Source organism: Archocentrus centrarchus, chromosome 21 (genome assembly GCF_007364275.1).
Source record: "Archocentrus centrarchus isolate MPI-CPG fArcCen1 chromosome 21, fArcCen1, whole genome shotgun sequence".
NCBI lineage: Eukaryota > Metazoa > Chordata > Actinopteri > Cichliformes > Cichlidae > Archocentrus > Archocentrus centrarchus.
Window position 1 is genome coordinate 14,616,345 of NC_044366.1, and position 144,179 is coordinate 14,760,523.

Sequence of the window (144,179 nt, forward strand, 5' to 3'; positions counted from 1 at the left end):
ACTCACATAAATAAAATATATATAAATTCCTCATCCACCCATTCACACCCATTCATACAAGCAAGTTTTTCTATCTAACATTCGCACTCCAGTGAACACATCAGAGAGCAACTTGGGGTTCAGTATCTTACCCAAAGATACTCTGGCATCGAACTACCAACCTTTCAACCAATTAATAGGTGACCTGCTCTATCTCCTGAGCTGTACCACGCCAGAAACCCCACCCCAAAAACCCACTTAAGTAGCTCTGTGGGTATGTGTTGGCCCAACTTTAAAGCATTATATGAGAACCAATTCATTTACCATGAAACACAAACTCTAAAAGATATTTCTGTGATGGGGGCACTGTCATCCTGACTCATCAGGCTGGAGAGCACTCCTATCAGTTCAATTCAGTTCAGTTTTACAGAGTAAACCCAACAGTCAACCCCCTATGACCAAGCACTTGGTAACAGTGGGAAGGGAAAAACTCCCTTTTAACAGGAAGAAGACTCCGGCAGAACCAGGTTCAGGAAGGAGCAGTCATCTGCTGTGACCGGTTGGGGTTGAGGGGAGAGAGACAGGACAAAAGACGTGGTGTGGAAGAGAGCCAAAGATTAATAATATTAATAACTAATGATCAAATCCACAATGGGGTATAAACGAAAAAGAGGTGAATGAAAAGAAACACTCCGTGCATCATGGTAACCCCCCCCCATCAGCAGCCTAGGCCTGTTGCATAACTAAGGGATGGTTCAGGGTCACCTGATCCAGCCCAACTATAAGCTTTATCAAAAAGGAAAGTTTGAAGCCTAATCTTAAAAATAGAGAGGGTGTCTGTCTCCTGAATCCAAACTGGGAGCTGAAAGAAAACCCAACAGTCAAAACGACCCCCTATGAGCAAGCATTTGGCGATAGTGGGAAGGAAAAACTCCCTTTTAAAAGGAAGAAATCACCAGCAGAACCAGGCTCAGGGAGGGGCAGTCATCTGCTGTGACCGGTTGGGGCTGAGGGGAGAGAGACAGGACAAAAGACATAGTGTGGAAGAGAGCCAGAGATTAATAACAACTGATGATTAAATACAGGGTTGTGTATAAACAGAGTAAGGGAGGTGAATGAAAAGAAACTCTCAGTGCATCATAGGAACCCCCCCGCAGCCTAGGCCTATTGCAGCATAACTAATGGATGGTTCATGGTCACCTAATCCAGCCCTAACTATAAGCTTTATCAAAAAGGAAAGTTTGAAGCCTAATCTTAAAAACAAAGAGGGTGCCTGTCTCCTCAATCCAAATTGGAAGCTGGTTCCACAGAAGAGGGGCCTGAAAGCTGAAGGCTCTGCCTCCCATTCTACTCTTAAGTATCCTAGGAACCACAAGCAGTCTGAGAGCAAAGTGCTCTATTGGGGTGATATGATACTATGAGGTCTTTAAGCTAAGATAGGGCCTGATTATTCAAGGCCTTGTATGTGAGAAAAGAATTTTAAATTCTATACTGATTTAACAGGGAGCCAATGAAGGGAAGCCAATATGGGAGAAATCTGCTCTCTCTTTCTAGTCCCTGTCAGTACTCTAGCTGCAGCATTTTGTATCAGCTGGAGGCTTTTCAGGGAGCCTTTAGGACAGCCTGATAATAATGAATTACCATAATCCAACCTGTGTTGATTAGCTTCTCAGCATCACGCTGAGACAAGATGTTTCTAATTTTACAAATATTGTGCAAATGCAAAAAAACAGATCTACATATTTGCTTAATATGTGCACTGAAGGACATATTCTGGTCAAAACAGCTCCAAGATTTCTTACAGTGTCACTGGAGGCCAATGAAACGCCATCCAGAGTAAGTATCTAGCTAAACACCACGCCTCTAAGACCTGCGGGGCTGAGTACAACAACTTCAGTTTTATCTGAATTTAGAAGCAGGAAATTAGAGGTGATCCAGGTCTTTACATCTTTAAGACATTCCTGCAGTTTAAGTAATTGATATGTTACATCAGGCCTCATGGATAGATAAAGCTGGGTATCATCTGCATAACAATGAAAATTTATACAATGCTTTCTAATAATACTGCCTAAGGGAAGCATGTATAGTGTAAATAAAATTGGTCCTAGCACAGAACCCTGTGGAACTCCCTAATTAACTTTAGTGTGTGAAGAAGACTCCCCATTTACATGAACAAACTGGAGTCTATCAGATAAATATGATTCAAACCACTGCAGCGCAGTACCTTCAATACCTATGGCATGCTCTAATCTCTGTAATGTATCAAAAGCTGCACTGAGGTCTAATGGGCTCGACACACGGGGAGCGACAAACGACAGCGACGAATGGGTCGCATCGCCACTGGGGTGAAACCGAACACACGGGACGCGATAGCGACGGCAGCTTTGCGAATCGCGCTCTTACGTCACTCGTCTCCAAGAAATGTGATTGGTTATGAAACTGGAGGGATTTAGACATTTTCAAAGCAGTCCGTGTCAGACACGGCAATAAAGATGAGGAGTCTGAAGATTTTATTGGAACTGACAGAAATCTTGCTGTTAAGTCTCCTCTACAAAAGAAAAAGACAACCTCGCGTTCATCCTATATTAGCACAAAAGTCCTCTCTATCCGTCTGTTTAACGTTAGTGTTACACCAACACGTTCTCATATGGCTGCCTTTTATGTTTAACTCGATAATCACTGCCTGAAGTGTCATATAATATAGGAAAGTCAAACCCAGCTAAAACGATGCTTTCCTTCCTGCTGAAAGTGGTTGCAGACTGCAGTGTGTAGCATACTCTTCGCTCATTGGTCAGTCAATGAAACTCTTGCTGATTGGTTTAGTGCCACGCGACAGCGACAAAAGTAGAACATTTTCCAACTTTGTTGTGTCGCGTCGCCTGGTCGCGTGTGCACGTCTACGTGTACGAGCTTGAAATTTCACATGCACGAACGTCGCCGGTCGCTTAGCTGGAGGAGGGCAAGCGATTGTCGCCTCATCGCACAAGCTCCATAGGAAATGAATGGAGAGCGAGCGACGTCGCTCCCCGTGTGTCGAGCCCATAACAGGACAAGCACGGAGATGAGTCCACTATGGGAGGCCAAAGGAAGGTCATTTGTAACCTTCACTAATGCTGTTTCTGTACAGTGATGAATTCTGAAAACTGACTGAAACTCTTCAAATAAACTGTTCCTCTGCAGATGATCAGTTAGCTGTTTTACATCTACTCTTTCAAGAATTTTAAGAGAAAAAGAAGGTTGGAGATTGGCCTATAATTAGCTAAGACAGTTGAGTCAAGTGATGACTTTTAAAGTAATGGTTTAATTACTGCCACCTTAAAAGCCTGTGGTACATAGCCAACTAATAAAGATAGATTGATCATATTTAATATTGAAGCATTAATTAATGGTAGGACTTCTTTGAGCAATCTAGTGGGAATGGGGTCTAATAGACATGCTGATGCTTTGGAGGAAGCAACTATTGAAGATATCAGGAAATAAATGTAAATAAAAGCAATCACTGACAATAATTTTATATTCATTTGCAGTGACCCTTAACTCCAAGGAGACAAGCTAACACAAACCATGCAAGCAAAATTAATCTTGGAATATATTCTGTCCTGGACAGCTGTGCAGGGTACAGATCAGTATCCTTCATATTTAGCAGCCAAAGTGAATTTGTTCTTACTTTCTACATATTTATCATTTCCTAATCAGTTAAGACCAACAGAGACATCATGTTTTCATATGTTGTTTGTAGCTAGCGTGCTGCTCTTGTTTACTCCCTTCGATCTTACATCATTACAACCACAGCAACATAATAACAGCATGCACTGCAGACACACACACACACACACACAAGCAGACATGCACACACACATCTCATCCTATCCTTTCATCGCACACCACATTCACACTTCCCGTAAAACCCTAGCTTCTTAACGATGGGTCGGAACCCAAGATGGGTCACAGCCCTATTTCCGGTGGGTTGCCACATGATAAGGAGTCCTCATATTGTTTAAAGAACTTGCATCACACACTATATTTCTCATTTTGGTTTTAAGGGGAAAGAAACAGCCAAAAACATCCTCTTTTATTGGTGATAGATCTTTCCAAGCCCCATTTCTCAGCTATCCATCCAAATGTTCTGGTCTCTAGCTTTAATTTCTCTCTTTGAATCTTCATAATCCTTCTCTCTCAAGATATGACCACAGCCATGGAAAAGACTGCATAGTTGTTGATTATTCCAGGAAGGGGTTACTATGCATGGCTGTACTGAGCACAGTTGTTCAAAACGTATTTACATTAGTTTGTCATTAAACTGTTTTTGGTGAACCAACAGGAATAATATTTTAGATGGTAGCATTTTTCACCAAAAAAGTGGGACTTCTGAATCATTGGTGAAAGATGAAAAAGGTCATAATGGCCTCCACTTGTTTCTGCTGTGAAAAAAGTAATAGGTCGCTTAGATTCTGAGATAGTATTTTATTAGCAGTCAGGGAGAAAAAAAAACTGTATTTACATAAAGCAAAATACTGAAATGTGACTGTGCCTGTTGTAACTTGTTGAGGTTGTGTGGAGTGCTACATATACACTGACATATACACTATATGGACAAGAGCATTGGGCCACACATTCTCTTAATTGTTGAATTCAGGTGTTTCATTCAGTCCCATTGCCACAGGTATATAAAATTAACCATCTAGCCATGCAGTCTGCCTTTACAAATATTTGTGAAGGAATGGGTCATTCTAAAGAGCTCACTGGTACTGTAATAGTGTTCCACCATTGCAAAAGTCAGTTTATGAAATTTCTTCCCTTATACTGTAAGTACTATTATTGCAAAGCGAAAGTATTTCTGAACCACAGTAACTCAGCCACGAAGTAGCAGACCATGTAAAGTTACAGAGCGGGACTGTTGAGTGCTGAGTGAGTCACCGGTGCTCTGCTGACACGGTAAACGCAGATTTTCAAACCTCCTCTGGTATTAATATCAGCACAAAAACAGTGAGCCAGGAGCTTCATGGATTGAAGGGATTCCCACTGTGTGTAAGCTTTATTTCACCAAGTGCAATTCCAAATGTCAGATGGAGTTGTGTACAGCATGCCACCACTGGATTCTAGAGCAGCAGAAAAGTGTTCTATGGAGTGATGAATTACGTTTTTCTATCAAGTCTGGGTTTGGCAAATGCCAGCAGAACGTTAACTGTCTGACTGTGTTATGCCAACTGTGAAGTTTGGCACAGGAGGGATAATGTTATGGAATTGTTTTCCTGGGGCCCTCAGTTCCAGTGAAGGGAAATCTCAATGCTTCAACTTACCAAGACATTGTGAATAATTCTATGCCTCCAACTTTGTGGGAACAGTTTGGGGAAGGCCCTTTTATGGTCGAGCATGGCTGTGCTTAGTGCACAAAGCAGGATCTATAAAGGCTTCGTTGGATGAGTTTAGTGTTGAAGAATTTGACTGGTCTGCACAGAGCCCTGACCTCAACCCCATCAAACACCTTTAGGATGAACTACTGTAGAATGGAGAATGGAGTGAGCTAAGACCTAAGTCCAACATCAGTGTCTGACTCCACAAATAGGCAGAAGTTCCCGCAGACATGCCAAAATCTTGTAGAAAGCCTTCCCAGAAGAATGGAAGCTGTTATAGCTGCAGAGGTGGACCAACTCCATATTAATGGATTCAAAATGGGATGTCATTAATGCTCCTGTAGGTATAATGTGTAGGTGGTTCAATGCTTTTGTCTGTATAGTATGGTTTGTGATTACCAGGCAGTCTTGAACAAGTTGTTTCAACAAGGTCCACAATTCACAAAATATGGCAAGAAATACATAGCAAAGAGAAATAAAAAGACTTCACATTGTATTTACAGCAGTCACACAGCAAAGAGAGTGTCCCTTTTTTAACACAGTCATCCTACATCAGTTTTCAATTTAGTGAGACTGCTGAGTCAAATTTGACCAACTGTGATTTTGTAGTGATTTCTTCCTGTAAGAGAAGATCTTTCAAAACAGCACCACAGTACTTGCTGTCATAGTATGACTAAAAGAAAAGACAGATGACTACTTACAAACAGTTCAAATACTTATAAAGTCATAGCTTTCCGGGCACCTGGATGGCTTAGTGGTGAAGCCGGCAACCACATACACATGCTGCGTTTTGGGCAGTGCAGGTTCGCGTCCCTGCCCGTCACCAATTTGCCCGCGTGTCTTCCCCTGTATCTTTCCCCCATTTCCTGTCTCTCTCCACTGTCGATAAAAGCCGCTGTGGCCAAAAACGCAAAAAAAAAAAAAAAAGTTATAAATTTCCTTCTATAAGCTCAGTAAACTGGGCCTCAAAAATATTTATTAGTCTTTTTTGCATTTCTTGCAATATTTGAAAGATCCCTTAGACCCCTCCAAAAGAAAGAAAGAAAGAAAGAAAGAAAGAAAACATATCACTATGGTGTTTTTTTTAATAGAAGCTGTAAAGACATGATGCTGGTGATGGGGAACAAGGTTCATCTAACATATGCAAACATTATTAGCTATTTCAGAAATCAAAGGCTCATGTTTTCTATGTGGACTCATTTAAATTCAGCTCAGTGTTAGAATCCCTACTGTGTGGATCACAAAGAAGCTCATGCACAGAAAAGTGTCAGTTTTCATTTTACAGGTAAACTGAAAACAATGTTCCTCACCTGAACGAAGCCTTTTTTGCATTGCTGTCCATCCATCCATCCATTTTCTTCTGCTTATCCAATTCAGCCCCACTATGACTGTCACATCACATCAAGAAGGTTCTGGGTTTGAATCCACAAGTCAGCTGTTACATCACTGTAGGAGGATAAAAACAGCTTCCCAATAAGTTTTAATTTGTATTAACAGCTGTAACAATTTTGTTTAATTTTAACAACTTGCACCAAGATAAGAAAGAAGTACAGCTGACAGTATCAGCTAAATCCAGGCAGAATGACTTTGTCCTAGCTATCAAGCAAAGATGCACTGGGAAGAAGATTTGCCTAACTTCAGCTTGCCTAAAATGACAATCCTAATTGCTAATGTCTATTGTGCAAACAACAAAATAGATGATATCTTCTGAGGTTTACCCAGTGTAACCAGGTGAATGCTGTGCTTTCTTTTTTGCAGAAAGATGGCTTAACAACATCCCAGACTCTGCTATTTGCTAGAGTCTGGGATGTCATAAAGCAGAACCTCAGTAAAGCATGGTAAGACTTGTATTGGCAATGTGTTTTCATGAGTGATGCTTGGTGTTGTTTGATGAAATGATCAGTTTTTCATTCTTCAGCTGAAACATCATTAGCATCTTTGCCTTGGCATAGCTTATAAAAGAGTACTGAAGGTATTTGTTTCTTTGTTTTTTGTTTTGTTTTTTTGTTGAAGTACCAAAAATCTTTCTTCAGAATGAGATTTAAAAGTTATCTTTTAAGTTTTGTATCTTCCTACAATTTTAGTCAATTAAAAACTGTAAAGTAAAACTTATAGCCTATTACACGTTTTTTCACTATCTCTATTTTGCTGTCACTTAAAAAGATCCACAAACTTGAACAGAATGCAAAGGCCATGTCCCTATGTCCACATACTCTCGTTTCTTCTTCTCTCTCACACATGCACACACACTTACATACATCTTGCTCCCAGCAGATGTTTCGTTCACCACTGCCTTCCCAGAAACCCACAAGTGAGCGTATTTTCCCGCCGCAGGGTCGGGGAGCAGAACCACTGAAGAAGACCGCTGCACCCCAACATAAAACAAAACACCAGAGGGAAAAAAATGTACAGAAAACCTTTCAAAAAGGAAAGGAAGGGAAAAAAGCAAAGGATTTTCTAATCCATCCTTTATTGAGGTGGCTGGTTTTCGGCAGCGCAACCTTTTTTATGTGTGAGAAGACTGGCCTGTAATTTGGGTAGCCACGGCAACCAGAGGGACTTGTAATAAAACGAGACGCTATTCTGGGATGCTCTGTAATAATGGACGCCACCATCCACTCCTCCTGTTAGAGATGGATGGATGGGTGGATGGATGGATGGATGGATGGATGGATGGATGGATGGATGGATGGATGGATGGATGGATGGATGGATCACCTAGTCTATAGAAAGATGCACTGTGGATATTAAACTACTTAATTGCATCACTCACTCAGACTCACACTGACTATATCATTCAGTAAAGAGCCTCATGCTACGCTAGTTCTTATCAATACCTGGTAGAACTTGTGAGTGGTCATCATGCCTTTCAACACTATAACAAGTCACTGTGGTTGGATTTCTGCATTCAGACACCTCTCTATAATCTCCACGCCATGTTAACAGTCACCCATTATGCCAAGGCCATAATTAGGAAATCACATTGGCATATACATCCTGTCATTAGAAGTGTCTATTGCTATTGCATTGTAATTACATTTTAGTAGGTTGTTATTACACCATTTAGAAGCTGTCCGTCTTACCTCAATCTCCTCCTTAATTGGTTATGTTGGTCTGTCCCGCCCCCATGGGTCCGCCCACCTCTTTGACGGAACATTCCAGCGGTCTAAGCATTTTAAACTGAAGTATTACAACTGAGTCTAATATGCCACAGAATGAACGAAATGAAGAAGAAGAAAAAAATTGGAAGAGAAAGGGAGAGAAATTGGAAAAAAGACTTGGAAAGAGAAGTTTTTAAAAAAGGATCAAGAAGACATGAAAGAGGGAAAAGGGTGAAAAACACAGTTTTTGTGTTGCATGACAGATTCCCTCCCAGCCAACCAAGGCTTGTCCTTTAATACCCAGAAGCTTTAATGTGGCTTCTCAACGATTGCACATGGGGCAAAGCTGACCACATTTCTGCCACGCTGCTTATTATACTGCATTGCTCACACTCACACTGCATGTGTGTGTGTGTGTGTGTGTGTGTGTGAGAGAGAGTGAGGGAGAGACGAAGGTACTAGTATAAATGCATACACATGCTTGCTGAAAAGCTGTGGCAGTCATGCAGAGAAGCCTTCAATGAGACTTGCATGTCTTAATTTGTCAACACGTTGGTGATGGATGACAGAGAGGAAATCAGGAGAACTTTTTTAAAATGTGTGGCAGAAAAAAGATTATATATGCATGTTTTTTATTTAATGTAAGCATTAAGGAAGAGCATGTCTAAGGAGGAGTGAAGTTTGTAAAGTCAAACTCAATGATATGATGTACCCTTTGATAACTCAGTTTAACTGAACTAGTATCTTAAACATATAATGCTGCTGTAAGAGTATAACTATGATATAACTATGATAGCCTATGGAATATTAGGTTAACAAGGGTCACTTAATAACTTTAATTGTAGGTAACCCCAAGCATACTTCTCCATCATCTTAGGTGTAGGCTATACAGACTCACCCATGCAAATAAACACACTGCATGAGTTTTCCACCACTCTCAAAGGCAAGAATAGAAGGATGAATGAGAGGAAAATGAAGGATGGAGACTATGACATGGAGCAAAACGTGTTCCTTTCTACTGACCACAAGGACTTCCTCTTTATGATCTTCGTGACCAGCCTTGTGTATACGGCATATACACAAATACACACATAAACATGCACATAAAATGCAACTTCCTAAAAATTCTTATTGACCAGATCTGGTTAAAAAAAATTCCCATAAATTAATGTATCTAAGCTAATGATGCTGTTATTTCAAAACCACATAAAACATTCAAATGAAAAAGCGAACAACCACAGATGCATTTTCTGACAGTTTGATTGGTCATAAAGACAAGGCATGAAAAAAAAAATAGATATGCAGTTACAGGTGTCATTCAAACCTTAACAAATAATGATGTTTTGTATATTTTTGTTTCCATCCATCTATCAAACTATCCATGCATTTTCTGCAGCTTCTGGATCACAGGAGCAGCAGCCTAAGAGATGCCCAGACCCCTCCAGCCACCTCTCCTGAGGGAACCCCAAGGTATTCCTAAGCCAGCTAAGAAGTATAAGCTTTCCAGCATATCCAGGGTTTGCTCCCAGGTCTTCTCCTGGATGGACATGCCTGAAACACCTCACCTAGGATGTTGCCCAGGAGGAATCCCAGTCAGATGCCCGAACCACCTCAGCTGGCTCCTTTCAATATTGAGGAGCAGCAGCTCTACTCTGAGTCCCCATTGAATCATCCAGCTACTCACATTATTCATTAGGTGAGCCCACACACCCTACAGAAGAAGTTCAATTCTGACTGACGTCTGTATCTGTGATCTTTTTCTCTACCCAGAGCTTGTGGCCAGAAGTGTGGATAGGAATGCAGATTGACTGGTAGGCAACTTTACTTTCACACTCAGCCCTGTTTTCACTGCATCACTATATGTACTGCATCACTGCAGTGTAAGCAGTGATGCAGTACAGCATCTTCATCACTGCTGACACTGAACCATTCCATTTGTCCACTCCACTGTCCCCTCACTCCTGAACAAGACCGTGAGATATCTGAACTCCTGAACCCCCCCCCAACAGGACATTGCAGGGAGGCTGAATAATGTGATCCCCCTGAACATGAACGTGGAGCACACCCTCCAGTAACCTTTTTTAAAATGAGGGACCACTACCCAAGTCTGCCAATCCAGAGGCAGGTCCCCAGACCTCTACACAATGTCACAGAGTCCTTGATGAAGTCATGGTGAATCACATCCACCACAGGTCATACCACTTCACTTCTCATTGTCATACCCCCAGCTTGGGAATAGTCTCCAAATGGGGCACATAAGCGCAAACAACTATCATGACCTGTTCCCAGACCCAAAGACACAGGAGAGAAACCATGTCAGTCGCCAGGGAAAATCTCAGTGCATAGGCACTGACCCAGGTAGCTACAATTACCCATCACTGCCTGCCGTCTCTCACCAAGGGCAATTCCAGAGTGAAATAGAGTCCAGCTCCTTTTTAGGAGACTAGTTCCAAAACCCAAGCTGTGCATTGACGTGAGCCTATATCTTGGCAGTATCTCTCAATCTCATGCACTAGCTCAGGTTCCTTCCCCATCAGATATGTAAGAGTCCATGAAGCTGTAGCCATTTTTGGCAAGCAAGGATCAGAACACCAGGGCCTTGGCCCCTGATCTTATCCACATCACACTAAACACCCACAACCTCTCCAATGGGTTATGGGCCAACAGGAGAGTGGATCCACTTGGATATGTTGGGCTGGGCAGGCCCTATGGGCAAAGGCCCAGCCACCAGGCACACACTCTTGAGGCACTCACACTGAGCCCCTCCTCTAACACCTGGGTCCAGGATGGGACCCCAGGATCCATAGCAAGATGACTTGATTCCTTGATCTCTTCATATTCATGCCTGTCTTCTAAAATCATTCTTAGTTTGGCTCCTCACTCACTAATTTGATTTGGGAGACCTTATCAAATAACTCCTGACAACATAGCCCCTGAGGTCACTCTGGCACACAAACCCTCCACAATAAAATGTCATATTACTTTGTTCAAATATTCAAGATAAAAACCTACATATGAAGTGTACATTTAAATTGATTTTCCCCTAAATATGTTTATGTTTTAGTTATACATCAAAGGAAATTATGCCGTGGTTTGTGCAGTCTACAATGGCTGAAATAGGACGGCTATAAATAATTTCCTTGTAGTGTTTTGGATTTTGGGCCACTGGATCCTTACATAGCATATTATAAATATTACAATGGCAAAATATATTAATAATATAGTAATACACCTTTTCATTGAATGCATTCATTATGATATAATAACAAATGTCAACTGTGTAAAATTATTGCTGGTTAAATTGCACCTGGCTATTTCTGTTTCAGGGCACAAATGTTTGTCTGTTATACTGTCACGGCTCAGCAATTAAAAATAACAGAGCCATTAGAATCACTAGTGTTTTTCTTCTTTGACAGTTCAAATATCTACTGTGAAAGAAACCAATTATATTCATTCAGACTTATGAGTGTAGCCAGCTTTATTTGATTTTTGCTACCCTCTGCTGTTCAGTAATCAAACACCAACCGTGAACAGTGGTCCTCTAACAAATGAATTTCAAAGTCTGCAGGTATTATAAAGACAGCTGTATGGTAATATGCAGGTAGTAGATGTGAAAGATGTTTCTCTGGTCAACAGACCTGAAGAAAACATACATTAAAACTGCAGTCATGTTTGAAAATCATACTTGTCATATCAGTTATTTTTTAATGGATTTTGGCATATACAATGATCAATTTATCAATACAATCAAGATTTGGTTGCCAAGTCAGTGTAGTCGACAGGCATTTTGGGATAGACATTAGGTCTCTACATGTCTACATCTATATCTATATATCTATATATATAATGAACCAAAAGCTTTTGTTCAGAACATCCAAATATAGACACGTACACACAGAAACTGTGCAAAGCTTATTGCAGCTCAGCATTCAAGAAGATTGGTCAGCAAACCCCAAAAAGTTGTCAAATGGCCAATTATAGACAGCCAAATAGGGCTAGAGGTGTGTGTGTCTATATATTTGTGTGCGTGCCGGTGTATGTGGACAGGAAGTGGTGGTGGCTGGTTTGAGGTCAGTGGCAGGAAAGAATGGTAACTATGCTGTTGCTCAGACAACGGCTGGTCACAGCACAAGCTTTTGGCTTCCTGACACACTGCAGCCTGAAACCGCATCACACCATCACTCCTTCCATCCATCCATACCTGGTGCATTTGTGCCATTGATAATTTTACAAGTAACAATTATATTCTTCATTTCACCATAATAACATTTATCTATTTTTATGCATTTTTTTTTCTCACTCCATCCACCCCACATCCCATAACACTCCATCACACCACTCCATACCCAGTGGCATCTGCTTCCTTACTAAATGCTGCTCCACCCTTCTCTTTAAACATTAAACACTGCACAACAGCGTGACCACAGGAACTAAAAGGCCGTGTTTCTGTGCTGTTTACTAGCCTGAGGAATACCACATCCCTCTCATTCAAATCTGAGCCCACAACCATCTACAAAAAAAATGAGGCACGAAAAGATATGACCACAGTGAGGAAACTCATCATGTATGACACCTTTTTCAAATTTTTGTCAACCATTAAAACAATGGCAAGAAATCACTGTGCAAGACAGGGAATTTTTTTTAAATGCATAGGGTAATGGCCACTACTTTTTCATTTGCTGAAAGGGTATGTTACATTATGTTTAACCATCAAACTACAGTAGGAGGGCTGTCCTGGCGATGTAAGCACGCAATTTTTCACCTATACAGACCTTTTCACAGAAAGGTGTCAAAAGGTGTTTCACAAAAGGCAACACACAGCATAAAAAACTAGTGAAAAGAAAAAATAAAACAAAGCACTAAAACAAAAGTAGGAGAATGAAAGTGGAATTGCAATAAGGACTAAATTAAAGGGAGAAACACAGAAAGAGCAAAATAAAAATGCACAGTGCATTAAAGCAGATAACCGTCAACACATCTCACACTCATCTCTTGTTATCATTCTAGGGTCAAAATATTTACTTACGATTCTGCAATAAGACCAGCTGTTAAAAAAAAAGTAGGGTGAAAATTAACGATTGCCACAATCCAACCAGCAGATGTCAGCCTTGCCAAAGAGTAGGCTCGAGTAGGCTACGCAAAGTAGGCCAGGCAGGGTAATGGGTTCAACACTGAGGAGTGTTGTAGCACTGAAAGCTGCTTTGAAACTTGTGAAAATTTTTTCATCAATTTTTTTCATCATGTGGAAAATCCCCTTAAATTCTGTAAGACCTGAACATTAACAATTTTGGTGTGTTAAAACAAACAAAAACAAAAAAAAAGTGTTTATTTCTTACTGCTTTGCTGTGATTTCAGTTATGGTACATTATTAATCCAGATAGATATTTTCTTGGTTTTACTCTACATGTGGGGTAATATTTTTCACATGCTTAATACTTACGTATAATTTGCCGATGTTTCAAAAACTAAAGCCTTCCAGTGTTCACCCAAAATCCATTTCAGGACAGATCCTGAAATGCGCTTGCGCCAAAAAAAAACCAAAAAAAAAAACAGGCTACAGTCCGCTCTGCCAGCTCAGCTGACAGCGGCGGCAGCGGCAGTACCCTGGCAGCCTATAACCATGGCAGACTCTGTAAGTAGCGAAGAAGTAGCCGTGATTAATAACACCGACATCACTTCCACGGAATCTGAGAACAACATCATAAATACGGTCGTACATTTTTTTTACATATTCTGTACAATAACTATATCTGAGTTTTACAAAAAAAAAAAAAAAGCAGGTTTTTCTTTTACTGGTGAAAACCTTTCCAAGGCCTAACGTAAGCGTAGCCAGTTGGAGCGTCGAAGACTTTTCCACTGTTTTTTATAAAAAGCTTTCGGACTTTTACGAGACATTCACTAGCTTCACGGCTAGATTCAGTTGCTCGCTTTTGCAACGTAGCGTTAAAGTAATGAAGTTACTTAAAGTTTCTTTTGCCAGCAGTGTGTCAACTTTGTAAACTTTAGTCCTGACGTTAGCGTGCTAGCTGTCTGGACGCTAAACCTGAGTTTATGTTAGCCATGTTGCTCATTCTGCACTTTACGTGCTAACTTGTTAGAGAGGCTGCATTCAGAATACTAAAGCAACATTATTTTTTACAGTGTTTGGACGATTATAGCCTTGTCTTGTGACCGGCATACGCCTGCCATAACCCTATGTGTGCAGTAACACTCTGTTACAGTATCTTCAGCTGCCTCTCCTTCTATATTCATCACGTTTCATGCTTATTTCTGTTCTTTTAGTCCCTGAAAATCACACCTGACTCTTTTTGCTGAGTCTCTGTGTTTACCCTTTTTTGGCTTCCATGCTCATACTTTATCCTGATGTATGCAGATGGTGGAAAGAGGGACCGCTCTGTTGCGGAAAGTGGAGATAAATGTGGCAGAGGCAGAGAAGAGAACAGGGAAGAACACTGTTAACATGCAGGAAACCTATTCTGTCTACCTCATTGAAATACGGTAGGTTGTAAAGTGACACATTTGCTTTTCTGCCTTCATGTAGGTGCAGCATATGCAAACAGCAAACATTAGAATAACAAAAAAGTGTATGAACACTTCCATTTTTGCTTTCTTCTGTATCATTTTTTTTTTTAAATCTCAGAGTAATTGAGCTGGATTCTTTCTTAGATATTCGTATTACAGTTTGCACTACAAGGAGAAATTAGCCCTTTTATCTTGAGTGTATAGTATTGACCCATTATAATAATTGTATACTTAAGAAACATTTATAAGTGGGAACATAGTCTTATGACATACAGCACAGCTATGTCAAGTGGCACGTTGCTTTGAATAAGTGCAGTAGCTCAAATGGCTACCACTTTTGTGACGCACCTGAAATACTATTTCTCTCCATTCGTCTTTCTGCAGGCCTGCTGAAACAGAGGGAGGGACACCAGCGGCACCTGACACTTTGTGGAGACGCTACAGTGACTTTGAGCTTCTCAGAACATACCTGTTGGTCACCTATCCCTACATCATCATCCCTCCACTACCAGAGAAAAGAGTAAGTAATGCACAGGTGGTGGGTAAGGACTAATCAATAAAATTAAATGGAAATTAAGTAAGTGTAACGAAGTACAGGTTACCCTTAATTTCTCCCTTGTATTAAATAATACACAGCCTTTTACTTTTTTTTTTGATTATTTCCTTGATTGTGTCTCTTACAGGCCGAGTTTGTGTGGCACAAACTTTCAGCGGACAACCTAGATCCAGACTTTGTTGAGCGGCGGAGAGTCGGCCTGGAAAATTTCCTGTTGCGTGTTGCATCACATCCTGTCCTCTCCAATGACAAAATTTTCTTCCTCTTTCTCACAGAGGTTAGCAGCCAGACATGTGTTGCAGAATGTCCCTTGAAGATCTTCTGCCATGCATGTATTATATGCACATGTTGCGCATTCACAATATAACAGATTTCACACTGACATTAGCACGACAGGAAATCGGTACAAGAAGCTGCACTGCTGGGAGTATTTTGCAATAGAATTTAGAAGAAGAACAAGATATATGCAAAAGCAGTTTGCATCTACCAAATGAAAAAATGGATCTTGTGCTATAAAGATTTTAAGGCCTTTAAAGCTATTTATGCACTCGTACCAGGTAGACTCACTCATAAATCTAATCTGTTCTTTAGCCTTCAGTATGGGCATTTAAATTATTGCTCTTCTGGTTATCTCAGTTCATTGCAGCTCCTTTTGTTGCTGGGATACCCAGTTTTTAAACAGTAGACTGATTTTCATGTATTTGTCATCCTCAGGAAAAGGGATGGAGGGAAGCAGTTTTGGAAACAGGCTTCCAAGACAAGGTACAGTTAGTTGTGTCTGATGTTTTTCACACTCCAGTTCAGTTCACACACTGTATAAAAAAAATGCAAGTAGCTTCTTTCTAATGGCCAGCAGGGGGCAACAAGAAGTATGGTTGTATGGAAGTCTATGGGAAAACCACTGCCCACTCCTTTGATCCATGCCCTCTGTAAATACTTTCCTGATGAGTTTGAGGGCTGAGTCACTGCATTCACAGATGATCCTTTTTTAAATCATTGTTTCCATCAGTGTTCAGAAGGACAGTAAGTCAGAGTACGCTTTCAGGTCTAAGTTGTGATTGAGAAGTCAGTTCTAAATGACAATGCAGGGTCCCTTGAATTTACAATCAGATCCACACTGCACTCATCATGTCTGGTTTCAAAAACAAACTAGTCGATGGCTACTATCTTTTATACATAGTCAGTGATTATGTTGATGCTTTTGTCATTTTAAAAGCATACATCTAGTGTCTCTTTCTGAATTTCTTTACTAGTAGTTTTGCATTGTCAGTATTATAGGTTTGTTTTACAATATCAAACTGAGTTGTGTCAGAAGCACAGCTTCATATATTTCCCCATATGTCGTATACAAACTGTAATTCTTTTCCCTAACAGGCTGACTCCAGGCTAAAGTCTTTGAGTGCCATGTTCAGAGTTAAAAATCCTGACAAGTAGGTGTAAACACAGCCACATTTAACTTAATGTTTCTATTTGCTAGGATTTATGCAGGTTGTACAATTTAGACAGATTTCAGAGTGACTGTGAAATAGTTTCTCAGGAATTTTTAATAACTAGAATAAATGCAATATTAATGACAAAAGCAGGCTGCAAAAACAGGGTGTAAGGCATGATACTTATCTCTTGGATTTATTTATGAGCATTATATGAAAATTTTATTTATACCACCTTGTTAAGAAATCATTTGTTCTGGTCCAAGGCAAACTGAAAGAAAAATTTCTGGAATGAATAATGTAAAAACACTGTTCGAGCACTTGCTTTTCTTGTTGTTATGTCTCCAGGCGGTTCACAGCACTGAAACACTACAGTGATGAACTGAACAGCGTCATCTCTCAGCTACTCAGGGTTCGAGCGGTGAGTTTTGGCATGCACGAACAAAAAACACATATTTAACCCTTTGTTTAGGGAGACCGAGGTTTGTCTTAAGTTAATGTTTCTTGGAATGCTGTGAGGATTACTTGTCTGCTTGTGAAAACCCAAATTCCCTAAACTCTGTCTCTAGCTTGCTAGAATTGTGACTTTCATTTCCAGTTACACTCACCATTTTATCTTGGACAGCTAGTCCACAGCGTGCCTACTTTATTTATTTACTAGCGATTTAAAAGCTAGCTGCATCCAGAGTAATAGAAGAAGAGTTATAGAAATTTGTTGAATTAAATTCTAATACCAAGTGTATCACTTCAAGGTTTTCAAGACAGAGCACCTAAAGTAGTAAACTGTGTGTTGCTAATGAATCATTTGTTTTTTGGTTTTTTGTTTTTCATCTAGAGAGTAGCAGACAGACTTTATGGGGTTTACAAAGTCCACGGTAACTATGGCAGAGTTTTCAGGTGAGAAACGCCTGTTCTTTTCTCACTGTTCTCAACAATTACAAAATCATAGTTACAGCTAAAACAACTATATAATATTACAAAGCCATAGGTTGGTTGACAACATTTGGTGCATGTTCTTATCTACTCACATTTCATCTATATAAGCGACCTAAAAGTATCTTTTAATTATGGTATCTTCAGTTCACCTACAGTGCTAATGCTTTCAGTAGTAATGGATTATTGGGGTCATTAGGAAAGTCATTTATTCATAGACGTGCCATCTTTTTTTTACTCAACTGCTTTCTTTTTTTTTCCTGTTTCTGTTTGAGTAATCGTGTGTTATAGATACTTAACTACTAAAAGAAAATAAACAGTGATTATGTCAAATAATTTTTTTCTGTTTAGTGAACAGAAAGAGCTTTTGCTTTCAGGTTTAGTATACATGAAATTTTTTATGTCTTTAGTGAGTGGAGCGCTATAGAAAAGGAAATGGGAGATGGACTGCAGAGTGCTGGACACCACATGGACACGTAAGCAAAGATGTTATTTGAATTAGACAAATGATGCTTGTTTGGCATTGCTTCAGTTATAGAGTGACTTACTGTATGTTTCCAGTTATGCTGCATCAATTGATGACATTCTGGAGGAGGAAGAGCACTTTGCAGACCAACTGAAAGAATACCTCTTCTACACTGATGCTGTCAGGTAAGTGTGTGTTTAAAGGAAAGGAACGTGTCAGTAAGAAAGGCCATGTATTACTCTTATCAGGGTTCACAGACGCTCTGAATATGCTGTAAGTTTGTGCTCAGTTTGTTACATTTTCAGACAATTGGTATACATGAATCTTGCCATATGTGTTAATGTAGAATTAAAATCTAGGCATTATGCAAGAATGCATCCTGCTGAACCAGGTATTCTAACTCAGTTGTTGATGCAACAGGGATGTATGTCAGGCACAGGAGGCCAGGGTAATCACTGTTAATGTCAGTAAAGGGTAATGTCTTCCGTAGCGCAGTCATGAAAAAGGACACTTCATACCCACAAGGCTTCTGCTGCCATAACTCTAGGGTTGTTTTGGTCACTGAAACGTCAGGCTGCGTTCCTGTTAGTTGGTCTGTAGATGGAGGGTGATGCAGCAGTCACATTGTGAGATGGATATTATACATTTTTGACACTGTATCTTTGAAAGCATTCAAACATCTTTCTGCAGAGAAAATGTCAGTTTTGTAGGTTCAATTTATTATTTACAGTAAATCTAAACACGTTCTTTTAACTGTTATAATCTTTGTAATGGGATGCATTCATGTTTTGGGACTGTCACAGTTTAAAGCATTTCTCTTCTTTTGTGTGTGTATTAAGGTCAGTTTGCAGGAAACATGAGTTGATTCAGTATGAGTTGGAGATGGCAGCTCAGGACCTTGCCCAAAAGAAACAACAGAAAGAAGAGCTAGCAACTGGGGTAACACACTTTCACACATATTGGTTTATAATCTGTCTTTATCTTGCACACTATGTGCAAATTAAGAACCAGAAGTGCGCACATATTCAAAAGCATTGTGATTCGAACTGCTGAAAGCATAATTTAACCCATATGTCTGTCTGTGTGTTCATGTGTGAGTGCAGACGGTGCGAATCTTTTCTTTGAAGGGAATGACCAGTAAGTTATTTGGCCAAGAGAGCCCGGAGCAAAGAGAGAGCAGGTTAGCAGCCCTGGAGCAGAGTATTCAGGAAGGAGAGGAAACGGTCAAGGAGAAAAACACAGAGTGCAAGTAAGCTCAGCACCAGTTAATCAACCATCCACCTCTTTTGAAATAGTTTTTAAATTTCTCTGCATCACTTTTTTTTCTTCTGTCTGAAAATAGAGCACATAATCTGACTCTAGTTTGTGACTGATGAACTGTCTCAACTGAACAACATAAATGGAGAGGATAATGACAGGAGACCAGATTATTTTTCCCAAGTACAAACTAGTGAATAGAGTTACTTGCTCAAAGTATTGAGAGACAAATTGAGGTGCCATGTGAAATTAAAAAGCAGTGCTGTTCTGTATTTTTAAAACAAAAGGCAGTTGTATAATTACAAAATGCAGGAACTAGCACATAATAAAAAATAGGGAAGTAAATGCTGCATCGTTTTTCTTTTCCTGTCCCTGTGCTTCTTCTCCAAGCAACTAAGACTAACGGTAGTGTGTGTCTTTGTGATTGTGTCATCAGGGAGTTTATGCGAACAGCTTGGGAAGACATTGAACGTTTTAAGGAGCAGAAGGACAGAGATTTGCGTGAAGCACTGATAAGCTATGCCATTATGCAGATCAGCATGTGTAAAAAGGTGTGGAATGTTTTGTGTATTTTCTGTGTGCTTGACAGTTTCAAAATGCCAGTGTTTTGTTGTTTGTTCAGCAGTACCACTCCTTAACTGTTACTTTACATTTTCTGTCTTGTCTATCAATGTCTCAAAGTCACTCCTTTTCTCTGGTACTTGTGTAGGGAATCCAGGTGTGGTCCAATGCCAAGGAGTGTTTCAGCAAAATGTGAGCCACTTTCCAAACCGATCGCACTTTGCACAAAAAAAAAAAAAAAAAAACCAACCCAGATTGTACAGACAAGGACCATCAGCCATCGATTATACTGTAATCCTGTGGAGAAAAGATGGGAGCCCAAATGCTACCTTTGTTTTGTTTTGCTATGCTGAATTGAAGCACACACACACATTCAAAAAAGTGAGAGTGGAACAATGCCTCTTTAACTTCAAGTGTCTTAATAGCTCTTTTTCCATGACTTTCTGGCCAAATATACACACATGAATAAAGAAACACAGAGCAGTGTAGTGCTTAAGGAGTTGACAGAGGCTGCACTTTTCAAACAGTGATTCATGTGACTCGTTTTAGAGTTGCCTACCTTGATGAAAGAAAACAGCTTTTCCATTTTACCTTTCAGCATTCTTCAGAATCTTCTTGCAAAAGGTTTTCACACTACTTGAATTGCAATTAGATGTTTAATAGCAATACTGAGGAGTTAAAGAGCGAGGGGGCCTTGTTTCTGATGGACCATCTAACATTGTGCTTATGTTTGGTTTGAAATTTAAAGTTTCCAGGAGCGAGTCAAACCAAACAAAAGCAGGATAGTGAATATGGTGAATATTCAAATCGATTTGAAATGAACTGCAAGAAATATGACTGTAAACATGGACTGAGCTTCAGAAAGCCACTACACTTTACATTTCCCTTTCTCTTTTTTCCTCAAGTAATTTTATATACATTATATAGAAGGTAGTCTTTATGTTTTGCTAATCGAATGCTGACCAAAGTACTGGTGACCAAGTGCTCTTATACTACACATTACCAGCTAAAAAAACAGAAAGGTTGACAAAGTAGCTTTTTTTTTTTGCTGAGTAAAGAAAGGAAAGGGCCCACACAGTTTGTTTTATTGTTTACTTCCTCAATCCATGAAGTGTAACTGTAAATGTTAAAAGAGCCTTTCTTTGCTGTAAAGCAGTATAGCCTTAATACAAACATCGGTCTTGTAGCAGAACCCCTTCGGTCACGATACAGGAATTTTGGTGGACAAAAATTCTTCTGCCTACATGATCTTTTTAGGTAGGAGATGCTAGAAATGAATATTACAGTACAGTATATAACTACAGAAAGTGATGTGCACATTTGTGTATGTGGGGACCGAAGGGGATAAGAGACAAAAAAACTTCTCAGCCCACTGTCAGAGTGCCTCACCACTTAGTCTGATATGACATCAGTGCATCTACACAGGCTTTTTTTGAGATCCTCACAATTAGACTTAATATAACTGTTATACATAAACATGCACACATGCTTTTGACTCTTTGATGATATCAATCTGAGGAGGAGAAATTGGTGCAAAATGGTTCTGACATCTGAATGTTGTGCTGAGATCAGCAAAATCATTTTTTTCAGAATAAATTTACTGAAAGAATTTCAAGTTGAAGCTTTTATGTGTGTTTTTTTTTTCTAAATAACAAATGTGTCAGATGTAATCATTGTGTTATGACACTAATAAATGTTTCATTTTTTTTTTTAACCTTATTGTCATGTTTTTATACCAAATGGCAGAGTTCAAAGCAGGATGAAATGTGACTGCTGGTTTTACTTTGCATTTCAAGGTGTCTAGATTTTTTTTTTTTTTTTTTGTTCATGTAGACATGTTTGTTTACATTATTTTCACCCGTATGTACATGTATCAAATATATTATCCATAATATGCATGCAGATAGACTATACAGTGTACCACATGTAGCCTAAAAGTAATGAAAAATGTCCAAAAACTGCAATAGATTGTGTAAATTTGGGTTCTGTGTTTAAATATCAGGACACAACCCTGAACTTTTTGAGTTTGCAGGGATTTGAATGATTGGTTGCAGGTGAAAATCCCCCAAATTATAAATTAATGGCGCTACCTGTGGATTAATAAAAGGGCTTGCATTTCAGTTTGGCAGAGAGAAAAGCCTTAAGAAACTGGAACAAGAAAGGAAAATGTTCCCCTTTCAGATCCACCTCCTGGTTGGCTGGTTGGTGTGCATGAGGTCATGTGTGGTTTTCTCAAATGGAAACCTAACATTAATTTAACATCAACAACAGACCAAAGTCTTACATCACTGATTTTGTATCCTCTTCAGAAAGTGATATTTTTAATGAATTCAAGTCAAATTACAGACTTAACATAAGTCTTAGTATAAAAATGTAGTATTATAACTTTATGTGTATATGGTGATCTTTAAGTCATGAAGTGGTGTGCATTAAAAACCCTTTAGGTGTCTCAGTCAAGGCCATGAGAAGTAGGGTACTGAAGAGTTTTTGGTTTGCTGTTTTGTTTTTGGTTTGTTGTGGGGTTTTTTTTTTTTTTTTTTTTAGATACACTGTATCTTGTGTTACTTAGGTTCAGTTTTGTACTTGCTCACAGATTGGTGACCATACATGTAAACAGGCGTGCAGCTGCACATGAAAATGGCTACACAAAACAGAATTTCCAATTAAGTAAATCAACAAGCTGCTCCTACAGTACAGCCCAAGCATGCTGGCTATATCTTTACTGGCAAAAGAGCAGAGGACTAACCTAGAAACTAGATATTAATGGCATGATGAAAAGTTTGAGGGTGAAGACATACTTTTAGGGTTATCAGCAAAAGATGTGCCCAGCTTTTCATGCTCTGCCACCAAACATTCACCAAACGTTAGCTGATGATCTGTTGCGTTTGCTTCATCTGTGAAGATGAGGATGCTCCGATCGACAAGATATGTATGTGGCTTTGGTAACAGCCAGTGCTGAGCTGCTATTGGCTACTATTATTATTTATGTAAATTGCGGCATGCTTATCAGGGTTTTGTCAGGAAATTAGTGTTTGATTGTGTTCTGCTAAAGAGTGAGGTGCAGGTGCAGTGTTGTCTTTACTGTATGGACGGTTACAGTTTTATTTATGTTTATTGTGTAAATATGGCATCATCTCAAAGCCTTTCTTTAGTTGTCTCAGACCTCTGCTTTCAGGGATCAGCATCCATCCATTTTCTTCCGCTTATCCAATTGTTTTTATTAAAGTATTTTGACTTTATTTAAAGACAATCGTCATATTAGGAAACATGATAACCAACCTAAATTTTACAACATATAACTGATACAGCCCTTATTTAACTTTGGTGCTGAGGGTACTACCCAGTGCATAGTGCCATCCCCACGGCTATGACCTCAGCATATAAGGATAGATCCTTTCAAGGACTTGCTGGACTCCTTATCAAAATCAGGGAAATATTTAAAGGAATACACGACTATATCCATTAAGGGCAATTTGGAGTTAAAACTGTACATATCCGCTGCTCCTGAATGACAAAGAGTTGAGCAGTTACTCGCACTGATCGGGCTTGATAACGACGAATATGCATCCAGATTTCTGGTAACGCTCATGGTCGGAGTGATAAAGGCAAAAAAAAAAAAAAAAAAAACTAATTAGTGCAGAAAGTCATCTGAATGCCAACACAGCAACGTACCGCCTCCCTTCATTTGGGGAAGGAGACCGCCCACCAATAAAGACCGAACCTTCTCTCCCAATCCAGACAAAGGGGACGACAGATCCGCGGCGGCGCGCACTGAGCCTGAGCATCCGAGCACCTTGGTTTGATCCGACGCGCAAGAACGCACCGGCACACATACACACGCACGCACGCCTCCCGATCTACCTGAAATCTCCCGGCCAGTTAATTGTCGTTTTTGAAGCGCGAGAAAAGGGAAACTGAGCCCCAGTTTTATTCGCAGCCTGGACGCCGTGTTCCCATGATGTCATACCTGTGGATTCTGCTATTAGGGAGCCTGCTGGCTGCCCACGCCAAGGCACAAGGTAATAATTTGTTTCCAGTTAATTCAGCGCATTCTTCAGCTGCACATTTTATTTGTGTCCATGCTATCTATCTATCTATCTAGCTATCTATGTCTGTCTCCCCGTCTGTCTGTACGTCTGTCTGACTAACTGACTGTTGGTCATTATCTCACTGCCTCCATTTCTCCCCCCACCTTTACTCCCCTCTGGTTCTCACCTGTCTTTCTCCTTTTCTGTCTTTTCTCTCCTCTCCTGTGCTTGTGTGAGTGCAATTACCACTGTGTCTTTTGCCAGTCTGTCTGAATCCCTGTCACGTTTCAGTTCAATTAACCTTTAGCTTATTTTGAATATTATTATTATTGTTGTTATTATCAGTTTTGACTAAGCAAACACAAAGCCCTCCATCTTTACTGTATTGTGTTTCTGGCTTTGTACCCCAGACATCATCATTAAAAAAAAAAGAAAAAAAAAAAGGTGTGTCTTGTAATATGGCCATATCTTTTTGGACAGGAGTTTAGGTCCATAAGGGTGTGGTGAATCCATTGTTGTTATATAAGTAATTATATTTGGTTCCTTTCCCCCCCTCATTGTCTATATGTGTGATTGAGCCACATCTATTCTTTTCTTCTCTGCATCTCTCATTCTTCATGTTTTCGCTCTCCTGTTCCTTTCCCTTCTTCTTCAGCTGGCCCATGGGCCTCTGCCCTTCCCCGCGGCACAGGCAAAGATTCCAGATTGTTCAAATGTGCAGTAAAACTCGCAGGAATAAAAGGAAGCATTAAGAAAAACACAGAAAGTGAGGAAAAATAAAGAGGAAAGTGGAAGGTTGTTGGCAGAAGATAAAAGAAAAATGTTGTAGCTGATTGAGAAGGAAAACAAGGATATGCAAGCAAGGAAAAAGTAAGACAAATGAGTTTCATTATCTTTATGCAAAAAAATTCAGTTGGACGTTGGCGCACGTGGATGTGATCTGGCAAATTCTCACTCTACCGGTTCACTTTTTATTGTCAGACAAACCACCAAAGATAAGCCATCTCTCTCTCTCACTCTCTCTCTCTCTCTCTCTCTCACTCTCTCTCTCTCTCTCACACACACACACAGGCGCACACACACACATAGGGTGATGTTCTTTTTTTTCCTTGTCTATTCACACACGTTTTCTATAATTGCAGAACTTTCACATCATTTTAAGCTCAGTAGATCTTTGAACACTCAATCACAGGAAATCTCAGTGGGTGTGTTTGCTGACTTGCATATGTGTGCACACCAGTTCATAGCCACACTGAAAAAGATGGGGTGCTAGCTCAGTTGTGTGTGCGCAAATCAGTTACAGTGCGATTTATAGAGGTGAACGATAGGGAGTGTCAGTAACTAGATCCAGCACCAGCTGTAGACAACACCCAACCACACAACTAGTCTCAGCGCCTTACGCTTCCCGAGGGCCCTTAGCATCTGTGTGTGGATGTGTGAGTGGGAGTGGGGTACAAGTTTAATGTACAGAACATGTGGGAGTATGGGTGTGCTTCATTTATCTGTGTGCGCAGTTCAGCTAGAGAACATGTGTGTGCCTTAGAAACAAATAAAAGAAAAAAGAGCTGTGATGTTTGCCAGGTGTGTGTGCATGTGTGCGTGCGTGTGTGAGTGTGTGTGTGTCTGTGTGTGTGTGTGTGTGTGCAGACTTGTCTGTGTTTACACCTTCAACTTCTAGCCCATAAATCATTCATTTGCTGGATAAGGGAATCACACACCCACATAAACAAACACTCCACAATATACACGATCTTCTCCATGGGGGCATTGTTAAGACATGGTAAACAGAGCACTTTCTGTCCCACAGAAACACAATAAAACCATACCTGGTGCTGCTGTATCACCTGACACACATGCACAAGCGTTTTCTGGTGTACTTTTATAGGATGAGGCATGCACGCGCATTATTACTCATTCAGCTGCACACAGGAAATCTCACAAAATCTTGTGGCAGGAACCAGAAGAGCTAGAAAGTAATGTTCCTTTTACCCTATGGCGCTGATAACATGCTGCGGATTTCAGTTTGTGTGATGCATAGTTTGAGTTACATAACTAAAAATGCACTGAAAATCTCTTTTACACTTCTATAGTTTCAAAACAAACAAAAAAAAAAGTGAATTAACATATAACAGAAAGCAAATTCTGCTTTTTATCAGCAGACTTACTAATACGTGACATCAAATACCAAGATAAACAGTTCCATCATTTGTCAACTTTTAGATATAATCAAGAGCACCTCATTCCACACACTAGTATACTTTAGCTCCCAAATGTCCACGTTAGTTAGCTTCTTTCTAGCTCCCTTTTTCATAAGGGGTCACCACAGTGGATGGATACACATATTTGATTTGGCAGATTTTTATGCCAGATGCCTTTCCCGACACAACCCTCTCAGGGATTTTTGTTTCCGTGTTTGTCTCCAATCAGGTATCTTTCACATATTGTGTTAACCACTACACTATGAAGGTACTTCCCAAATGTCCATGACACATGTAAAATATCATATTCATCACAATACTGGCTATTATCTTGCACTGCTTTTCAGTTGACACAGAGCTGGTGCCAAATTTAGAACTGATTCTTCACATTTTTACTGAAAAAAAATAAATGCCACCAATTTCAAAAAGCTGGTGTAGAAAATTCATTTTTAACACTGGAGGCTGGCGGCTGTGGTCTGGATGACTGCAAAAAACAAACAAAAAACCCCCACCAATGATTCATAGATACAGCCAGTGGAAACTACTGCATCATATCCAAATTTGTTCTACTTAATGATTTATAAAGTTCAGTTCTTTAACCAGTTGAAATGTGGGCTGGTTCTCTGTGATGGCAGCAGCACAGACTGTATCACCATATCGGTGAAAAACTGGAAATAACTAACATGTAAACTACAGAAAGTTGGTCATTATTTATCACAGTATGTTAATTGTTCATAAGAAGCGTGTCATCTTAGGGAGAGTATGAGGCATGCTTTGCAATCACATGGAATTTCCTTTTAATCACATCTCGTGCCATATTTCCCATGAACCGCGTTTCCCTTTTGTTATGACAGTTTTAATTTTCTGTAAAATATTTTGGTTTGTTTTAAGCATGTTGATGCATGCAGAGTGCAACTTGTGTATCCCAAGTAATATATTACGATTTTATGCTTGCACTATATAGGGGAGGTTCAGTGTTTCAGCAAACACCTACAGTACATGCAGTAAGGCGTGCACACCAGGCTGAACTCTTCCATTTTGGCATAGATCCAGTTACACCATGAACATATTTTGAAAAGAAGAGAGGCTGTTATCAGTCACTCTTGTTTTCAAGTTATGTGCCATACTGTTACACAAAGTAGAAAGGGGAAGATAGAATCAAAAGGAACTGTGTGGGAAGATGCTTATAAAGTTTCTTTCAGAGAGCTAGAAGTTGTGCTTTACCAAGCGTTATATGCAGAATTATTTATTTTCCACGAGTTATTTTAAGGAGAGCTCCTATTGGTTAAATGAAGCATGGCAATTAATCAAGTAATAATTCACGTATATCTAAAATGTTGAATGATTGCTGTTTGTAGCTCCTCAGATATATATATATATATTAAAAAAAGAAGACATTTGATCATGTTACATGGGCTGCATGAAATTATATTGTTGTGTTGCCCAAACAGATTAGTCAATATTTGAAAAATCAATCAGCAGACTAATCAGTAATAATCAAAAATATATTCGTTGCAGCATTCATTTACAGCAACTCACAGATGCAGCATATTCCCACAAACACACCTTCTCTCTGTCATCCTGTATCCAGATTTTGCTGCCAGTTTAATTGGTAGTAAGATACATTCACACATAGACAAACTGGTATAACTTAGAGTGTTTTTTTTTTTCTCAGGGCACATTTTTGCAGTTTACCACGGTTGTGTTGCCCCACACAATAGCGTGCAGCCATGTCAGAGACACAGATGACTCATCAGCCTCAAGGGAAAGTAGTGGCACTGAAACAGTCGACACTTGGCGAACGGGAAGAGACGATAGACTAGAAGACAGAAGGGAAGGAGTGAGAGCACTCGGGGATGTGCAACAGTTGGCTTCAGTGCTGTACTAACACAAAACAGGGCTCTCCTTACTCAGAGCATGAGGGTGAATGTGAGCATGTGTGCACATGAACTTCACACGTGTGTGAACATGTAGCTGTTTGTATGTTAGGGGAGGAGAGAGGTCATTTTATGAATCTGTAGAGATGTAAGTGTTGTTGGATGGGGCTATGCTTGTGGGAGAGGTAGTTGAATGAGTAAGTGGCAATCTAATAGATGGGAACAGAATGTTCTATAAAGGAGTTTGCATGCAGGGGTAGCCACTACATACACACACACACACACTCATGCACAAGAACAAGGGGAATTACATTAGATCCTCATGCTTCATACACACAGCGTTCACTCTCACTCTAATAGACACTCATTATCAGAGGTAATGGTTTGACAGATTATTAATAAAACTGTGGCAAAAGGTTACTGTCAGCTGTTTGAAGAACAGTTTGATATATATCTTTTTTTTCCCTGTGGCTCATTATAAGTGTTCTGTGCACTGGTGAGACTCATCAACTTCCATCTTAACTTTGTTCCACCTCATTAGCTTGAAATGGCACGCAAGAGCACATCTTTGATGAAGACAGTTATTTCCAGAGAACTGATTAAGATACAAAACTAATACATATATCACACATCCATGTGCACACTGTATGACTGATTAATATTTACTTTGAATGTTAAGTTGATATTATGATGATATTATATGGAACAAAGAGATTTTTTAAATGATGTTTCAGTAACCATACAGCTGTGTGTGTAGTGTTTACATGCGCTTTTGTGTGTGCATGTGTGTGTCTGTGTGTATTTTTATTTCTCCTGCTATATGAATCTGTGTTTGTGTGGATGAAAAGATTCTGGGTTTAGCCAGTACTTGTTACCACTGAAAGATTTTCAGTGTGATGGAAATACTTGAGATGTGTTGCTGCTCTCCCTCCAGGCTTCACTGATTCTGATACAATCTCACTTGGCGAGCCCAGCAATTCTTTATTGAAAATCCACTCTGCAATGAATAGCTCTTAAAAAAAAAGTGGTAGAGGTATTTGATTTTATGTCATCAGAGCAGTGGTTTTGAGCTCCCATGATAAACCAGCATCAGCGTGCTGCTGATACACACACATACACACACACACACACACACACACACACACACACACACACACACACACACAAACTGCTCATCACATACAAACTGACAAAGAGCACATCTGTGTCATTTTATCATTAGCACAGCGTTACAATACCAGTGCTGAGGTTAAGACTGCATTTGATGTGGAAGCAGGTCACATGTTATCGATGAGTATGTCATTCAATTTTTGGCTGGATTGGTAACATCAGGCACTAATCAGGCCAGGGTGGGGCTCTGAGCATGTGTGTGTGTGTGTCATCTTAAACACCACTCAGATGATTTTAATGACTCAGAGGAACAGCAGATGGATTAAGGCATGCATTTTTTTAATAATCAGTGGTTACACAAATCACTCCAAAACTATAATGGCTCTTTATTGCAATAGATTTATAATATTCCTGTCATTGGTTTCTGAACAGTAGAGGTCACAAAGTAGTGTGCTGTAGTCAGGGATGTTGTATAGGTTCAAATGCATGGGAAAACATTCTTTGAGACAGTGAGATGGACTATAAGTTGCCATGATTACCCTCTTTGTTTGTACAAGTTCTGCCAGCTGTGTGGTTGTGGCATCATGAATTGGCTTTTTTCCATCTGTTTGAATTTAACTGTAAGTGTGCCACCCCGCATTCTGTTATTATGCTCTCACTTCAAACCTTCACATAACTTTGTGCAGATGAAGTAACCCCAGCAGTAGAGACATTTGGAACTCCAGTACCTACATCAAATGTAAGGGCAGTTGTCATCGAAGAACGTGGAGTTGAGGAGACTGTCACTGCAGCTGAGGTGAGGATTAGAAATATTTTGTTGTTTGATTTGATCCATCCAGCTCTGGGTCTTTGTCAGCCATTTGAAAATCTCACCCAGCATTACATAGACCATTATTTATTTGAGTAAAATGTTGCACCAAACAGGAACCATCACTGGTGTCCACTGCTGCCTCTGAAGCTGAAGCAGACCAGCCTGCAGATCTAAGCACAGAGCCAGAAGCCACAGATGCTCCTGAAGGAGTGGAGGCCCAATCGGTTACTCCTGCGATTGGAAAAACAGAGCCAGTAACTCCAGATGTTGAAGCTAACGCACCAGCAACAACACAAGGTGATCAATAGAATTTCATATATGCACATTTAAAATAATAACAACATAAAAGCTTGGCGCTTTTCCTTTCTTTTCTTTTTTTTTTTTTTCTTATTTAACACAAATTGGTGTCAGGTTCTCTTCCCTTTTTAATCCTTGGCATTCATACTACACTGTTCTTTGGTTCCAAAAATCTTTATTCCTTTTTTTTCTTTTGCTGTAAAATTTTTTAGCCAGTTAAATCTCTCACAGCACAGCTGCAGTGTATTAAAAATCTTTGTAAATCTTTGTAGCAAACAGCAGATTCAACTTTTGCACCATGTCATCAAAAGCTATATTAAGTCGCTCTGATTTTGTTTTCAACTCTGTAACAAAACAAGCAATGAAAGCCCATTCCACAAAATTTGGTATAAAAATTCAAATTAGTGATCTAATATTTTTCTGCTTCTGTTTCACTCTTCTAACCACGGCCAGCTGCCGAGTCTGAGGATGATGCTCCAGGGCTTGTGCAAACAACAGTCAGTGTAGAGGAGGAACCTATCATAAACGCTGGTACAACACCTGCTCAAGAGGAGGTGAGCAGCAGTTTTAAAAAGTCTCAGACAAACAGCCTATTTGAACCTGTTAAGTTGTGTATTTTACATATATTATTTATAAGCTGCTATGATGTGACTGTGTCCTTGCTATAGGTTCATATATGTTATAATACATTTTTTTATAGAGTGGACTTGACACCACACCAGCAATTGGTGACAAGGTAGCAGACAATGAGGAGGCACCAACTGATGCAGCTGCAAATGAAGAATCATCCACAGATGAGATCACAACGATAGTGGAGGATTTTGTCCACCCAAAATGCAGTTGAGTTCTGGCAGCTGAGTATGTGTCCAGTCTTAAGACCTCAGAGGAAATGTTGTAGACAGAGCTAAGTACATGTATTCTGTAGATGCCACCGTCTCTTATGCATGAGTGTGTTTTACAATGTGAAACTGCACAAACCTGTTTGGAAATATCAAACATTATTATTTGACAGTTTGACTCCTTGTTCTTTTGGTCATAAAACCTCTAAACAAGTCTTGACATCACTTTATTTAATTGAATACAGTTTCACTAGACTTACAGAAGGCCAACAGCTCAACTGATGTTCATAAATGTTCATTTTTAGCAGCATTTTACATAATTACAGAAATTGCATCTGAGAGTCTGCGTGAGAAATAGCTTGAAACTCATATGATCAGTTGGATCTTGGGGTTTTCCCAAAATCTCTGGCGATACTGCAGCACTGCCTGTCCCCGAGCAAACACATAAAATCAAACACATTTAAGGAATGCCATTTATGCTAGAATCAGTCTATCTTAAGTCCATAACTAAATATTTTTTTGTGAGCTTAAATCTCAACTGTGCATTTCTTTGACCCAGGAATAATTAAATTACTGCTGACAAAACTCTTGTATTATCACACATAATTTGCCTACAACTCCCTATTTTCTAAATAAATTTATTTATCTGTTCCTTTCTACCAAGAAATACAAATCCCTCGGGAAGGTTATGAGGTGGGATTTTGGCCCGTGTGAGTTTATCTTCTAAATTGTGCATGTCATGAGCCTTTCAATTGACCTTAATATAAGTTTATCAAAGTAGAAGTGTCTCCCCTTATTTGTGTGTTCCTATCTAATCTTATAACAGTATTCTCCCTAACACTCTCTCCTTTCTCAAACTGGAATTCATGCCCTTTCCTTCTAAACATTATGCTGATGTCATTTCAATATTTCCTATCCTAAGGTGATGTTTGTTTTTACCGTTATTAGAAAGAGACATCCTGCTTTAGCTTAGCTTTATCCCCGGGAGTGCTGATAGTGAGATGGGGAAGGTTGTATTTAGTGTTGTTGCCATGGAAGAAACATAAAGAAAGAAAGGAGGAGAAGAGCTATTCAGACAAGAAGAAAAGATGTGAGGTCAATGAGAAGCAGTATGAGAGTAATGATATAAAACTTAGCTCAGCATGTAGCTTTTGTTACTTATCCATCCTGGCAAGTTATTCTGTCATTTTAATTTTACTTGCTGTCATGATTTTATTAAGGCGGAAGAATAGGTCACTAGAAAATAGGTCACTCAGCTTTCTGTCAGTAATAAATTAATTTGATAATCACACCCCTCCCTGCCCACTCTAACACTGTACATGGAGTCACACATGCTGTACAAGTCACTTGGGTTTTCCCCCAATGCATATAGTAGGCTAAGGTTTTGTTCGTGACAGATAATATCCTTTAATCTAAGTCAACATTGGTTCACAAGATCACAGTTACACCCTCGGAGCAGGCTGTGTTTCAGTGTCCTTATTGAGAACACCTCTGCAGGGCATTCACGAGGGCCATGACGGACTGAAAACAGAGTGTTATAGTGTGTTAGAGAGACAATGTGGCATTAGATAAAAAATCAAATTTCTTTAGGATAGGAAAATTGCCTTACAGTGATCATTTTTGCATTTCTGTCACTCATGTTTTTTTTTTTTTTTTTATGCATGTGTTTATGTGTATTTGTATGTATTTATTTATATATTTATTTATTCACCAGATACAGGGTTTAACTTGGAAAAGGCACTGGAGACGTCATTACCAGAGCAGAGCTCAGATGGTTAGTAATCGCTAATAATAATTACAATTGAGTTGATTTTTGTAACCAATAACCAAAAATGTCCAGAGTTGGGGATGCACAGAATAACCTGTGCAATACAATGAAGGTGGAGATAAACTTTAAAGTGTAGTTCAGTTTTAGTCCAAATTTCTTCAAATCAGTGCAGTCTCATGAATGCCTTTTCTATCGCAGTTAAAACCATGCAGTGCAATGAGATTAGCCGTGTTTACCGCAGTGACTGTAGATCTTAGGGATTAACTATGTCTCAACTTGAGGCTTTTGCTAGCATGGAGGGCTACATACTTTTTACCCCAATGTTTTCACAAACAGATAATTCTATAAAATCACAGTTGGCTAGATTTATATGCATAAATGGAAATTTAATGAGACAGTTGACATTATCTAATTAGCTGTTCTTTTTAAGTGGTGAAATTAGAGTATTGCAGGGGAATTAGCTTAGACTGTCATCCATCTTCATAAAGGCTTAAAAATTACAGTTCAATTATTTGTGCATATTGGTTAGTATTTTGTGGGGGGTTTAGCCTGCTGTACAGTACATCTACCTTTGAATGTAGTCAAATGAAAACTAATGTATTTCAGTGCATAATAAGTTGATATTGTTAGCACCTCCTCAACCACGTAACCAGCAAGAAGCTTATTAGCTGCCATAGCTAGTTTTAGGCAAACCAAAAGCTAACCATTACTGTTTTTAGCACCAGCATTGTCCTCCTAAATGGTCTTGTGAAGCTGTGTCATTAAATGTGATGGAGCTCCAGCCCCAGGCAGCTTTGGCCTCATTTTAAAAAAATGGTAGAGCAACTGAAAGGCTGTGCTTTAGTTTGTTAGAATGACGATGATCTGATTGGAAATTCCCACCCCATTTGATAATTTTATTTTATTTTATTATTTTTTTCCAGGGTTTAATTTGGGAGATGCTTTGAATGACAATGATGAGAATGATGAGAATGAAAACCTTCATGCACCCTCAGGGGGCCAGAGTCGCAGTGGTTGGTATTCATTTATAGCTATTATAGTTGAATTGATTTGATTTGATCATTTTATCATAATTTTTTTTCCTCCAGCGTTTAATTTTGGAGGTGCTTCAAATGGAGACAGTGATAACCCGTCAACCTTGGGGGGTAAGGGTCACAGTGGTTGGTATTCATTTATAACAATTGTAGTTGTGCTCTAGTATTCTGTGTAGTTTGGTTTTGGTAGAACATTCTGTTTATCTCTCTACTGCAAGGAGGGCGTCAGTTCAGTGCCTTGCATGGTGCTGCACTGATTTGCTTTACAAAAGTTTCATTTAAGGCAATATGACAGAAATGTGGGAATAACAGATTTTCTTCAAGCAGCTTCTCAGTTTCCTTCTCAAAGGTGATTCCAAAAACTCAAAAGTAGTATAATCATTATATACTTGTGAAAGGTTACTCTTCTTTAGTACTCTGTTATTAGGAGCGTTGTCAAGTTGAAGCAAGTAAAGGGCAACGATGATGTCACAGACGTATACAGACAGGCAGTGCAGAAGGAGATAACAGGGTTGTTTGAGTGTGGATCAAAACAAAGATCAGAGTGTGAAAGAGTTAGAAAGAGTGTTTGTCTCTTTCTGTCAAATATTTTATTACTCTGTGACAAAAGTATCTTTGCCATCTTTGTAACTGTAAAGAAGTGATGCTTCATGCAAAGTTGTGTGTATGCATGAGTGCGTGTCAACAGTCTAGATAGGACAGAAACTCCTAGTGCCCCTGAGGTTATAAGCCAGCACAAAGAGGATAAGCTCACCTCTCTTCTATTTTTTTATTCTGTCAATTCAGTAACAATGCTTTATTAGTACATTTAATAATATGCATCATTGTGTCTCTCTCTAGGACCTGCTATGGGTGCCTCTGAAAGTGGTAAGGACTGTGTGTGTGTGTGTGTGTGTGTGTGTGTGTGTGTGTGTGTGTGTGTGTGTGTGTGTGTGTGTGTGTGTGTGTGTGTGTGTGTGTACGCGTGTGTGTGCGCGTGTGTGTGCGTGTGTGTGTGTGTGTGTGTGTAAGACATCGAGTGTATGTAGTTCTGAAACTTAGTGAAACAGGATATTAGAGGCATGCCTTTGACAATGCAAACAGGATAAAAGAGTCACAGAAAAATGCCTCTCCTCTGTTGTTTGAAGCAGGTCTTTAAGGGTGCATCACTATGAATTTTGCTGGAAGTAATTTCTGCTTCTGAATTTCAGTGAAACAGTAGAATTAAATCAGATCAGATGGAAGGATGCAAACAATTTACCATTAAACACTAAATGGTACACTTTCATGTTGTTAACTTTCTGTGTGTTCTTTCTTTTTAACCGCAGGAGGTCGTCAGTCCCAAAGTGAGTTGTCTTTTCTGTTTTAGTGTGCCTTTTCGCCATACTCCCGTATACTCCACTATTCACTTTTTTTTTTGAATAGGCATAAGTGCTAAAACAATTCCATTGTCATTCTACAGCTACACAGGAGCATTATTCATGTGTAACATGCTAAACTTTAAAAATACTAGTGCTCCTGAGCATCAATATATTCCACAGCAGGACCAGAACCTTTTGGTAGCAAATAATTCAAGCCCCACAGCAACATACTGATTGGATCACAGTATCTTCTTACTGCTGTAGTTATCTTCTTATAGTTTTACTTCTGTACATTCCTTAATGAATCAGTTTTTGTTTGAAGTGCAGACTTTTAGCTTTTATTGAATTTTTATTTAGAAAGTACAGATATTTTTATACACAGTCCCCCATTTTCAGAGGATCAAAATTAATTGAACAAATTAACATGAACATCACCAAATGCTGTGTTACCTCCCTTGAGATGCTGTGCTAGGCCTTTACTGCAGCAACCTTAAGTTGCTGCTTATTTGCGGGTCTTTCTCCATTCAGTTTTGTCTTCAGTAACTGAAAAGCATACGTTGTTGGATTGATATGAGGCGACTGAGTTGGCTATATCTAATTTCTTTGCCTTGAGAGTCTTTTGGGTTGCCTTTGCAGTATGCTTTGAGTCATTATCCACATCATCAATAAGCACTAGTGGGTCAGTTCCTTTTTAGGAATGTCCTGGATTGTTGATTTGACTACTTTTAAAATTTCCCTCATTTTTTTTTTTTTGGTCAGCCTGACGATGGCCTCCCTGACTTCTTTTTTGGGCGTCAGATTTAAAATTACAGACAAGAGCTATAAAATAAAAATTCAGCACTCTGACTCCAATATTATGTCTGATTCATTTGTTATGAAATAATGAGTCAGCAGGCCTCATCTGGACATGAAGGTGCTTGTCAGTGAATTGCCCAATTAATGTTAAGCTTCTGAAAATGGGGGACTATGTATAAAAAGGCTGTCATTTCTAAACAGTTAATGCAAACTGTTTTTTAAACCCTTTGAATGAAAGTTGAATGTCTGCACTTCAATCATATATCAATTGTTCAATTTAGAATCCACTGTGGTGGCGCACAGAGGCAAAACTATAAAAATTTTGTCTTTGTCCAACAAAAACTATATATGGTGACACTTGTCTCTGGATTTACACCTAATTACCTCAGACCTAACTGAGTTTAATGATTTTGTGTCATGCAGTAGCCTCAGCAGGTGTGCTTCTTTAAACCTTCTTTTGAAGTTTAAAAAGTATCTATGAGCTGTAGAATCTACCAAATTGATTTAAGTTAAAAGTGCTTTTAAAAATGTGTCTCACAGAAGAGACTCTGTTGAAAATATGGAAAACTCAGCGCACCTCAGTATTATTTCATATCAGTACAGAAACTGCTCTGTGTCAGCTGTATGTTCAGCTTTTGTACGCATTCATGTTCATACTTGTCAGCTTACACCCACCTTTACTTCCTTTTACTGACTCACTACATTGTCCCGTTTCATTCCAATTAATTTAACTGACTAATTCCCACTTTTTATTCATCTCACTTTTCTGACTCATGCCACTCCCTTGTTTTTTCCACACTGTGTACTCTGGATCTACTGTCCTCCTTTATTCTTCCTTTTTTTAACTTGTCTTTTATGCCTCAGCATCAGTTTCACTCCCGTACAAAATAAAAGCCCTGTCTTTAGCTTGGAAATCCATCAAACTGTATGCCAGGTACAAGCAGTCATAGTGTAAACACCTTTAAATTATGATGGAAATTGTTCTTTTGTCAGGTATTGTTACTTAAACCTGTTCATTGAGAAAAAATTATATAGAGAAACAATTAATTACATTTACTTACAATTTAAGCAATTTAGTGACACAGGAGATGTGCCAGTACCTACAGTTGGCTGTGTGCTGTCACACAACATGAAGACTATTCATTTTGGTGTTGTCATAGTAACTGGGCTACAGGTGCAGACAGATTTCTGCGAATGCTCACTGTGAATGGTGTTGGAAGTTTAAATCACAGACGAATGAAAAGGAACGAGAAAATTCTGGAATGAGCTGATGCAACTCTCTCTCTCTCCCGCACACACACACACACACACACACACACTGTTGCCTGCTCTTCATCGCCTCCCTCCCTTTCCCCCTGTCTGTCTCGCACATACACGCATAATTCACACATTATGTTATGTCAGTGAGCTTCCTCTCTGAATCGCTGTTCATTCTTTTGACTGCAAAATAGCACCCAGTGGCTGACACTGAATGTTACCGTTACAGTTGTTATAGTCAGACGTTGCACTGAAAAGCACTCGCATTAATTGCATTAATACTGTAAAACATGCTCAGACTAATAGCTTTAAAGTTCCAGTGGCATGATCATATGCCAAAGTTGACCGCACGTTCTCTGCTTATCACTTATCTGTATTTGTTTCTTTGATTGTCTGTTTCTTTTGCTACAGAGGGCGGCTCTTTAGCAGGAATCCTTAGTGCAATTGTTGTGGCTGCAGTGGGAGCAGTCGCTGGATACTTCACCTATCAGCAGAAGAAACTCTGCTTCAAAAATAGACAGGGTAATTACTTTATCCTTTTGTTGCTGGTGATCTGGTATCTAATTAATAGCAATAAATCAAAGAGAAACCTCATTAATATAGCAGCTACATAAACAGCTGTACACAAGACTTGATATTAGATTAGACAGTAAGGAACATAAAATAGAGAAATTCCTCTAGAACCCCCATCAACCATCAACCATGTTGTTCAGTTTGGTGTCCACATTAGTGGAAAAACTGGCCTGAATGACTTGTTTAGGTCAAAGCCCTTTGAAATTAATGCCAACCCCATCAACGTTTCAGATCTGTTGAGTCATAATGATGCTACAAAAGAAAGTTCTTCATGTTTTATCAGAATCTCAACTTTATATGAAGTTGCTGCCATCCTAACAACCCGCTTTAGCCATGCTAAAGTGCACAGTGGGCAAGGTGTGCGTTTGTTTTTCTTAGTCCTAAAAGCAAACGTTTGGAAATTATTAGTTCTTTGAAATTCAGCTTTTGGCTTCCTCTCATAAAGTGCCGTCAGTTACATTCAACTCACGGGCATCACATTACTGCCAGTTCAGCAAAGTTTTAATTTGCAGTAAACATGAACAGTAGGTCATCCAGTTATACTAGTGCAGGCCTATTGTCAGATTTAAAATAACTGTTATAATTTGAGCATTTTGAGTAACAGCTGTGAGCAACAGTTCTTAATGTAACTAAACATCTTTAGAAATGATTTAATCTTTTCCCCTGTAAAGAATAGAGATGGTAATTACAGCCAAGAACTGCTCCATTAAAGATAAAATGGGAAGCTTGGACTCCACGGGTATGAACAAGTTCTGCACTGTGACACCAAAGAGAGAAAAAAAAATCATTGTGAAGATAATAAGCAGTTAACCCCCAAAATAAGATTTATAGCAGTTATGCTGTATAGTTCACACTTATGGACACAAAGGATGGATGCAGCTACCTTGTTGTCCATAGTGGTTGTCAAGTTGAATTTTGAAACCTCAACTTTAATAGTATAGCTCTCACCGTCTTGGTCTATGAGTACATACTCACTTTTGATGGCAGCCTCAAGGAACTGGAATTTTTGCCAATTATACATTGGCTTAATGTTCTTGCCCTGGAGGTTGTTGCTCAGTTAAATGCTTGTGAAATTGAACCTTGCAGTTGAGCAATGTGTTGCCTTCTCTGCTTTATTTCCTCATTTTGCTTCTCTCTGACTGTCACTTTTTGTGACTAGAAGCAGATCCAGAGGCTCCACACAAAGCTGATGCAGCAGAGGCTCAGTCAGATCCCCAGGGTATGACACAGACACACAATGAAAATACAAAGAACACATTTTTGGTACAAATACTCACATTTAGTACTTTGAATGCCTTAAACATTAGACTGTGTGTTTTTTTATGTCTTTGTTTACAGTTCTTAGCAACCTTCTGAACTCCTCCTAGACCAGAAACGATCACCTGGCTGCCTGGACCAACTGCAGTCTAGCAAAGTGGCAATCTCACTGTTCAGCTCTCTCCTCTGTAGAGCTAAATTACTGTGAGGCCCCAGAGTAGGGCTGTATGTTTCATTCTGAATTTGTATGTGTGTATGTTGGTCTACACAAGCCTGTGTGGGTGTGTCTCAGTGTGCGTGTGCATATGTCCGTTCATTCTTGCGTGTGCATAAATGTGGAGAAAAGGAGCTAGATAAAGATCAAGCGATCTTTAGGGCTTTCATTATTGTTACAAAAAAAAAAGGAATTTATTAAAAATAATTGGTCAAACATTCTACTTTAAGCCAAATAATTGTTTTTTTCAGTGGCCATCAAAGAGATTTCATCTCAAATGACATATAACCATAAAATGGATTAATTATATAGCTACTTTTTATTTTTATTTATATGGCTACAACCCTGCTCTATAAATGTAAATATAAACTAGTAACTGATATTGATGTTGTAGATGTTTAACTTGTAATTGTTTCTTTGAAATTTTATACAATTTTGCCATTGTTGAGCTACCTTAATGATTTGAAGTCATTTAGGTAAAACATTTCTTTTTCAATTAGCTATAGCACAGATGGGGGTTAATTGGATAACAGGGAGATACAATAGCTACCATTTTGTGGATTCTGGTTAGGAGCTGTAGTATAGAATTTAAATCCGAGTATTCTCGGGATACTGTTATATGGGCAGATGTGTTTAGATGACCGATGATGTCGCTGTATGTATGTGCTTGTTTTTTGATAGGTGAAGGGGCTTGATTTTAAATCCTGTTAAGTGACTGCTATTTCTCCTCAGTGAGTTGAATACATTAAAAGCTGATACAAATCAAATAGTCTCTAACAATTCAATACAAATTAACTTAGGACATACCAAAAAAAAAACATTTAACAGAAATATATTGTCTAAACTTACTGAGGTGAGATGAAGTAAAGTCCTATCCAGTGTTGTTACTATAAATGGATGAATGGTCACGTGACATGGACAAATTTAATGGAGGTCATGTAGTTGCATATTAGACTTTGTTCTGATGTAGTATGTGTCTAGTTGTGATGCAGTAATTTTTTTTCTCTATAGTGCCTTTCACTGACACAGCCTGGCTTGAGCAATCTATAGACACACAGAGAAGACTTAGAGGGTGACAAATTAAAGGATAATGAGGGTGTCCCGCTGGTTTATGCTGCAGGGAGAATTTGCTGAAGTGGGTCAGTTGCAATTTTAAATCAGCATAAAGTTCTGAGTGATTTCAAGTTTGTCGTGTAATAAAACATTTCACTCCGATGACAGGAGACTCTTATAAGATGAAAATGCACCCATCCACAGGGCCCGATTAATCACTTGATAAGTTTGAAAACAGTTGATTCATATACTTATAATCTCAACCCAGCTCCGTCACCACCTTTTACTTTTAATTTTTGACCCATCTGTCCTGGGAAAACAAGCAAACCAGTAGGTACTGTAACAGAAAATATATACATTAGGCACAAAATAAGCAAATAATGTTCTGTTTTCAACTTCTATTTCAGTGGTTAAAAATTACTTAAACTTAAACGTAAAATAATAATAATAAACACACATAACAGCCGCTGTATATGTGTTCACAGTGGGCCAATTTACAGTCTTAGCTAGTTTAGCTAATCTTGCATTCTAAACTGATTGCAAATGTAACACTCTGCTCATTGTGTGTCTCTTTATTTGAGCAAGCCAGTTGCTGTAACAGTGTATTTGTATCGTACATATATCCACATTACAAACACCATTCACTTGTGATTTTTATATGAATCCTTTTCATTCAGCAGCCGTGCCTCGGCGCCAACAGATTGTCTTTAGTCAACTTGTTTGCTGTGCTAATTTGTTGTTATTATTATTGTGAAACGCCTCAGATGCAGCGCTACTGCTTTTTTTGCAAATGTAGCACAAAAAAAAAAAAGATCCAAACTTCTGAATGTCTTTTTTGTTGCCTTGAAGTTTTGTACTTGCCCTGCTCCCTTTAAACTTTAAAATATGGTTATAGAGGCTGCATAGTGCTGCAGGTCATGTAGTGTTTGTTACTTATAAAGCACCATATAGCTGCAATACAGGACAGAGACTGTTGCTAACAGCCTAGCCTCAAGCTGAGAAATGATAATAGTGTGTGATTGATTTTATTTTATAAACTGTGGGACGGACACAGTGTCAGAGCTCTGCCTTCTTAACCTGTAATCTGTGATAGACAAATGATGTTTCTCTTGTAACACCGAACGATGTGGATAGTGTGTCAGGAGCGACAATGCACAAAATTACCCACTCAGTAATAACAACACAAATAGTATTCGCCACTGATGCCTTCAAAATACAAATTCCTTCTTTGAATTCAGTGCTGCCCTCACTTTGCAGTGAACAAAGGCGCTCTAGTGTCCTGCGATGCTCTTTTAGATAACTTGCGGTAAAGGAGGCTGTCACAATAATTCAGAAAAATTAGGTATATGTTACCTGCACTGGGAGCATTATGGTCCACAATACATTTGATCCCAAACAGTCAGATTCCCTGGGAATAATTCAGTCTTATTTATAATGTACCAATTCACAACAACAGTCGCTTCAAGGTGCTTAATCCCAGCAATACAAAGTATTAGAGCAAAGTATTCAAACCAGAATGTAAACCTTGAGTCTTGTAAACTCATTGGGTCCTGAAGTGCACTTCCCACATAATACTAGGGCATCAGTCATGGCACTGACCAGTCCTGCCTTATACCTTATATGCTCTTGAATATTCCTGGAAGGAAAACAAAGAACAATGTCATCATGAAAAAGAAGCAGTGAAACAAGCAGAGATGTTTTGTAATCTCAATGGGAGAAGCACGTTCCTATCCTGTATACATCTTGGTTTATTACGCATCTATAGAAAATTTAATTTTCTTATTTTGACTTCCTGTTTATTTAAATATTCTGTGTGTTTTTTGTGTAGGAACTGTCCTTTCCATTTTTGTCATCTGGCACTTGTGTTCTTCTGGAGTGTTGTAAATAATGTTTGAGGAATCAATTAAACTGTTTTTGTGGGATTTTCTTTCTCCATTTTTCTTTATTTTTATCCACTGTTGATGGCTCAGTTCATCATCCACACCAAAAGCAGTCTTCAGTGATTTAATGAACTGTCAAGAAATTTGGTAGGGATATTCAAGGTCCCCAGAGGATTAATTGCATTAGCACCATCATTTAGTCTAAAATTACTGTCCTTTGGTTTATGCTAAAATACATTTTAAATAGTTCCCATCAGTCTCAGCAGTGCGTGTTTTTATTGCTAATTATAAAATGTTAGGTACACTAATGTGCAAAAAATGTAATTGTGAACATGCATATACTGTACATTCACCAGCTACTTCATTAGGTACACCTGTTCAACTGCTCATTAACACAAATATCTAATCAGCCAATCGCATGGCAGCAACTCAGTGTATTTAGGCATGTAGACATGGTCAAGACAGCTTGCTGAAGTTTTGAACTGCGCATCAGAATGTGAAAGAAAAGTGGTTTTAAGTGTCTCTGAATCCAGTATGGTTCTCGGTGCAAGGCAGGCTGGTCTGAGGATTTCAGAAACGCATGCAACCATCTCTAGGGTTTACAGAGAATGGTCCAAAAAAGAGAAAACTTCCAGTGAGCAGCAGTTCTCAGGGTGAAATTGCCTTGTTGATGCCAGACATCAGAGGAGAATGGCCAGACTGCTGTGAGCCAACGGGAAGGCAATAGTAGCTCAAATAACCATTCCTTACAACCAAGGTATGGAGATGATCAGCTCTAAACCCACATCATGTCAAGATTAGAACCAGATGGGCAGCAGCAGCAGAAGACCATACTAGGTGTTGCCCCTCTCAGCTAAGAACAGGAAAGTGAGGCTAGAATTTGCACAAGTTCACCAAAATTGAACAACAGAAGATTGGGAAAATGCTGCCTGCTCTGATGAGTTTCCATTTCTACTTTAACATTTGGATGGTAGGGTCAGAATTTTATGTAAAAACCATGAAAGCACACATCTGCCGTGCCTTGTAACAGCATCACACTCTGGGCCCCTTAGTGCCAAGGGAGTATTGTTTAAATGCCATAGTCTCCCTGAGTGCTGTTGCTGACCAAGTCTGTCACTTTTTCAATCCAATTTTATTTATATAGCACCAAATCACAACAAACAGTCACCACAATGCATTTTATATTGTAAGGTAAAGACCCTACAATTATTACACAGAAAACCCAACAGTCAAAATGACCCCCCCTATGAGCAAGCATTTGGCGACAGTGGGAAGGAAAAACTCCCTTTTAAAAGGAAGAAGCCTCCCACCTGCCATGACTGGTTGGGGCTGAGGGGAGAGAGACAGAACAAAAGACATGGTGTGGAAGAGAGCCAGAGATTAATAATAACTGATGATTAAATGCAGAGTCGTGTATAAACAGACTAAAAGAGGTGAATGAAAAGAAACTCTCAGTATATCATAGGAACCCCCCAGCAGCCTAGGCCTATTGCAGCATAACTAATGGATGGTTCAGGGTCACCTGATCCAGCCCTAACTATAAGCTTTATCAAAAAGTAAAGTTTAAAGCCTCTTTAAAATAAGGTGGGGCCTGATTATTCAAGACGTTGTATGTGAGGAGAAGAATTTCAAATTAAATTCTGGATTTAACAGAGAGACAACGAAGGGAAGCCAATATGGGAGAAATATGCTCTCTCTTTCTGACTACAGTGTCCCCATCTTCTGATGACTTCCTCCAGGTTTCTTGAACATGACAGTGAGTTCACTGCACTCAAATGGCCTCTACAGTCACCAGATTTTAATCTAATAGAGCGCCTTTGGTATGTGATAGAACGGGAGATTATGATCATAGATGTGCAGCCAACAAATCTGTTGCAACTGTATGATGGTATCATATCACTATGAACCAAAATCTCTGTGGAATGTTTCCAACAGCTTATTGAATCTATGCCATGAACTATTAAGGCAGTTATTAAGGAAAAAATGGATCCAAGTACTAGCAAGGTGTGCCTAATGAAGTGACCAGTGAATGTAATTTTATGTGCTAAACACCAACACTCTATGGGTCTTATGAGCATGTGGCTGTGACCAAGTACAGTTTAAGTACAATGATTTTAATGAATCATTTTAAATTACATGATTTTATTATACATAACATATAAATACAGTAAAAGTAATTCTATCTTGTGTTTGTGTCTTTTTTGCCTATAACATATGGGAAGGTTAATAAAGTTCAGGGAGAATAAAAAAATGCATGATATGTCAGGTATTTATAGAAGGAAAGCCACACAAAACAAATTCATGCTTTGGAACTGATTTATGGTGACAGGTCCTCAAGACACACCTGATCAGTTCCTCAGAGGTAAAATGTGGGAAATTATGTAAGGTTGTCTTCCTGAGCTAAACACACCCATCTACATGAACACATATTAATTTAGGTACCCACCAGGTATTACACCCACATATCCAATTAAACACAGCAGTAAAGGTGGCTATGGAGACCAGGTAGTGACTCACGGAGCTTATTAACTTCCAAGTTAATTGGGCAGAATGAGTTCTCATGAAATGCATTGTGTTGGTATCGGGATAAAATGACTCATGCAAAATATTTTTACCTAAGCGTAAAAATCTCCTTTACAAGACATTCAGAGGTATAAGAATGGCCCCAGAGTGTAAATCTATTAATTTACTATAAACTGTAAAAGAGCTGTAAGTGTTTGATATCTCATCTCTTGTTTATAGAGAAAAAACTAAACTAAACTAAAATATGTCATATAAAGACATATGATTTGGCTCATGTTGCCCAGTCCCAAATTGGCTATTTTGTTTTGAAGGATTACAGACTGTGTAGAAATATGTAGACTAATAGTTTACAACATTGTGCGCATTTCTCAAGAAAATGCCATTAATCATAACTTAAAAAAAATAGAAATAGATCAACATATGTAAAAAGAGCCCATTTAAAGTAAATCGCATCCTGAAACATCACTACAATAAGAGACAACAACAAGGGATGTCAAATATTAACTTCGTATACTGTACAAGCCACAGCAGCTCAACCATGGAGGCTGAAAAATTTTGTTGCGCTTTTACTTTGCACATTACGGTAAATAAGGTTCTGCGCTCCTACTTTAAACAGTACAGTGCCGTCAGCGAGGCGGGGTTAATGATTTGAGCAAAGAAGGAACCTTTGTTTCGATTCATGAATGTACGCACGCGTTATGAGGTGAGTTGGAATGGGGTAAAAATGATCCGCTTATTAAAGTAACTGCGAACACTTTCACTTTCATCAACTACGGTTAGAGTACGCTGAAAGACCACGAATTAAGATATGAAATTGCACCTATCTGATGTCAGTTTTGCTCTCCTGACGGTCCGAGCTTCAGTGCAGCAACACATATGTGTCAAGTGTCACTGCTGCAAAACACTTATTACAGCATAGGAGAATCATATTTGGATTCGTTTTAGAACCAAAACTAAGAATCACGATTATTGATATCACATTAAAAAAAAAGGTTTTTTTCAACGAATGAATTATATTGATATATAAGACATGATGTTAAAAACGTCACAATTGTAACGAGTCCAACAAAAAATTGTAAGTTTTTTCTGACCAACTGCCCAACTATTGAACTTTTTTTGAGGGTGTGGGGGTGTGGGGGGTAGTTTTGAATGTCACAGTATTTGTTTGTCCCTTGATTATCTAGACGTGGGAAAGCCTGAATTCACGTATTCTAATAACACAGAGTGAGGGTTATGGGAACTTCAAATGGATAATCCCTGTTTTGCTCTCAGGTCTGCCATGCTGGCCCCTCTTTTTTTCCTGCTCTTGACAGCAAGAAGTGGTGCAACAGGGAAGGAGTTTAACCAGAAACCCAACTTTGTTCTAATAATCGCTGATGACTTGGGGATTGGTGATGTAGGATGCTATGGTAATGACACAATTAGGTAAGTGTGAAAATTGTGATTTGCTTCAGCATTCTTTAATTCTATTTTAGGACTTTAGTGCTGACAATAGTCACCGATAGTCAACTGTCTTTTTTTTCACTTAGTGTGGCAAGCACTGACTTTTACACAGAAGCATGAAGAACTGTGAAGAGTTGTGAACAAATTAACCCCTGAAACCCCTAGCACAAATAGACTCACTCACTCTCCTGCATCTCACTTCACTCTGCCTGACATCTTCAGCTTTCTGGAAACTCATTGCTGTTTGAAAAAAATGGGCAAATATTTAAAACAATACTTACATAGGGACTATAAATGTTTTTACCACAAGCTGACAATGACCAGTGGTGGAAGCTTCTTCAGTAAAAGTAGCAAAGCCACACCACAAGAATAGTCCATAGGCCAAGTAGTTGAATAAGTTGAGGATTTACAAGTGTGTAAGGATTATTACCCAATTTTACTTAAAGTTTCAAAGGTTAAATAGTTCTTTTAACCTTTGTCCATGTCCATGTGTTACTGTTATATGCAATGCTTATGGATTAATATTAAGGCCATGTTAATGCCCATGTTGCATTTTACTGGTGAAGGTATTTCTTAGAGTAGTTTAATCTACAGTGGTGCATCATATTCTATAAAATCTGCATGTGTTCGTGGTGTCTTTGCCCCATGAGAATTTTACAGTTTTTATTGATCGCTTTGATGCAATTCTCACATCAGGAATGTCATTTTTACCTCCCACAGTAGCCTCTCTCATTGTGTTTGTACACACTGTTTCTACAGATGCTTCACTACTAAAGGCATTTTGCTATTGTGCTGATGCATTTCTAATCTGAATCTTATAACTCATCAAAATGGTTTGTACTTCTGTCAGTCCAGAACTACAGATCTCTCACTTACCTTAATGCTGTCCAGCATTGCATTAGTGTTTTCAGTCATATCACTTCAAACTTTTTTCAGATATTTATGAAAGAACAAGGCCAGTTACACACTGTCAATGACAGCAATTAAACTGTCCTTCAGTTAAAAGCAAAAATAAATGCATGCTCTCAGAAGAGGTTTAGATGAAAGAAATAGAAACACATGCTCTCAGTCTTGTATCACAGCTACATGTCTTGGCTAATTACACACAGGTTTATGCTGTGTAAGCCATGTTGTGTGACTTTACTGTACTATAGTACAGTAATACTACTTAGAATAAAGTAGATAGTGCTATATTCTAAGTTTATGTCTGTTTTTTGTTGCCTATTTTCTGATACATATAGTGTCAGGAATGATGTGTGACAGAATGATAGCAGAGAGGGAAGAGTTACAAGATGGTAATAAGACCTGTAATTATGTATGATTTGGAGATGGCAGCACTGACAAAAAGACAGTAGACAGAAATGGAGGTGGCAGAACTGAAGATATGAAGCTTTTCATTGGGAGTGACCAGGATGGACAAGATTAAAAATGACTATATCAGAAGGCTCAATCTTTCCTTCCCTCCTGTAGGCCCACCACCTGCAGGAGGTGTCGTAGGGGTTGGGTGCAGTCTGTCAGGCGGAGGCCCTGGCAGACTGATCCCCGGCTATTGAGGCTGGCTGTTGGGACATAGAACATCATCTCTCTGGTGGGGAAGGAGCCTGACCTTGTGTGTGAGGCTGAGAGATACTGGCAAGATATAGTTGGGCTCACCGCAATGCAGGGCCTGGATTCTGGAAGAAGTCTCCTAGAGAGGGGCTGGAATTTGTTCCAGTCTGGAGTTGTCTTTGGTGAGAGGTGGCAGCCTGGAGACCCTGGCAGACCAATCCCCGACTATTGAGACTGGCTATTGGGACATGGAATGTCACCTCTCTGGTGGTGAAGGAGCCTGCGTTAGTGCGTGAGGTTAAGAGATGCTGGCTAGATATAGTTGGGCTCACTTCAATGCATGGCCTGGACTCTGGAACCAGTCTCCTGGAGAGGGGCTGGACTCTGTTCCAGTCTGGAGTTGCCCTCGGTGAGAGACGGCGAGCTGGGGTGGGTATTCTTGTATCCTCTTAGCTTGCTGCCTGCACATTAGAGTTTCCACCGGTAGACAAAAGGGTTGCTTCCTTTTGCCTTCGGGCCGGGGAATGGGTCCTGACTGTTGTTTGCACTTATGACAGTTCAGAATACCCATCTTGGGGTCGCTGGTTGGGGTGCTTGAGGGTGCTCCATCCGCTGACTCCGTCAGCTTGCTGGTAGACTTCAATGCTCACTTGGGCAACGACAGTGAGACCTGTAGGGGTGTGATTGGGAACAACAGCCTGCCTGATCTGAACCTGAATGGTGTTTTGTTATTGGACCACTGTGCAAACCACAGTTTGTCCATAATGAACACCATGTTTGAACATAAGGATGTCCATAAGTACATGTGGCACCAGGACACCCTAGGTCGCAAGTCAATGATCAATTTTGTAATCGTATCATCAGATCTGTGGCTGTATGTTCTGGACACTGGGGTGAAGAGAGGAGCTGAGCTGTCAACTGATCACCACCTGAGTTTCATCAGGTGGCGGGGGAGGATGCTGGACAGACTCAACGCACCTAAACTATTGTGAAGGTGCACTGGGAACGCCTGGCAGAGGCCCCAGTCCACGAGATCTTCAACTCCCACCTCCGGCAGAACTGTCAGACATTGAGTCTGAAGGGACCATGTTCCATTGAGGCTGCTCAGAGCTGTGGCTGCAAGGTGGTTGCTGCCTGTCGTGGTGGTAATCCCCAACCAGATGGTCACCGGACGTGAAGGGAGCCATCAAGCTGAAGGAGGAGTCTTATCAGGCTTGGTTAGCCTGTGGTAGTGGTAGTGCCACTGGATTGGCAGACCACCCATCTCTTTCTTGAAGATGGTTGGTTCCCATCTCCAAGAAAGAGGACTGGAGGGTGTGCTCCAACTATTGGGGGATCACACTCCTCAGCCTCCCCAAGGAGGTCTATCCCAGGGTGCTGGAAAGGTGATTTCATCCATTAGTTGAACCTCAGATTCAAGAGAAATTATGTGGTTTTTGTCCTGGTCACGGCGGAGTTGGGTATGGTTAGGAAGAGGCCCCAGGGCAGACCCAGGACACACTGGAGAGATTATATCTTTTGGCTGGCCTGGGAATGCCTTGGTGTTCCCCCAGATAAGCTGAAGGAGGTGGCTGGGAAGAGGGAAGTCTGGGTTTCTCTGCTTAGGCCGTTGTCCCCATGACCTGGGCCCAAATAAATCTTTTACATTCAATTTTTGTGGCTGAACACTTTTACTCTACAGTAGACTCACAATCGTGGTCAAAAGTTTACATACACTCATCATGGGCATGAATGCCATGGTAATTGTGGGCTTTAATGGTTTCTTTGAACTCTTTGTTAAATGTCCCTTAACAAGTTGCATCTCGACCAGATGCTTTTGGTAGCCATCAATAAGCTTTTGGCATTATTCTGGCTGGATATTTGACCACTCTTCTTGGCAGAATTGGTAAAGTTTGTTTAAAATAGTTGGCTTCCTGGCACAAGGCTCAAGCCTGCCATAAACTGAAAAGTGGTGGAACACTAGTATCACTGTCCATGGTGAAGAGGGTTGTGCGTTGCCATGGGCTGAGAGAGTATCAACCAAGAAAGAAGCCCATGTTCCAAATTCTACACCTTCAAGCTCAACTGAAATTTGCAGCTCCCCACACGGACAAGCAAATGCTTCCAGAAAAATCTTTTATAGTCAGACAAGACAAAGATTGAGCTATTTGGTTTTTTTTTTTTTTAAAGCCTGTCATGTCTGGTAGATCTTGCAAGCAGAACTGTGATCTGAATGCGTTGTTGTGCCAAACATATTTGCTATTTCAAGATGAGCTCTATAGGTTCTCAATAGGCTCTTCTTGTTGATGTTTTAACCCTTTATTTTATTTATCTGAGTTATTTTTAACATACAATGTAACAGCCAGAGCTGACAGGCTGAAGAAAAGGAAAATAAAGAAAAGAAAAAGGGAGAGAGAAAGAGAGCAAAAAAAGGAGAATAGAAAGAAAAAAAAAAGAGGAAAGAGCACAAGTAAATTAATCAAATAGTTCATCACTTTAACATTAAAAAATACTATCAATACTTGCAAAAATAAATTTGTGTGTGAAAAACAAAACTAACAAAGCATGTTACGTACACCAACAATTTTGTTGAGTTGTGATTGAGTGGGTGTTTGTGTCTGTGTCATGTTTGTGTCTGTGTCATGGAACGTACTTACCAATGAGGGCAAAACGCTGCAGCTCCACCCATCAGAAGCCAGAGGCAGGTATGGAAAGCCCCCGGAAACCCAGGCCACCAGCAGCCCATCAAGAGCCAGGAAGACCCGTGGCTACTCAATCCAAAGACAACCGCACACCCACCCCAGCAGACGGGAGAGGGTGGTCTCAGACGGAGCCCCCCAGTCGAGGAGCAAGGGCTCCAGGGAACCCAAGACGATGAGAGGCCAGTCCCCCCCCCCCAGTGGCCAGCCCCTGCACTGGCCGGCGGCAGGGTCCCAGGGCCCACGGCACCCAAGGACCGCCCGACCCTCCACAGAGCCCCCCCCCCCCCCCCCCCCCCACGCCGAAGAAGCCAACGCAGCCCCACACCGCACCCCCAAGGGGGGCAGGCCAGCACCCACGCCAGAACGTCCAGCCCCACCCAGGAGCCCTGAGGAACCCCCACCCCAGGGGGGCAGGGGGGAGGAGGTAACCAGCAAGGAGCGGCCAGGAGGCAAGGCACAAGGCCCAGACCCAGGTCCAGCCATACATACAAACACACCCACACACCCGTGTACACATTTATGCACAGATACTCATACATGCCCATACATACTTACCCACACACAGATATGCCATACATACACATTCACTCACCCACCCATACTCACGGAGACGGTGACAATACACAAAGACACACATTCATCCATAGCTACCCACCCTCTGAAGACGGGGCAAGTGGAAACCACCCCAGGGCCAACAGCGACCCCAGGACGCCACCAGCCCGGTCCCCAAGGAACCACCCGACCCCTACCCTGGGCGAGGTGTAAGAAATCAGGGTGTGAGATGACCCATCCACCCCTCCTCCTCCCCAACTTGTAAGTGTATGTGTTAATGTTTGTGAGTGAATGAGGTGTATAGGGTGCAGTTAAAATTGAGGGGACAGTTGTGCCACAAGCACCAACTGTTGGTCGCCCACACTGTCCCCCCAAAACCCTCCATGTCTAAAGTGCAAATAAAATTTGGGGCCAAAATATGTATGATCCATGTTATGTTCTGGTTTCTCATCTTTGTTAAGTGTCTTGTCCTTCCTATATCTCAATTTCATTGTGTATTTACAGGTATTTAAAGAGAGATTTAGAATATTAAGTGTGAAATATCCAGGCATTGTAACTAGCAAAATCACTGGTTGAATTTGATCACACTCAAATGATCACATATGAGTGATTTCTCATATGTGATCATTTGAAAATGTCAGCTGGAGTCCCCTCTCCATCATCTAAACCCTCTCTGTGAAGGCTTTCCTTGCTTAAGTGCTAAAGTAGTTAATTAAATACTGCTTCACACTGTATCCTAAATCTTCATCATCACACATTGTGATAATGGTAATTAGCAAGAGCAAAATGCTATAGAGGTGATACACACAGTGTGATCTGCTCATTTATTTGCTACTGCTACCTCTTAAATGTGTATAATAATATAATGCATCCCATATTTTAACTGATCTCAGAACAGTGAAATCTGTGGCAGGGGCAGCCTGACTAGTACACTTGTCTGTAGCTAATCTCCTGCTGATCTTCATTCAAAGAACATAATTATCAACAATGTGAATGTGCATCCAGCTAAAAAATGCATCTGTCTTTACTTGACCAGACCCTTTGCCATATCTCTTCTCTCTTTTTAGAACTCCAAATGTCGACAGACTTGCTTCTGAGGGGGTGAAGCTAACGCAGCACATTGCAGCTGCTCCACTCTGTACCCCAAGCCGTACTGCTTTTATGACTGGCCGTTATGCAATCCGCTCAGGTACCAGAAGGTTTTACACTCAATCAGCAAGTCGCAACCTGGACAAACTCTATGTTCCGTATTTGATTAACCTTTTATTTTTGTGCATGTGTGCATCTGTTGACTAGGAATGGTTAGCACAGGGCGTGTCCAGGTGTTGCTGTTCCTTGGAGGTTCAGGAGGGCTTCATCCCACTGAGACCACCTTTGCAAAGAGGCTGCAGCAGCAAGGATACACTACTGGTCTAGTGGGTGAGATGACATAATGTGTCACCTCCCTTCCTTAGACAGCAAAAAAACTAAAGTTTGAAGCTTGGAGCTGTGTCAGCTTTGGAAAATGTCACTTAAAGGTTTGCACACGGGGTGTGTTTTATTGAGCATAAGAAGGCAATTTGCGATGACATCAACATTTCTCACTTTACTTGTAAAGTGAGAAAATGAGAAAATGTTGATGGCATTGGCAGCACTTGAAAAAAACATGGTTTTTGTATTTGGCATGCTCTGCAACCAAGTTGGAGAAACATCCCCAGGATGTATGGTTATGTTCTGGTTTGTCATCTTTGTTGTTAAGTGTCTTGTCCTTCCTGTATCTCGTTTTCGCTGTGTATCTACAGGTAAATGGCACTTGGGTGTGAATTGCAAACACCGAGGGGATCACTGTCATCACCCAAACCAGCATGGCTTCAGCTACTTCTACGGTCTGCCATTCACCCTGTTTAATGACTGTTTACCTGGAGAGGGCAGCGATGTGCTGGTAGATCTCCAGCAGACACTCCAAAATTTGACCATGTTGCTCGGAGTCGGATTCATCACTATAGTAAGTGTGATTTTTCTGTCATTTTATCTTCTCTGTTTTGCTCTCCACAAGTAAGATCACAACAGGGTGCATTTAAACAAGTCTAGTAGAGCCATACATAATGAAAAAAGTACTAAAAACAGAATTATGAGCTAACTTGAGGGATGCATCATCCTTGTCAGATGATGGGGAATAAACTGGAAAACAAAGAGTCACTGTGCTACTTGCCCCAAAGCGAAAATAGCTAATGTGTGCGATCATTTAGACATGTGCTGAAGAGTTAAAAAAAAAAAAGAAAAAGAGACTGGGAAACAGAAACTGCACGCCACCCAGAAACCTATTCTAAAAAAGAGTATGATGTCACTAGTGAAATGTGGTTAACAATCAAACATTTATTGCTGCAGGTAACTTACCTGCAGCAATGGTACCTGCTGGACAAATGGCAACAGACACAGCAAACCAAAGAAGTATCAAAGAAACATCAGTTCTAATGAAGAAGAATAAATAAACACAAAAATAAAGAACTATTTCATCTTTGTTAAATGTTAATAAAATAAAACAATTTTCTGATCTAGTATGTACAAAGGACACATTGTACTACTTGTTTCACTAAGTGAAAAATAATTTCATGGTGGTTTCTGATGTCATCTAGTGGCTGTATCATGAAATTGCACAAAAGTATGTTAATAGAAAAGAATCCCAAGAGTGACATTTGTACAATAAATTACCTGTTGTGGAGAAAATGTGGTTAAATAAGGCTTGAGGCTTTGTCAGAGAGGATTTGATTCAATTGTGTTCATTTCTTGGGTTATAGTTTGTAATAGGTTTTTCCTGCGAAGTATTTAATGAGTACCTAATTACCCGAGTACCTAATTTGTTCCACTGTATATAGAATCTAAGGTGAGGACAGAAAACCAAAACACTCTCTAATCCAGATTAGATTCCCAAAAACCAAGCATTAAAGGTGATCCGGGAATACCTATAAACACAGATCTTTCTGAATCCACCATTTGTGTGTCTGTGTTACATGTTTTCAGGTGTGCGTTCATGTATGCGGCCTTTTTAACATCAGCCTGTGGCTCCTGGTACTGCTTTTCCTTCTCTGCATCCTAGCAACTGCTGTGTGGTATGTGCCCTTTCATTTCTTGTCAACATGGAACTGCATCATTATGAGGAACCAAGAAGTAATCGAACAGCCGATGACCTTGGAGACGCTGCCCCAGAGATTGCTGGGAGAGGCACAAAACTTTATAAAGAGGTGAGAAAGCAGGAGCAAAGCAAATAAACAGTTTTTGTACAAATATTTTTGAAAAAGAAAATGACATAAAGGCTCTTCTCAGTCGTCTTACGTTTGCAATCTAGTCAGGGCAGTTCACCTTATTATGTATGTATGCATGCATGTACGTGGTTAGACTTACAGCTGATTGATCTCCAACGATGCTGATCATTTTCCATTTCCCTTGTAAGGAAATTAACTGTAACTTTCAAACTCAGATTGAGGCTAGTACTTTTTCCAATGATTCTTACTAATTACGCCTTTCACAATTTCAGATCATTAGTACAGGTCACACAAGAACTATAGAAAAATGCTTCTCTTGTTTCTTTTTCTCTTTTTTTATCAGTTGTGCAGGGAGCTGATCATGTTAGCACGACTGGAACATTTTTATGAGATTGCCTGAATGAACCCAACACAAAAAAAAATTGTTACCAAAATCCGCAGGTCCTCTCAGATTCTTTGTTGTGTGCACCTGTGTTGTTTCGATTCCCTTTAACTGATTTTCCATCTCATCGCAGCAGTTTTAAAAATTCACTGCAGAGCAGGAAACATCAGACAGGCTAAATTAGTGGCTTAGTTCACATCAGACTTCATCTTCATCGGCAGTTCTTGTCAGTGCGATCAGCTTATTGTTGGTTATGGTTGACAATGAGAGCAAATTGCTCATCACTACTATCATGACAACAAAATTGGCAATAATTAAAAAGATAGATAAATCCTTTGAGAGAGTTTTCAACTCCTTTCTGCTGCTCTTTAGGAATGTGGATCGTCCATTCCTCCTAGTCTTCTCATTGGCCCATGTCCATACGCCAATGTTTAAAACACCACAATTTGCTGGCAAAAGTAGGCACGGTGCCTATGGTGACAATGTAGAGGAAATGGACTGGATGATTGGTGAGTTAGGGTGGTAAAATAAATGTGTTAGTATGCACATGCAATGTTAAACATTATGCAGTGTCTTGTAGTTTTGTGGCAGTGAGTGATCTAATTCAGCAATTCATTTCTATTTCATTTTATAACCAATATAAAGTTTGGTCAAAGATATGAAAGTAAGATAAGATTTTACAACCTGCAATTGCTCTGTGACAATCTTTGTTTATAGAGTTTGAAGTCAACCTCATCCTATTGTCTTGTCATCTCACTTGTTTCTAAGGTAAAATTACAGAGACAGTGGATTCCCTCGGCATTGCCAACAATACTCTCATGTACTTTACTTCGGATCATGGCGGACATCTGGAGGATGGTAATTTGAAGACCGGGCAAAAAGGAGGCTGGAACGGCATCTATAAAGGTAAACGATGTGTTAAGCTGGTTTTTTTTGTGGATACTTAATTGTACTGTAATCTTTAATGTTTTTATTGTAGGCATTCCAATATTTCTGCAGCATTTCAAATCTCAAACCTACTTTTGACAAAAAAAAAAGTCATGTTCCTGTGTTATATTAATTTTGCTCTTGTCTCAACTGTAGGTGGGAAAGCTATGGGGGGTTGGGAAGGGGGGATCAGGGTACCTGGTATTTTCCGCTGGCCGAGCAGACTGACAGCAGGAAAAGTGGTGGATGAACCCACTAGCCTCATGGATCTGTACCCCACCCTTAAATATTTAGCCAAGGACACACAGCCAGACAGGTATATGACGTCACTCACACAGGTGTTTTCTTTCTCGTGTGTGTAATTTAATTAGCTAAGTCTCATTTCTTTCCTCAGTATTTTTCTTGAAAAGGTTAAAATAGATTCTGAGGGGCGCCTGGGTGGCTTAGTGGTGAAGCCGGCGACCACATACATATGCCGCGTTGCGGTGCGGGCGGCGCGGGTTCGCATCCCTGCCTGTCGCCAATTTGCCCGCGTGTCTTCCCCTGTATCTTTCCCCCATTTCATGTCTCTCTCCACTGCTAACAAAAGCAGCTGTGGCCAAAAACGCAAAAAAAAAAAAAAAATAAATAGATTCTGAATGTATTTAATTCTGAATGCAGCACATCAAACTGTGCATTACAAACCTAACTCTGGCTGGATCCCAAATCACTCTCTCATTCACAAGTTCTCATGAAGACACATTAATTTACAGTAAGATGTAAAAGAAACTAATAATGTCCTATTGGCATGCAGAAAATTTGAACTGTAATTATGCCATTTTACCCCCCCTTGCCCTGACCCTTCTTTCTTTATTTTGCTTTTATTCCAGACAATCAGATGGCTATAACCTCATGCCGCTGTTGGAGGGAAAAGTTGCACGATCAGAGCATGATTTCATGTTCCATTACTGTGGCACCTACCTGAATGCAGTACGCTGGCACCCACCTGGCAGTAAGTTTGTAGATGCAGAAAAGTATATATTGACCTACCAGATAAATATTTTTGACATTTTTAAGATAGATTGTTATGCTTTACCTTATTTCCTGTTACAGTGTGGGATGCACATACTAAACATGGCCTGGTCTGGAAACAAACAAAACAAATTTTAGTACTCCGTAAAAAAAAATTAATTTTTTTATTTTTTTCACATCATTTTTAAGGGGCCATTTAAAATTCTCATTATCCAGAAAACTATTTGAGCTAGGTCCATCAAAGTATTTATTGTAAATATCTGGTACTATGGCTCTATGATCACGGACTGTCAGGAGTGTAGCTCAAGTTAATATAAAATGATGGATGACCTCTGACACCAGATTTGGAAGAAACCACAACTGTGCAGGTAGGGGACTGATATTATATTTACAGCTTCTCATATTATGTATATGAGAAGCTGTAAATATGACACAATATTCTTCAAAACAGTCCAAATCAGTTGAGGGGTTTCTGTTAATATTATATCTAAAACTTGTGCTGGTGTTCACTCTTGTTTTCTCAATAGGATTCTTTTTTCTTACGTCTTCATTAGATGAACTGACATGGAATTACCCTCTTCTTGTATTAGGCCTAAAATAGATTTAAAAGAAATGGATATCTCTGCCAGCTGATGATTTATCTGGTGATTCTTTATGGCTAAAGGATCAAATAAATATACTTACTTGCTTATTGCAGCAAAAATTCAATTCAATTCAATTCGGTTTTATTTATATAGCGCCAGATCACAACAAACAGTCGCCTCAAGGCGCTTTGTATTGTGGGTAAAGACCCTACAAGAATACAGAGAAAACTCAACAGTCAAAACGACCCCCCAAAACTTTGTCCTACTTTTTGGAGAATGTCAGCTTCCTCCTGCTTCACACAATCCTGCCTTTATATTTGTGTTAGACTCATTAAAATAGATGTTTTGAGTTTCAGTGATTGTCTCGACCTTTATCTGGTTCTCTGTTAACTGTAGACTGATTAATATCTAAACTCTTGAGCTGCAACCTTTCCAGCTGGATGAAAATCAATGATTCATGACAACGAGTCTTTCAAAATCAATTTTTGTGATCCATGCCTCACATCAGCATAATTTTTTCTTTTTTTTTTTTTTTGTAAAATTCAAGCTCCAAATGTTTGTTTTTATAAGTCAAAGTAAGCCTCTTCTACAGTCCAATGACATTTCATTGGTTGGATTCCAGGTTCTCTAACTCTGGACTGTAGTTCGCCATTTTTCATTACACTAGGTGTTCACATTTTTTTAGCTGACATATTTGAATGAAAGAAACAAGAACAATACAATGCTTTGTATATGTACATAAAGGTAATTTAAAAAAATGTTCACTTCTTTTGTCTTGCCACAGTATACTGATGTCGTGCTCACTGGTGTGTGTTTCCATCCAGGTGACTCTGTCTTCAAGGTGCACTTTTTCACTCCCAACTTTTTCCCTCCGGGAGCCGGTGGCTGCTATGACATAAAGGTTTGCCTGTGTCACGGAGAGTATGTGACCTACCATAACCCACCGCTGCTGTATGACCTCTTCCATGATCCCGCAGAGTCGCACCCCTTGACCCCTGATACTGAGCCACGGTATGCTGAAATCCTTGAGCAGACTGCCAAAGCCGTGGAGAGGCATAAAAGCACCCTCACAAACAAACGGGCATCTGCTGATGCTCACACAGAAGCCAGCACAGCTGGACAGAGCATTGAAATCCAACTGGCTTGGGACAAGATTTTGTGGCGACCCTGGCTTCAGCCTTGCTGTGGGACTTTTCCATTCTGTGGATGCAAAGAGACCTATGAAAAAAAGTTAGAACAAACAGCTTCGGTTTACTGAAGGTCTTCTCTGATAAATCCATAAAAAAGTCTAATAAATAGATTTAGTGCTTTAGTTTTTATAGATTAGGACACTTTCATTGGATTTCTATCAGCTCCAGTGTTAAGTGCATTTAAAGATAGCAACTGATTGTGTGGAAATGAAGAGAGAAGCTGAATAAAAAAGTCCATATTTCAAAATAAAAAATAAAGTAAGAAAACTGAAAAACTACAAATAAAATTAATTTGAAATAATCCAGAATCAAGTGAAGTAGTGTTGAAATGGACCAAAGACTCCACTTGACTATACCTGTACATCCGTAGGGCATACTGCAGACTCTCTTCATTTGGTGCTCTTTATTTGTAAAAGGGAAAGTGGCTTCAGGGTATAGTGGTTAACAAATACACCTTACAGTCAAAAGATTCCCGGTTTGAGACCGGAAGGTGACACAAATCGGCCTCAGGGGATCACAAGCTAGTGTAAAGAAGGAATCGAAACTACCTTTTTATTTTATAATAGGAAAAACTTTAGCAGCTCCTGTTATATAAATAAGCATACTGAGTTTGAATAACTCGTCTCTGTGCGCTTTCCTTCTCTTTCTTGTTACTCCAACTGGTCGAGGCAGATGGCCGCACTCCTTGAGTCGGGTTTTGCTGGAGGTTTGTTCGTCTTCAAAGGGAATGTTTATTTGCTTTAATCTACTGAAGTGTTTGCTTAGAGGGAATTATTGTGTTTATGTTTTAGAGTCATTACCTGAAATGTGAAGTACTTTGAGATGACCAGTGCAGTGATTGGGTGCTATGTAAATAAAACTGACTTGATAATATTTGCCTTGCCTTTGCCTTGTCTTTTTTTAAATAAAGCTAATTCATTCCTCCAGCACAGCTGAAAATGGAGGTAAAATTGCTCTAGAAGGTAATGGAGGCTGTGTTCCATTAGGGGGCAAAGTCAGACTGTGTTTGGGTTGATGAAGCACTTTCCTGTTTTGTGAGAGAAGACTTAAGGATTAAGTGTGAGATTATAGTTTTGTCACTGCAGGCTACGGTGCTGTGTAATAATAATGATAATTATTGTAATTATCAATATTATGTATATTTACATTACAAAAGTAAGCCTTAGATGCATAAATACAATATGAGGTAAGTATAACATTCAGGTATTGCTTTAACACAATAGATTTTAACTTGAGTTATTACCAAAAATCATTTGTGGCTTTTTCCTCACGTCCTTTAGTCTGTGCCAGTCCAGCTCCATGTTCTTTCATTCTTTGCATCGCGTTCCCTTCCCTTCCATAACCAGCCTCAGAAAACCTCACCTGTGACTTCTTCCTTCCCTTCCTTTTCAACTGTGCCATTTTGGTTGCATAATAGTACTTTTTTGATCTCGCAAACACTTAAACCCTCTCATTAAGATCAGTGCATAAAGCCATCTACTGAACTCCACTGCTCAAGGACACAGAGGTAGGGTGGGCGGTTGACCTAGTTCGGCACGCTGTGGCTCCACAGATCTTCAATAATAAAAGACTTTAAAGACTATGTGAACTTCTCCATCATCAGTGTCATCATCATTTATTATCATCATCATCGCCACTGTCTCCCTCCAGCAGTGGCTGGCTGTCAAAACATCAAAGTTTGCTACAGCAGCAGTCTATAATTGCTCCCTTTCCTTCCCTCCTCTCTCTTCCCACTTCCTCCATCTACTCATCTCCTCCTCCTTCTTGTCCTCCTCCTCTCCCTCCAGAAATTGAACTTGCGTCTGTGAGGAGAGAAATTTCATCATCATCATCATCACAGTAATTGTTGCCATCACGGACGTAGTATTTACTTCTCTCCCTCCAGCAGAGACCCATACAAATACTCAGCAAGTTCATTACAGTAGCCACTCCATTATGTCTCTAACAGTAAATCATGCAGTCGACCATACATAACGACGTTTGGCTGTACATCATAGTTAATGATGACTGTTGGGGTAGAATGTTACTGGCTGTACATCATGTCACACATAACCACCTAAAAACATGAATGTGTGCACCAGCTCAAATGCTCACACATTCACGAACACACATGCACACGGTATATCGTGTTTGTTTGGAACAGATCAGTGGTTTTCTGTAAAGGTCAGTGTTTCCTCGGATACCATAAAGCATTTTTATAACCCACCGCTTGACACACGTAAACACGTGTGGAACTTGAAAAGATGGAAAAATTGCATGGCAACGTAAACAAACTGGAAATAGCTCTAGTGAATTATATATACTAATATTCATAGGCATGTTTTGGTACTGTTTAGTTTTTTCTGTTGATATAAATGTAGGTGTGTGCCTACAGTTTCAGTGATGCGGATCAAAGGACCGACATTCTTTATTTTGCTGTTGAAAATCTGCTTTCTGTCTTGCCAGTTGGTCTCAATTAAGATTTTAATTTAGTGTCAATGTCAAATGAAGATATGTTTGTTTATGACATTTGTAATTTGAGTTTTGAAAACATTCAGATGCTGATCATTTAAATGTCACATACGCACACACACACAAACACACTCAGCTTACTCTATCAGTCAAATTATGCACTGTTTTATAGATATGTAAATTAGCATTTACATCTGTCCAAAGCTGTTTTATTCCTTCTGTTCAAATTACATCTTCTAAACTGCTGCCTCATTTTTGTATTATATTTGTATTACCCTCATGCAGCATATGAACAATACAGGAGATCAAAGACTCATAAATTATTCTAAATACACTTATTTGTGATACCTTTAATTAGTTATATTATATATAGTATATGTACAATCAGTTATTTATTTAGAGCCTGTTCACAACAAGAATCCTATCATGATTATTTACACTGTAGATTAGAATAAAGACCCTGCAACATTCTTTTTTTTTTTTTTTTACAGAGTTGCAGGATTGTTTGCACTCTAATGTCTGAAAATTAAAGAAATATTTTGTTTAATGTACAGATGTGAAACTGTTTTTGCTTAGCACACAGACAGAAAGCAGGTTAAAAATATGATACACTAGCTTAGAACAAAAATCCCACTTTGACCTACTGCAGTAGCACTTTAATTTATACACATAAAATAAAAACATTTAAAGACTCCCACAGTTAGAAATTTTATTTATGTTTAAAAAAAGACAGGTGCAGTGATTATGTTTACAGTAGTACCACTGTAATGGCACAGAAATGTATACTAAAAACTATGCTTACCAGCCATATCTCACAGCTTGCACAGTAACAGACGAGGCTTCATGAAGGTACTTGTAAGCAGATGGATAAACTATTGTTTGTCAAGCAACAGGCAATTGAAAACATAAAATGTGCCCTTGAACAATTTCTTCAATTAGTGCCAGTGTTGTCCTTGGACCTCCATGTTGTTCTGTGCACATACACAGAAAGACAGGGCAGGGACTCTTCCAGCAATATCCCCAGCAGTGAAATGAGTATTAATGGCAACAGAAAAGACACTGATGAGTTCAAAAACAGCAGAAAAGTTGAAGCTGAGGTGGCTTGCAGATGCAGCAGCAGCAGCAGGAGCCAGACTAAAGCAACTTAAATCATGTGCCCTGCATGAGATTTGCCAATAGGATGCACAGAAAGGTATCAGCTGAACCATCAGCTAATGTGCGATGGCATTTAGATGAGCTGTTATCAACTGATGTAGCAACCATAACTGGTCTATATATTCATCACCACGTGCACCCTTAACAGCCTCAGTGTAAGCAACCAATAAACATAGTTGGTGTTTGTAAGAAATTCAAAGAAAAGAAAAATCAAATCTATTTATATCCATAACAATGAATGGAGATTCTGAGACCTTTCACAATATTACTGTTCTGGTGGGCAGAAACACATACCATTACATTCTACATTTCATGTGCAGCACAGCATGTACTCTTTGCTCTCCTATATTAATTTATTCCTTTAATATTTCCTCAAAAGGAATTTTAACATTGTCTGCCATGAGTTCAAAGGCCTGGGGCCAAATGACCGGGGAATTAAATAAAACATGTACAGCATGATCTTAAAAAGTGGACACATGGGCAGAGAAGAAAGCAAAGTCAAGATTTTACAAATGCAATGTTTCTCAGGAACACACTGCACTAAAGGCAACATTTTCTTGACCAATGAGTCCAAGAAGAAACCCAATACTTTTCTATCAGTCTGACTATCCATTTCTCTTTCTGGTTAATTTATCTACTTATCTCTGAAAACAGGAACCAGCTGAAAGTCTCTGTGGTTAGTCTGCTGCATGCTGCTCTGGTCTGCTTTGTTCAGATGTGGTTTCATCTACCACAATAGATTGCCATGGTAAAGCAGCAATTACACACCATTACAACACTATTACATTAGGAAGCACAAAAAAGAAGAGACAGGCAGAGAGAGAGAGAGAGTCAGGTTTGTCAATAGATGAGGCTTTTAGGACTTTTTTCAGAAGAGATGTTCAAGCTGCTATTAGTGCTGATTGGAATTGTATGTGCATTGTCAATGCAGAGAAGAAGACAATATATTTGCATGCATAGCTGTTTGCTTTTTTTATCCCCCAACTGTCCATGGAGCTGGCACATTTATGTGCGTTACATATTATACACAAATTAAATGTATGTACAGTAACAGTCAAAAGGATGGACGCACTCGGGTGAGTGTGTCTAAACTTTTGACTGTTACTGTATGTATAATCTACGCCAGCAGGACTGGGCAGAATTGTTACCATGTGAGATAGGCCCCAGGGGATGAAATGTCATCTCTGCTGGGGAACTTTCACTACACATTCACATACACACAAACTGTTACTAACTCTAAGCCTTTCTCAATCTCTGCACATATGCACTCTGTCCTTGTATCTAAATGTAGATCTTATTCCGATCCTATAGACCTGCAGGGAAGTGGTGCTGCACAAGACCATGCTAGAGTTTTGTGTATGTGTGTGTATGGTGTGGTAGAGTGTCAGTGGTTTAAGTATGTGTCATGTTGTATGCCATATGGTCAAAATTACCTCTCACAGGGGACAAGTCTCTAGGCAGGGAATAGAGCATTTGTAGAGGCATGTCAACAGCACACATGCATACCCTTCTTTACACACATAATAAACCACAAAGCTTACACAGCACGCACAAGCACACACACACCCTACATACAAATTTTTCTCACTAATGAAGGTATAGCTACTAACGACAAACACTTTCAGTCATTAATGTGCTCATGTACACACAATGGTTTAACATCTAGCCCCTCTGATGAGAGAAGATAGTTAGGTAAGTGGGATTTGATGAGAAACAGATAGCTAAATAACTAGGCTAATGGGACAATTGTAACCCATTACACATACATACACTGTACTTAACCTCTCCTCCTGTCTGTATGCCTCTTAAAACAACAGAATTTGGCTGCAGCACTTTCACTTGTTTTTCAGCTTATCACTCAAGAGCAAATGCTATCTAGTGCTTTGTTGCCAAGACATTCTTTGTCTCACTGGCAAAAAAAAAACACTAAGCAGCAGCTAAATACAAAATTATAGAAAGTTAGCAGACATTTCAGACTTGTGTGTCTAATTTAGGAGAATTACAACTTTTCAAAGCACAACCCACCCATATGCCTGACACATCAAGCTAATTGCACACAAAAACACATGCAGGCTGCACTAGCGCATTTCAGTGCAAGCTACAAATGTCATGATGATGCCAGTCAGGCCTGTTAAAAATTACATGTATGGCCTGCGAACATATGTTCACTCATTAAGGTGGGACACAACAGCTTTTAGGGTATGCATTTTATTGTTCTGGATTCTAGTTTGCAGAGGCAGTTCACTCAGTTTTTTTCTGACATAAATTAGGTCAAAAAATACCACATGGTTGTTGGATTTCTGGATCTTTGATCTTATTCTTTTAAGTACTTGAGGCACATGTTTAAACACAAAAATGCAAAGCTTTCTCTTTTTTCCACAGTGATTAATATTATTTTTTACATGAATGGAAACAAAAACTCTTTTGTGTTTTAAAACAGCCATTAATTCAGCAGCATCAGAGAAGGCATTCCAACCAGGGAATGTGTGTATTGTTTAGGAAATCCAGTTACCAGTTAAGGCACACAGACTCATTATTTAAGGAGGACAGAATACATTTAAATTATCGAAATTAAACAATGAGGAGAGACTGCAAGTAGCTGCAGACTATTTACATAGTACTCTAGTATTATTTACACATATTATAATATCATCCCACCAAGGGCAACTTGCATCTAAAGCTCAAATAAGGAAATCAGCATTATGGGAAACAAAACAAAAAGCATAAAATGTCCCTCATAGCAAAACTATAGATTGATAATGTTATGATTTTAGTCCAACTATATGTAAAAACAAGCAAATGCTGTTTGAATCATTCATAACCCTTATGACCACATATCCTCTCTATAACTCATCCTGACAGTCTAGGCTTGTGGAGAGCTGAGGCAATAGGAAGCAGAGCAGGAATGAGTAATGCCGAAATGGTGGATGGTCAGTGAAGGAGAGATGGGTAATCTGTGATGAAATGTATGATAATGGGAACAGAAGATGGCAAATACAGCAGTACCAGAGGTGCTTGAGGTGTGACCAACAAGAGGAAGACTAGCTGAACACAAAATGAACAGAAATGTTTTTATAAAAGAGTTAAAGGAGAGAAAAAGAGCAAGAGGGAGGAATAAAGAGAGCAAAACTGTTCTTGAAGAATGAGGGCAGCCTTTGTCACACTAGAGAGACTGACAAAGAGATGAACGTGTAATAGGAGGGAAAGTAAGACACTCATACTGGAATGATTTTGTGGGTAAAACTGAAGAAGGCAGGGTGAAAACAGATGAGGGAAAAAAAAAATAATTGTGACTTGTTGACCCAAACCATAAGGTCTCACTTTAAGAGTGGAGGATAGAAAGAGCAAATAAAAGTGTCACAGACAGTTAGAAGAGATTGATGCTTGATCTCTGTGAAAAGAGGAACAATTAAAAGAGAGACATTTAAAGGGATTTTATTAAATTCATGTTCATTTATATAGCTGCAATTCAGAGCAATAGTCATTTCAGGGGACTTTAAACTGTAAGGGAAAAACCCCACACTATCAGAGAAAACCCCAACAATCAAACGACCCCCTATGAACCAGCACTGTGCAACAGTGGGAAGGAAAAACGTCCTTTTAACAGGAAGAAACCTCTGTCAGCACTAGACCAAGGCACCAATCTGTCATGACCATTTGGGGGATGTGGGGGAAAAGGTGAGTGGAGAAGAAGTCCTCAGTGCATCACATGAAATCCCACAGCAGTGTGAGCCTATAGTAGCAGGTAAGGGATGTGTCAGGATTACCTGATTCAGCGCTGACTATAAGCATGATCAAAAAGGAAAGTAAAAAAAAGTAGAGAGGGTGTCTGTATCCCAAATTCAAACTGGGAGCTGGGTCCACAGGAGAGAAGCCTGGCAACTGAAGGCTCTGCCTCCCATTCTACTTTTAGAATCTCTAGGAACCACAAGTAAGCCAGCAGTCTAAGAGCAAAACACTCAGGATTACATGGCACTGCGAGGTCTTTAAGTTATGACGAGGCCATAATCATTCAAGATTTGTATGCGATGAGAAGGATTTTAAATTAAATTCTGGTTTTAATGGGAGCCAATGAAGAGAAGCTAATACTGGACAAATATGATTGCTCTTTCTTGCCGCAGCATTTTGGATTAAATTGAGGCTTTTAAGGGAACATTTAGAACCTGATAACAATAAATTACAATAGTCCAGGCTAGAATTAATAAATCCATGAATTAGTCTTTCAGCATAACTCCTAGACAGGATGATTCTAATTTTAGAGATACTGTGCAGTTGAAAGAAAGCAGCCCTACATATTTGTAGGATTGCCAAAAAAAAGAGGAGGTGGTGGTGAGATATACTATGATCAAAAGTACTGGGGCACCTACACCTGTGTTACACTTACAGGAACTGCTCTGCCATGGAAACCATGAAGCTCCCGGCACACAGTTTTTGTGCTGATATTGATGCCACATTAGTCTGTGATGTTTGGAACCACAGTTATTGAGTCAGCAAAGTGTTGCCGACTTTTACACACTATGTGCCTCAGCACTCACTGGCCTTGCTCTGTAACTTTATGTGTTCTGCCACTTTGTAGCTGAGTTGCTGTGGTTCCTAAATGCTTCCATTTTGAGTCGATCATGGAATATCTAGGATGAAAGACATTTCGTGAACAGACTTGTTGTAACAACTGCATCCTGTTACAGTACAACATTTGAATTCAGTGAGTTCTTAAGAGCAACTCATTGCTTCATGAATGTTTGAAGAGTTAGACTGCATGGCTAGGTGCTTGATTTTATACACTTATGGGAAAGGGACTGAAGACACCTGAATTCAAAGATAAAGAAGTGTGACCTAATACTTTAATCCATATAGATCCATGGAATCCACGTAGAATGAGGACTCGCAATATTCAGTGAAACCAAAACTATCTGTAAACCCCTGGCCTATTTTCATTACCTCTGTGTACTGTGTAGCTCAATAACTATATTAATCCAACATCAGTGTCTGACCTCACAAATGCACTTCAGTTCAGTTCAGTTCAATTCAATTCAGTTTATATAGCACTAAATCACAACAACAGTCACCTCCCAGTGCTTTATATTGTAAGGTAAAGACCCTTCAATAATACAGAGAAACCCCCAACAATCAAACAATCCCTTTAGAACAATCACTTGGCGACAGGAAGAAACCTCTAAAACAACCAAAAGAGCAAGAGATTAATAGTAACTAATTATTAAATGCACAGTCGTGGATAAACACAGAGAGTGAAAAGAAGAGAGTGGAGAAGAAACACTCAGTGCATCGTGGGAACCTCCAGCAGCCTAGGCCCATTGCAGTGTAACTAAGGGAGGGTTCAGGATCACCTGATCCAGCCCTAACTATAAGCTTTATCAAAAAGGAAAGTTTAATCTTATATAGAGAGTGTCTGTCTCCTGAATCCAAGCTGGGAGTGTTTTCCACAGAAGAGGGGCCTGAAAGCTGAAGGCTCTGCCTCCCATTCTATTTTTAAATACCCTAGGAACCAGGTGTAAGCCAGGAGTCTGAGAGCAAAGTGCTCTATTGGGGTGATAGTGACATGGTGCTATGAGGTCTTTAAGATAAGATGGGGCCTGATTAATCAAGACCTTGAATATGAGAAGAAGAATTTTAAATTCTATTCTGGATTTAACAGGGAGCCAAGTCAGTATGGGAGAAATATGCTCTCCTATGGGTATTTTTAAAAATCCCCATAGGAGACACACTCCTAAACCTTGTGGAAAGCCTTCCCAGAAGAGCTGAAGGTGTTATAGCTGCAAAGGGTGGACCAGGATTACATTAAACTCTATTGATTAAGAGTGGGATGTCACTCAAGTTTATATGCGTGTAAAGGCAGCCGAGGGAATATGTCGGGCAAAATAGTGTGCTTTGAGTTAATGCTAATGCTAGCTTTACTCTTGGATTCCACTCAAATAGCTTTGTATAGAATAAAATAGAATAGAATAGACTTTTATTGTCATTCAGTTATACACATCAGTGGACAAATGAACAAAATTTCATTGGCAGCATGGTGGTGCAGTGGTTAGCACTGCTGCCTCACAGTTAGAATACCATCTGAAAGGTCTGGGTTTGATTCCACCTTGGCCCAGGCCTCTCCTTCTCTCTGTGTGGAGTTTGCATGTTCTCACCGTGCTTGCATGAAATAAAATTATGAAAGAAATGAGAAAATAGTATAAGTGAATAGACCATGATATGATAATATAAAAATGTACAATTATGCAAGAAGAAAAAGAAGGAAAAAAATGTTCTGCACAGTCACTTTTACATTGTTGTTAGAGGTAAATAAAGCTATGATTCCTCATCAATCTTATATTGTACATTAGTTCGCCTTATGTCTGAAACAAGTTGTTTTAGTTTTTATTTAAATGGAAACTGTTTTGCATTGAATACCTGATGTGTTTATAACAGCATTACACCTTTGGCAGCTGATCCATTGTCTGACCACTTCAAACACACCAAATAAAACAACATCCGTACCTCAACGTACCTCAACGTACCTAAACGTACCTCAGAGCCCATCATCCCCTTTAAGAAAGAGAGCTCTAAGCCCACTACTGGGAAATCTGTGTGCTGTGTTACAATAATATCTTAGACAATAGTGTACAATAGTACAATCCTGGGGTAATAGGCTTGGGAAGACCTTTCCTTGTTTCAACAGAGCATTGACCCCATGCACAAGGTAAGATCAATAAAACAGAATTTTCTTTTTTTGTGAATAAGAACTTCACTTGCTTGCACAAACTCCAGTCTCAAAGAGAAATGAAGTGGAGCACCCACGCTGATCTTATAGCCCAGCAACAACATTCCCAGAAGATTGGAGGCTATTTTATTTGAAAGATATTTAAGAAGCATACATACTTTTGAGTATTTGGTGTAGCTGTGTGGGCCATTCTCTCTAGGGGAAATGAAAGGACAGAGGGATAGCCATGTCATCTTCAAAGAGAAAGCGAGATGACACACCAGATTGAAAGAGTAAGAAGGAGAGGCGGCTTTCTTGAGAGATAGCCAAAGAGTGAGAGAAGTATTTGTCATCACTGGAGAGATGAGAAGAAGAGAGTAAGATGAACCAAGGGAGGACAGAGAGAGAGAGACAGAGTGAAGGAATGGAGAGAGAGGACATAAAACGAGATGAAGAGGAGTTCAGAGGGCATAATAATGACAAAATGACAAGAGGATGATCGAAGCATGGGTCATGTTTACCCACAGGAGAGGGAGAGTAAGAGAGATGGTGAAGAGTCTGGAGGCAGAGAGGCGACAGCAGTCTGAAGGGTCACTCTATTTATGGGGATTGAGGGATATTGATGTGAGAAGGGAGGAGAAAGATGAAGAGAGACAGCTTGGGATGAAGAGAGGGCCTCTGGCTCTGAAAAAAGAAGGGGGTGATGAAGCAAAGGAATGGTGAGGAGGGGGAAGGAGTCACAGACGGAAGAGATACAGGGAGGAGAAAAATAATAGTTAGAGGGAAAAGAGAAAGAGCAAGATAGAAGCTAAAACCCAATGAGAACATGAAGTTTGCTGCACGGGGGGCAGTTATTTGATGTTTTAGAGAAATGCAGGGAGCACCAGGGCTTTAATGCAGCTGCAGCAAGAATTGGGGTGGGTGTGGGGGGTGTTTATATATATATATATATATATATATATATATATATATATATATATATATATATATATATATATATATATATATATATATATATATATACAGATGAGGGACTCTACAGGGAGTGAAATAGACTGAGAGACATGAGTGATTTATCTGTGAGTTAGAAGGGAGAGGTACAGACAGGAGGAAAAAGATGGTTACAAAGCAAGAGAAGCTTCTGCTCTGAGTTGAGATAGAGAGATATGACTAGACAGAACCCAGTCTCATGGCAATTCGTGGAAGACTTTGTCTGCAAAAAATCAGTTGGAGCTGTACCTTGACTGTAAATCAGGAAAGTGGGCTCACCAGAGAATGACTTAATATTATCCAGACAACAATATTTTCATTTTGAGGATGAGAAAACACCTGAACTTGGCTACAGATATTCAACAGTGAAAAATCAAAATGTCTGAATATAAAAAAAAAATCCTCAGGAAAGCAGAAGAGAGGCCAAACAAATCCTTTTTTAATAAAGAACAATATAATTCTTTCAAAAACTTTAAGCCAGTGATCCTACCAGCTCTGTGACACAGAAAGTAGAAGATCAAGTCCACTCACCCAGCTTCTCTGACAATACACAGCCTCAGAGTAGCCTCCATTCACTCTGGATTAACTAAAGAATAAGAAAGAGTACATTTAGCATCCAAATGTCTACAAAAGCAACAATAACATCAAAATTATATGAGACTTTCCTGGAATTGAACACATTCTTACTTTCAGGGCATCAAACCTGACTGCACCCCTGAGATACCCACAAGCTGTCCTTTGATGCTGCTGCTGTGATGCACCAGTGATGACAATACTGGAGGTTCACAGAATATGTCCTGTTTCAAAGAGCACACTTTCAAACAGGTTAACAAAGTTCACCTAAGGGCGCAGAGGGGCTGGTGGTGAAGGGAAAAAAAAAAGGTCTAAAGCAGCCAAAACTCCAGCAGCACTTTTGGTATAAGAAACAACCTTATTGTTAGACCAACACTTTCCAGCATGTGGCCTTCATCAGAACCATAAAATGTAATGGAAACAAGATTTTAAATAGAATAGTTTTGAGGCAGGAAAGAAAGAAAACAACCAACGCCCAACGAAGGATGGGTTGGGCATATGGTCATGTGTCCCAGGCTGGCAGAGAGAAAAGGGTACAACCCAGAAGAGGTCTGGTTAGGTCTCAGAGTATTTCATATTTATACACCAGATAAAGAATGTGGGAATGTGGGATGGCCATGGCCCCCATTATTTGGGCGTACTTTACTAGGTCCGTATGGGTCGGACTACAGCCATTATCAACCTTCAAATTGACCTCAAATAAGCTTTTGCTATCCGTATCGTTCTCACGCTATCATGTTGACAAAATCTGCCAATAGGCATAAAAACCTGCCAAAGTATTTAAAACCACCTTTGTGCTGGCCCAGACTGCATTTTGCCATAATGGCACACACACACGCATAGATTTGCAAGGTGAAAACAATAATAAGCTGAGCAGATAATACCGAGAGACAGATTAAATGAATACTATGAGCAGCCAGAGTCTGACAAAGACATTACACACCGGCTATTGAGATTGTTCAAGATACACAAACCTGGCGTCACAGAGAAACAAACCATTCAGAAAGAACGTGTCAGTTGTGCTATCTACAATTTGCAGAGAGGCACGCTCTAGCTTCTATGAAGCTTTTGCAAAATTATTTAACTAAATCTTACCACATGTTTAATTTCTCTTTTTGTGTGCACTGCTTATAGTCCACGTTCTTCTATTGTGCCTCTAAACTCTCTACAACATGCTTTGGCAATATTGCATTTAATTATGTCCAATAAAACAGATTCTGAGGGTTGATTTTTCTGCACACTGGGAAAGAATGTGATGCCCTGAGCGAGAATCAGATGAGTGAGAGCGATGGCAGTGAAGAAACTGCTGAGTCACTTCAATGGGAGGAAAATGGTGGTAATGAGGGAGAGTGAAGCAGCCAGGAGTGGGAGAGAGGAGATAAAGGGGACGAAGGGTGGAGCGGGGAACATGCTGAAGTGAGAGAGGGAAGGAAAGGGGGAATGAACAGATGCAGAGAGGGAAAAATTTGGAAATGAGAAAAAATGAAGAGAATGATGAAAGCAATGGCAGGATACGGTCATGATTGTGCTGTCATTAAGCAGAGCATGTAGGTCATGCCTCATTTTCTCTCTTCAGATGATCAGGGCTTGAAGCACACCTGTTTCTTACTGATTCTGACAACCCAATGGAAACTGCCTCTAGCATACGTGCATATGTGAGTGTGTGCGCCTAAATTTTCTTAGTGAAACAACAAACTAGAGTGTTTTTGAGTTGTCATTTCCTTGTAAAAGAACCCATTTGAACAGCATTTTCCAAACTAGTAAATGGACTGGTACTGTATGGCACAGAGGGAACAGTCAGTATTTAGCAGAATCAGCTTGATTTTGTCTTTTTCTTGGGATCTGATAAATATAAGAAAAGTATTATTACACCATGCCTTTATTAATTTAACAAAAGCTAATCCGAAATGCAGACGCAATGTGAGACAAATCTAGTATATCTTTATTGCTTACATAGGATTTTTCATTTTTTTAAATAACCTGTTCTGTCTGGCAGCTTTTGCAATCATGAATCATGATTTGAATGCACCGTTGTGCGAAACACATTTGCTTCTCCAAGATGAACTCTATAAACTCTCTATAGGCTCCACTTGTTAGTGTTTTTCTTTTTCTTTTATTTATTCATTTGTGTTATTATTACTCACATACAGCACCTGACAAAACAAAAACAGAACAAAACAAAAAGCAAAATAGATACACAAACTGACAATCTTGTTGCAGTGTGTGTGTGTGTGTGTGTGTGTGTGAGCGTGAATGTGTGTCTTCGTCATGAAACGTACTTGATAATGAGGGTGAGAAGCTGCAACATTTCTCCCCATGAGCCAGAGGCAGACAGACAAAGACCCAGGAAACTGATCACAACTGCGGGCGCACCCTGGAAGAGGAAGGAGGGAGACCCTCAGCAGAGCCATCACAGCGAAAGGGCAAGAGTCCTAGTGAACCAGAAGTAATGGGCAGCCCACCCTGCCAGAGCTATCCCGCCACAAGCAGAGAACAGGGTCCAGTCAAAGTCCAGACCTCAACCAGATTGAAATGCTTTGATGAGACCTTAAGAGAGCTGTGCATTAACAAATTCCCACAAACTTCAATGAACTGAAGCAATATTATAAAGAAGATTGGGGAAAAATTTGTCCGTAATGATGTGAGAGACTGATAAAACCATACAGAAAATGATTACTTCAAGTTATTGCTGCTCTTTTTTCAGACTGTGTTTTCTCATTTTGGCTTAGTTTTTGTTAAATAAATAAAGATACATTGTAATATGTCATGAGTTGTTGTTTGTCTGAAGGTGTGCTTTCCTAACCTTAAGACCTGGTGAGGACTAGATGCATTCTTTATTATGTTCTGACAGAATTCACAGAATTTCCTTTCCTTTTCTTTCTTTCTTTCTTTCTTTTTTTTAACCATGACTGCATGTTGTTTTTAGCCTGCACCCACACACCACTACCTTTTCACATCTGCTACAATCTTCACTGCTGTTATGCTCTCACTGAATTGATCAGTGAACTGCTATTTTGCCTAAAGGAAAAGGAATGAGAAAAATAAATAAATAATAGCTATGAATTGCGTGTCAGAGACACGCAATTCAAGACAGCAAAAGAAAATGTGTGTGTGTGCATTTCAAAGAGATGCTGCAGAGATGCACTCTCTGGACTCCGTGTAGAGTTCCCTGCAAACTAGTTTAATAGCAGTGAGCTTAACTGAACATCTGCTAGGGTGAGACCTTAAGATTCACTGTTCAGTTAAATCTTACTGAACTATCCATGAATTTACTTGAAATCATATTGTTAATGCATTAGCTTTATTCCAGCATGTTCTTCTTCTTGGACCAACTCATCCTTCATCTGTTAAAACATATGACACAGTTCTGTCCATGCTAGTTCTGATGACATTGCTAAATAACACAAATTCAGTCAAGCGCAATCATTTTAACTGATCTCATCCATGTTAAAGTTAAAGCACACTGTTGTGTTGATAGTTGTAATTTAAATTTCTCCTAAAATGACAAAATTTAAACCCAGTAATTGGGTGACAAAAAGGGTGGCGTCTCTGTTATCTGTCATCACCTGTCAAACCCATCATTATGCTGCAGTGATGCAGTGATGCAATGGTGCGCGCTCGTTTAATTTCTGTTGCAGTGTTTGGTGGATCTTCTGACAAAGAGAAGCAACAGTCAGTATGCATTTGCATTTCCACACTGACATTAAAGGACCCCCTATTTCTGTGTTTTCCAGTTGTCTGATCACTAAGCCAGGTTAGTATGAAATGCTATCATCCGTGTAATTGAATGTTCATATGCTATACACCGGTGTTTTGCTATTTCTTACAAGTAATCTATCTGGTAAAAGAACCTGCAATCCTTCAGCATACTTTCATGCTTACACTTGCTGCTTTGTGTGCATAGATATGTTCACACTGACAGATACAGCTACGTGCAGTGCACCTGATAGTGTGAATATGCATTAGAAAATCTGAGTACTGAGTGCTTACACACCTCAACCTTAATGGTTGCCATCATGGTTACATTACGTCAGGGGTTTCATAATTTTCAGGCTTTGACATTACTTTTGTCATGGCTTCATTCATGCTGTTTACAGTATGTGCATCAACTTGTTATCCTTGCTATAGCAGAATTTAGTATGTATATGGTTAGTGTCAGATATTAGCAAAATTCAACTGTAGTCAAATGCTGTGATTGTCATTTCTGTCAGTGCACAGCTGCATGTACTCTAAGTATGTGTACAGTGTGTATTGCATACAGTAGAAGTATAGTAACAGAAGACTTGAGACATGCTGACATGCCCATTTTTTGTTTCAGTGTTCCTACGCAGCTCTGTACAGACTCACACATTCATTCATGTCACAGTTCTGAACTTGCTGCAGCCAGTGATGTCAGCACAGGAGATTTAACCACCGACAACAGATTAAAACACCAACCTCACTATGCTACTGAGGTGACGCCAGCACCAATTCAGTGCTGAACTGCCCGTCAAAGTTATGTAATGCTAAACACTTTAATACACAGTAATCTTAGATGTAAACATATTTTGCAATTACTGCAAATGCCAATCAAATCTCTGAAAGACCGAGGATCAAAATGTTTGCTCAAACTTTGATTAAGTCTCATCTCAAAACAACCTCTATAGAGCAAACATGAAAAGTTTCCTTTCACTGGATGATCTTTACTGCTGTCAAACCAGCTGCTTTCATCAGTCAATCATTTCATATACATCTCTATTGTGCCAGTGATTGCTCAGTTTTCAACAAAGCTGTTTTATTTGAAAACTAATTAAATTAAGGCTGTTTTTCAAATACATGTATAATAAATCAGGTACAAACATCTAACCAAAAGGAAGTTTCACTCAACCTCATTCTGCCTCATTGAAATATAAACAAACATGGCTTGCTTAGGATCCCAGAATGTAAACATGCCAAGCCTTCATACTGTAATATAGTTTGACTCAGAATATGATCTGGAGCATGAGAGAAAAAAAATTATTGTGAATAAAATAAAGCAGTAGAGAATATGATCATATAATCTAAGATGTCTAAACTCAAGTGTCTGATTTTTTTCTGCAAATTAAACTCTTCATATTGTTTTAACATTAAATGGAATAAAGTCTTTTTTTATATCTGTTACACACTCTAAATTTACATTCTTATAAGCTTCTAGTCTTTATTTTCAACTGTTTAAAAGAATGTTTGAATAAATTTCATCCATCTATTTTCCCGAGTCATGTCTGCTCCCTCATTTCATATTAGATGTCTACTATAATAAACAAAATATCTTTCTGTGTGTCTCATCTATATCAGCTAGCATGACATCTTTTTGTTACCCATTAATGGGCTAAGATGACCTGTTTTTAGCATTTATGAACCATAACAACTGATAAAAGGATTGTATCAAGTTTATTTCAAAACAATAGTAATAGTAATATTTTATAACCATAAAATTATGCATTATATAATATGATGCCATCAGGTGCAAAACATTGTATCATGTCATGCCTGTACCAGTATGGGAAATATGGGAATTATAAGACCTGCTTTTTATTTGAATACAAAATAAAGTTAAAGGAAATGTAGAAAGTTTCATCTAAAATCATCAGCTTAGTGTTGACTGTGACTAGAGATGCTACATGCTGTATACCAACAGACATAGCAAGAATCTGCAGGATGGTGAATGTCCATATAACTTTAATCTGCTTTTTTAACACAATATATTTATGGGTATAAATGCAAAGAATCCATTTTAATGTGTATCATAAAAACAAAGTGCATTAATGGTTTGGGTTGGGCCCAAATATTGTCTGATAGAAATGCTGATTTGAAGTTACTATCTTTTCTTTCATGAATTCATACAAGAAAAGCTTATGAAAATAAATAGTAGAATTTCTTAAGAAACAAACAAACAAAACAAATCAAGATAAGCTGAAAGCTACAAAGAAATAATTTGATCTAAGATAAATCTTCAGATATTTTTCCAGAAATCATGGGTGCCAGATATAAACAAATAGACAATGTGAGCTTTATTTGTAATAACATTGCAGATTACAGACATCAGTTCCATCAAATATGTAGCAAATTATAAAGTATTAAAACAAAAATATGAATTTAAATGTAAAAATGAAACACCTTATCTGACAGCAATCTTCACAGCTTCCGCTCTTCTGTTACCAATTCCTCCGCTCTTTTAAAACAAATCTCACCGGCAGATGCAAGCACTCTTTTTTCATTGATTTAATAATGCATACTATTTGCCTGATCAATTTATTTAAATGTTAGATTCCACAAAAACACGATTAACTAGAGGCTGCCAACAGACAAGAAAACAGTACCAAAGAAAACAGAAACAGCTACTCTATCACTGAAGATTGATCATTCCAAAAACCTAAAGCAGATAACAGCCTTTGGCCAACTTCCCATTTCTACCGGCATTAATTGCATGCAAATAAACACTTTTCAGTTTATCTGCATTCGTACAAACAATGATAAACAACTGGAAGAGAAAATATTGACCTGGAAATGTGAAGACCTGAATAATTGGCTGCTGCCCATGAGGATAAGTGAGCAGCCTGGTCAGTGGGTTTCTAGATTGCAAGTGAAGTACCTACAGTCAGTATAATGAATATGAATGAATTCTTTTTTTCTTTTTTAAACTTTCAACCTGAAAGGAACTGCAACACAGTGACCATACAACAGTATTTACTTTATCTGTAAGCAGATTATACTTCTTGTCATAGCAACAAGTGTAATCTGTTTACTACGTTTGCATCAAATATGCATTACAATAACCAGTCAAAAATAACAGCACATTGTCTTATTTTCAGTGGTGTATTCTGCCGTATTTCAGGATTGGCATTACATTTTTTTTTTTTTTAGGACACAACAGTCAAAGGTCAAAGGGTAGATTCAGCTCATCATCCAGATGACAAGGTTACAAAAGCAGATCCTGCGGCAGTGGTACATGTTTTGAATTTTTCCAACTTGAAATGTTTAGGAACACTTGATCTGTGCAGCATATTGAAGTCAGCAGCAGACAGTGAATCTGAATCAGTCTGGTGAGCAGAGTTGGCAGGCTGACTTCTTTGTTTGTCTGTCTTTCTAAATATGAAGAAACTGCTTCAGGGGATATTTCCTCTCCCCTGTTTTCCTCCTCCTTTGTCTTTCGGTGTCTTGCTGCTTTTATCCTCTTCCCATCCCTCATCTTCTCTTTAACTGTGCAGCTTGTTTTCTTTATTTTTCTCCTCATTCATTTGTTAGTTTATTCCTTAAGTGGATCCCCCCCCCCCCCCCCCCCCCCCCCCCCCCCATACTTTCCTGTACCCTATGTCATCTGTCCTTAATCTCCCTTGGCTATAAGCATGTGATGTTCTAAGAGAGGTATGTTACTCTACGAAAAGGAACTTTTTGGGATAATCTGCAAAAGCATCTTGACATGGCATGATAATCATATTTGTAGCATCTCACCAATTTCCTGTACTTTGGGTTAGGGTAACCTATTTAGTTTGAATTCATGAAAGGGTTTGGGTCATGATTATGTTTTGGCAGCAAATCATAATCACAAACTGAATGTTTGTGGGGACATATGGCTCTCATCAGATAAGAGCTAGTATTTAAAGTTTTTATTTATACAACTGCGATCAGTCTTACGATACATAACGTGTACAGAGTGAGAAAGATGAGAAGCTTTGACAGTTATTTAACACATCCACTCACTTGTAATCATCAGCCTCATCTCCTGCCCTTTCACATAGTCTCGTGCTGGACACGAACATGTGGCTTTTTCGCACACATCACTCTGATTGTGCGCTCATGCGTGAAAATTACACTTACACAAACACCGCCCACCAGTCTTCGGTTTGTGAGTCAGAAACCCTCAGGTTCACTGACTCACAAACCTCTCCTGTTGAATCTCTCATGGCATTGCCTATATTCCCTGTAGCCACCCAGACACGCATACAGAGACAGACACATACGCATGCATGATTAGTCTCCTTATGCAGATAATCACAGAGATTACAGATTAGCATGCACATGCATCCAATTATTCACATCAATGTACTATGTTCTCCCTGTGTCTGTGTGCATTCTTTCTGGGTACTCTGGCTTCCCCCCGCAGTCGTGCATGAGGTTCGGTTAATTGGTGATTCTAAAATGGCTGTAGGTGTGAATGGTTGTCTGTCTCTCTGTGTTGGCACTGCAGCAGATTGGTGACCTGTCCAGGGTGTACCCTGCCTTTGGCCCAATGAGAGCTGGGATAGACTCCAGCCTCGGATGAGCCTGTATTGGATAAATGGTAAAAAAAAAAATGGATGTGGGGTTCTTTCTTGTTGTTATTCTGAAAGCTGGCTGTTAGGTCCTGTTTTTTTTTTTTTTCCTGTCATTGCATTTTTTTCTGCATATGATTTGTTACTGGGACAGCACAGTGGTGTGGTGGTTAGCACTGTTACCTCACGGCTGGAAGGTCTGGGTTTGAATCCACTTTAGCATGGACCTTTCAGTGTGTAGTTTGCATGTTTTCCCTGTGTTCGTGTGGGTTTTCTCCAGGTACTCCAGTTTCCTCCTGCAGTCCAAAGACATGCAGTTTGTCGGGTTAGGTTAATTGGTGATTTTGCCCATGTGTGTGAATGTGAGAATGAATGGTCATCTGTCTCTCTGTGTTAGCCCTGCGGCAGGCTGGCGTACCCTGCCCCTCGCCCTGTGACAGCTGGAAAAGGCTCCAGCCCCCCGACCCTGAACAGGATTAAGAGAATGGATGGATGATTTGTCACTCATCTTTGTCTCTTGATCTAGGTCCACCTCCTCCCTGTCCTCTCTCCTTCCTGTATGATTACCTGCTCCGCCCTAATGTGTTTTACCTGTGTCTAATTGTCTCCCTGTGTTTTTAAGCAGTGTGTCAGTATTGTCTATTGTAATTACAGTATAGTGTTCCAGCTGCCTTCTCACGGTTTCCTTGGGGTTTTTGCTCTAGCTCAGTTACCTACTTTTGCCTCAGACTACTGCCTTCGCTCTGTTTATTTTATTACTACCCATGTACCTAACCTTCTTACCTCAGACTTGAACCATGCCTTGTCTCTGGAGTCGTGCATTTCGGTCCCTATTCTGAGTCATTATAGTAGCATGGCTGTGGGGATATAATGCTCTATCAGCCTGTGAGTCCACCACTTTGCTGCAGATTGAAATATCTCAAAAAGCACAACATTTGATAATTCTTGTGAAATTTTGACACACTGACTTTTCCTTTAGTTCCACCAAGAGGTAAGCATCTCTGATTTTTAGTGAAATGTTGCTATTGGATGTGCCACAGAAATCTGCTCACATTCCCACATTCCTCCTTTATTGATTCTGATAAACCTTCTAACTCTTACTCTGGCACCTGGTCAAGATATCATGTTTTTCTAATTCTACCTGCCAAACTGATAATATTTCTACCTGCTTCTGCTTTTCTTTGTGTTACTCACTAGCTGTGAGAATGTAAGCATGCTTGTGTTAACATTTATCATAAAGCAGCAATGTGCCTAACAATGACAGGAGTGTCTGAAATCAAGAGTCTGTGCTCTTTAGGCAGAGGACTATGAAGTGCGCTTGTGAGGAAGATGAATGGATTTTTGGACACCACTCTGCTTACTTTTTCCTGCAGTATTAATTATCTCACTCCTGTCACACAAGATGAATGTTGGCTCAATGTACAGTAATTACAAACAGTTTTTGTGCTAACTGTATAAGAACTGTAACTGTATAAGAATACTTTCCCAAACATAAGCTCATGAATACTTTGTGGCAGCCAATGTTGCGATAGATTGTTGTTTTTCTTACTTGTCAGGCAGCCATTTTTTCTTCATCACAATGCATGATGTTGGGACACCATGAGTCAAATATGTATGGTTATACTCACTATACATTTAGCAAGGCACGTATGCAGAACCTGAACCTAGCTCTGCAGACTGTTGTTTATGCAACACATAAACAACAGTCTGCTGTTTCCTGGGAGCAGGAAGCTGTGTCACAAACACAGTCCTGTGGGCTGGTCCTGCTTGTGCTATTATCAGTCCTTCAGCCAGCCTTAGAAAAGACCAAAGTTATAAGTTAAAAAGAGCTGAAGTGAACCTCAGTGTTAGCCACTGCCTGTTCTCTTCATACTGCTGTTTATTTTCTTCTTTTTCTTTAATGCTTCTCTTTCTATGCAGTGCTCCCTTTCCTGTTAAGGCCAACTTTTCAACCAATCCGCATTTGACTTACAGTTTGCACAGCATCATTGTAGCTATGCATGTAAATATGAAAAACTATACGTTATCATAATTAAGGGAGACAAATGTTACAAAGTCTGCGTAGACAGCAGGAATGACATCCCTTGAACTGAAGAATGTGAAATATATTTAAAAGTTAGCTATAGACATTTAGTGTTCTTATAAAGGTCTATTGGCTGAAGTCTGAAGATTAAAGTTACAGTGTGTAAAACTTTTACCACCAGATGTCAGTACACAGCAGATTGCATTTATCTGAATTTTTTTTCTTACCCCTCCCAATTCAAGGGCATAATCCTAGCTACAGCGGTCGCTGTAGGACAAACACATTTTAGTCAACCAAGAGAGATGAAAAACATTAGATATAGACTGTTCCCCATAACAGCTAAGGCCAGGCAGTGTTTCTACTATTGTTTGTGTAAAGCACTATATTTAACATATTGGAATAATATCAACACTTAGCAATAAATCAGGAAATTAAAAAAGGATACAGTCAAATAAATATTTGAATTTATTTATATTATTTTAAAGTCTTTTACATTTTTATCTCTGAATCACCTCAAAAGCTCTGGCCAGTGTACTCAGATAGCAAAGTGACTCCGGACTGGATCCAGAGTTTTCCCTGTTGTTTAGACTGTCAGTTCAGCGTTTACCTTAGCTGTCAATGCCAGGTGAGAAGCATCCACCTTTAATTACTGTGGAGGAGGCTGTAAAACTCTGTGAAAGTCTGATGACAGCAAGACTGAGATGAGATGTTGAGGATATCCTGAACTTTTCTGTTGGCAGGTGCTGCTGTTTTTGCTGCTGTTAGCCGGTGTTAGTGAAACTGTTTTTGAAGTGGATGTATTATTGTTGGACTCTGAGGCTTAGTGAATAAACTCTCATGTGAAGTGAGAATGTTATCAAACTGTTTATCAGAGGGAAAGTGTTTTTGTTTGGGTTTTTTGAGAGGGGACACTAAAGCCTCACATCACCAGCCATAATGTTAGCTTATACCAAGCTGTTGTTGTTGTTTAGCTGGCTTGTTGTCAACTGTCCCAAGACGGGAGGGTCTGATGTCTAAACTGCTGAGAATAAGTAATGATGAGAATATCAGGAACTAATAGACATGTTAATGGGCATTTCCTTGTGTTAGAACCCTGATGGACAGTTCAGGAGATGAGGCTTGAGGTGAGGAGGAAGAGGATGACTGATGATTAAACATAGGCATGATCCTTCATATCTTGAGTCTGAAGGTGCAGGCATGAATTGAAATGTCTCTCCATGGCACACGATCGCCTATGAGTTCTCTTCTCCTCCACTTACAATGTTTGTAGCCAATCTCTAGCCACATTTGTAAAACGCAATTGGTTGGAACGTACATGCCCTTCCTGACCACTGTATTCAAATATTGTAGGGGAACATGGCAGTTTTCACAAACCGGTGCCTGCTCCTGTTTTTTTTTTTTCCTTCTTTTTTTTTTTTTGATAACCTTTTTTCCATGAACTAACTTCAAATTATTGACTGTACCTTCAAATAAGTTTTTTTGGATAGATCCAGAAAATGATTTCATATAGAAAGATAAGGGTAATTTCATTTGGTTTTCTATAATACAAGTAATATAGACTTATTACTGCTGTGAAACACAGGGGAAACATTTGTAACCCCAGCAAAGATCACAGATTGAACAGTGTAGGAAGTAATTATGAAAGAATCATAGCTAGTTTTCTTCATATCCTATTGCATTCATATACAGATTACATGCATCCTCACACATAAATCCAAACAGAAGGACTTAATCTGTATTTTTAATCAAATTCATAAAAACAGAACTGCCTGCTTGTACTTTAGGTACATTCTGCGCAGAAACCAGTGCCCTGCAAATCATACTCCAGCTTCAGCTTCAAACACTTACAAGCAGCTTTTATTGTATTATATGTTCCATAAAATGTATAAGTCACTGCTTTCCTGCAATGCAGAAGAGTCTGTCAGTTCAGTAAAGCACTGCAACGTTTAAGCTAAGACAGACACAAGGGAAAGAAGGCATATTTAGTATATCTGAAGCTCTCTCTGTAAGTCATTATGCAGAGAGGAGAATTACTTCAGTGACTTTAATAGAAACGTAGGCTGTGACAGAGACTTGGGAATAAGAAGACATCACCATAACTGGGGACTGATATTATCCAGCCTTTATTGTGAGTCTGAAATGGCACTGCCTCTCTTTCTATCCTCTGACTCTTTCTCTTTGCTCCCTCTTTTATTCTGTCTCCCACCCTGACTTACATCCCAAAAGAAGAGATTACATTAGAAAGACCTCCTTTCTTGTCGTTCAGTAGAGAAGTGCATAATTACTGCGTCTGGACCTGTGCCAGAGTTCCTCAGTCCTTATTGTGAGTTTAAGAAACCTAATTTTCACAGCTTCACTGACACTTCAGTTGAAAAATAAGACGGTACTGCTGAGCTTTCACAAGATGGTATCAAGTCAAATTATGGAGAGCATAATAGAACGAGAGTTCACCACGTTTAATACAAAGATACCTGACTGCCTGTATAAAAGATCCAGCTCTCTGAAGAAGTGTCCTGAACTAAACTAATCTGTGAAGAACAAATGGTTAGCTGCAACCTTGAAAAAAAGTTTTAACCAGAGGGAACCTTTCAAGTTTTTTTTTTTTTTTTGACACTTCAATATTAAAAAAAAACCAAAAAACAGTTTTTTCCCTGGTCTGGTGTTCGTCTCGGGAAGTGTAAAAGACAAGACTGGAGTTTGAAGGGTTCTATAGGGCACCAGGCAAATGGTACAGTCAAACTGCTCTGATACAAGACCCTGCCTCCCCAGGGCTGTGTATTATTATGGCTTCCTGATACTAACCAGTCCTCTGTGTGCCACAGTGTCTTTTATTGCTCCCACGCAGAGATTTCTTTCATCTTTTATTATGGGTTCTTCTCTTCATAGATATTCCTTTTATAGTTTTTCTCTTATCTGTCTCTTCTTATCTGAGTCTTTCAGTCTCTCTCCCTCAGCACACGCACGCGCACACGCACACAAAAACATAAAACATAGTGGGTTCAAAAATATCCTCCCTAATGAGACACAACAATATTCAGGTCTGGCTCATACATATAACAACACACATCCACAGGCACCTACATTTCCGATACGCCCTTACCCACACACACAGGATAGCACATGCCCTTAGAGTTCTGCAGCTTATGATAATGTCTGTCTCTTCCAATTAGACACTTCTATCTGTGTAATGCTTACCACACTCCTTGCACTTTTTCGTCTTTCGTCTGCCCTGTTTTTTGCCCCTATAATTGTCTCTCTCTTCAGTCTCTTGCAGGCCTGCTATCAGCCTGAAACCTGCTTCTGACGCAAAACAGATGTTTTTCCACCCCTCCTTCCTCCCCCTATCTCTTCCTGCTTCTCCACTTCTATATCCTTTCACCTAATCCTCACCCACCTTCAGTTCTCACTACATTTTCTGCCTCTGCCCTTTGCCCCCAGTACTCCTTTTTGCCTTCAAGCCCTATTTTGTCTTATTTGTCTAATTTTAGCCTTTCCCCGCATCTGTTTGATGGGATAGCACTAACACTGAAATGAATTCCAGAGGTCTAAGTGTTCAAATAAGCAGTGTTTGACTGCCTTTGTCAGCAGTGTCTTTCACAAACAAACACTCTCATAAATCAGTGCTTTTATTTTTTATTTCTTTTTTCACTTTTTATATTTTTTTTAGCCTTTATTATGACAGGACAGTTGAGAGTGAATGCAGCAAATAGTCCAGGACAGATGCAAGCCCCCCCATAACGGTCCTGTGACACCAGCTCAGCCCAGTGAACCATACTGGCACCCAGTGCTGTATGTTTTGCTGCTTTAACTTGCTGTTGTAATTGCATTGTAAAATAAATAGGAAACCCACTTGTAAAGATGCAGCACAATTTTATTAATTTTTTTTTTATTTATTTATTTTTTGCTGTGAATAAATAAACTGATATAAGTCATAACAATATCAATTTAAGTTCCAGCATCTATTCAGCCAACTGTCCACATCCATCTTCCTTCCATTCATTTAGATTGTCTAATCATTATCATTTTATAGTCTGGAGAATCCTCTGACACAGCCTTATAAATCACCCATGTTTGTTTCACATGTAGCGACTTACATCTGTCTATTTATTGGCTTTGTTAATCCTTCTCATATTGGCCTTCTTATTCTTGCATTCCTTTATTCCCTTTTTTTCAATCCTCTTCCACTAATCTTTTCCATCCCTGATCACCTAAGGCAAGCTCACCTGCTGCAGAATTGAGAGAGCCTCATTATCTCAGACACCTGATGAGCCTGTGTTAGTTTTTGTGCGCAGCTGTGCCTTTCTGTTTGCTGTCTTGGGTGGCGAGGTCCAAAGTGAATAGTGTGGGTTCAACTTGTCATCTGAAAGAAGTGGTCATCTCACAGCCGCTCTACAATTTATGTTGATAATTACAGCATGCACGAGGAGGAAAATAATGCACCAAACCAACAGCGCAACACACAGCTTAATGTGTGAGTGTTTGTGTGCATGTGTGTATATGGATGTTTTTGCAACACGGGGTGTAATCAGCATTTTCAGAATACATTACAATTTTAAGTACTAAATCAGCAGTTCTCCAGCCATGAATCAACCGAGAGTGTGTTGCATGGTTGTTTCGATGGGCTCTCCCACACCACAAGAGTATCTGTTTGTTTGAAAGGGTCCTTTTCCCAGTGTGACACAGAATTTATCACATCTGGTGAAAGTTTATGTGTTTCTCTTCTAAATTGCTGAGTTATATTGACAATGGAAACACTCCCCTCTGCAATATTCCCAGGCAACCGCCTTAATCAGTTTACTGCAGAGGAACTGAGGTCTTTCACAGGGCTGAGATATGACACAGCGAGCAAAGCGCCAGCACTTATTGAGCCAAACTGGTTTACTTCATAAGGAAAATAATAAATAATCTGTATTTATAATGTCTCATTGACCCATATTTTTCCAGACTGTTCTTTTCAATGTGTTTATCTAATTCTGAGTTTTAAATCTATGCTGCTTTAGTTGATTGTGGTGATTTCCTCAGCAATTATAAACGCTACAGTGGTTCCCAAATGGTGTGTTGTGTGTGTGCAAGAAATTATATTTTCCCTAGAGATAGGGGGCATTGTCCCAAATCAGGATTTTCATTTCATTTTTTCTTTGACCAAATAAACAAACTTGCGACGAACAATGAGTGGCCTTCTCCTCAAAGTGTTATTGCTTCCAAAAAAACGTGAAAAAAAGCTTTCATGCAGCCCTATGCAGTCCTGTGTTTGTGACCACCTCTCTGAAAGGTTTTGGCAGTTTGCTGGTCTGAAGCATCCCGGTGCATGTTAACACAGTGTCACAAGCTTCTCAGGAGTGGATGTCCCTGCAAATTCATGTCAAGGTCAGACTCTACAGGCAGACTCTAGCATGTTAACTGTCAAAATTCATAACAGTCCAAAGACTAAACAAGCCTTGCAAGGAAAGGTTGCCAGGAGAAATGATCTTTTTTCTAAAAAGAACATGGCAGCATGGCTTAAGTTTGCAAAGTTACATCTGAACAAATCAGAAGACTTCTGGAACAATGTCCTTTGGACGGAAGAGATCAAAGCTGAGATGTTTGGCCATAATGCACAGCACCACATCTGATGAAAACCAAACACAGCATATCAGCACAAACAGCTCGTACCAGCTGTGAAGCACAGTAGTGGAGCGGAGATGATTTGGGCTTGTTTTGCAGCCACAGGACCCGGGCATCTTGCAGTCATTGAGTCAACCATGAACTCCTCTGTATATCCAGGTATTCTAGAGTTAAATGTGAGGCTATCTATCCAACAGCTAAAACTTGGCTCAAATTGGGTCATGCAACAAGACAATGGTTCCAAGCACAGCAGCACATCTATAACAGAATGACTGAAAAAGAAAAGAATCAGGGTATTGCAATGGCTCCAGACCTCAAGATGATTGAAATGTTGTGGTGGGACCTTAAGAGAGCTGTGCATAAATGAATGCCTGTAAACCTCAATGAACTGAAGCAACATTGTGAGAAGAGTGGGCCAAAATTTCACCAAAACAATAACTTCAAGTTATTGCTGCCAAAGGTGGTTCTATGACCTATTGAATCATGACTGTACTTAGTTTTTCACAGGACTGTAGTATTTTTGAGGATCAATAATGGAGTGTTCATATGGCCAAGATCACATCTTCGGTATATGAACACTCATGCCAGGGTTGTTATATTTGCATCCTAAGCACTGTTGTGTGCATGTGGGTCATGAAACCAATAACAATAAAAAGTATTGATAACCAGTGCTGATATTAATGACCCTGGTCCTAATATTAAAATCACATTTTGGAATTTTGTCCTTCTGATATACACGTCTTATCTGCATACTGACAAAAAGAAAAAAAACATAAAATGTTCAACCACTCATTTAGCACTTACTCAGAATCAAATAAATTTCCTCATGTGCTACTCTAAATATTGGGCTTTAATACATAAAACACTATGTGAGGGGCATTGGGATATTGAACTATTCATTGTTTTTAGTTTTATTTCAGACTTGGACTTCAGCATCGCATGAAGAGAAAAATAAATAATGTAGGTAAGCCTGAATTGCCCTTTAGGGCCTTAAATATAAAACTGCTTATCATATCACAGGATTAGTTTTGAGGGCTGAAAACAGTCTCTAGCCCTCTGTTGATCCATCATTATCTGTTTTCTCAGATTCTTTTGTTAGTTTTGAATTTAGCCGCTGGTCTTTCGGGAATCTGACCTGAACTGCATAAACAAAGCAATAATGCAATAATAATTCAAAGAATTAATAAAGAAAGTAATTTCAAGTCTGGTGATTGACTGAACCTGGGCTTTGTTGTCTTGGCAACATATTGATTTAAAAAAAAAAAAAAAAGACTAAGAACAAAGATGTGACAGCAGGATTGGCAATCCCCCGAGCCTCCCCATATACAGGTCTCCTTGACCAAAACACTAAACACCGAAAGACTACAAGGCTAACACCTTACATGACAGCTCTGCTAATATTAGTGAGAATAAATGAATGGGTGAAGCACTTTGTACAAGTGTTAAGGGTAAAAGGCACTACATAAAGCAGACCATTTACCATTTTTCTGTTTGCACCTGACCAGGATTTGCATGTGTAAGCGCAAAGTGCTGCAGAGTTATTGGGCCCTTGTGGATGTGCCTGTTTGTATGTGTTTCGTGTAGTGATCCATTTTCCAGTCCCAGTAAAAGTAGGCCAGCCAGTTAGCCCATGAGTCAGCTTTTCTCCTGAGAAAGGAGCCTCCCTGAGATGACAGCATCATTAACAGCTGACCAACACACCCTACCAGTCCAACGCTCTCATTTTTGTATCAGCTTACACGTGACAGTCATATCACACATACTGCACAAGACCATTCAAACACACACACACACATGCAAATATACATGCACAGCTGACCTGCTGTGTGTGCTGTAATACGCCCAAAGTCCAGCTTCAGCATTAGCTGGTGATGGATACTGTATCTGTTTGTCTCCCGGGTGTAAGAATGTGATGCTGAGGTCACTGACTTTCAGTTAAATTCAAATGAATGCTGACATGAACCGTGCTGAACTCTGTGTTACAGATCTGGGCCCAGCTTTGGTTCTGATTGGATTATTATTCTTTTGGGTTTGTCTTATTATTTACACATATATAAATATTATTTACACGTTTGACATCCTTTACTGTGAGTGAATCTTTGTCCCTTTACTTTCAAAGATAAGATGCAATTTAAGCATTAACAGCAATGAAGCTGACACTCCGATGCACCACAGCTGTAATGGCCACATTTCACAAGGTATTGGCATAAGAATCGAAGGCAAACTCCTCAAGCATGTAATAATCTTTAGTCTTTATTTAACATGCATTGAATCTCTACTTCAGTACAACAAATGGGGTAACTCATGGGATTAATATTTGAATTCAGTCCCATTGCCTCAGGTGTATAAAATCAAGCATCTAGCCATACAGTCTGCCTTTACAAACATTTATTAAATGATGGGTCATTCTAAAGACCTCACTGAATTCAAGTGTGGCACTGTAGTAGGATGCCACCACTGCAACAAGTTGTAAGTGGTGTCAACACATTTAGGAAGCACAGCAATTCAACCATGAAGTGGCAGATGACATAAAGTTACAGAAAAGGTTGCTGAGTGCTGAGCCTGAGCTCCAAACCTCCTCTGGCAATAACATGAGCACAAAAACTGTGCGCCGGGAGGTTCACGGCATGGGTATCCAAGGCCGAGCAGCTCCTGTAGGTGTAATGTGTAGGTGGCCCTGTACTTTTGCCCATATAGTGTTTGTGCATTGCCTTCATAGTATTAAAGCATGGAAATTTAAAAGAATATACAGCCACAAAACATTAAATGCTGTGACATTTTAGCCAAATAAACTGACAGATAAAAGGTTATAAAGCCCATTCTTAAATGTAGGTAATTTGGTGGAAAAAGGAGCTTCACAAGACAAAAGAGCGTGCCTACAAAACCTATTGGTTGTATGTGGTGTGATGATTCAGTGCAGATGTAGGTGTAGTGATTTCAGATGAAGTGAAGTATTTAAAAGAGAAATTTAACAGCATAACTCTGCATGAATTAAATGGGTTTCAATTGAGCAACACTGAGAACACATGGCCTTGGATCTTGTTAAGCTCTTTGTTGGGCTTGGCTGGATGAATTATTCCTCAGCTGTTTTCAGATGAATCACAATCATGTCAGTGTGCTGCAATTTCCACTTTTGAAACCATGTCACCGCTATTAGAAATGGAATGAGGTTTTTGAGATGTAATGTTGTCAGTAGGTCAAAACACCCAAGGACCTTCAGAACATTTTTGAATCATTTTTTTTTTTCTTTTGCTCTGTTAAGAATCTTTTTTTTCCAATCCTGACATCACTGAAGAATCGAATAAAACTGCTAAAATAGGTCAGGTATGCAGTAAAGACACATTCCATTATTTTTCACAGCTTTTGGGTTGGTCACTCGTTCTGACAATTTCTTTTTGACTCAACAGAAACACACATGGCAAAGAAAACTGTGTATGCAGACAGAGTGTTTGTTAACACTAACGTGAGTTGCTAGTGGGTCTAAGAGCTATTGTAAACACCGCCTGTTGTGAGAGGTGACACTGCGTGAACCATGTGTGATTAGACGTGCATTTTGAATGCATGCTGCTGACAGAGGTTCTTTGTGTTGCTGTCGTTATTGGAACAGCTGGTGAAATAATAATATTTTATAATCTCTTCAATATTTTGTAGTCTCATAACTTTACAAGTTCTGTATGCGCAAGGTATCTGGTGTTAACCTTCATATCCCAAGTCACCATCTGTGTTCCTGTTGAGTCAGATCTATGAAATCTATCAGACAACAGCTGACTGAAGCACGAGTTACAAAATTGAAGTCAAATTCCAGATAATTGCTACAGTACACCTCCTCCCACACACTTCAGCTTAATCTCTCTATGCCATCAGCTCATTACTGCACAGGTGGATCCTTAGTAAAATAGTCATCCTGCTGGCTTATTAAATGCAAGAGGATATGAGTCATACCTAATGGAAAATGTACTATATTTCAATGACAGATTATAGGCACACTAATTTGCACACGTGCAATAACAGATAATGTGTGTAGATAGAGTCAAAAATGATTGGACGATCTGCCCTTACATTACACAGAGCTCATCCACTCAAGCTAAAATAATGTAAAAAAAAAAAAAAAACATTCACGTATATAAAGCCACAGGGTGAAGTTGTCATGTTCAAAGCAGCACTTTTCCCAAGTGCTCTTCCATGCAGGAATAATTTTCCAATTATTTCCAGTTATATAATCATTATTGCTGTGAAACGAAATACTTCAGAACATTTTCATACATTCATATCATTATTATTTCCTTTAGAGCGGCAAAATTAAGGGAAAAAAATGGAAAAACACATTCATGATGGGCAGCCTAATGAGGCGTTGAGACAAAATGTGTTTTTCAGTCTAAAGTGTATTGTTGTTCTAAAGCAACATTAAAGAAATGAAAGTAATGAAGCTGTCCCAGTGGGTGGTGAAATACGTCCATGGTATAAATTTCATCACAGAACTTGAGTAATACAACAGTTTCGTTACTGATTATGTTGTGTAGCAGAGTAGATTCTGAAGTATCTTTGAGTCAAGTGTGTGTGGCTCATATAAGCGACTCCCCATCATGGTGAGAAAAACCCTTCAGAAAAGGAGTCTATACTCATTAAAATGAAAAGTTTTTCTTTGAGAGACTGTTTTCCATTAATCTCTCTCTCTCTCTCTCTCTCTCTCTCTCTCACACACACACACACACACACACACACACACACACACACACACACACACACACACACACACACACACACACACACACACACACACACACAAAATGAAAAAATAGGAGCACAGAAACAGATGACTAGCTGTTGTCTGTCTTTTCACTGTGATTCAAACATGAAAGCTGGGTGGACCATGACATGGGTCTTGTCAATATGCCAGATTTAGCTGGCATGACGAATCTGTGATGACACCATCCAAGTGAATATGTAAAATATGAGCAGATGCAGCAGCAATGAGTGTTCTGCATTACAAAGTGTTCTGTGTACTTTTGAATTTCCCAGGTAGGGTAACAGTGGGAATGTGAGTGGTTCAATATTAATGTCTCTAAAGCATCTTTTAGTTCGTTAGGTGATGATGATTATGATGATGATTACTCCATTAACACTGACTGCACTGAGGTATTATTATCATGATGTTATTAGTATAAATAAAAGACTTGGGGGATTTCTAATCATAAATTGTATTTGTAGTTGATCAGATCAGCCTCGCATATGACAAACATGTACAGTCAGTTGTAGTAATGCGGCTGCAACTGATGGCATGCTGTGAAATAACATTATAGCGCTTCTTATCATATTATTGCCATATATTTGAATGCATTTCAGTCTGGTTGAGAGCTTTGTACCCACACTGTAATCTTAGTAAAATAGATGCAAAATAAAATGCCTTGATGATGTTAATATGCTTGTATGTTTGCAATTGCACAAAAAGTGATTGGCAATAAATTATTTGCTAAAAGGGACCACAAACATGGAACTATTAAATCAAAGTGCCACAATGGATGGAAATTCTCCAAAGTCATAAAGGAGATAATTCAGAACACGTTTCACTGAGAACAACTGGCTTCTTCAGAACTGGAGCACAAAACAAAATTCTATTGTTGCTTCTCTGCACTTCATTTTTCTCCAGACACAGAACTCAAACCAAACTCCCCAAATTATTGGGTGGTGCATTGCACTGATTCTAATCAGTGGTGCCTTTGATCGTTGAACTGCTTCACATCAAGCTTCAGCTTTGTGTTACTTGAAATTGTTCGGTTCAGGATTCAAGAGCTCTGATTTCCGCAGGTTTGACTAATAGTATTGACAGGTTTGGGCTGATTGTATTCATTTAGACTAAATGGTCTTATTACAGACCATTAAGGCCACAGCTAAAAAAGATTTGGAACTTTTTAAAGACTAAAAACTCTTTTCAAATAAACCTGGACCTGATTTAACTCCAGAACTAACCACGGCTTAACAATTCTGTGTCATGAACAATAAGATACTAAAAAAATTAGCCCTCGGCAAACTGGTGGACTGTGGAGGAGTGCTAAATTCACCAAATGGTTTGCCTTACCCTCAAGGGCTGGGGATAGAGCTGGAATGTATCCTTGTTACATGTTTTTAACTGTGCTGCAAATCTGCACTCCTGTGTGTTTATATCTCAAAATTACTAAATTATATCAATTAAAAACAACAACATGCAAGCAAAAAAAAAAAGTTTGAATTTTGAGTTCAGTCTTGATAGACACGTTTGCCTCACAGTGCAATGCAAAACAGAAACACAGAAGTGGTGCACAGCTGAAAAAGGTGAAAATAGTCTAAATACTGTAAGTATGGTGTGAACGCAGTGTTGACAGCTCGGAAAAAAAATTCAGTAATTACTTGGTGCAGCTTTTTCGTCAGTTTTGGCATTGGCAGCTGTTCAGAGGTATTTTGCTTGCACTCCTTCACTTTCCCTTACTGCAGCTGCCTGCCAATATTTTCTTTCATACTAATGGCCAAAGTAGTGCACCGTCACACTGCTCATATATACATTATATAAGGTCGGGATTAATCAAAAGTATTCATCCCCTATTTACTGGACTCTGAGTGTAAACACCAGGTGTGAGCTCATGCAGGGTGGTGTGTGGCGCTGCTTTGCAGGCTGTTGGGAGTTTTATTGCATTTCCCAGAGAGAGGAATATGATGTCATCAGCATGTGTCTCATCTACTGTTAAGACCCCATTTCCTGGTCTGACAGCTGAGCCCTGGATAAGGAGTTTCTGTTCTCATAACACACTCAAGGAAAAGTTTCTTTCTGTGCTCCCACCGACACACAAGGTGTTTTCTTTTCTCACTCTAACTCCATACACTAGAACTCACTCTTTATCTGTACCATGCTGCATTTCTGAACAGAGCTGTAATTCAGTTATTGACAGTTTTTTTTTTTTTTTTCCCATTTTTATTTATAAAATGAAGCTGTTGAGGGTATAGGAAGCATCACTGGCAAGTGAGACTTCAATCATACATAATAATATTTAATAACAATTCTTCCTTTAAGACTAACAGCAGGGTTTGTACAAGGTAAATAATTTAAGGACACAATGAAAAAAAAAATATATATATATATATATATAAAGATTAGGGGAATATATAACTATGACCTGCTGGCCTTGTACAGACAAACATCTATACAATTTTTAATATCTCAATAATCATGAACATCACTCTTCAAAAAACTGGCTGTTGTTTAAAGATGAATGTTTTGTACCATTATCATATTCTGCTCCATTAGTGCTTTGAAAATATGTGACAGAGATGAGTCAAAAGGGTCCCAAGTCCTGAAGAAGCTTCTAACCCTGGAACCATCCATCCACATATCTGTCAGAGCTTTAATGAATACAATACAGTGCAAATAATGCTGCCAATTAAGTTTCTTTTTTTTTTCTGGTTTGTTACATATGGACCACCACAGAAAATCCAACCCATCCAATATATAGTTAGCAAATAAAATTACAACATTAAGGTACAGTTTAAAATGACATTTTAAGTCCAAGTGTGCTGTTGTCCATTTTAAAAACAAAGCATTGTTAAGAATATGTTTAAGTACACAACAGATGAAACACAATTATATTATGTGACTTTAAATTATTACATATGTGAATGCAGACAGCTGTGGAGGAAAAATGGACTCGTGTAATGCTATGTGGTATCCGTGACAGTAAGTTATCAGCAAATAAGAGGTTTAACAAATAAATTGGAGAAAAGTTGTCATTTATCTGATGTAGCACAGAGTTAAAGATGGTTTACATCAGCTGTTTTCTCCCTACTGGAAATGCTCCAACGGTTTCAGCCTGACTAAAAGTGTGCAAAAGGCAAGACCACTCGTAGGAGGACTAGCTGTGAACTAACTGGTTACCCGTGCTATTGTCACATCAGTGCAAATTGGCACAAATTGGGCATTACACAGTTTTTGCACTAAGGATCCATCTGCTTACATGCACCTCGGTCAGATAATGTCTGAAAAGATTGAGTGTGACAGTGTACTGGGTGAAAATAGCTATACTCTATGGTTTAATACACTTGTTCTTTGTTAGTGCAGAGGTGTCTAATAAAACAATGAAGCAAAATAAAGAACTGGTGTTTATAGCACACTCTGATCTTTCACACGAGGGTTTACACATAAATACTTACATAAATACTTACAGAAAATTAATGTTTTTTGATTGGTGTGCAATTCATCTTGCCCCTTTGCTGCATTTTAATACAAGGCAGGGAAACAAGGTCAGTTTTGCTAAAAAAAAATGTGGCAAAAATGCTATATATATATATATATATATATATATATATATATATATATATATATAGCATTTTTGCCACAATGATGAAACAAGCACTAATTAAAAATAGGATTTAGGCCAATGAGACACCAAGTGTGTAACACCACCCACGTAAAACGTATCTTCAAGGAATTTTTCAATCCCTGATCCAAAACACAGTACTGACAACAAATTACATACAAAAAAATACATTGAAAATACATACATGAGACTTACACTGTATATCAGCAGTGTGTCCTTTCTGAGATTTATCAGTGTCTCCCACACAGAGGTTTGCAGTTCCTTTGGGCATCAGGGACACATAATGTTAACAGACAAACAGGTTATGCTCCAGTATAAAAGACTGGTGGAGTCTCTGTTTTTTCTATTACATGAGACTGTTTATGTGTGTGTGTTTGCATCATCCAGTTATATAACGTGCAGGTAGGTTGCCTTGGTGTCCACTCCTATCACATTTTTTGCGGTGCATTTGTAAAATCCTGTATCTCTGCTTGTCGGGTTTTGTATCACTAAGGAACCTTGAGGGCTAAGGTAGCGGTTCCCATAAATACGAGGCTGAGCCATAACCCTCAGCTGCATCAGGTCTGGTGTTTCCCAGGTAACTGTCGCACGGGGTGTTGCTATGGTCAGGCAGGGCAGTTCCACAGCAACCCCAGGGCGAGTGTAGGTCACGGGGGAAGGGCCTGTTGTGATGCGCGGAGGGTAGGCGATGACAATAACAGGCACTGTGATGACTAAAACTGAGGAAGAGTCATAACTTGTGGATCTGCAGGTGTAGGTGCCACGGTCAAACACAGAGGCATGTTGCACTGTTAGAGTTCCATCTTCTTGGACTAAGGAACGGCCTGAGTCACCACTCTCACCCTGGAACAGCACCTTGCCACTGGGTGTGGTCCATGAGAGAGAGCCCCGGGTATCTCCAGGTGTTTGAGGGCAAGGCAGTTGAAGGGTCTCTCCATTAATGATGCTCACAAGGGGAGCTGTTCTGGTATTCACTGCTGGCTCTGAGACTTTGCCAGTGGAGGATGGGGGGCCAACTGGGTGAGGTGGTGCAGGCAATCTCAGTCTACTTTGCTGAGGCTTTTGAGTAACTGAGATTCTTGGGTAAAGTACAGGTGATGTTGGTTTTGAGCTCAAGGACTGCTCTGATTCCACTAAATCTTTTGAGAGAGGCCCTTTAGTTAAACCAACCCTTTCCCCTCTGTGTGGATTTCTGACCTCCTCCTGTCGCTCTAACACCTCCAGCTCCACCCGTACTGTCATTTCTCCTTTCACACTTCTCACTACACAAACCAAGACACCACCATCACTCCCTCGAACACCCCGCAGCTCTAACGTGCCATTTCGGTACACAGTGAGACGACTGCCATAGTAAGGAGCTGGCAACATACCACTGCCGGGCAGAAGCCAGAACAGACGGGACTGATGGGAATTTTGGGAAGGGCATGGCAAAAGAACTGTTTGGCCTTTGACTGCTCGCTGCTTCACCGTTGTTACCACACCCAGTACTGCGTTGGTGGTGTTTTTAGGATCTGTATTACTACTTAACCCACCACTGTTTCTTCTGCTGTCATCGGTCCTTCCTATATTACTGCTCCTACTAAAGTCATTCCCTCTGAGTGTGCTTGTCCCAACTGCTTTATTAGACCCACTGCCACTAAAGCCTCCAGCATTTCTCGAATTACCACTTAACCTGCCATTTTCTCTGCTCGTATTAGCGTCATTACTAGCCCTTCCCGCAATGACTTCATTGTTATTCTGTGCAGGAATTCTTTCAGCACTACCTTCTCTAACTGTGCTGCGATTGTTACCTACACTGTTACTGTTGTGTATAATATCAGGTCTATTTGTATTAATTCCAGTATTATCTGCTTTAATGCTAGTATTTCTTGGATGGTTCACCCCCACACTGATTCCACTGCTGCTTGGTTTTGTTGTAATTCCGCTTACAAGCCTGTTAAACCCATTTTTACTATCATTCTTAGGAACAGGATTAGAGCCACTGATTGCTAAATTAACACCATTGCTTGGTACAATGTTTCTTATCCTCTCATTATCATTGTCACCATAGCCACCATTGCTGTTGTTATTGTTATGCTGCTTGTCTGTTATCCCAGACAATCCATCCTGGATTATCCCACCATTGTTAATGTTGTCCCCTGATCTGGTGCCAGTCCCACTGTGAATGCTCCAACCTCTTCCTCCCACTTGGCCATTCAGTCCATAGGTAGACGTCTCCACCTCGAGCCTCACCACCCTGCTTCTCTCCCCAGCTGAGCTGCTCGCTTGGCACGTATAGTTTCCGGTGTCGATTTTTTGAGCTAGGCGCACCTCCAGAGTTCCATCTGAGACCACCACTACTCTTTCAAAATAATAACCAGACCCCAAACTTCGTGGGATGAGACGGTTTGCCGGGGAAAACCATGCCACCGTAGGGGCAGGATTTCCTGTGGCTTGACAGGGAATTCGGGCAGTTGCTCCCTGACGTATTTTCATGACGTGGTAGCTTCTGTCATCAGCAAAGGTTGGTGTAGATGTAATCATAACCTTTACTTTGACCTTAAATTGGTGAATAGATGATTGAATTGTTTAGTATTTTTAGAGTTTCAGTTTGAAAACACTCATATCAAGAAAGGCATTTAATTAAATCTAAGAAGACATCATTTAAAAAAGTACTTTAAAGTAACAGTTAAAGTAAAAGAAATTTCTGACTCTACTCCAGCAATAAACACTTGTCTTACCTTCATGGTGTCTTGACCTCCTTGATTCTCAGCATAACACGTATACTCTCCTTCTTCTCCAGCACCTACTGCTGGAACCAGTAATGTCCCATTGCTAAACACTGTTAGCTGTTGTTCTCGCCCTCCTCTGTCTTCCCCATGCAACACGCTGTTCACCACGGTTCCATCTGGTAAGCTCCAGCGGACAGCTGGGTCAGGAAGCCCTGATGCCTGACAGTCCACCTGCAGAGGATCAGTGTTCCAGTGATGCATGATTTAAAAGGTTGTTGCCTTTTGTTTGGGATGAAAGCTGAAGTTGTAAGATGTGTTATAAATGATAAATAACAACTACATGCTGCACTCTAAAAGACATCTCAGCCACTACAAATTTCAAAACACTCATTGTAAAGCTCATAAATTCTTAAATGAAAGTAATAATTGAAAAAAAAAATTCCACACTCGACTTTTATTCATTTCACCCCACTTGACATTGTTTTTCATTGAAACTTTAAATATTGATGTGTGATTTACTTTCCTCTGAAAAACACTGTTGATGATTCATGGCCGCATACTTATGTCTCCGCAGGCTTTTGTTTCTTTTTGGCCCAAATAATATAAAATTATTTTAGATCCCAGCTTGAAAATTGAACTTTAGGACCCAATATCTCAACCCTGGCATGAAATAAAGCACTAAAACTCAACAGCAGAAGAGGGAGTGTTTAGATACAGACATTTATTGCCAGATATTTCAAACAATGCAGCACAAAATTAAATGTAAAACAAATCTTTGTTTAATGAATTTAGCAGCTTATTTGGAATTATGTGATGCAAATACTATATGTTTATAACAGCCCAGATTCAAATAAACTGACTGAGAAAGACCAGCTGGAATAAAAATACTAATCCTAAATTTATCTAATATTGCTTGTGTGAATTTATCAAACAAAAATTATGCATTAGGAGGAGTTAATAACTGCAAGAAAATAATTTTTCCTTTTTTTTTGCTTACCTTCAGCGGTTTGCCAACTGATACCGTCTGGATGAGTGGTTGTTTTGGTTCAATCCTGGCAGGCTTGGTGGACACAGTAACACGCAGGAGGCGATAATCATCTGCAACCTTGTTGCGTGCGATACATAGGTAGTCGCCAGCATCCTGTTCTGTTGCTGCTTGGACTGACAAGGTGCCATTAGGATGCACCTTCAGACGCCGGTCAAAACTTTCATTCAAACGTAGACATTTAAATTAGATAAACTGCCATCAAAATCAATACAATGTAATGATACAAACATGCATATTCCAGGTACCTGAAGTGCATGTCTACTAGCTTCCTGCTGGGGGTCCTCCAGATAATAATAGGGACTGGGTTGCCAGTTACAGAGCAGTGAAGCTGCAAAATCCCCCCATGGTGGACAGCAGATATGGAGGGTGATGTAGAAACAATACGAGCTTTGCTGAAAGGAGAGAGGGGCAAGGGATTCAAAACAGCAGAGGCTCTCCTGTCAGTGGGGAAAGCGGAAGTAACTCTTGAGTTGTTTATACTGGGTGAGACTTTATGATTATCTATTGATCCAGTGGAATGTGGGGAAAGAGAAGAAGAATTTGTTTTTTTGACACTGGTAAAGTGTGTGTGGGAGGCAGTGACTGTTTTATTAAATTTAGGAGATGAGTTAGGGAACTGGTAAGAGTTGGATGAGGAGTGAGGTGAGCTTGGAGTGTGAGATGCCTTGGACTTTTCCACGGGAGATGCAGGGGAGCTGAATGGATTTGAGGGCTGGTTAGGGATAGTCAAACTTATGTCTTTAATGACTGAAGATGAAGAAGATGGTTTTTCAGTAGCAACAGCTTTTACCCCTTGATGTCTTACTTCTCCCTGTCTTCTTTCTCCTTCTCCTTCAATTTTTACCCTCACTGTCCTCTTATCAGTCCCTATGGCATTACTTGCTGTGCACTCATAACTCCCAGAATCCTTTGGCCCAACTTTTCGAATATGCAGTGTCCCATTGGTCAACACAAAGAGGTTGCCATGGAGAAACTGGGATGGGCGAACAAGGGTCCCATCAGGAATTCGCCAGCGGAGAGTTGGTGGAGGGGCACCTCGGGCAGAGCAGTGAGCATAAAGTGGCATCCCTGGAGACAAGAGCAGGTGTTCCTCTCTGGTTTGCTGTATCACTGGGGGTAACGAGGACACGTGTACACGCACAGAGGTACTGGCAGCACCTGCTGAGTTGGAGGCCACGCAGCGATACACTCCTCGGTCACTGGGCAAAGTTCCTGAAATATGAAGAGTTCCATTCGTGTCCACACTGATTCGACTGGTGGAGGGGCCAGCAGGTGTCATGACAGAACGATCAGGCAGAACCCACGAGAGCAGAGGGGTGGGAACACCATCCGCCTGGCACTCCAAGTGCACTTCTCCACCCTGATGAATGGTGGCTTCTCTGTAACTAGTCAACTGCATACGAGGGGGGCGGGTCCACACTTCCAGGGTAGTTAGCAACCTGTCATGAAACAGACAAACAAAACCTCGATATAGATGCATGTTAGAAAATGCAAAGCATTATTAATCTACTAACATTACACACAACTACATTTAGGAAATATCCAAAGGCACACATACAATACATGATTCTATCAGAAACCTTATTAGGGACAATAAATCTATACAATCTATAATCAATTAATATATACAGGTTAACTAGCCTTTTGTCAGCGTTTGCTATCACAACAGTAGGCATAATAGCAACACACTATACATTATACTCAATCATTTAATTGCAGATTACTGTAGACTGATGTCATTAATCCTAAAGTATTATGCACCATGGTAATTACACAATAATGCTGTAAACATAACACATATCAGTAACCTCACCTATCACGACCCAGTACGCTTTGTGCACTACAGATGTATGTGCCCCTGTCCTGCAGCTGAACGTTCTGGATAACAAGGGTGCCGTTTGACAGGACCTCAAAACGTTGAGCCCTGGATTGGACTGACATCACCGCTCCTGAGTGAAAGACAGACAGCAAGATTGTAAGACAGACAGACAGAGCGGCAATGAGCAAAGAGAGTGAGGAAATAACTTAAGAGGGTGAGTAAGAGACAGAGAGGAAAGGAGGAACGGGGGCATACCAAATGGCACAGCGTGAAGTAATGTTAGTGATGCAGTGCACAAAATGTTCCATTACTTGCTTGCGATGTCTTTCCCACATGGCAAGCTAGAGAAAAGCCTATTGTGTCCATGCCAGTGTATAATGCTGGTTATTAATGTTTTTTTTTTTTTCATCACAGTAAAATGTGTTTGTATTCATTCATGGTACATATTAAAACCAAGGCTCATTTCCTTTAGCATTGGTGACTTCAGAGTATAAATGCAAACCTTTAATTACTCTGTTTTAAATGCAAAGTCAGTTGTTTTTGACCATACAATTACAGATATATGCACATACGTAATAGACTGTTGGATGAAAACTAAGCACTGCTGTGTTTTCCAGCAAAATTAAAAGTATAAGCCTGAAGTCTGTTCCAAGATGCAAGATTTGAGCTTCTACATCAGTCTGTGAACCATATTTAATGGCCCAGTAGTTGGTAAAGTGAAGATACACTGAAAGTGAGGGTGTTTGTTTAAAATGTGTTTAAATGGTGTGCACACCTGTGGCGACTTTGATCCAGGTGATGGTGGGTTTTGGTTCTCCTTCAGCTTCACAAGCCAGCCTAGCAGTGCTCTCTGCTGGAAATGACACTGTTCTGATGTGTGGGTCTGGAATCCTTGGTCTGGATCTCACAACTGGAGCCTACACGTGTTATATTGCTGAATAATGAATCTGAGTTCTTTAAACATTAAAACCATTAAAGATATCTGAGATTCACTAATGAAACATTTTCAACTTGCACAGTTGCAAAATTATGTTGGCCTATGACTTCCATTTTTTTTCATCTAAATTGCCAGTGACGGGAGGACTTTCAACAACCTATGTGCAGCAAGCAGACAAATTAAAACATAGTTGTGAAGTTATGGATCAGTATGAAAAGTTTTATTTACAGAGGCTAATTTAAAAGCTGCCAGTTTGTAAAATGTTTCTTATTGCTCATATTTTATTAAAAAGTGAGAAAATTTTAAGCAATGTTGTGGAATAAGATTGTAAATTCAATATAGATTAACAGGGATCCTAGATTTAGAATGAGTTATTGTTGGCGGACTCAGAGGTTTGGTCCACTGAAGCTTGCCAGCAAGGCCTGGAAATTAATTAACAATTGATTACTTTAAATCCCATGGGATTAGGCTCACATAATGCATAACTACACATAATGCCATTGATTGTGGAGCATATGTTTTTGATTTTTTTTTTCTTTAGATCTCTGAAAGAGCTCCAGAGAATCCATGAAATTGGAGAACTGTCATAAACATCCTATAGTTTTAATTGCAGGTAATACAGATACATATTAGACTGTTTGCAGATCTAGTGTGCAATTTCTGCTAAGATTTTGCCCCATGGGCTTGCACAGTTGGGTGTAATGTGTGTGTGAGCGTGTTTTTTCTGGGTCAGCCAACTCTGTTTTAGAGCATCAGAAGCATTCACTTAGAAAAGAAATGTTAATGTGTGTGTGTGTGTGTGTGTGTGTGTGTGTGTGTGTGTGTGTGTGTGTGTGTGTGTGTGTGTGTGTGTGTGTGTGTGTGTGTGTGTGTGCGTGCATGCGCGTGTGTGCGCGCACGCGTGTGTGTGTATAAACTGCAAATTACATTTAAAAGTGCACTTAAAGAAATTACGAACTGCATAAATTACTAAATTACTGAAAGCAAGTAAAAATGGGGAAACATTAATTTGCAACTGAAATAAGACCAGAAAAGAACAAATAGTGGTCCTGGCTTGACTCTTATTTTATCTGTACTGTGTGTATATGTGCTTTCTATAAAAACCCATTTTGAGTACCACTACCTGCAAAATAGAAATGTTATTTGAATTCATTTGGACTCACCCCAGGAGCGACGGGGAATGAAGGGGACCAGTTAGTCCTGCTGCTGTGTGAATCTGGAATTGAATTGGCTCCGACATTTTTCCAGTCAGTGGGGGGCCGACTCTGATTTGGAGCACCGGAGGCAACCCTCTCTCTGGGGTCAGCTAGGTTGACGTTTGGCCTCTCCCTGGATGATGTTTTGGTATTTGCTGATGTCATTGTTGCTGCAATTCTGGGATGTGTATTAGATGTAGCTGCCCTAGAAGTTGAGGGAATTTTGGCTGAAATGGTACCTGCAGAAGTCGTAGTAGTACTAGTAGTAGTAGTAGTAGTAGTAGTAGTAGCAGTAGTAGTAGTTTCAGATGTAGTAGAAGCAGTAGCAGTAGATGGAGGGTCAGGAATTCTGGGCGTAACATTGGATGAGACTGAAGAGCTACTAATAGTAGTGCTAGGATCAGTAGTTGTAATAAAAACATAATTATTGGGGTTTATTGTAGTGGTAGAGACTTCAGCTGTAGAAACAGTAGTGGGAGTAGTAGATGTGAGAACAGGTGTTGCGGCAGTGGTAGTAGTAGAGGCAGAAGCAGTTGCAGTTTGTCTGGTGGTGCTAGATGTTGGACTAATAGTTCTAGCAGATATAGTGGGACTTTTAATCCTAGGATTAATTGCAGTTGTTGTGGGAAGCTTGTACTCATTAGTCAGAGTAGAAGATGTACTTTTAGAGCTGCCAGCATTGGTAGCAGAATAAAAAATTTTAGGGGCAGTTGTAGGAGTTGTTACAGTTTTTGCAGTAGCTGCACTGGAAACTGAGGAAACATGGGAGAAGTGAGTCACTGGAGAGGAAGACTCATACAGCACACTCACAAAATTCTTCCCCAGCTCTTCACTGTGTTTGCTTGGGGGTGTGTCAACATATTTGCCTAAGGCTGTTTGTGTTTCTGTGTGTTCTTGTATACTGTGTGTAAAGGTATGTGTTTCTGAAATGACAAAATTAGAATGAGTGGGTGCTGGTGTGCTGAAAAGAGTGGACTCTTCAGTGTCTGGTATCTCTTCACTGTCTCGTATCTTTTCAGTGTCTGGTTTCTTGCCTGAGTGAGTCATCGTAGCTGTAGGTGTGTATGTTTTTGTATACGGGGGGGAGGGAGTCTGTGAGGGGGAGGCAGATTTGGAAGAGGATATACCAAAAGAGTTAGAAGGATTCAGAACAACATCATTTGGAGCTGTGTTAATATGGTCACTTTGTGTCAACAAAATTGCTGGAGATGTGATTGTTGGCACCAGCAACAACACATTGATTTGATTTGCGGTAGTGTCAGGTGTCACAGTTGGGGTTCTTGGGTTTGTAGGTTTAAGGGGAGGTTGGGTTGGGGTGAAAGGTCGCATCCTGGGTCTGTTGATGATTCTCCACTGTCCAATCTTCCTTTTTGAGTTCCAAGGGCTTTTAGGGCGTGAGTTTGGTACCAAATTAGGGAAGGATTGGTGTCGAGGATTCTGCGGTCTGGTTCTTGATGGATTGGGGTTCATTTCCCGCTCATGTCCTTCAACTGGTCCTGGGGCAATTTCATTTGTTCCTGACACTGGATAAGATGTGACCTGTGCTTTCTGTGTCACTGGGTTTGCTGCTGTCTGTGTTTGTGAACCTGGTATCTCTGCCTGCCTATGTGTCTCTGTCTCACTCTCTATCTGTTTTTCTGTTGACCTCTCTGTATCTTTTTCTGTCTCAGTGTCTGTTTCAGTATCTGTTTTTATCTCTGTTTTTATCTGGCTTCCTGTGTTAGCAGGCTGAATGGGCTGTAACTCTTCCTCTTGTAGAACTATATCATCAACAGATGATCCTTCAGTTTCTGCTTCGACTCCTGCTCCCTGACCTCTACCTCCTTCTGCATCATTATCTCTCTCATGTCCTACTGTGACCGTGTCTTTTCCTTCTTGGACTGGTGCAGTTGTGGGCTTTTCTGTTGTGATGAGCTGGCTGGGATTAGCAAGCATAGTCTTTTGACGTATCTTAGCCAAAAGGTCAGCCCATTTCTGTGGGTCTATCCTTTTTTTGTTTGTGCTAACTCTATGTCTGTTCTCAAAGCGGTTTCTCTTCTGGTCAGTGGATGAAAAAGGTCCACTACCTCTTCTCCGGGGGCCTTCTCTTACAGGTCCGCGCCTTCGTGGCTTTCCAATTTGATAACGTCTGTTCAGAGATCCCTGTAAAGATACTGTGTGCTTCGTTTTGCCAACAAGAGTTCCCTCTTCCTCTCCGTCCCCTGATCCTTCATCAACCTCACTTAATAAAGGAGCTCTTATCCTGGTTGACCGGCCAGCAGCAGACTGTGGTCCTCTGGGAAATGAAGTCCTAAGCTTGGGGATATGTTGTGAATTTAATATCAGCTGCACTGACAGAGCGTCTCTACCATATTGGTTGACTGCAGTGCAGCGGTAATGACCACCATCCCTCAGGGAAGGGTTAGGCAGATAGAGACTCCCGTTTGATTCGATGGTGAGTCCACCTGACACAGCAGGTCCTCGCTGTACTATAGTTCCATCTGGCAAAATCCAGCTTATGTAAGGCTCTGGTGAACCAGATATCCTACAAGGCAGAGTGACAGGTTCCCCAACTGTTCCCATGACAGGAGGCCCCACTTGCTCTCCTGAAGGTGGAACAGAGGACTCCTCCACTGCCAGGCGCAGAGGAAGAACATCTACATCCCTTCCAGCCCTGGCAACACAGTAGTAAATCCCAGCATCTGACAGCTGTAGAGATTGTAGAAGTAAAACAGAGCCTGAAGCCCGGAGCCTGCCATCTAGGGCACTGGAGGGGGAGAGGAGCTCAGATCCATCTGAGAGGATCCACTGTGCTTTGGGGTTGCCAGAAGTGAGAAGTGGGCAGGATAGCTCTACTTGACTGCCTGCTACTGCCGTCAGTGCTGTGGTAGTGCGATTAGTTGAAATCAACACCCAAGGGTGAGAAGCGGCAGAGGATGTGGAGAGGTGAAAGGTAGGGTCAAGGTGAGCAGAAACTCTTGTTGAGTATATAAGCTGAACTTTATGTCCATTAGACTGTGATCTGTTTAGCTGAATGCTAATAGCTGGCTGTAGTAACCACTGAGGCCTGGCTTTAACAGAAGCTTTGACTCCAGTGTGATAATAGCCATCTGTCTCTGCTGCCTGCCTATAGCGGTAGGCCAATGCTGGGGATTTACTCAGCATGATCTCCCTCTCGAGGCGAACTGCAGTCTCGCTGTAGTAAGCCAGAATCCTCCAAAGTTTCTCATAGCTCTGTCTCTCCACAGGGCACTCCAGAGAGAGCGACAGAGAGAGCGGAAGAGAAGATGAGGACAGGGAGAGATCTGGAGGAGGAGCAATATCTTGGGAGTCAGATGATTGAGTGATGCTGCAACTCAGATCAACACTATACCCTTGCTGGTCAGATAGACCCAAAGAGGCACTGCCTAAGGGCTCTCTGAAGGTCTCACTTGATTTGATTTCACTGAGTTCTGTCTCCAAAGGTGCCTCTCTTCCAGGGGAGGGGATGGCTGGTGAATTGCACAGTAAAGCAGTCTGTTCAAGCAAGCCCTGCCCTTGAAGTGAATTGGGGGATCCACAGACTGGACACTGAGGGCTACCAGGACATTTCATCAAGCCTAATTGAATGAAAGAGACATAGAAAATGATATCACAAAAGGCAGCCTTATAAAACCATATCTAATGTCATAGCAGCTAGAATAAATAAGAGCACGTTTGAGTTATTTCAACGTATAACTGGATATTACAATCATTTATTAGTCATGCCAGCATATTTCAAGCATTCATTACACTTTATATCACTTACTAATTAGGTATGGTTACTTAATTTACTCATAAATCAGAAATATGCATCATTTCATTACTACACAGGGATCATTAGCCTATATTTCAGCGGACACACATCAGTGCTGTCATCATGGATTAGTCATGGCAGGTTAAGTCTGGCATATCAATGAGACACATTTCACGGTCCAGCTTTCTCTCACATCTCAATAGCAGCCACAAGACACACTGGAAACTAATGGGGAGAAAGAATGAATAATTTGTGACAAAAAGCAGGTGGAGGGCAGCAGTGGTCAAAAGTTTTCAGATAACAAAACCAGATGCATTAAAATAAATGACTTTAGCATGCAGCTCTAGAGCTCTGCTTATAAAAGTGGAAACATTAACAAAATAACCTTCTGTTTCTCAGTGCAATCCCAGTGTTCCTTCTCACCCTATCTATTTCTCCTCCTGAACACATTAGAGACAAAACAAAAATTGAAAACAAATGATTTTTCAGGAATGTCAGTCACCTGGATGAGCCAGAGTCCAAGTAAGAAACCAGTTCATCCGACAGTCACAACTCCATGGGTTAGCCTGCAGTACAAGAGTTTCCAGCAGAGGCGCTGTTGCTAAAGTTTCTTTTGGCAGGGTGGTTAGACTGTTGTTGGAAAGGTCCAGGTGTCTAATGAAGGAGAAGACATAGCAAAAAAAAAAAAAAAAAATGATACGAAGACAGAAAACAGGCTGAATCAAAGCAGATGACTGCTTGGAGTGAATTTAAGGTAATGATTACTGTGTTGCCCTCACTCTCAGAATCACCTGAAAACCTAAATCTGATTATACTTTTAAAACCAAATTTCCCAAACATTGATCATTACATTAAATGTTTTAGGTGCAAAAGCTCACCTGAGGGTGGAAAAGTAATATGTATTCAGCAGGGACAGTGTGCATAGAGTGTGAGGGTGCAGCTGATGCAGCCTGTTCCCTTGTAGACGAAGAAGCCTGAGGCTAGGCAGCTGGAGCAGGGCCCGAGGGTGGATGTGCTGAAGGAGGTTGTGATCCAAATACAGGCGCAGCAGTGAGGTCAGGCCAGAGAAGGTCAGCGATGAAGGGATCTCTCTCAGCTTGTTATAGCTTAGCTTTAGTATCTGTGGGAGTGGAAGAAATGAAGGATTAGAAGAACAGACATCTAAGGCTGATTTAAAAAAAATAAAGTCTGTGCTACAAGTCGGTCACTGGACACCACATGCTGGTAACATGAGTTTATAACAGATCATGATTTGAACGGAGCTTTAAAGAGAATGAAGAGTTGGGTAAAATTCTCTGTACGGAGAAACAACTGATAAGATCCTATGAAAAAATTTTACTCCTTACAGTTCAACCCCCCCCCCCCCCCACACACACACACACACACAAAAAAGCTAACATCGTGTCCAGCATTAATATGATATATTTATGAAAATGATATATTCATGCTGTGAGTCTGGCCAAACTAGAAAAAAATAAACTGATATTCTATAACTGGGGCTCTATCACTTTCCAAATGTGAAATTTAGCCCTTTACCCCCCCCCAAAAAAACTATAAGAAATCTATTGCTATTCCAGCCATGTGTGAAGATCCCACCAGAAATTTAACAAGGCACACCATGAAAATCAAGTTGTGGAATTTTGTTTCTGTGAGGCTTACGTTAAATCTGCCCTCCAGGGAGGCTACTGAGCTGGAAGAGTTCCAGCTGCTGACGGATAAAGCATGCAAAGACGTCAGCACATGAAAATATGGATCCTATTACCACAGAATGGCAAATATATCAGCATCTGCCTGGGAGATGAAGGGAACAATTGCTAGTTGAGTAATATCACATCCCCACGGACTGCTAAATCTGCCCTCAGGTTGCTGCTAAAATGTCCAGTGTGTTTCCTGTCACTAAGCAGTGAAGAGAATGATGGCAGATAAATTATGCATTACTTATATATAAATTAGGGGGAAAATGGCAAAATTGTGAACCTATGAAATGATGACTGTTTGATTTATTAATTTCATACTAGTTTCACAGATCAGAGCTTTATCTAATGAATCAGTTTGTTATTAAGAGTTTGATGCAGGATTTGGGCACATTTATCAGTGTGGCATCCTTTTTGACAAATACTATTTATCTTGATAATCATGCATTACTGATTTTATTAGTAACAGAAATCTTCTTTGACGAGCAGTTTTAATATATTCATCTCTCATAGTTAGAGTGTAATGCAGAGTTTTAATTACCAGTATTGCAGCTATTAGAGATTTACTGTAATTCTCTGAAGATAAACTTTAAAACACAAGTTTCTACAAAAACATATCTTTTCTTCACTGCCACAAAAGGTTGCTTGTGCATCGTCCTTTAGCTGTCCTGCCCAATGGCCGTCCACTGTCTCTTTAATTATATTCGCTAACTCCAGTGAGAAAGGTGAGAGGTATGGTGCATGTTTTTCTTGCTCTTCTTCCTGATTACCTGTAGTGATTTCATATCTCTGAACACTGCATCTGTAAGATGATGGAGCTCATTGCTGTGGAGCATCAGAAGCTCCACCTTCTTTAACCCAGCCAAAGACTTGTCATGGAGCTTCTTGATGCTGTTGAACCTGCCAGAGCACAAAACATCATTTTCAACCTAGGGCACAAGTACTTAAAAAAAAAAAAAATCAGGCTCTGTTGGCAAATATGCAAAGTAAAAAAGAAAAATAAACATTTTAGCTCATTATCTGATGACCTATATATTTACTTGCATGTTTTGAATGATGTGTGTTCCCATACCCTAAGTTTATGCGTCTTGTGTGTGCAGGCAGACCGGGAGGTATAGCTGGCAGTGAACGGAAGGTGCAGTGGACTTCACTGGCCTGGTAGCAATTACAGGTCCTGGGGCAAGACTGGCCCATGGGCACAACAAGCGCCAGCACCATGAGAGCCAGCAAAGCTGCCAGCACATGCACTCCCCGATACATCTTCACTCACTAGAGGAAACACTAAGCTATCACTGCAAAAGAGGAAAAGAAGTCAAAAATAATGCAGAGAAGCAAAGCGCACTAAAATCACTATAATGACCTCTGTCAAATAATCTCTCTCTCTCTCTCTCTCTCTCTCTCTCTCTCTCTCTCTCTCTCTCTCTCTCTCTCTCTCTCTCTCTCTCTCTCTCACGTAGATACCACAGTGACGCCCTCCACCCTTTGCCAACACTATAGACTAGCCATGCTGGAACACCGCACCTGTCTTAAATATAAGACATTTAATAATATTAACTACCACGCGCATGCGCGTGCCTAGATGGTTAGCTGTGTGGGTGATCTGCTATATGAATGAAAGTTTAAGTCAGAAGGCGCAACAGGAGAATTTAGAAACTTCTCACCTCTCTCTCTCTCTCTCTGTAACGCTCAGCCACGCGCAAAATGAACGTAAAAAACGTAAAACACAGACATAACGACTATAGAGCCAGAACTACGAAGACTTTTCAACTTAAAGTTAAAACTGAAGTAAATTATACTGAATAGCAAGAAGCTTTCGATATAAATAGATCATATTGACGCACGGCTCATAACAACATACCTTGAAATCCTTTGGTCCGGGGAGTTAATCATTTAACGGAATTATTCATTTTGAATATCAAATGCTGACTTTAATCCAGCTGCACGGTTCGGAAATTTCAAGGCAAATTTATGCAGTTTATCCGCCCATTAGGTCCGATTCTTGCAGTGAAATCCCAAGAAAGTTGTCACTTTAGAAGAGAGCCAAGAAAATCCTGAAAAGTAGTGACACTTTTTTCAACTCCACAAAACTTTAAAAAAAAATAATAATAAAATAAAAAAAAAATACCTTAAGCAACATCCGAGAGTTTTTCATGCGTCTCTACAAAAGCAGAGCGGCAAGCGGACTATTTGCATAAGCGTCTGGCGCTGTGTGAATGTGTGCGAGCGTGTGTTTGTGTATGGGACAGTGGATGTGTGTGTAGAAAGGGGGACTGGACTGAAGCGCACAGAGTGACGCTCAGCAGAAGGGTCCATCCGAGGAGGGGCTTTTTTTTTTTTTTTTTTTGTCTGGAAACCCAGAGGTAACAAGTTACTGCGCTTCAGGCTGTTCCTCTTAAATGGATGTAGCTGTCAGTAAACGCCTTCTGCATATGCCACATCTCATTTTCAAACTCTTATCTCGAGTAAAAGATCTTATAACTGTCATGGAGCATTATTCCGAGTGTAACTCGGAATCATGTTTTTAACATTTTAATTTGGGGAGTGGTGCTGGTTTTCATTTACTCATATAATCTTAATGTCTGAATAGATTTTGGGGGGTTAAAGGTGCAGCATGCAGACATTTGTGAAAAATAATCCTTCGTCTTTCCAAGAATGTTTGATCTGGTATCAAGAATAAGATAATTAATAAGCTAGGATATGAACAAGCGAACGACTATGCAAGGACATATCAATCTGAGCCTCCCTATTACTATAGTACAGAAAAAGTAAATACTATATATATATATATATATGAATTTGACCTATTTTCATTGAGTTCTCAGGTGGCTGCTCCACTCTGCAAGAAGATTATTTTGGTGAGAAAATAGTTCATTTCTGGATTTAAGTAAATTAATATTATTTTTTCATATTAGGCACTTAAAACGAGCCTATAGAACACTAGATTTGCCTCATATCACCCTCCTCAAGACATTAAAACCAAACATGATACCACAGATTACACAGAACACATGACCTCTGTGTCTTCATTGGTTCCTGTGCTCTCAGGCTGTGTCAGTTTTGGACTTTAGGGTTAAGACTGATGGATTTTTTCACTGATGTACACATTTGGGGAGTTTGGGGCTACATTTTATTCTAATCCATCTGATGTGTTTTAGCTTTTTCAAGGACACCGAAGCACAGACTGAACTTTAGCTTGCTTATTTAGGAGATTCGCTTTTGGGACAGTTCTGTATTCTCAAGTTCTCCTGAAATATGGATAAGGGTATTGTTCAGGCTTTTCTCTAATCTCAGATTCTCAGGGACCACATGAGGACTGCACCTCCTTCTGTGAGACTTAAATGAGGGAAGAACAAAAATAGACTGATGCTCCTCAGCTGCTGTCCCCTGTAAGTAACCCCACCCCCATTTGTTTGTAAGTATGTGGCCTAGCAAGTGAGTGACAAGTGAGTGGGCAAGACAGTAGCTGTTTGTGCATTATTTCAGGTCATTAAAGTTGGATTTTTGAAAATTCACCTTATTCACCCTGGACAGAAAAATTGCTTGAGTTTCTAGGTCTCTCCATGAACTTTTCCAGCAGAACTGAACGTTTTTTTCTTCTCACCACAGGGGGCAGCAGTGCTGAAGTGCAGCGGCAGATGTGCAAATAAGGTCACCACTAAAAAGTTTTGAAGATTTCGCATCAGCTGCCTGAATAATGGATTGTTGCTCTAATCCTGAATGACTGTTTGTACCCGCCGGCTTGACAGTTGACAAGTGAACATCCGCAGACATCTCAGTGGATGTGATTTGATGCTTTACATTCAGCAGCAAAATTCTCTCTGATGTTTTTCAGCAGATGATCCAATCTTCGCCACCTTATAACCCTTGTCTCTGCAGGCAGTGTTGGTCTGTGAGAGTTTAGCAGCTCTCACATGCTGCACAGATTCCCTGTAGCTGTAATATGGCTGCAAAAAGCATTAGGCCCAGTCCCAGCTCACTTCATTACAATACTTATCACTGTTATTGGAATGTATTGGACCGTAATAGATGAATCACTGTCTGTCTCACTGGAAACAAGTAAGGAATGAAGACATGATGTAATATAACTTCTCCTTGAGGGAGAGTAATGAATGAGGGGAGACAAGAGAAAAAAGAGAGAATGAGGGTTAAAGGCACTATGATGCTGGCTTATGGAAAATAATTAGCACTAACTGAGTTATTACATTAATAGTTCATATCGCTATTTTTTTTTTTATTTTGTAAAGCAATGTATAGCACCTTTAACTCACACGTCAAAATTTCTGTTTAACAAGTGATGAAATAGAAAGCAATATGTTATCAGCCATCAACACATGGAGAAAAATATTTATTTGGTTTTTGGTTTGAGAAGCTGGCAGTCAAGAGTTTTGAGGTGTTAAGTGACAAATTTCTCCAAGCTGAACTGAAAGCTACAGTATTACTTTAGACAAAACCAAGTCATACCAAAAAGACACCCCTCCTGTCAATAAAGCATAGTTACCAGGAAGTGTATTCCTCTAGATCTGAGCTAACAATCTCCCTCAAGCCCCCAGTCCCTGCACTGAGCAATCACATCCAGTCTGTCCACCAAATGCTTGGAGATAAAGCTGAAATTCTCTATCATCAGGTCTGCCAACACCAAAAATGTCAAAGTAATGCAGCTCTACTGCAATATACTTTCTGTCATTTTAATTTGACTAGTCATTACTGAAAAAGTAATCTCATTTACATGTTACTAAGGAATGCATTACTTGCTCAGCCCACAGCCTGCAGTCACTTCAAGAAAAAAATGAAACCCCCTTACTTTTTGCACACTTAACGTCCTACAAATTTAATTTTCATTGACTAAAAAAAGTCTATTTTTCCAACCAAACTGGCTTCACAGAAGAGGCCATGGGCCACTGGGAGTTTGTCAAACTACATTTAAAAGATTCTGAGAATATGAGAGGGGGAAAAAATCCTTTTATCTGGGCAAAACTCCAAGCACCATGTCTGGCAAACACCAAGCACTGCTCAGTGACCAAAGCATACCTACAGTGAAGCATGATAGAGTCAGCATCATAGTATAGGGATGCTTATAGGAATGCTTAAAAGCAAAAGGGACAGGAGACTACAGACTACAGAAGCTGTCTGATGGATGCAGGGAATGCACTGTCCTTGAAGAAATTCTACTCCAGGATGGACATGGCCTGAGATTGGAGTGATGTTTCACCTTTCAACAGAACAGTGCACCAAAGTAATCAGCCATGACAGTACTGCAGTGCAGTGACCATCAGCAGCATATCCAGTCTTACAGTTCTTGACAGGAGATGCCCAGAAAAATGTGACAAACTATTCACATCCAGGTGTGCAAAGCATATCCAGGTATATATATATATATATAAGTTATAATGGTTGCCAAAAGATTTGAATACTTGCAAATTGACTCATACAAATTTGTTTTATACTGGTTCATCCATCCATCCATGCATTCGCTTCCGCTCATCCTGTTCAGGGTCGCGGGGGGCTGGAGCTGTCATAGGGCGAGAGGCAGGGTACACCCTGAACAGGTCGCCAGCCTGTCGCAGGGCCAACACAGAGAGACAAACAGGCTTTCACACTCACATTCATGTCTGACAAAAAGACTCACAGTCAGATTTTTTTTTTTTAAACTGCATTGGTCAACAGTGCTCTCTATCTTTTCTGTCTCCTGGGTTTGGTGCTATCTAGGTCAACTACTGGAGTGCTGACTCATGAATTCAGGAAGTAAACAACTCCAAGATTAGAGCAGTTTGCTGATACATAATTTCAAATCAGGTGCATTATGTATTCTTTTTGATCTGATGTGTGAAAAAAGAAAACCTTTTTTGAAAGTTCTGGCATTTTGGTTGTTTTCTTGAGTTGCAGTACATGTTCTCTGAGTTCCCACAAATCTAAATAAAAAAAAAAAAGAAACAGAAAAATCTGTGTCCCCTCGGCTATCAGGGACGGAATGATCAGAAATGGTAGAAAGCTAACATCTTTGGTTAGCTTCTTAACACTGTCAAGGATCCAAGTAGGTTGCTAATGCTTGCAAGTGCTATGCTAACCCTAACCCTAACCCCTAACCCCTAGTGCTTATCTAGCTGATATATGTCATGCACTCACCAGCCACTTTATTAAATAAACCTGTTCAACTGTTCATCATTTAGGCATTTAGAAAGATGACCCCCTGACTTCAGTTCACAGCAAGCCTCGGAATGGTGAAGAAAGGTGATTTAAGTAACTCTAAACATGGAATGGTTGTTGTGCCAGATGGTCTGACTATTTCAGAAACTGCTGATCTACTGGGATTTCCCTACACATCTCTAGGGTTTACAGAGAATGGTCTGAAAAAGAGAAAATGCCCAGTGAGCAGCAGTTCTCTGGGCGATAATGCCTTGTTGATGTCACAGGTCAGAGGAGAATGGCCAGATTGCTTCAAGCTGATAGGAAGGCAACAGTAAAATAACCACTTATTACAACCAAGGTATGCAGATCTGAATCTGAATGCACAACACAATGAACCAGATGGACTTCAACAGCAGGAAACCACACCAGGTGCCATTCTTGTAAGCTAAGAACAGGAAACTGAACCTAAAATTCAAAATTTTTTTGAACGTGACAGTGAGACAGTGTACTCAAATTGTCTCCACAGTCACCAAATCTTAATCCAATAGAGCACCTTTGGGATGTGGGGGAATGGGAGACTTGCATCATGGATGTGCTGCAGATAAATCTGATGCTATCATGTCAATGTGGATCAAAAGCTCTGAGGAATGTTTGAGCATCTTGTTAAATCTCTGCCACAAAGAATTAAGGCAGTTCTGAAGGCAAAAAAGGGGGCCCAACGCTGTACTAGCAAGGTGTACCTAATAAAGTGATCAGTGAGTGATCACATACATAACAGTAAAACATGATTTAACCATGGCCAACTCTCTTGTGAGCTATTAAGTTCTGTTATTAAACGTCCTGTAGCATTTCTTTAAAGGTCTGGTGCTCTAGTAAAGCTGTGGCACCAGGACCAGGATTCTTTGGTCTGTTATTAATTTAAGACTCCAGCACTCTATGGGGTCAAGGTCTGCCTGGCCAAATGAGACCTGGAGCTTAGCTGCCACAGTGGGCAGCTCTAACAGGGCTGCACTCAGCTCATAGTTGCATGGATTCATATAGGGGATCACAAAATCAATCAGTTATATCATTATGAAATCTAAGAAAATTTGAAAAATGCTCAGTCAAGTAAACTTGTGTAACCAGTTGTGTGTTTTGCCTCTAATCTAGTGTGTGTGTGTGTGTGTGTGTGTGTGTGTGTGTGTGTGTGAGAGAGAGAGAGAGAGAGAGACATATAGGGGGGTGATGATATTCTGACAAAATAACATAACATTTTTTTCATGCTATTCTATGTATATTATGCTACAAGAGACACAGGGATTTACTCATGAATAAAATCATGTTCATCTTAGATACCTTTAGGCAGAAGAAAGGGGTCACTGAAAAAGTAGAAATTAGGGGAGTTGAGGAGGATGTGGAGGTGGAGAGCAAGGGACGAGAGATCTACCAGAGCCAGATCTGGTTAGAAAAAAACAATAAGCTTACATGTCATTTGGTATTCTGTGGTCTTTTACAAATGCGCCACATTTTAGGGAATTTTAAATCTGCATAAAACACCAAGTGTCATAGGGGAAATTCTCAATAACAAAGGCTCACATGGGAAATTCTCTCTTTTTCTTTTCTCCATCACAGCTTTCTCATTCCCTCACTGCTAAATGTGTCACTGTTTCTCCTCTGTTTTTGCTCCATAGCTGTTCCAATGAAGGCAGCTCATTAGCAGCATTATGCATGATTTCATTACGCTGTGTAAAAGACACAAGATAAATAACTTAATATTGTGTTAACTTGCTCTAATTAGGCCCATAAATTAGTCATGACCACCTTATGAAAGATGATTTAATTCCACATGGCATCTATCAGCATGTTTCTAAACACAGAGAGCATTTGGGATGGTTATGAGTGTAATTTTAAAGAGAACATAGACTTGAAATTAGACCACTACATGAGTTTACTGCCACATCGTATCACATTTTCATAATATAATATGTATTATTTATTTAACATACAATAAACATTTGTCTTGCTTTCTAATTTCTTTGACTGTCCAGTGGCATGTTTGTTATAGAGTGTGTAGATTCTTAAAAATATCTATTTATGAAGCCATTAAGCTTGTTAATTGATAAAGAATTGAACTGAATTCTTTGTGTTGAAGCTAAACCCATGTAACTGCATTAACCTTCCTGTTGAACCCTACAATATGGGACTCTTATCACTGTCTGTTTCTTCATTAGAGGCCCCAAAATCCCTCCGGGGTCTGTTTCTTCTGCTTCTGCCACACAGAGAAACACATCAGTACTGTTGATTAAATCCAGATTCCAGTGTCACATTTAAAATTTTTAAAATTTTGCCTTCAAATAGTTGCAATGCAACAAATCTGAAAAAAATAAATAAATAAAGAGATTATGTCTTTCTCTTTGTAGTCACTGTGTTTTAGATCTTAGACAGTTACTCTAACTGAATCATTTCGCCATTCATGGCCATGAACTACATTCCCAGGGAGGTGTGAGTAAGCTGTTGCGCTAACTATCTCAAACACTTCAGACTTTTTTAGAGGGTTTTCTAGGCTCCCTTGAGTCCTTCAAGCCTTGTTTCCTACTCATGGATGAAGGGTAAATGGAAACTGTGGTATTCTCTGATCTAACTCAGCTCAAAAGTTGACATTCAAGACTCAGATAAAATAACTGAGGAGAGAACTAGAAAGGAGAATATCACTTTGACTGTAATTGGCACTGACAGGATACAGCTGGGATCCAGTGGTTTTAAAAAAAAGGGGGTCAGTGTTTATCTTTTTGTCCAAAACAGAAGAATTTCTGCTAAATAAATGTAGAAAGTCTCATTTTTAATTGCTGGCGAAATAGAAAAGTGGAACTTGATGCTCCAAGGGAAAGGCTGTTTTCTGTGCTACAGTCCCTCTTGTGCAACCAGTGGACCGTTCAGTGCTGAATATTACCACCATGCTGGATGTTTGCTGGCACAAGGTTTCTGCTTTGAGGACACTCTTGCTAAAAAGTACTCTACTTCAAGCCATATACTTACAGAAATGCAGAACTGTGTAAAAGTCTTGAGCCACCTCTCATTTCTTTGTATTTGTTAGCACAACGGGAAATAGGTGCAATAATTTATTAAAACGTGCAAACAGACATGGAAATACAGTATATACAGGGCAAAACAGAGTCTGTATAATTGTAACGAATTTGAAAGTCATTATTTAGTGCGAACACCTTTATTCTTCAGCAGCCTGAACTCTCGTGGGCAGCTTTCTTGTCATTTTTTTAAGTAGTTCTCGTAAATAGTTCTCGAGGCTTCTTGAAGGACATTCAAAGCTCTTCTTTGCATGTCAGCTGCCTTTTGTTCTGTTCTCTGTCAAGATGATCCCACACTGCTTCAGTAATGTTGAGGTCCCGGCTTTGGGGAGGCCTATCCATGACTGATAGTGTTCGACTGTGTTTTTCTGTCCATGTATGATTCACTGCATTGGCAGTGGGTTAACCCCCTTCAGTCAGTGCATAGACAGGTGTGTATATCACTTTCTATAGTTATATATATAATATTCATTTTCAGACATATCTTACCTAAAAAAATTTATGTAGGCAGAAGACTAATTTTTTTTCCACCAAAATTCTTGTATCATGACTGAAGGGGTTAAGATCATTGTAGTGCTGGAAAATGAAGAGTTGCTTTCCAGATGGTACTGCATGGAAAATCTATCTGTACTTTTCTTCATAATTCCATTAATTTTGACAAGATCTCCAACACTACTGGCTGAAATGCCGCCTCAGACCATAACAGAGGCTTCGCCCTGTAAACACCTCTCTCCTGACCTCCTCCCTACATACTCACAATTTGAACCAAAAATTTCAAATTTGGATTCATCACTCCATTAGATCTGTTGCCACTGATTTTCAGTCCAGTTCTTGTGTAATTTGGCATACCTCAGCTTTTTCCTCCCCTTTTCCCTTTTTTAAGAATTTCTTCCTGACAGCCACCCTTCCACTGAACTATTGCTCAAGACCACTTTATAAAATATATAAGAAGGTGTGGCTCCCTAGAATTCTAGAGCTACAGGACACAGAAGATTCTTCACAGCAGGGAAAAGTTAATTAAATGCTTTCAGTAATAGTAATACCTTTTAACTTATCCAATAAACAGAACCCACTTTGAAACATAAATACAGTTTAAGGCAACCACCTGCCTTACATCTGAAAGAAACGGTATAGTAATTTAACTAGTTTACCCAAGAGTGCTAAAAATGACAGCCTACTGATCTCAGAGAAATAATAGGCTAGGATAAGCTCACGAGTTATGTGAGACAGTGACAGGCCACTAGAAAAGAAAGAAAACATCATAAATAACAGTGATACAACACAAGATTAATCAAGCACTTCGGGGACATTAGTGTCAGATTGCAGGCTGAAAATGATATACACAACCAAAAGCCAGAACTGTCATGACACTCACTCAAACACACACAGACTCTCTTTCAGTCTCTCTTGAGACATTTTTAAAAATCTTTTCTCTTTTTTCTCCCACATAGACCTTTCGGATGAGCATATATTAATGTACCCGAGCAAGCACATTAGCCGTACTGCAGATCAAACACCAAATCTGTAATTATCTCAGTGGAACACTTTTGCATTGAACCTTCACACACAAATTAAAATTCCCTAATGCCAGAAGGTCTAGTCTTCCTCAGAAAAATCTTGAAAACATTAATTTAACTAATTTCTCAGCGTCGTACAAATGCATCCCTTCTGATTAGATTTTATAACATAATATATGCCTGCATTCACTACTCTGCAGTGTTTATCCTGCAAGAATTAAATGAGATGCCACACTGAGTAACAACCAACGTGATATTGTGGAATTGCTTAAAATAGCTTGCCACTTCATGCACAAAACATATATCTAGGGTGAGGACTAGGGAGCTATTAGTGCAGACTACATGGTGTAAAAAGTTTCATTGTGACTTGCAGACCAGAAGGTTTTTCACACGTATTTCCAGGACGCCAAGCTCGACGCACCTAACAGCATGTTCTGCTTCATGGATTGGTCTCTATGCTGCGTCTTCAGCAGCACTGTCTGGAAATATCATCCATCAGCTGCTTTACTGCTAACTGCAAGCAACTTGCTCATCACAACTTTGGTGTATGTTGGCTCCTATTTGGCTGTTTTCAGACTTCATTGATTATCTGTTATTGTTCTCATTTCCTTTGCTGCAGAAAAAACCCACTCCGCTCTCATCATTCACTCCAGCTTTCTGGTCTACTCTGCTCTATGTTCTCATCTACTCTATGTCCCCATAATTTCAAAAACATGGTGCAGTTTCACATTGAGGCCTCCTTTTCACACCTTTAATTAAATCCTTTGTAATCTTATAATTACGCGCATCACCCCCTTCCAGCCTCCATCCCCTTACCCGGCCTGCAATATGGGCTGCCAGAGGGGACAGGGTGATCCTGCTTAGACCGTCTCTGACAAACCAGGGGAAAAAAATTGTGTTATTGCTGTGAAAATAAATAATTAAATGCACATTTGTTTGGGCTGTAGTGTGTTTGCTAATTAGCAAAAGAAGCACTGATGGGTATGGCAGTTCTTCAAATGGTTACAAATAAACAAAGTAATGGACTAAATGAAATGAAGGCTCAAAATGCCTGAATCCTGAATAGGACAGAACACCTGTCAGTTTAGTTCTACTGCTGACTTTTCAGCTCAAAAAACCAGACATTATCACTAAAGCCATGCTCCTCATATTCTAATAAATATTGTTTTGTTTTGGGGGTTTTTGTATGCTGATTACCTAAATTTAACAATATTTGGAGGAGACACATAAAGATGACTTGATCTTATTCTCTTATTGCACGTTCGGGGTTTGTAAACAACTGCTTCACTTCAACCTTAGCTAGGGCGTTTCTTACATTAAGGAGGATGGGGGATTTGGTTTAATTTTGTTCTAGTAGAAATATGATCCTTCATCTCCTACAAGAGCTTGTCCTTTGAATTAGCTATAAGAATGACTGAGATGAAAGAAGTTGATTAAACTCACTGGTGGACTCTATCCTTCATGCACTTCAAGAGCTTGTGTTCTTAATTAGTTCAGGCAATAAGTTGGCCATCTATCATACAGGCGGGCACTGTACGCGGGCTAAGTTCAAGGCTGGAAAGTGACTGATTGATTTTCATGCTTCATCCTTACTCATAATCAGCGTGGTGTATAAGGATGTGGGGTTTGGGTTTTTTCTTTTTTTTATAAATACCAGTAAAAAAACAAAACAAAACATACAGAGCAAGGTGCATTCATAGGCTGTACAGTATGCTACCTATGCTACCTGTACAGTATGCTAATTTGATGCTAATTAGAGTCGAGCATTATGCACAGTCACCACAAACACTGTTGAGAGATCCAGTTCAGTGACTCCAGTTAACAGAAGTGAGTGCAGTAGACAGCTATTTGCTACAGGTGCCTATGTCAACGTGTGAGTCGAAGCAGCCCTAAAATGCATATTTTACTTACTTAGTTAAGCCTTACTGTTATTTAAAACGGTGAGCTCTATAACAAAAATGACCCTCCATGCAGTTCTCTAGAAGGGTAAAATTTGCTGGGCAGGCAGAAATTTTGTTAAGGCTTAAAATTAGGGGCATGGCTCTTTTGACTGACAGGTTTCCTGACACAGAGAGCTGCAGATGATTAGTCACTGAACTCAACCTGCTGACTATGTTTGTGCTGTTAGTGCCTTGTTAGGGATGTTTTGTTGTAATTATTAGGCAAATAATATGATTTTCTGTGTAGTACAATGCAAGAGGTTTGAGCTTGAGTTTTGGTGAGTGAAATTGTAATATTTTATTACTTTGCTACTTAGCACTAATTAGCAGATACAAACAGTTTATGTATTGCAGCTTGTTAGTGTTAAATTACTATTCCACCCTCTCATCCAAATATAGTTACTTCTGGGTCCAAAAAACAAACAAACAACAACAAAAAAACAATATGGCAGCCTTGATGCTATATTCAGGACTTCAGAGCCTGTAAATCAGTGCCCAATGGGTGATATCATGGTGGCCGTGTACATATTTTACATACAGTGTGGTTTCAAGTCATTTTGAATACAATGTTCATTTTGTAAATTACAGTCCCCATTGCGGTCATAAAGGACAGTAAAGCAGTGTATGATTTAGGGCAGGTTCCTGCGACTGACAAGTTGCTTCTCCATGAAGTTGCAGTGCCCCTTGCTTTCTCAGTCAGTCACCCCCTCTCTCATCACATCCACTTTCACACCACAAAGACAGAAATGTCAAAAACATTCAACTTAAGGCTTTACACCAGGACTTTACTAGCTAATGGGTGATGTTACTGCAGCTATGTCAGTCTTTTATAAACTACATGGACAAAAGTATTGGGCTACATTTCTTAATCTTTGAATTCAGGTGTTTTCAGTCACATCGCCGCTGGTGTATAAAATCATGCAGCCTGACTTTGCCAGCCGTTGAGAAAGAATTCCATTGTTGCAACAGGTCAGTTCATGTAATTTCTTCCCTGCCAGATATTCAACGATCAACTGTAAGTAGTATTATTGCAAAGTGGAAGCATTTAGGAATCAACTCTGGCACAAAGTGGCAGATGACATAAAGTTACAGAGCGGGGTCGCTGAGAGGCATCGTTCCAAACCTCCTCAGCAAAAAAAAACTGTCTGCTGGGGGCTTTGTGGCACGTGTTTCTATTGCCAAGCAGCATCTATAGGTATTATGTATAGGTGTCTCACTACTTTATAGTAGTGCATCCTGTCTATAGGATTTACTCGACTTTAACCATTCAAGGAACTGCAGTTCTTGACAATCACAGCCTGAAGCCGTAATTGTACTCTGTTACAGACAGCTGGAGACACAGAAGCCAAGTAGTCATTCCTGTCATACTTCTTTGGCATCTCATTTATGTCCGCCGACACTGCATTGTAATTCTCCTCGAACAAGTCACAAAAAACAGGCACTGGACTTCCGCACAGACCCTCACGCTCACTATCTGATGATGAAATTTACATTACTTAGTGGAAATTAGTGGACTCACAGATGCGAAAAATACAATCAAGGCTTAATTTCACCACTTGTTTCCAGCACATTCCACATCACCCTGTCACTACTTAAAGGTCCATCCTGTCTTGGCACACTGTTAGTAGGTACTCACCACAACCCAGATTCTGGATCAAAACCGGTCGGGGCATACAATACTTTGACATTTAGATATACCAGACCATCGCATGGCATTAATACAAGATAATCTGCTTGATTGATTGCATCTGTGAGCGATCACGGCATTTTGGCTCATCAGTGTATAGGCATGTCTACTGTGACACATTGTTCTTGTCCTCTAATGCACTTTTTGTTAATTTGTTTAGAGCCAGCTGTGGAATATTACAACAATTTTAATCAATATCATGGACCAAATGACTAGGCACCGTATGTGTATGTGAAAATCAGCACTCAGGGTGATAAACCCAAAGATAATTATTCAACTCTACAGTTCCACTCAGCTTTATGGAGCATAGCATCTTCAGACTCGTTGTTTTAGTTTTCCTGCCAGCAGCAGTTACTGTTTTAGTTCTCTCTCATCAGTGGTGCATCCAGTTGGAGCGGACAGCTGTTTCCACCAAGACCCCACACTACTGTACCTTCCCACTGCCAAACAGCAGATGGACGCAGCTAGCGGCTAGCTGGTGAGCAAAGTGGAGCATTTAAGAGCTAAATGGCAGATATTTGCCCTTAGTGGCTCATAACCATTAAAAACAAGCTTAAAACGCAACTGAACCTTTGTTCACTGCTTAGTCAAAAACACAATTACAAATGAAGAACAAATACACACCTCTTATAGTAAAATGTCAGTGTCCTTCTCACAGATATTTTCTCTCCCTTCAAGTGGTCACAAAATCAGTTACTTAATGTCTAATATATGAATATGTATAAGGGCTTACAAGGAACTGTTTGCAATAGGGTGTAAATTTTCAGCATGATAAGGCAGAAAATGCTGTCTTAAATCTGAACAAGATTAACTCAGATATACACAATGAATTCTATCTGTAAGAGTGCACAGGAGTAATTGCTCTGCATATATATATTTGCAGCCACACACCACATAATACAGCAGAATTTGCCTCTGAACAGTGAAGTAAACCTTTTGTCCTGGAAGAATCCAGTGACAATGTGAGTTCTGCAATGTGTTTTCAAAGATTTTAAACAAGGCAGCTCCCCTAATCTTTAAACCTATAAAGGTACAGAAGGCAGAGAGGGCTGAATCAGTGACTGAAATCACATTCACCTTTACACTACTCATATATTTCTAGAATAGTGTTTTTTCTCTTATTTTCATTGCTTTCTCCTCTGCCCTTAAACCAATAAATAATAGTGAATATAGAACATGTAATCGTACATAGATAAATAAATAATATGACAGCCCATTTGACAGAAATAGTTCTGAAAGTGACATCCTGAGGAGACCTGGCACAGGGTCCTCATTAACGTAGCTCCTCTTTCTTCTCACCCACAATAACTCACATTACTGTCTACCTGAGAGGAATAAAATCTATTCTGAATAATGACAGCCCAACAGTAGCATAATATGTTAATGCCATTAGACGTCAACCACCTCTCTGAGCTCCACTCTGTTCTCTCTTTCTTTACCTCTGCTCCACCCTATACCCCATTCCTTGTCTCTTTTCCTTCCTGGCGCAACATTTTTACCAGCATTAAGACAGTGTGTGTGCACATGCGTGTGTCTGCGTGCTCCTGTCATGCTTTCTCAGCCCATCTCCAGATGTCAGGGGGCAGGAGGGCTGCAGATGGTTGTCATTCCCCTCTGACAGCGGCAGGAAAAGCGAGAAGCAATGAAAGAGAGAGAGAGAGAAGGGGGGAAGGGTGATATGGGGTAAGAGGAAAGAGAAATAGAGCGTGTGAGGAACAGAAGGAGAGAGGGAGCGAGCGATAAAAGACAGTAAAGAAGTTACTGTTGTCACAATAGTGGCAATCTTGCTCACACTTAAACTCCACTCGGCTTGAGGGGATGGACTGTACAGGAAAACCGATGGAGTGAAAACACATCAGAAATTTGTTCTTTACTCTTGTAACAGCGCATCAGAGAAAGAAACAATGCTTTTCCCACAATCAGAACAGCATTATTTTTTTATTCAAAAACCCATTAATAATTATTAATGTGAAATTAAAGATTACAAGAATTATTTATTTAAATACTTGCTTTGTTTATTCTGTCATGTCGCTGGCATTTTAAAATAGGTAACTTCTCACAGCTCATTTATTGCAAGGTGTAACATATCTCAGAAAAAATCAAATAAAATGTCATATATTTAAATTCCATGGTGGGAGAAGTCAGTTTGTCTCAAAACTGCCTGCAAGAATTTTTTGTTAAGTACGGGATATTTTGCCTTTAATTTAATTAAAGCAGGACAAAATGAATTTTAAGCTGACCTCACATATGGATACTCAAAATTAGTTTTTTATATGATTCAAATGTGATATGTTAATGAAAACATTACCTTTGGGTCAAAAGTTTCATAAATCTATCTTTTTGTGGCTTTATTCAAGGCTTTATACAGTTTACCATGTGAGTGAGGCTATTTGCCTTAATATCGATTGCTCTTTTCATGCACTAGATTACTGTGTGTTTGTTAAAGCTTGTATCATTTGAGAGATGTGTAAAATCAGTTTGTTTTATGCTAATCCTGGTAAACACATGTGAAACTGTTTTTTTGTTGTTGTTTTTTTAATGGGATATATGTATTTGAGCACATATTACAAGATGGGGAAAAAGCAATGCATAGCAGACAGTAAGGTCTAATGAATGAGTACATTTCCATGTAGAATGTTCTTTGATATGGATGCTGGTGTTTTCAGAAGAGGGAGAGGCACAGGTACCGAGGAATGTTGGAATCACAGAAAGGAAAGAGAGGAACAGAAGGATGAAGTGAAGGTTAATGAGGAGTCTGATGCCTCAGGGAACCTCTCCTTGGCTCCAGACATGCACGCAGACACCTAAACACTATGGTGAAAGCCCAGTAAAAGCTTTTAAGCTGTAGTTTAGCTTACTGGCCAATAACACAGGAAGGTGGCCTCATTAACACACCTAAATATACTCAAAAGACAACAGGCACTTTTGTGAGAGCAAGCTTCAATACAAAAGATGACAGGGCACTGGCACTGTATGACACACAAAGCAGTCATCATGAAAATAAAAACTCCCAAAGCACACTGCCTGCAAGGAGCTTCATAAATAAATAAGTTAAACAGGTTACATTTCAAAGTCCTGTTGTTTTGGCTTACAGCCCATATTAGCACTCCTTTTATTTATGATGGACAATTTATTTTTACTGTAAACTACAAATGAACCATTTTTGGCACTATCCTCCAGTGTAGACTCTAACAAGGATGCTGGAAACAAGCTGAAAATAAACAGTATCATAGGATGTGGTGGATCTTATTATGAATGTTTTTTTCTGCTATTCTGATTGTGAGCACAACACATACATAGTGTTTCTGTACTGTACAAGCGGTGTCACACATGTTCCTGGAATTCCATTTTTTTTCAATTATTTGTCCATTTTTTCTTTTTATAGATTTTGTTAAATATAATCCCTTTGAACAATAAATTCAATTTCAATGTGCTCCTATGTTGCAGCGTTTACACTCACCAGCCTCCTTATTGGGTAAATCTGTTCAACTGCTCATTAACTCAGATGTCCAATCAGCATTTGGCAGCAACCCAATGCATTTAGATGTATACACGACATGGTCAAGATGACCTGCTGAAGTTCAAACTTTGAATGTGGCATCAGAATGAGGAAGAAATGTGATTTAAATGAGTCTGAATGTGGTATGGTTGTTGGTGCCAGATGGTCTGGTCTGAGTATTTCACAAACTGCTGATCGACTGGGATTTTCCAGCACAACCATCTTTAGGGTTTACAGGGAATGGTTCAAAAGAGAGAAAATATCAAGTCAGTTCTCATGGAGAAAATACCTTGTTGATGCCAGAGGACTGAGGAGAAGGGCCAGACGGTGATAGGAAGGCAACAGTAACTTAATAACTATTTGTTACAACCAAGATTTGCAGAAGAGCATCTCTAAACACACAACTTAGAAAAGGGCTACAGGAATAGGAGAACACACTGGTTGCCACGCTTGTTAGCTAAGAACAGGAAGCTGAGGCTACATTTCACATGGGCTCACAAAAATTGGACAAGAGAAGATGTCACAGCAGAAATTGTACTCCATTTGGTGTTACATGAATGGATGGATCACTCCTGTCTTGTATCAGTGGTTCACATTAGCAGTTGTGGTTTAATCTTCTTCTTTCAGCTGCTCCCTTTAGGGGTCACCATAATGGATCATGTGCCTCCTCTGCAGTCATCCTCTTTTCTGTCTAACTGGCAGTTCCATCTTGAACATCCTTTGACCAGTATATCCATTATGCTTCCTCTTCACATGTCCAAATCATCTATAATACCAAAGAAAATCTTAACATCTTCAACTCTGCCACCTCCAGCACGGTTTCCTGTCTTTCTGCCAGTGCCACTGTCTCCAAACCATAGATCATAGCAGATCTCAGTGGTATTTAAATTCATCTGCCTATCTCCACTCCTTACATGTTCACCTTTCCACCTGTCTTCTTCTCATTCACACATGCACTCTGTTTTGCTTCAACTGCATTTCATTCCTCTTCTCTCCGGTGATACCTCCACTTCTCCAGCCCCTCTTCCACCTGTTCCCTACTCTCACTAAAGATCACATTGTCATCTGCAAGCATAACAGTCCATGGAGAATCCTGCCTGACCTCATCTGCCAGCGTGTCCATCACTGTCTCAAACAAGAAGCGGCTCAGAGCTGATCCCTGATGTAATCCCAACCACAACGTGAACCCATCTGTCACTCCTACCACACACCTCACCACTGTCTCGTTGTCCTCACACATGTCGTGCACCAGCCGTGCTTCTCTGCCACTCCTGACTTCTTCATGCAGTACCACAGTTCCTCTCTGATGACCACAGAATGCCCATCTTATGATGGCTGCCTCCAGCCATCATAAGATGGCATTAAACATAATACTGCTTGTAGCCTTCCGTCACGGGCTGGGAATTTATTGATTGATTATGCCCAGCTTTTTATTATTTTGATTGTACAGTATTTTGTAACTACATGTCTTTATAAATCAAATGTTCTTATTTACTTACTATTATTACACCGGTATAACAATATAACTATAAATATTCACACTATATGCTGACATTGTGGGCTAGATCCTAACTGTAGCTCACATTTACATTCAACCACATTGCTCAGTGAGAGTCATTACTAACATGACTGTAAACACATATCACACTGGCCATTGCAGCTTGTGCTGCTGTAAACAGGACAATGGTAGCTGTTTGTTAAAAATACGATTGAGGAAAAACAGCAGTGGAAAATGAAAATGGAATTGTTAATGAAAGCAGCAGCGGTTATAAGTGGGGTATAATTGTGGCAGTAAACACATATTAAGAATTGACTCAAAGAAAATGCAGTGAAATATTAGAACGGGAAGAAAGTATCATCCATTTACAAAGGAAGTCAAGACAGTGGGAAAAGAGCACTCACACAAGAAGGACGAAATTACAAAAGGCTTAAATTTTCTTTTTTCTTTTTCTTTTTTTTTTTTGGTTGATTGGACCCAATCAAGAAGCAAACATGTGTCTTCTGTGTCATTATTTTCAAATGTCAGCATTGCTTTCTATCCAAACCAGAAGGGCATCAGTTTTCCTTTTTTTTGTCTTTGTCTTAATGGTGCTAAAACACCGGATTAGGGTGACGGCATAGACATTTACGTAAAGAGATTCTTAAACTGCCCCACAAACTCATTTAAGTGACCCTACTCTAAACCTGACAGCTCCTTTGTAAGACAGCTCACAGCAAGAATGCAAAAAAAAGAAGCAGTTAAGATGAGGACTCGTTGCTTTGTAGATCAACCTTGCAAAATAAAATTTTCATTGATTCTGTTTAAATATCCTGTCTGCAGGACCTTTGATCATCACTGATTGTCTCTACTTCTCTGTCCTCAACTCTTCCCTGGAAGCTAAATAATGAAGACTTCCCTCCACGAGCTGCATTCAAAGACCAAGTGTGAACTGAGTGGGTGTCAGTTATCAGTGGGCACAGTGGATGTGCGTTTTGGTGGAGGGGATGCTCTTTAATCTTTGACCAGCTGGAGAGAAAAGAATTATGCTTCATCACTGAGGTGTGAAGTGATCAGTGCCAACCACAGATACACACAACAGTCATTCACACCGCACAGTTTCTGTATGACCTCTGTGCCAAAACAGGAAGCAAACAGTCCCACAGAGTAAATACAGAGACTGATGAGGTGTAGAAATTCTAATACGAGTGATACAAACCACACAATGTAAACTAGTCGAGGCACATTTTGGCAAAACAATGACATTTCTTGGCTGGAGGCTTGAAAAAAAAAAAAAAAAAAAAAAGGTTTTCTGTTTTCACTAACGAGAGCCATCAAATTCAGCATACTTGGCTTAAATCCACTTAAAGTGTGAGAAAATGCTGAAAACACTGCCACTAAATCCTGTGCAATTTTTCAACGTATTTTAGCAAAAATCCCAAGAGACAGCTGAGCATGCACAACTGACAGTGAATAGCTGATGTAGAGAAATCCTTAAACTCAACTTGAGTTCAATAGAATTATTATTATACTCCTTTGGGCTTAAGATAATAGCCAGCTTCTAGGCAGGGTTCCTTCAGGCAATAGCCAGACTTTGAACCGGAAAATGAAGCAGAGGGACCAATAGAGGAAGAAAAACACAACACAAGTATATAAATATATAGAAATGTCTTTCATTTAAGTTTTGATGCAGTGTCTTCAAACCATTATTGAATGCCCTCTGTCATTCTGTGGTATTCTGGATAGGGTTATACACTGTTTCAAATGATCAGATGTGACAGGGGATTTTGGAGATAGAGCACAGTGATCCTGAGATCCGATGCAGGCATGCCGTCGAGAGGGAAGTGGATTTAGGAGATGTGCAAGAAAATGACCAAGAACTGGAAGAAGGACACGGAAAGAGGTTTAGTAGAGACAGAGAGCATGATAAAGAGTTGAAAGGATGAGGAGCTTGTAAGGAAAGATAAAAAAGTAAGGTCAGTATAATTGACTGGAGGGATTAATGCTGTCTTCCGCAGTGTTTTGGACATTTATATATGGTTCAGCACATGTCTACATACACTTCAGCACATGCAAAGTACAGTGTGGGCATGTGCATATACTCACATGCAGGATTTATCCTAATCCAGTAATAATCACATCACATCTGATGCTCTGCTCATGACTTCTGGCAAGATGCATACTTGCTGACTCTCTCTCTCTCTCGCTTAGTGTATATGTGTGTGTGTGTGTGTGTGTGTGTGTGTGTGTGTGTGTGTGTGTGTGTGTGTGTGTGTGTGTGTGTGTGTGTGTGTGTGGCACTGCATATGCATCTGCTGTGAGATGAAGCAGTCTAATCTCATCTTCTTAAAAACATCTTCTCTCTTTCATCCTTCCAACCCTCTTTCTTTTTCACAACATTAAAGGACAATGTAATGCTCCTGGAGCCCAGGAGGGGAGGAGCCATAGATAAAAATGGGGGAAAGATAAAGGGTAACAGAGATGAAGAGATTAAGAATGAAGGCAGAGGAGATTTAAAAGGGATGGAATGCCATTTCCAGGTTCTCTCTTTCTTTTTTCCCATCTTTTCTTTTTTTAATTTTAGATTTTTTTTCTATTTTTCTCTCTCTCTCTCTTATATTATATTTCTCTCAGCAGATAATATAGTATTGCCAATGAAAGTTTAAAATGGAAATGCAGGAGCATTTTGTACAGTACCACACAACACAACCACATAAACATTCCACATCATAAAAATTACTGAAAGAAAATGAACATTACCTTAGCAGGTCGGTGTCAGCTACTTCATTCATGCTTTACAATCACTGGCTCATTCACAGCAGCCATGGTTAGTGAAATCCAATTATATGCATGTAGGTTTAAAGCGTCATAACCTGAAACTATTAATAATGTGCTGGTGACAGCATCTTTTTTTCTTGTCTGCAGCTCCTACTGCTACCCAGTGATCATCTTTATGTGCTATTTTTGGTATTATTGATTAACTGTTCAGCTCCTTTATGTAACTGCTTCTCAGTATACAACACAATAAGTTAACAGTTGGGTGCAATGCCAGCGGGGAGATTCATAGACATAAATAAATAAATAAAGGATCAAAAATGGAAGTTAATTTGATGTGTTGTCCAGCTGGTTTGCCTTCAGGCAGTGACATGTCCTGACATATTTTCAACCCCCACAACAAAGTTGTTTTATTTTTCCCCCAGAAATAAATGTTTAATTTTGTTTTGTTCCAAGAGCGTGTCAGAATTTCAGATTTTTTATTTTGATAAGGAAGCCGGTTCTTGTGTCTCCACTGAACCTGCAGCACAGCATAAAGTGTTGCCCTGCCTCTGATTCTTGCTGGCAGCTGAACTGACACAGTCTGTTTTCGCTGTATTGCCAGCTTTGTTTTGTTCTGTCTCTTTCTAAGTTTGTGGTTGGTCACTCACTTAGCAAGGGCCTTTCATTTCAGATATCATCAAAGTTTCTTTTTTGTCACTTTGTTTATTTATTTTACACTTTTTTAATTTAGTAATAGAGTATGAAGTGAGGCTGGACACTACTCGTGCTCCGTTTCTGTCCCTATAGAACGTGTGCAATAACACATGCATCCAGTTACTGCATACATTTTAAAGTCGGGTAGAGGCTAAATGAAAGGCAGAGCAAACCCAGAAACCTCCATAAAATACATACAGACACAGCTGCTCATATATCCACAGCTTGCAAACACGCACACACATAGAGATAATGAGAATGTGCAAGACACACACACACACGTACTGTATTTAGTGCCCACTGAGCATATACAGAAGCTACTGATGTGTTGGTACTGCAAAGGAAACACCTCAAACAGGAAATTCTGCAGGATTTCCCAAAGATCTCTCTCTTTATGTGGTGGAGAGTTGGTAGCTCAGGCTTGGCCGCAAACATGTAAATACACAGAGAAAAGCTGTTTTCACTGGAGGAGCACAGGATCTAGATTAGACTTGTCCTGACAATTATTTTTCAGGCCCTGCGTTGCAAAGTAACACTGTTTTTGATAAGTGGACAAACACACTGATTTCAGAGACGAGATTTAATTTTTGCCACAATAATACATTTTCTTAGAAAACGTTTAAGTTGCATTTTAATTATTCATAGAAAATGAGTAATTCCTTCACTGTGATTCCTTTTTATATTTGCATGACTTAAGCAAAAACAAGGCTTTTGACAGCAAATATTCATGTACAAATTAAATCCCTTAAAAACACACAGTTTGGCTGTAGTTTATCACCTGGTTCATATCCTCCCCATCCAGCTTTTTGATTTTCAATCTTTTTATACTCCAAATTGCCATGTACTTTTCAGTGGGCAGCCACTTGGACCTGTTTAATGTTATTTTTATTCAGTCACGTCAGCTTCAGAATACTTTAAGTTGGATTTAAATTAATGTTGCTGATATGAAACTCCCAATATCAGGAGGTTTGCTCAGCTGATTCAGGCCTTTATGTTATGCTAAACTAACTGGGAAATAATTCCTTGGAAATCTCAGAAAATATTTGCATTTGTATATATGTGTGTGCGCATGTGTGTGTTACTCTAATTCTGACCATATATACTCTCATATTATATATTTTGGCCAAGACCACAAACCTATAAAACCTTTGAAAAATTGGTTACTACCCTTACCAGCCCAAAGACACCAAAATGTGCTTTTAAGATTCCACTTGCGACCCCATGAGCATTGCAATGTTAAAAATAGATATATTTGTTGCTCATGATTAGTTTAAATATATTCATGTGTGGCCATAGCCTTGCCCATGTTCTTATGCCAAATCTAAGATGTGGCCCAAAGAGATTAATTAAACCTAATACATCTGAGTAATCTCTAAGAGCTTTTGGCTCTTGGTTTTATGAGATCATCAAAGCTCTGCATCCACTGACTCACAGTCTCCTGCCCGTCTGATAAAGAGCACACTTCCGTCCAATCTGTTCTCAAAGAATGACCTTTGAGAAAGCAGTGGAAAACCCCCCGTGGCGAGAGCATGTTTAGATCTCACTAATGCTTCTGATAGGAAAGGCCACTCAGACAAACAAGCAGCGGATTTGAGACGAGACCATCAAAAGCCCCGAGATTGGCGGGGAAGCATGTTTTCAAAATATTGCTTCGAATTGTTTGAAATTTTGAATTTCTGCATTATTTGTCAGACTCTGGCTAAGTATTGTTCTCAGAAACAAAAGTTTGCCAAACTTTCGAAACCTTAGGTGAACAGTAAACACCACATGTTATGAATGTAGCTTGCATGAGACTAAACAGAGAGGAAAAGAACTGGGAAATGGAGAGGAAAACGGTAAACATAAATAAATAATAAAGGCCTCAGGGTCATCAGTCCCACTGACACACTCATGTGAATTTAAGCCGTTGGCCCAAGTTGGCAAAATCATTGAACATGTAAGACCCGCTCTCTATCTAAATCCATGTTGCTATGACAACCGCCAGGAAGAGGACGTGTAAAACTTTGGACTTTGTGGTTGCGGTTATGTAACTCAGGCTGTCTAAATTCTGACCAGCTTTCATTTTCCACCATGAAAGGATCATCTGATAAAAATTCAGTCTGGATCAACACACACAGCAAAGCTGTGACAGAGATCAGATAATCTTCCAGCCTTTTAAACTAGAGAAAACCACTTTATGACTATTTAGACGGCCAAAGGAGGATCAAATCTGTGCTGCTAAAAAACTAAATTGAGGGGTGAAGGAAAAGGAAGTCGTTATAATGAGTAAAATATTTTGCAATACATTTATTTTAAATAAAGTCTGTCCAATATTAAATAAGTTCTTGAAACCCAGTTTTGCTTATGATTGCTCAGGAAATGCTACCTGCCTCTACTGTTTGCGTTACTGCATCAGTGTTTGCAGGCGCTCCGCACATGTTAGTATGAGAAATCACACCTCCCTATGTATTCAGCTCTTGTTCACTGTGAATGAGTGCAGTGTTCAACTGTTTGTCTGTGGCTGCTGGTAGCAATAACACTGCTCATTGATCCCCAGGTACCAATACACCATTTCCTGCCCTGGGCATAGACACACACACACACACACACACAAGAACACATTATATGAGGTTACACACAGAAACACATGCAACTAATATTAATGCGCAGACTCAAAAAAAGCACAAAATCAAGAGATTCATTACAAAATAAAAAGCTTCGGTGGGGTAAATGATAGCGACATTATAAAAAAACACACATCCTTTGTCAGCTGACCGTATCTCACCCCTCATCAGCACACATGGCTGTGCAGGTATTAAACATCCCCTCTGGCCTTTGTGTGATCACCTACAGAATAGCAATTACAGACACACGGAAACACTTTTAGACTGAAGGAGCCTGTAGACTGCACACAAACACACACTGACATCCATGCATACATGTATAAACATATGCAAATAGACACATGAAAACAATTTTGAATACAAAGAAACTCACTCACACGTCCCGGTCTTTCTGCATTTTGATAACAAAAGATGTGCATCAGACACACACAGACCAAAGCTTGCTGCTCAGTCCTGTGTGTTTGTTTTCCCCCCGATGTGGCCTAGTTTGGTTTGGTTGTTTCCCTTGTTTTCTCAGTTTGATCTTTTGGAAAAGGTACCATGAACAATAGCTTGATGCTCATCAACAGTAGGTGTGCAGTTGTCTCCTGATGCTGCCAGATAGTTGGGTTTTAGCAAATTTTTTTTGAAAAAATAAAATAAAGAGCAATAAAGAGCACTGGAAAAGAATGTTAAATGTCTTTGTGAATAAAAATCCTGCACATTTGTGTGTAACTTGGACTTGAAATTATTCTGAAGTGACACCTGTACTGCAGGCCGAGGCACAAAGTTCACATCAACACCCCGGCCAGCTCTAACACGCACACACGTGCATGTCCACAAACTGACGCCAAACTCATATTCAGTTATTATTCGTCATCTTTGCATTTTTCAATTTGCAAAAGAGGTCAAATGCTTTGTGCGGCTTCGGTTCTGTGTGACAGATGAGTGAAAATAATTAAAGAAGATCTCATTAGACCACTGTGTGAAGCTAACATCTGATCCTATGCACACTTCCTTGTCACACTAAATTCAGTGCCAGAGCAAACTGGACAATTTATTTTTAATTATCAGACATGACTCAACAAAATATGAGTGAATTATGGTACCACCCTGTGGGTGGAAAATCGAATCACTGGATCCTGCAGTTTTTTTCTGGAGGCCCAAACATGACCTGTGATGCACTTTAAGATACATAACACACATTCACACAGACAGCAGAAACAGACTGAGATTGAAGGGATGGACAGTAGTTAGACTGAGTGACAGAAGACTGGAGAATCAGTCTGATGGACAAACAGAAAGATTTCATCCAGAGACTTTACCTGACATTTGATCTTTAAGTAATATGCTGACATAAATGGTGTCTTTCACAAACTCAAAACCTCAGAAATGTTACATTCAGATACTAAAAACTTTCTTTGTTTCTTATCTTTTTTATATACATGAAAAACCTTTACACTGTTTTTCTATCTGTGATTTATTTGGTGAGCCTTCAAAAGATTCTATTTGTAGTAAATCTCCTGATTTTAAAACAACTAGAAAATATCCAAGCAAAATTGAATAAAACTAATTAATTTACTGCCCCTCCAATCTCATTGTACATCCTGTATAATGACAATAAAGGCATTCTATTCTATTCTATTAATGAATGACACTGCGACCATTAATAGTGACTGAAAAAGGTAAAAATAATAATAAAGTGAATCACATGAAAAGAACATTAAATAATCCACGATGGCGAATACTAACTGTACCAAAGACATTAAAGTGGACTAAGTGGCTTCACTGCTGCTGCACTTTTGCTGCATTTTCACTGCAAACCTCAGGCTGATATTTGGCTGGAGGAAACAGACAGGGCACAGTTGATGTGTGTGACATAAAACACAGAAAAGACTCAGCCAAAAGCTACAAACTACAACTACAAACTGCAAACTTCACATGAGTAAGATTTTTTTTTTTCCCGTTATACATTCTTTTCAGAGTCTGTGTAGTGGGTTAACGAATCCTGTAACTGCTTAAAGAGCAAAAAGTCAGTATAAGTGATAGTGAAAGCACCAGCTTGGCCATGTGACCCTTGCAGGTTGTAGTTTGTCTAGAGTTTCCTATGTGGGTGCAAGTATGTAGCTTAAAATGAATTATTATATTAGTGCTAATTCATCTTCATTAACATCAGTTTGCTGTCTGTTACAGGTTTTCTCTGTCCTCGTAGAGCTGGATGCTGAATGAAGCCATCTGGAGAAAAGTTGATGCAGAGTGAACAATGCCAAGGTTACAATCACATTTCCATATGTCACAAGGCAACGAGTTGATATAAGACTATAAAATGCAAACCGGATCTGTGGCCCAATTGAAAAAGTGAAGTGGGGAGCCTCAAGAGATTTTTGGTATGGTGTAACGAAGTGAATCTTTTCTGATTTTAATTACATCAAAGCAATGTTTACATAGGATTTTTTTTATATATTGCTGCAAGTTATTGATCCCTGTTGTGATTTATTTCTGTGATTCTCAGAGTAGTTTATGGAAGGAGGAAGAGAAGACTGTCTGCAGAAATGCAAATTATCATATATAATTCTGATCTATTTCAATGTGTGCATGTGTCTGTGTAGGTGTGCAGGTCTCCAGAACTCATTTTTGTCTCTTCAAGGTAAAATATTGCTCTTACATTTTTCCTGACAGAGCAGATTGCAGCGCAGATTTAAATTCTGCAAAGCTGAGGATGTAACTCAGATGAAAGGTGGTTATTCTAAGCAGGCCATTGATTCCTGTAAGAGACAGCCCTTTCCTGCTGAGAGTGTTGTGTAAGTGTTTCTCCAGCCAGTGGATATCAAACCACCCCATGAGCATGAATGTAGACTTCCATACAAAAGGAGACAACTGTTTCTGTCTGAAAAGTGATATACCAGAGTTACATGATGCGCTTTGGCTAAAGAATGAGCTACATTCCCAGACACATGGCTCTTCCACTGCTTCAACGATTGCCCACTTGTACACAGACACTTAACTAAAATAAAGATTATTAATGTAGACAGAAATTTTTACATGCAATAATAAAGTGCAATGTACTAAACTTTCATGCAAACAGACATAAACTAGTCAGAAAAAGGCACGTGCATGCAGAACACAGAAGCTGCACACACAGAAGCATAGTTAAAGGATTTACAGGGAGCAGAGGTAGTAGTTTGTTGTTGGAGGTGCACATAGAGAGTCACTAATGTCAGCACTAAAGCTAAATCATAGCCCGTAGGCAAACACGCCTCTTGAGTGACAAACACACAGCCATGAACCAACATACACACACTTACAAAAATACACTCCTGCGCAGACACACACACCTGTTTGCTGCCCATGACCTTGTCTCTGCTGGCCTTGACACACCTGCACTCTATCTGCCTGTTCAGACAGAAATTTAAGTGGAAATCCATCAAGTTTGGCAACATGGCTCTACGTGAGCGTTTGTGTGCGTGTCTGTGTGCGTGAAAGAGAGAGAAAAGGAATGAATTACAAAGAACAAAAAGAAAGATGAAACAAGATACCAGAGCAGGGAAGTTGTTTGAAGTGAATTTGAGATTGTGAATTCACAACAGAATTGGCCACGGGGAATCATCCACTGCTGTGCAATGGTGAATGTGCAATGGTGTTTCTCCTGCGAGAAATAGACAAGTGGATTGGTTCTGGGACCAGCAGTAGATATCAAACTCCAGCAGTGTTTATACAACAGATTTCTGACTCCTCTACAAGTTCCTAAAGAGAAGTTGTGGGTTTTGTCAATACTGAAACAGTAAGAAACAAGGGAACAGAGTGACATTCCAACTGAGAAAACCCAGACTATGACCGATTCACATTCTCAGCTGAAAATATTGGTTTTGTAGAACCGTCTGGTTAAAGGGAAAGGAGGGGTAAAGTGAAAGGAAGAAAGCAGGGCAAGTCGGATAGAAAGGCTGGAAAAAAAAAGAACAAGTCACAGGCATTTGGGAAGGCAGAAAGATGGGAGATTAAAAAAAATTGCCATTCTCCCATGTGCTGTGGCAGAGCGAACAAGGGGAGGGGGAGGAGAGGAGTAGTCTGAGGATACTTTCACATCAAAGAGCAAGGAGGGGAATATAAGTTTGACTTCTGCACAAGAGGCCAAAAGGGTTTGACCGTTAACATCTGTAAAGGTACAATTACTCCAAAACATCTTCTATTAACCCACACTGTGAAACCCGGTCCTCACTTTCTGCTACGCATGGCCTACCTTTTTAGTATACTTTAAATAAAATAAAAGCTGGCTGACTTAATCTTCTTCGCCCTGATACACTCATTCTATAAATTCACAGATAAGCATGTGTGGGCGTGTTATGAAGAAGATCTAAAAGGTTCATAATGACTCTACTGCACATTAACAGACTTGTCTCATCTGCCAAAATCGTGAAGAGGAGCTGTACCAGAACCAAGTGTCACCTTCCTTGTAATTGAGAAACTGCATTTTCACCCTGTTTGCTCAGAGTATTGGTATTCCGGTGCTGAGGTTGTTCACTGGTAGGAAGTCATATCAGCATAACCATCAAAGCTGAAGAGCAGAATACAAAATTGCTCCTAAAACTACTAACAAAGCTGTGTCCGCCAACAACAGCTGAAAGTGCTAGGAAAAAACAAAAAAACAAAAGCAAAAAAAAAAAAATCTTTCTCATTTCCTGCAGACACCAAGAAGAAGATATTAAAACCTCAGAAGTAAACAGCTTACTGATGTGGCATAGTACAGTTTCTGGATATTAAAGATGTTTAATTTCAGCTTTTGCTGCCTTTTAAATCTGCTAAATGTGCAAGATTGAATGAGAAAATGCTAACTGTATTTTATTAGTGCAGGCAAAATTATGTTTTTATTCTTTTTCTAACCAATTCCACCTTAACCCTTAAATTATGAGATTAAGGAAATAAAACAAGGGAATTTGTAGAAAGTTAGGAAAAGTGACTAAAGAAGATTTAAAAGGAAGCAAAAACACTCTGCAACCCATCTACTGAAAAACTGTGAAATATGCATTTTGTGTGCTTTTATTTTCAATGCTCTTGAACAGTGCTATAGAAATAACTTTGTGTACTTAATGAAATGCATATTGGGAGCCTGACCTGATCTGTCCTTGGGTTCAGAGAGGCCTGTGATCAGACAGCTAATGGTGTGAACACTGTCAGGTATACTTAAGTCTGCAAGAACACAGAGCTGAGGGCTATTTTGTCTGTTTTCCTGAGAAAACATTGCACCATGACAAGGTCAAATGGGAATCTTGTTCAGTTATAATCAGCTTAACTGCATAAAGCCACATCTAGAGTGCATAAAAGATTGAAATAATTTGCACACACACATCCTGGTAGTTATCTATGTCTCCCAGCTGTGAGCTTACTATCCTGAGTCACATCACAGCTCAGAGAGACACCTGGGATTGTTTTGCATAACACACACATGAACAGAGGAACATGCACAAACATGCACATGCAGAAAATGAATGAAGAATCATGCTTGCACATACGTAAACAGGATTGTAGGTGACTTTGTGCAGGCCTGGAGAAAGCTAGATAATAGTAAATGTACATAAGTCTCAGTGGACCCGGCCAGTGCATCTGTCGAGTGAATCAGCACACAGACAGTACAGTACCTGGCTAGCTGGCTAAGTGATTCTGTTTGTCTCATCTGTCTCTACATGACCAGGCTGGAAAAGCAGACCTATTTGTCTCAGAGTATCCTGTCACTTAAACCACTGAGGCCAGAGAGGTTCAACATCCTGAATGCATAATAAGCAAAGGCTGTAAGTTGACAAGAGGTAAAGGGTAAGCAATAGCACTGCAAGAGAAAAAAATAAGCATGGTTTGAATTGTTTAACTTTTTTGAGCAAGAAATAAGGTGGTAAATAGAATGCTACTGTAATATAAGCTTAATAATACAACAATATACTGCAAGACTAATTGAAATGCTGGTTCTTTGATCTTTAAAATATCCAGAGGTATGTTATTCATTCGTGTTAAGATTGGATTGTGCTGCGCAGCCCAGCTGCAGTCAAAGATTCAGAATTTAAACAACCTTAAAAAATACAAAAGCATGTCCCCAGTCATTATGGGCTTTTACTTTATTTGTCTGAGGCAGGAACGGATGTGGCATTGTACAGACACTAAGCCTCATTCACAAACAGTGTTTACATACAAATCTGTGCTTAAACCATGCATGCAAACCTTTCACACAGTATTTTCTTACATGAATCTGTTCAGGATGGCAGGGTGGATCCATGTTTTCATGTTGTTTATGTCCAAATTCTGACCCTAACATCCAAATATTGCAGCAAAAATGGAGACTCATCATACCAGGCAATATTTGTGCAATCTGCTGTTGTCCGGTTTTGGTGAGCACATGCAAATTGTAGTGTTGGTTTCTTCTTAGCTGCCAGGAGCGGCACCCAGTGCAGTCTTCTGCTACTGGAGCCAGTACTTCAAGATTTCATGTGTTGTGTGTGCTCAGAGATGCTCTTCTGCAAACAGCGGTTGTAACGAGTGGTTGTTTCACTTACACCATCACCTTGCAATCAGCTCGAAGCAGTTGATTCTCCTATGACCTCAGACATTTTCACACAGAGAACTGCTGCTCACTGGATATTTTCTCTTTTTCAGACCATTCTCTGTAAACCCTAGAGATGGCTCTGACCCATCTGGCAGCAGCAACCATGTCATGTTCAAAGTCACTTAAATCACCTTATGCTCAGTTTGAAATTCAGCAGGTCTTGACCATGTCTACATGCCTAAATGCACTGAGTTGTTGACTTGTGATTGGCTGATGAGACATTTGCGTTAATGAGCAGGTATGCCTAATGAAAGCGCCAGTGAGCGTAGGTTATGTATTACTGTAGGTTTCACTAGTTCGACACCGAAGACATTTCATATGCAACATACATGATTATAACTAAGTTTTAAATAATTAGCATTTGGTTCATTGTTAGAATACCATCTGGAAGGCCTGGGTTCGATTCCACCTTGGCCCAGGCCTCTCCCTCTCTCTGTGTGGAGTTTGCATGTTCTCCCCATGCTTGCGTGGGTTTCCTCCGGGTACTCCGGTTTCCTCCCACATTCCAAAGACATGCACTTACTGGGGTTAGGTTAATTGGCTAATCTAAATTGCCCATAGGTGTGACTGAGTGCGTGAATGTGAGTGTGAAAGGTTGTCTGTCACTCTGTGTTGGCTCTGCAACAGGCTGGCGACCTGTTCAGGGTGTACCCTGCCTCTCGCCCTATGACAGCTGGGATAGGCTCCAGCCCCCCCCCCGCTACCCTTAACAGGATGTGCGGAAGCGAATGGATGGATGGATGGTTCATTGCTGGATTTCTTAATTTGCACCCTCATGTCTTTGCAATAACCCCCATTATGGGCATTGTTCATATGCTCAATAACTGCTGTGGTTTTTTTTCATCCTGGGCTGACAGATGGTCCTTGTCTTTTCTATCTGCTTCATTCTTTTTTTGCTCCTTCATTTTTTTATAACAAACCTTTCTTTTTTCTGACCTGCGTCACAATCCCTGTCTCAAGGGACAAAACATTGAGCACCTCAGTTATTGCAGGCCAAGCCTTGTGTGCCCTTTCTGGCTTCATCCTTGGAGACCATATTTTTCAGTTACTTCTGTTATAGAATTGTCCTGTTTTGTTTGTTCTAGCAGCCAGGCTTTTATCTTAACCCCTTCGGTCACTGCATACACAGTTGTGTACATCGCTTTCTATAGTTATATATTGTACTGTAATATTTATTTTCTGACATCCCTTACCTAAAAAGATTATGTAGGCAGAAGATTAATTTTTTTCCCACTGAAATTCCTGTGTCGTGACCAAAGGGGATAAAATAACTTCACCACTTTTCTCCATTAAATACATCAAGATAAACATATTTCCTTAAATAAAGAAATTGGAGTGTGGCAGTGTGCTGATTGTAGCCTGTGCATTTAGAATAACTGTGACTCACTGACCTATGCATGATGATAAGAACAAATTGGCTGGTGTGCACGTTCCATGGAACTGACCATAAGTTTGCACACACACTTATTTAGTAAGGCATACTAAGAACATTTCTACACATATATTAGTGAATGAGGCCCATTATCAGACAGGAACTGGCACAAGTTGAGAAGCATTTCCTCGTACAATACATGCAATCATATGAAGGCTGCAGGTGCTATGCAGCTGTACTTTCCTGCTGACAAAAAGCAAATGTTATAAAAAATGTAAATTTTGAGCTTTGTGAACAAATTCACTTAACAATCATGTAGAAAATTGAAGCCAATATATATATCCCTGTTTTGTTTTTCTTAGGCTTCAGTGCTATGAGCTCTGATGGCCACTGTAAAAAAAGTAAAAAATAAAAAAACAGGGCAGGAATATTTGATAGAACTAGTCACAAATCATATGGCTGAGGCAGCAAAATATGGTAGGATAAAACAGAATAAGCAATAACATGTGCAATAACAATGAGATCCTTTATGCATTAATTTACCACACTCAGTTGCTCAGCTCATTTTAATGTAGCAAACACGCAGAAAAAAAAATTAAATGAGGCCCAGTGGGAACACAGAGATGCACTCCATTCTTAAACAAACACAAGCAGCCAGATAAACTGAGAGTACAGTGGGCTTCAGTGTGACACTGAGGGTCATATTGCAATACCAATTAGCCTAGCTTCTGGGCTATTTGAGGGAACACTGGCGCATAAAGCATGAGAACTTATAAGGAATTTGAGAATAACAAGAAATGGCTTCAGTTTTTTGCCTGCAGCTACCGAGGTTGCGGGGTGTGAGATGACCAGATTTTATCCTCTAAGGACCATACAGAGTTCGCACCCTTGTAATGGGAACTCTGTGTGTGTGTGTGTGTGTGTGTGTGTGTGTGTGTGTGTGTGTGTGTGTGTGTGTGTGTGTGTGTGTGTGTGTGTGTGTGTGTGAGAGAGAGAGAGAGAGAGAGAGAGAGAGAGAGAGAGAGAAGAGAGAGCAAAGCCCAGTGCTAATGAGGAAAAATACATCTTCTGGGGTCCTGCTAAGGGTTAATGTTTGTGTGTGAGCTGAGGTCAGCTTATAACCAGGGTTAGTTGTCCACAAGGAATCAAAGTCAATTCAATGTTCTAACAAGGACAGTTTGTAATTGTGTATTACTCGTCTCGTGTTGTGAGGACGTGATTAGTGGGTCATTTTTTGCAACTTTTCACCACCTTTTGGGGACAAGCAGGTCCTTGCAATATCAATATGTGCCGACTAACATGCATGTAAATCTGTGTAATTCCTTTCAAGTGATGGAAACATCACTGTCTGAATGTAAGTGTGTATTTTTTAAGTGTGTGTTTTTAGTAAGAGCTTTTGCAGTAAGGAAAGTCAATTGTGAAAAGCCCAGCTTCCTTCCTGTCTGACAGGCATCACAGGCCAACAATAACACACATATTCTCTCTATTTTATCTCTCTCTCTCTGAGTCCACGTGACAGTAGAGCACACAGATCAGACAGGGATGGCCCAAGTGAATGGCAAACACACAAAAAGGCACACAAGCACAAACAATCATGTCTAGCAGCAGGACTCCTGGAAATGGTACACATGCAGGCAGCAGGAATGTACAGTTTTTGGTTTTTTTCTGATATACTTTGGGGTTATGTGCAAACATGTTTTTACCTCTGACTTTGGCAGTCAGTTGGGTTTTTATTAGCAGATGCGACTGCTTCACAAAACATGTATCCTTTGCAATTCTGCAAAATTGCATGTTTCATGTATTGGAGAAGGGTGACAAAAAGGCAAAGGAGGCTCGTGGCTCACTAATATGCAAGCAGGCCCAAAATGTGTGGTGTGTTACGTCTGTTCTATCCTCTTTGGACCTGCTGCCTTGTGAGCCCATAATTATTATGCTCTAAAGTAAACAGCACGTAAGGGATTTTAAAAAGTGAAACTTTGCGCTAACCTCTCTCTTATATTTTCTCGTAATTATCAGGAACAATGCTGACCTCAGCTGGACCAAGTGAGTTACTACTGTTGTTTACCCTCCTTTATGAAGAGCAGTGGGCATCACAGAAAACGGAATCACGTAGCAATTCACCCGCAGAAAAACAGAGCATATCAGAGAGAGACGGAACAAAATGGAAAATGAAAGGTAAAGGAAGGTGAAACAAAAGAGATGGGGAGAAGATGCCTTAACAGGTAGGTAGACGGTACCATGATGGCAATAAAGAGGTGAGAGATAGTTAACAGACAGAAAGCAAGCGAGACAGATGAGCAATATTGCGACTAAAGCATCCCACGCTTAATTAATTAGAGAGTGAACACACTGCAGGGCTCTCGGCTGCTTGAAAGAGAATTAGGCGTGTAACATCCTCACAACAACACACCCACACTCGAAACCCCAGACACGTGCAAGAACATGCATGCAAACACACAACAAAGGAACCCCGTATGACCTCTTTTTCACAGTATTTTAGAAGAGACAGAGTGAGAGTGAAGAAAGCAGGGATGAATAAAGTAAGGAGGGAAATGCACGAGTTGGGCAAAAAGCAGAGAGAGAGAGGAGAGGCGAAGGGAGGCACAAAGCAGAGATGAAGCGAAGATCAGATGAGAGGCGATGAGACCAGATGAGGTAGAGATAGATGGTAGCAGAGCAGGAGAGAAATGGAGTGTGAGATGGGAAAAAAAAAGGAGAATGATGCTGGGGGAGAGAGTGGAGGAGGAGGGCAGATTAGATGGAAGAAGGAGAGGCAAAAAAAAAAAAAGTGTAGTGAAGTGCAGTGGAGAGGAGAGGAGAGGAGAGAGGAGTGGAACGAAAGACGAGCAGCGGGCAAATGAGAAATGAGAAGAAGAGAGACTGGAGACGCTGTGACCTCACATGCTCAGCTGCAATAACTCTTTGAAGATCATTTCAAGGTTGTAGATAAGAGGGAACACATACAGACAAGGGGCGGGTTGGGGGGGTTGGATAAAGAAAGAATGGGGGAGTGTGGGAGCTGA

At 39.8% G+C, this 144,179-nt stretch overlaps 4 protein-coding genes and 1 long non-coding RNA gene across 11 annotated transcripts; 3 read left to right on the forward strand and 2 right to left on the reverse strand.

The window, feature by feature from the left end:
* The first annotated feature begins 13,981 nt into the window (after positions 1-13,981).
* snx4 (sorting nexin 4) lies at positions 13,982-20,439 on the forward strand. Of its 2 annotated transcripts, none has more exons than XM_030757968.1 (14): positions 13,982-14,144; positions 14,808-14,932; positions 15,341-15,476; positions 15,640-15,789; positions 16,227-16,274; positions 16,887-16,942; positions 17,291-17,363; positions 17,778-17,839; positions 18,286-18,351; positions 18,437-18,526; positions 19,181-19,280; positions 19,445-19,590; positions 20,035-20,149; positions 20,308-20,439. In XM_030757968.1, exons 1-14 carry the CDS (start codon positions 14,055-14,057, stop codon positions 20,353-20,355), a joined length of 1,305 nt encoding a protein of 434 aa, XP_030613828.1. In that variant the 5' UTR covers positions 13,982-14,054; the 3' UTR covers positions 20,356-20,439. The 2 variants fall into 2 exon arrangements, with proteins under 2 accessions (XP_030613828.1, XP_030613829.1); XM_030757969.1 differs by having other exon boundaries at positions 13,993-14,066.
* Positions 20,440-23,910: 3,471 nt separating this feature from the next.
* LOC115801015 (CD99 antigen-like protein 2) lies at positions 23,911-42,057 on the forward strand. Of its 4 annotated transcripts, none has more exons than XM_030758700.1 (13): positions 23,911-24,178; positions 30,059-30,168; positions 30,297-30,480; positions 30,934-31,034; positions 31,181-31,319; positions 33,034-33,093; positions 34,011-34,100; positions 34,176-34,247; positions 34,962-34,988; positions 35,429-35,446; positions 37,925-38,035; positions 39,246-39,305; positions 39,425-42,057. In XM_030758700.1, the coding sequence occupies exons 1-13, from the start codon at positions 24,115-24,117 to the stop codon at positions 39,451-39,453; spliced, it is 1,065 nt and encodes a 354-aa protein (XP_030614560.1). In that variant the 5' UTR covers positions 23,911-24,114; the 3' UTR covers positions 39,454-42,057. The 4 variants fall into 4 exon arrangements, with proteins under 4 accessions (XP_030614560.1, XP_030614561.1, XP_030614563.1 ...); XM_030758701.1 differs by having other exon boundaries at positions 39,249-39,305; XM_030758703.1 differs by having other exon boundaries at positions 34,176-34,232.
* Positions 42,058-45,640: 3,583 nt separating this feature from the next.
* On the forward strand, positions 45,641-59,431 carry arsh (arylsulfatase H). 3 transcript variants are annotated; one of them, XM_030757357.1, is made up of 11 exons: positions 45,641-45,716; positions 46,286-46,438; positions 52,305-52,426; positions 52,534-52,656; positions 53,019-53,221; positions 54,238-54,458; positions 55,234-55,370; positions 55,630-55,767; positions 55,945-56,104; positions 56,658-56,779; positions 58,208-59,431. In XM_030757357.1, the coding sequence occupies exons 1-11, from the start codon at positions 45,697-45,699 to the stop codon at positions 58,639-58,641; spliced, it is 1,833 nt and encodes a 610-aa protein (XP_030613217.1). In that variant the 5' UTR covers positions 45,641-45,696; the 3' UTR covers positions 58,642-59,431. The 3 variants fall into 3 exon arrangements, with proteins under 3 accessions (XP_030613217.1, XP_030613216.1, XP_030613218.1); XM_030757356.1 differs by lacking the exon at positions 45,641-45,716 and having other exon boundaries at positions 46,260-46,438; XM_030757358.1 differs by lacking the exons at positions 45,641-45,716; positions 46,286-46,438 and adding an exon at positions 51,457-51,498.
* An 8,847-nt stretch (positions 59,432-68,278) lies between these two features.
* LOC115800324 (uncharacterized) lies at positions 68,279-70,636 on the reverse strand. Its single transcript, XR_004021662.1, has 3 exons — positions 70,554-70,636; positions 70,398-70,452; positions 68,279-68,329 (listed from the first exon to the last, which is right to left on the reverse strand). It is a non-coding gene; the product is annotated as an uncharacterized LOC115800324 (long non-coding RNA).
* Positions 70,637-94,698: 24,062 nt separating this feature from the next.
* Positions 94,699-110,053, reverse strand: LOC115800078 (immunoglobulin superfamily member 10-like). The gene is made up of 13 exons (XM_030757331.1): positions 109,963-110,053; positions 109,696-109,888; positions 108,910-109,129; positions 108,608-108,737; positions 107,022-107,263; positions 106,646-106,797; positions 102,357-105,967; positions 101,032-101,173; positions 100,251-100,386; positions 98,683-99,876; positions 98,387-98,594; positions 97,399-97,620; positions 94,699-97,216 (listed from the first exon to the last, which is right to left on the reverse strand). The coding sequence occupies exons 3-13, from the start codon at positions 109,095-109,097 to the stop codon at positions 95,066-95,068; spliced, it is 8,376 nt and encodes a 2,791-aa protein (XP_030613191.1). The 5' UTR covers positions 109,098-109,129; positions 109,696-109,888; positions 109,963-110,053; the 3' UTR covers positions 94,699-95,065.
* Between the last annotated feature and the right edge of the window lie 34,126 nt (positions 110,054-144,179).

Excerpts from the sequence above, each read along its gene's own strand:
- snx4 (XM_030757968.1), top strand. The coding sequence starts at position 14,055 with ATGGCAGACTCTGTAAGTAGCGAAGAAGTAGCCGTGATTAATAACACC. Across the intron at positions 16,275-16,886 it reads AAACAGGCTTCCAAGACAAG|GCTGACTCCAGGCTAAAGTC; the intron begins GTACAGTTAGTT and ends TTTCCCTAACAG. Across the intron at positions 18,352-18,436 it reads GCTGGACACCACATGGACAC|TTATGCTGCATCAATTGATG; the intron begins GTAAGCAAAGAT and ends GTATGTTTCCAG.
- LOC115801015 (XM_030758700.1), top strand. The coding sequence starts at position 24,115 with ATGATGTCATACCTGTGGATTCTGCTATTAGGGAGCCTGCTGGCTGCC. Across the intron at positions 31,035-31,180 it reads CAACACCTGCTCAAGAGGAG|AGTGGACTTGACACCACACC; the intron begins GTGAGCAGCAGT and ends ATTTTTTTATAG. Across the intron at positions 34,101-34,175 it reads AGGGGGCCAGAGTCGCAGTG|CGTTTAATTTTGGAGGTGCT; the intron begins GTTGGTATTCAT and ends TTTTTCCTCCAG.
- arsh (XM_030757356.1), top strand. The coding sequence starts at position 46,260 with ATGGATAATCCCTGTTTTGCTCTCAGGTCTGCCATGCTGGCCCCTCTT. Across the intron at positions 53,222-54,237 it reads GAGTCGGATTCATCACTATA|GTGTGCGTTCATGTATGCGG; the intron begins GTAAGTGTGATT and ends ACATGTTTTCAG. Across the intron at positions 55,371-55,629 it reads GGAAATGGACTGGATGATTG|GTAAAATTACAGAGACAGTG; the intron begins GTGAGTTAGGGT and ends CTTGTTTCTAAG.
- LOC115800078 (XM_030757331.1), bottom strand. The coding sequence starts at position 109,097 with ATGTATCGGGGAGTGCATGTGCTGGCAGCTTTGCTGGCTCTCATGGTG. Across the intron at positions 105,968-106,645 it reads TTGGACTCTGGCTCATCCAG|GCTTGATGAAATGTCCTGGT; the intron begins GTGACTGACATT and ends TCATTCAATTAG. Across the intron at positions 98,595-98,682 it reads CTAGTAGACATGCACTTCAG|TTTTGACCGGCGTCTGAAGG; the intron begins GTACCTGGAATA and ends TTTGAATGAAAG.